This window comes from Mustela nivalis (assembly GCF_964662115.1).
Source record: "Mustela nivalis genome assembly, chromosome: 20".
Taxonomy (NCBI): domain Eukaryota; kingdom Metazoa; phylum Chordata; class Mammalia; order Carnivora; family Mustelidae; genus Mustela; species Mustela nivalis.
In genome coordinates, this window is record NC_139039.1 from 7,886,904 (window position 1) to 8,031,082 (window position 144,179).

At 44.9% G+C, this 144,179-nt stretch overlaps 4 long non-coding RNA genes and 1 pseudogene across 7 annotated transcripts; 2 read left to right on the forward strand and 3 right to left on the reverse strand.

Moving 5' to 3' along the window:
* Positions 1-21,022: 21,022 nt before the first annotated feature.
* LOC309855192 lies at positions 21,023-70,450 on the reverse strand. 3 transcript variants are annotated; one of them, XR_014306653.1, is made up of 3 exons: positions 69,793-70,450; positions 45,616-45,744; positions 21,023-21,308 (listed from the first exon to the last, which is right to left on the reverse strand). It is a non-coding gene; the product is annotated as an uncharacterized lncRNA (long non-coding RNA). The 3 variants fall into 3 exon arrangements; XR_014306654.1 differs by lacking the exon at positions 21,023-21,308 and adding an exon at positions 38,983-39,033; XR_014306655.1 differs by lacking the exons at positions 21,023-21,308; positions 69,793-70,450 and adding exons at positions 38,983-39,033; positions 53,663-53,729.
* Positions 35,255-41,928, forward strand: LOC309855191. Its single transcript, XR_014306652.1, has 3 exons — positions 35,255-35,325; positions 36,499-36,810; positions 40,696-41,928. It is a non-coding gene; the product is annotated as an uncharacterized lncRNA (long non-coding RNA).
* An 11,318-nt stretch (positions 70,451-81,768) lies between the features above and the next one.
* Positions 81,769-82,306, reverse strand: LOC309855227 (large ribosomal subunit protein uL11 pseudogene; annotated as a pseudogene). The gene has a single exon. The product of its transcript is annotated as a large ribosomal subunit protein uL11 pseudogene (transcript).
* A 2,845-nt stretch (positions 82,307-85,151) lies between these two features.
* Positions 85,152-110,571, reverse strand: LOC309855265. The gene is made up of 3 exons (XR_014306703.1): positions 110,255-110,571; positions 105,225-105,318; positions 85,152-86,655 (listed from the first exon to the last, which is right to left on the reverse strand). It is a non-coding gene; the product is annotated as an uncharacterized lncRNA (long non-coding RNA).
* LOC309855264 lies at positions 103,404-110,207 on the forward strand. The gene is made up of 3 exons (XR_014306702.1): positions 103,404-104,590; positions 106,566-106,687; positions 109,081-110,207. It is a non-coding gene; the product is annotated as an uncharacterized lncRNA (long non-coding RNA).
* Positions 110,572-144,179: the final 33,608 nt, after the last annotated feature.

Below are 144,179 nucleotides of genomic sequence, written 5' to 3' on the forward strand. Positions count from 1 at the left end.
ATAATAAATAACATTGAGTATGTGTTTTGCAGCAAGCCGTTAGAGGCGGTGCCCACCTGAGCAAGGAGAGCCGCCCCACTCAGCGCCTTCCCCAGGGGTCACACTGAACATCTCAACATCAAGAAGCCAGAGTTCGAACTATGTCTATGAACATCTGGGCTTATCTTGATTTAATTTATACATTCATTACCTAAATGTGTCCTAAGGTACCAGAAGAGCCTAAGATAGGTTCTTTTCAGGGTCTGGGAATGTTCAAATTTACCTACGGTGATTGGATTTTTGGGGGGGAGGGGTTGGATTTTATTTTTTGATTTTTTTTTTTTTTTTTTTTTTTTTTTGCTTTACACCATTTCAGCTCACAAAAGTTTTCATAGGAACACTCTACTTTAAGATATGAGGGGAGGGGGGGAATACCTGTAACCTCTAAAAGAACTGTCTGAATTGTGGGCATTTCAGACAACAGCCTGGTAGGCTTGGAGGGGCGAGAGATCAATCTTGGGAGTCGCGACACCTCTCAAGTCACCACACCGCAGAGTTGCCTGCGCATGCGCATTCCCTGGTCGGCTGGAGGTAACTCCCTCCCGTGGGGTCTCTCATCTCCTTGCGTATCCTGGCTGGTTCGAGCAGGGATATCTGGGACAGTCTCCCACAAATTACCCTATGTTGTTGGTGGAGAGCAACGAGTGCAGGTTTCCCTGGGTAACTGGGCGAAAAACAGGCCTCGTGCATAACTGTGGGTGGCTACTTCCAAAGGAACATCCCAGGCAGAAGATCTCAGCTTCTCAGAGAGCCTCCATGCCTGGCTCCTCTCTCCGGCCCTGCCCTGAACTGGGATTCAGCAGGACCTCAGTTCCATGGCTGCCCAGATGCCCTTTGGAGCTTCCTGCTGCTTCCCATTGGGCTGTGGGTCATTCCTGTGCTAGGGAAGGTCACAGACTTGTTAATTGGACGGAAAGCAAAGACAGGATACAAATTTTCCTAGAAGGACACCAGCAAGTGTGATGTCAGTACCATTTTCAACTTTTAGCGGTGATTATGGCCACCACCCTTTCCTGCTTCCTGAGGACAACAGTTCAATATGACTTCCTGCACAATTAAAGTGGACAGCTTAGACCGAGCCAAGGTTGGCGGGGGTGGGGGGCGGGGGGGTGTGGAGGCCTCAGACCAACAATACATGAACTTTTTTTCATTTGACACTCAGGGGGGTGCTCAGGCAAAACCACAACTGGGAGCACACACGATTTCCTGGTTTTATTTTTATTTGTAGGTGAGGTATATTTGCATGAAATTTTATTTTTGGCAAGTACTTTTACATTCACAATCTCATTTGTGCCTTACCAGAATCATCTGAGGTAGGGGAGGTGGGGATTAATGTTTCCCTTTGATCCATAAAGTATCTGAAGCTCAGCGAGCTTCCACAGGTAGTAGTGAAAAGGGAGGACTGCTCCCAGGTTTCCTGGCTCCTCGACCCTATTCCTATCGTATCCAATCACCATTCATTAAATCCCATCAAATCTGATCAAATAGACCTGGGCTTTTATTTATTTGAGAGAGTGAGAGCACGAGAGAGAGCATGAGGGGAGGGGTGCGGTAGAGGGAGAAGCAGACTCCCTGCTGAGCTGGGAGCCCGATGAGGAGATCCGTCCCAGGACCGTGGTGGGATCATGACCTGAACTACAGACACTTAAGTGACTGAGCCACCCAGGTGCTCCCTTAGAGGAAATGTTTTAAAAGACAGGAGGCAGAAGCTGCCAGTCTCTTAAGGCCTAGAGCAAGAAAATACCAATGTGTCACTTCCATCATATTCTACTGATTAAAAAGCTATTCAGGAGTCCATTCAAGAGTCCAGGAAAAAGGCATAGAACCTATCTCTCAGGGAACGGTCTGTCAAAGAAATTATGGCCATCTTAATTTTAAAATTTCTTTCTCTTTTTTTTTGTGACTGGCTTTGTAAATATGTATTCTGTCACTCAAGAATGGAAAACTTACATGTTCAGTTTCACAGCAAGAAAATATGGTTTTTAGGGACACCTGGGGGGCTCAGTCAGTTGAGAGGCTGGCTTTGGCTCAGGTCATGATCCTGGAGTCCTGGGATTGAGCCCCACATTGGAGGCCCTTGCTCAGTGGGGAACCTGCTTCTCTCTCTGCCTGTGGCTCCGCCCTGCTTGTGCTCTCTCTCTCTCTCTCTGACAAATAAATAAATAAAATCTTTTAAAAATATGGTTTTTAAAATTAGATGCCATTTTAAAAAGAAGTATCAGTTTAGCCTACTTTTAAAAATTTCTTATTGAAGTATCATTGACATAAAATATTACATTGGTTTCAGGTATACAACATAGTGATTCCACAATTACCTACATACATTATGAATTGCTTATAAGTTTAGTTACCATCTGTCACCTTATAAAATTATTACAATATTATTAGCTATATTTGCTATGCTACATTTTTCATCCCCATGACTTATTTTATAATTGGCTATTTAGGGTCTTCTGCGGTTCCATATAAAATTTAGGAGTAAATGTTCTAGTTTTGGGAAAACTACTCTTAGTATTTTCATAGGGATTGCACTGAATCTGTAGATTGCTTTGGGAAGAATGGACATTTTGATAGTGTTCTTTCAATCCCAGCACAGTGGATCTTTCTATTTATTTGTGTCATTTTCAATTTCTTTCATCAATGGCTCATAGTTTTCAGAGTACAAGTCTTTCACCTCCTCGGTTAAATTTATCCTTGGGTATTTTTGTGGCCATCTTGAATTCACCACATAATATGTGATCAAAAATGTCTGAAGGCCCCTAACTTAGGAGAAGAGAATGCCTCCCAGCAGCTCCGCCCCCCAGCCTGGGGCCCAGCTTTCTCACCCAAGGGATTCCCAGCCATCAGAAGCTCCTCTGCTCCCACTGTGCACCTCCTCAAAGCTCCTCCATCGGAGATGAGGCTCAGGCTTTTCTCTTAATGGCTTTTTTAATCCAAAAGCACAGACAGAAGCATATATGCAGGACAGTATGGGGAAGAATAGAGTTTAACCCTTACTGGCACCACTGCTTTGTCTTTTTGAATAAAATGGTTTGACTAATAGCAGAAATAAAATGTTTATCTGTTTTGGTTCCGATGACCTTGTAAAAAATGTCTCTTTTATGACAGCATACTCTAAATTAAAATATACTGAAAATTAACCTAAATATACTCAGAATGACTTTTATGACTCAAACGATATGATTGCAACAGTATTCTACCAGAAATTTCCCAGTGTACAGGCTGACACCTGCTTTGCCTTTCACATTAATCAAGTAAATAATCACAAACAGAACTTTAAGATTTCTCCCATAACACATACCCTTAAGAAGGAAAACAAAGTGTGTTACTAAACAGTACAAACCTGCTTTTGTAAGGAAATATGTGTGAGAGAGACAAGAATTAAATTTTTCACTATAGACGATCTTAACCGCTACTGTTAAAAAAGAAAGGATCCTGAGAAGAACACGTTGTTTTCCCAAGCATGGAGACGGGAGAGGCAGCAAATTAGAAAAAGTGAGATGATGAGAATTTGTTTCTCAGGAGAAAAGGAAGAGCTACATGAAGGTGCAGAGGCAGAGAGGGTGACTAGTTTAAAATTGTGAGTCGGGGATAATTTTGCTGTGTGGGCTGAGGGGACTTTCCTCCAAGGTGTCATAAACCCTCTGTTAAAATAACATTGACTGACAATTCTTTTTGGTGTCGGATTGTGTTCTTTGGGGAATGATTCCAGCTAACGTTGGCGTAAATGTGTTGAAGGTAATTGCAGGCCAAGAACAAGGGTAGCTGAAGCAAGTTCGAGTCACTCGTAAATAACATCTGAGTAAGAAAAGTCCAAGATATACATTCATACTCCAAATCGTGACAGCGGATACCTGTTGGTAGTGGATTACGAAGGATATTTCTTTCATTCCTTCTTCATTTTAAAAAAATTTTTAAAAAGATTTTATTTATTTATTTGACACACAGGGAGAGAGAGCACAAACAGGGGGAGCGGCAGAGGGAGAAGTAGACTCCCTGCTGAGCAGGGAGCCTGATGCAGGCCTCGATCCCAGGATCTTGAGATCATGACCTGAGCCAAAGGCAGACACTAAGACTAAACTATCCAGGTACCCCATCATGTTTTGTATTTTTAAATTTTGCTATTAGTTGTGTTAAAAGGAAGTTATTTTGAAACATATGTGGACTTTGGAATCAGACATATCTGATCGAACCCAGTTCTACTTCTTAAATTTGAGATTCTGAACAAGTTCCTTAATTTTTTAAACCTCAGTCTCTTTAATGACATATCAGATAAAGGGCTAGTATCCAAAACCTATAAAGAACTTATCAAACTCTACCCAAAGAACAAATAATCCAATCAAGCAATGGGCAGAGGACATGAACAGACATTTCTGCAAAGAGGACATCCACATGGCCAACAGACACATGAAAAAGTTTTCAACATCACTCGACGCCAGGGAGATACAAGTCAAATCCACAATGAGATACCTCACGCCAGTCAGAATGGCTAAAATGAACAAGTCAGGAAATGACAGATGTTGGCAAGGATGCGGAGAAAGGGGAACCCTCCTACACTGTTGGTGAGAATGCAAGCTGGTGTAGCCACTCTGGAAAACAGCATGGAGGTTCCTCAAAACGTTGAAAATAGAACTGCCCTATGACCCAGCAATTGCACTACTGGGTGTTTACCCTAAAGATAGAAATGTAGTGATCCGAAGGGGCACGTGCATTCCAATGTTTATAACAGCAATGTCCACAATAGCCAAGCTATGGAAAAAGCCCAGATGTTCATCATCAGATGAATGGATAAAGAAGATGTGATACACACACACACACACACACACACACAGGAATATTATGCAGCCATCAAGAAATGACATCTTGCCACTTGCAATGATGTGGATGGAACTAGAGGGTATTATGCAAGTCGAAACAAATCAGTCACAGAAAGATAATTATCATATGATATTGCTGACATGTGGAATTTGAGAAACAAGGCAGAAGATCATGGGGGAAGAGAGGAAGAAAATGAAACGGGATGAAACCAGAGGAGATAAACCATAAAAGACTCTTAATCTCAGGAAACAAATTGAGGGTTGCTAGAGTGGAGGGGGTGGGGAAGGGGTGGCTGGGTGGTGGACATTGGGGAGGATGTATGCTATGGTGAGTGCTGTGAATTGTTTAAGACTGATGAATCACAGACCTGTACCCCTGAAGCAAATAATACATTATATGTTAATTTAAAAAAACCTCAGTCTCCTCATTTGCATGAGAGATAATGTACTAAATTATGTGCATGAAGTTCTTCAGACAGTGTCTTAGAACTGAGCAGCCAGGGCACCTGGGTGGCTCAGTGGGTTAAGCCTCTGCCTTTGGCTCAGGTCATGGGATCTCAGGGTCCTGGGATGGAGGCCTGCATTGGGCTCTCTGCTCAGCGGGGAGCCTGCTTCCTCCTCTCTCTCTGCCTGCCTCTCTGCCTACTTGTGATCTCTGACTCTCTCTCTCTCTCTCTCTCTGTCAAATAAATAAATAAATAAAATATTTAAAATAGAACTGAGCAGCCATATAATGGATGGTATAAATTATTATTGTTTAGCTGATAACTAACACCGGATGGTGATTCTCAGCTCCTGAAAATGACCAGCTTTTCCTGCTCACCGCCCAGAAGTTAAAGCAGCCCCTGACTACGTGCCCATATCCTTGAGAGAACCGGCAGAGTAAATTCAACCGAGTTTTATCCCTACCACACAACATATTACCATCATTAAGAAAAGCCCTTCTGAATACCTACTGTCAGCAGGTCATTTAAGTTCTCTAGACTAGACACACGAAGTGTAGCCTTCATCTCAGAGCCTGGTCGATTTGGGCCACTAACGCCCCAGTGTCTCTATTCCTAATTAAAAACACTTCAAGGGTGGGCTATACTTAGGCCTGGGCCCACATGTTCTTAATTCCAGTGAAGAACACACATTACATTTCAGGACTTCTACACTCGCCAAAGTGTTCTGATGTGGGGTTTGAGTTCCTTGGCGCTGTCATGTGACTGGCTTTTTGATGTGGTTTCTGTTCCAGTAAGTTAAACTCTGGCATCTCCGAACTGGCACAGCCTGCCACGCTCAAGATGAGTTCTGAGTGCGGACGAAGGCTGAACCCGCAGGCCCGCGGCTGGATGGAATCACACACCGCCACGGGATTAATTAGCCGGAGGCCTTTCAGTGTGGTGGGGCCCCCACTTTGGCTTTTTCTCGTGGCTGCTGTTCAGCCTGGCCATCTCAAACAGCGCTCCTCAAAATAGTTTTGGTCTTTGACCTCTTCAGTTGGGAGAAAAAAAAACCCTCTGAATTTGGCCTATTCCAGCTTGAAGTTCAGAAGCCAACTTTTTGGGATTTATGAAAACACCTCACTGTTCCGGGTGCCTGGCGCTTGTTTAGTCATTACATACATACATGCATACATAATTCATGGCTGAGCAAAGCATAAACATCGTGGTAAATATTACTAGCATGTTCGCCAATGTCTGCTCTCCTCTCTAGGTGCAGGGAAGGCTGGACTGCCCAGCCCTCTGTGGTTAGACAGTTATGCGGCTGGTTGAGGGCCACAGGATGTTAGCTGTGGTGACATGTCTCACTCTCTGGCCAAAGTGTGGAAGCGCTGGGGGCAGTTCAGAGGTCCAGCCTCTTTCTCCCTGGTGAGGAGACCAAAGGGGTCCTGTGTGCTAGGTGTTGCAGCTACAGAGGAGAGAGCCTCCCTCAGCCTGGATCCTTGAGTGATGTCTGGAGCTGAATTTTTCCAGCACACACAACCCCACCCTTGACCTACGAGGGACATACGCAAGAAATGAATCTTGTTTGTCTTCAATGTTGGCATCTGGTGGTTCATTTGTTATCCCAGCACAACCTAGCCTACTCTGACTAATGCAATTATCTAGTGAACATTAGTCGTACAGAGAGTGGTGTGCGGTTCTCCTGTCGGACCTGTCCCTGGTAGTAGGCCAAGTGTAAGATGGAGGACAAAAGGAAAGCAGCAGTTCAAATGAGCACGTTCAAGGGGCCTGGACTACCCTGCAGTCTACTGGGGGATGCCTGGATGCAGTGCAAAACTTCCTTCCAGGTTGATGCTTAGTCTCTGGAGGTGCTTATCTCAGCCACATCAGACTCCAGACCCAGGTCAGCCGAGCATGGCTACCCAAGGATGCGTAAAGCATTCCCACTTGCAAGTGACCATGTACCTTGGCCTCATTGGTTCAGAGCCCTAGTTCCCTAGAAAATGAAAGATGCTTCATGGGTCACTGTAGGTGCACATGATGTTACACTATGATGAAAACTGATCAATGGTCTGTATGGTATTTTTATTTTGGGCGTTTGGGGTTTTTTTGTTTGGTTGGTTGGTTTTTGTTTTGTTTGTTTTATTTTGCACAGACTCTGTGTGTTTCTGGGCTTTAAGCAAAATTATTCCCCATGGGAGTTAAGACACACATAACCACCACGTAAGGCTCACTGAAATGCACAATAAATGAAAGTTAACAACCATGGTGTGGGGCACCTGGTGGGTTAAAGCCTCTGCCTTCGGCTCAAGTCATGATCTCAGGGTCCTAGGATTGAATCCTGTGTCAGGCTCTCTGCTCGCTGGGGAGCCTGCTTCCCCCTCTCTCTCTGCTTGCCTCTCTGCTTACTTGTGATCTCTCTGTCTGTCAAATAAATAAATAAAATATTTTTTAAAAAACCAACAAACAACCATGGTCTGAGGAGAGTCAGTGCTGTCCTTTCCATTTCTAAACTTGAAATTGCAGCTGCCCCATCCAAAGCCATGTCTGATTGAGTCAACTGGACAGAGAAGAACCTGGAAAGGGAATGAGAAGTTTTCTTTCTTGTCATCACTGACGATATGGCTTCTAGTGAGTGGAAGTCAAACTTATCATCTCTCCTCTGCCCAACCAGCCTGAGGCAAGCTAGCTTTCGGTTGACAGCAGCAGAATGATGCGCATAACCTAATTCCTCGTGGTGCCCAACTGCCTTCTTATTGGAACTGGAAGAAAGAAGGAACGATGTTGGATTAATCTTCTCATGACTCCCTCGGCAGGAATTGCTAAGTGTTTATACTTCTCTGTAAAGTTGTCTTTGTAGAAACCTACCTCTCTGAATTCACTGGGAATATAGAGCCAGGAATCTAGCAACGATGAGATGGAAGTGTTCCCTGGAACCCAATTTTTTCTTTTTCTTTTTTTCCCCCTACTTTGCTACTTAGCAGAACTTTCATGCTGAAGTCTCTCAGGGTTTCTAATTTTTACAAGGTAATTATTTTCAGAGTCAAAAAGGTGTAGTTTCCCTTACTGAAAACCTCCTGATGCCAGAGAAATGGGATCTTGTTACAAATAACTTAAGTCACTCTGCTTCCTCTGTCTAAATCCACTCTGCTGGGAAGGCTAGCTAGAAGACTGAAAACCACAGTTTCATTCCCAGGTACACTGCTGTAAAATAATTACATCAGATGTTATCGTGAGGAATCCATTTAAATGGAGATAAATCCCAAATGCAAATATATGTTTACTTTGAATATAATGCACCTTAAAAAAAGAAAATGCCTGTACGGCTACATGCAAAAGAATGAAACTGGACCATTTTCTCACACAAAAATAAACTCAAAATGGATTAAGGACCTAAATTGGAAACCTAAAACCATAAAATTATAGAAGAGAGCATAGGCAGTACTTTCTCTGACATTGGTCGTAGCAACATTTTTCTAGATAGGTCTCCTGAGGCAAGGAAAGCAAAAACAAAAATAAAACACAAGGATTAGATCAAAATGAAAAGCTTCTGACAGCAAAGAAAACAATCAATAAAACTAAAGACAACTTATGGAATGGCGGAAGATATTTGCAAATGGCATATCCAATAAAGAGTTAGTATCCAAAACATATGAAGAACTTAGACAGCTCAATATCAAAAAACCCTGAATAATCCAACTTAAACATGGGAAGAGGAGGGCACCTGGGTGGATCAGTGGGTTAAAGCCTCTGCCTTCGGCTGGGGTTGTGATCCCAGGGTCCTGGGATCAAGCCCCACAACGGGCTTTCTGCTTGGTAGGGAGCCTGCTTCCCTTCCTCTCTCTCTGCCTGCTTCTCCGCCTACCTGTGATCTCTGTCTGTCAAATAAATAAATAGAATCTCTAAAAAATAAAAAAAAAAAAGATATAAAAAAATGGGAAGAAGACGTGAACAGATAGATACTTCTTCAAAGAAGACATCCAGATGGCCAAGAAGCACATGAAAAGATGCCCTTCATCACTGATCATGAGGGAAATGCAAGTCAAAACCACAATGAACTATCACCTCGTACCTGTCAGAATGGCTAAAATTAAAAAAACACAAGAAACAAGAAATGTTGGCGAGGATGTGGAGAAAAAGGAACCCTCATGCACTGTTGGTAGGAATGCAAACTGGAGCAGCCACTGTGGAAACAATACGGAAGTTCCTCAAAAACTTAAAAATAGAACTACCATATGATCTGGTAATTTTACTACTGGGTATTTACCCACAGAATCTGAAAATGCCAACTTGAGAAGATATAATCACCCCTATGTTTATCATAGCATTATTTACAATAACCAAACTACAGAAGTGGCCTGTGTTGATAGATGAATGGATAAAGAAGTAGTCTATACGTGCGTGTACACACACACACACACACACACCCCAAACAAAACAAAACAAAAACCACACACAGAAATATTACTCAACCATGAAAAAGGATGAAATCTTGCCATTTGCAATGACGTGGTTAGAGCTAGGGAGTATAATGTTAAGCAAAATGTCAGAGAAAGACAAAGGCCATATGACTTCAGTCCTGTGTGGAATTTAAGAAACAAGACAAACGAACAAAGAAAAAGAGATCAACCAAAATAACAGACTCTGAGCTATAGAAAACACACTGCTGGTTACCAGAGGGGAGGTGGGTGGGGTTGGGTGAAACAGGCAAAGGAGAAAAAAAGCACACTTATCGCGATGAGCACTGAGTAATGTATAGAGTTGTCAAATCACTATATTGTACACCTGAAACTAATATAACACTGTATGTTAACTATACTGGATTTAAAAAAAAAAAGCTGGAGAAGAAACTTACATATGATTATATGTGAACCACAAGAATGAACAGATTGTTTGCTTATAATTATATGCAGATAATATACATAAAATTCACTTTGGAAAAAAAAAAAAAGAAAGAAAGAAAGAGCGAGCCTGTATTTTAGAACAGAGCCAGGTTTCTGACCTCCACCCAGACTAATTAAAGGATTCGGAGAGGTTGAATGGTGTCAGTTGAAAAATATTGGCAAGAGCCTATGCAGTGGTTCCCTACTTTTTGAAATCCATATCCACAGTATTAAAAGTATACTTTATGATTTCCCAATCTCACCTCAATACTCTGTGAAGTGAAAGAAAAAGTCCCAGATGCTGGGATGTATCACACTTATTTTCAGGCGCTCTGAGAGCGATTTATTCCCACAGGCTGGTGCTAGAAAAATCCCCGGGGGGCTGGGAAGCAGGCAAAGCCCCTTGCTCAGAACCCCAAGACCTGAGCCAGACCTGGGGCCAGTTCCCTCAACTACTATTGCCACAGGCCAGGAGGACCAGGGCCTCTGTTGATCCTGTTGTAAACTGTACCTGGTGTGTAGAAAACATACCTTTATTTCACATAGATCCCTGACTGAGGTAGAGCACCGTGGCTCTACTGAACCCATATTCAGGGCAGAAGTTAGAAGGCGTGTGCCATTTTTGCAAGCAACAGTTAGAATTTTCCATGCCTACATAGAGCTTAAAGTAAATGAAGATAATCTCCAAACAATTAAAACTGCACAAACAATGAAAGGAGAGAGGAAGTTGTCTTTCACATATGCCGGGGGAAGGTGATGTCGACTTCACATCTCTGCTTCCTTCTGGTCCAAGGCCATTAGAACTAAGTTCTGGGAAGGAACACAAAAAGACTAAAGAAACAGACTCTTAACGAGCTCGCATAATGAATGGCTGTCCTCTCTGCCTGAATCATCACCACACCTGATTGAAGGGCGCACGAACTCTGCTCCCGCCCCGCCAGCCCCGGGGAAGCGGAGATTGATGTGCAGAGTGGGAACGCAAACCCTGGTCTTCGCAAGCAGTTTGAGGTCGAGTCCGAATTTGTTTCTGTCCTGCCTTTCAAAGCTTTGTTTTTATATGAACCATCCATATTAATGACTCAGCACTGCTGGGCTGGGGAAGGGGGGAGGGGCGGGAGCCTTGGCGGAGATGCAATTCAGAACGGACATTCTTGAGAAACAAGGAAGCTGGGGCTGTTCCTAAAAGGACTGATTAGAACTGGAATTCTGTTACCGGAATACTCTACCTCCATCCCATCAAATCCCACCCCCGCGCTGTTGGTTACCTTCACCCGAATAAATAATAAATGTGTAAAGCTCAACAGAGATTCTATTCAGAGTTACTGCCACCCATTTCCAAAACCCAGGCCAATGCAAAGCAATCCAAGACCTCACCTCTCCTCCGGAGGCTACCCAACATCCTCCGCGAGGCAACTGAATCATGGAAGCTGTGCAAATAAGATTGGAATGGAATGCTAGTTCCAGACACTCAATACTTGCAATGAATTCAGTATTTATTCTGTCACAGGTAAATGAAGACCAGTTCTTGGACATACTAATGATGATCACAGCTAATTAATGGCTTTTCCTTTGTAAAACATTCATAGCTTACAAAATAGTTTCACGTGAAGCAGCTTCTCTTTTGTCTACAGAATGGTATGGCCAGTAGGATGTGCTATCATTATTTACCTTAAGTGAGTAAGAAGCTGAGAGTTGGAGGCGGAGAGCGTTGTCTGGAGTAACCGAGCTAATTGATGGTCTGGATGTGGGATTAGGACAAAGATTCCAGGTCCAATGCTTTTTCCAACCCATCCCACTGTCTCTGCTAAACAAGCAAACAAATAAAATCTTCCTCTTTCTTGAAAGCGTAGAAATTTATAAATTTAGTACTTACTATTTTGTTCAATGGAAATGAAAAGATAGCTGATGTTTGTTGACTCAGTCACTGTGTTGACTATCAAGTGCTTGACGTAATTTTCCTCACTTATGAGGGACGCATTATTGTCCCCATTGCCGTAGATGGGGAAACTGAGCACAGAGAAGTTTCTGTAATTTGTCCAAATCACACAGCTAGTAAGCGAGATTTGGAAACAGTCAGCATGACTCCGGCATCTTAACTACAGTGTTGAGCAGGCTCCTATCCTCGCATCCACCCAGTGAGGGAGGCAGGGTTGTGACCTCTTTAACTAATGATCAAAGAACCATAGGTCCAGGTGCTACACACGGAATTACCTACATTGCCAAGATGTTCAGCATCGTTTGAGTCCTTGTTGATTCTAACAGCCGCAGGGCCAAGTTGGAACCAACAGACATAACTAAGAACCAATAGATCTAAAACAAACAACCAATCGAAACCAATCACTCTACTCTTAGATTTGGTTCTTCTCCTGCCACTCTTCCACCCCATGAGAGCCCTCCTTTCCCATCAGCTAATTTTTTTTCATAACGGCACCACTTTTCCTCTTATTTCTGATCCTAAAAACAATAAAGTCCCTTCTCCCTCTGTTGTCATATCCAGTCAATTACCAGGGATCCTAGTTCCTGGCTGTGTGTGCATCTAGACCTTGCTTTTCCCTCTTCTGTCCTACCATCCCTACCATAGTCTGGTTGAATGACCAGATGATGGCTTCTCCAGTGTTAGGCACTTTTCACTGTAGAGTCCAACCTGTCCCCAACCATCCTAAAAGGACAGCTGTCCTTATCACTTTGCATGCTATGAAACCACAATGGCACCCTGTTGTCTACACAGTCTAGCCTACTTTTCCAACCAACCCATTCTCTCTCCTTTTTTCTATTGTCAAGAAGTTCTCCTCAAAGTTCCCAACATTTGTGAATCTCTTCATCTCTGTGCCTCTGTTGTTATTTTCCCTGTTGTGTTATTTATCTTCTCTCACATTTATTCCAAACTAGGTATTTGTCCAGTCTTCTAGGAAAAATTTTCAGAGTACCCTTCTTCTGGGACTCCTATTGTTCCTATAGAAGGTGCCCCAGAGTTTAGTGTTTGATGATGTTTTCTAATTGTCTTGGTACTAATTTCATTTTTCCCAGTAGACTGTCAGTTTCTAAGGTCAAGGATCTTCTCAGCTTGTTTCATGATCCTTGCTGGGTGTAACAGAGTACTGAACTCAGAGATGGAAATTGTTTGGTTGGCTGATTTCATTTGGTGGAGGTCATGGGCATCAGACCAGAAGGCAAACTAACACGGGTTGATCCAGTAGTTCTGATGAACAATCCAGCGGCCTCGCTGTAGGACAGCTACTTCTCCAGTACATGTTGCCAACATCAAATTCATTTGAAGTTCAGGATATTACAAGAAGGCCAATTCACTTTCTGTAGTGGAGTTGTCTGTTTGTCCACTTTCTTGAACAGCTGAGGAACCCACCTTCTCTGATTCCTTTCACAGCTCACAGTAACTTTTCTTTAAGAAAGTATGATAATGGAGGGGTGGGAGTGAGGGAAGAATGAATTTTATCTGAGTGAAAGACCACAGCAAGTGGAAGCTGATTTATAATCTCCAAAATAATAATTAGAGAGTGGAAAGTAGCTCAAGGCAGATGTTTTAAAATAATTCATGAAACAGTTTTGATCAGAAGAAAAGTTGCTGGATACAGCTAAGCACTGATCAGAATCAACATGCTAAATGGCCATTCATCAAAGTTAAAGTTGCCCTAGGCAGATTTCTGAGAGACTAGTACTTTGGAAATATGATAATGATAATAATAAAGTTAGTATATATGTACACATTTCAAAAGTGTGTCATACTTTCCGAACTGTGTTCTTCCGCACCCTTGGGAATCAAACCCTTTGAGCTGGAAGGAGTTCTGAAGGTTATCTGGTTGAAACAGGGCTAACATTTTTGAATACTATTTATATACTTTTCTCTTATTTTGTCAGGGACATAAATCTATCTTTAGATTTCTACAGCATGAATGCAAAAAAAAAAAAAAAAAAAAAAAAAAAGTGAATATCCAGGTTCTCACGACCTAAAGTGGGATTTTTGTAGGAAGAATGGCTGTAAACACCAGGCTTTGTTGAGAGTATAATGGGATTCTCTAAATTTCTTTAGCTTCCATTTAGTATAGCAAGTACCATGTCTAGAGATGGGACTCAGATCACAGAACTGTTTCGATGTATACAAGTACTGATTTTGTCTACCACCGGTGGGCCGGGAGGCTAGGTGGTGTAGGGTAAGAGGAGAAGGATGAATTGTAGAGGTTGGAAGCTTGTCTATATCTGGTCTCAAAGGGCCATGAGAAGTTAAAGGGAGACAGGCACTGGAGAGACACTGCCCAGAGGGAAGGTGTGTTAGTTAAAATCAACACAAGCCCTTTCCCCCATTTAAGACTGCTTGGAAACAAAGGCTCCCCACACCAATCTGGGAGTGGCTACCTCAGAGTAAACGCAGCCATACAGCGTGGTTAGACAGTGGAAGGGCTAGAATTTAGCTTTCCCAAGCTACCCTCAGTTCCTGTGTGGGTAGGGGAGGGGTGGTGGTGAGGCACAGATCCTGCTTGGAATCTGGCTAGAAGACATACCAGAGAGGGGTGACCGCCGTGGGGAAAGATGGCACCATCGCCAAGTGATGTGAAAAAAACTACCTAGCTCTGACCTCACATCCAGACCGGGGGGTCCGAAACCCAAGGGAGAGCTAAAGGGGGCCACAGTCGGAAAAAAGGAGGCTGGGCTCTGACTCAGAGGAACCACAAACTACCTGGCCCATAGCCTTCAGCAGCAAACACTGGCCAAGTGCCGAGAATTAGGACAAGCTGGAGATCCGAGGTCACCATTCCAGGGAACAGCCCAGATAAGCCACCCTACAGCAGACATGGGAGGATCCAGAGAATACCATGTGACCTCAGGCCTTTCCCCCACCTCCACCCTTGAGACCACAAGAAGCCTAATCATGCACGCAGGCACCTGGGAGGGAAAGGAGAGAGACCTGTGAAACGTTGGTCATCTTGCTAAAACCAAAACAAAATAAAAACTGTGTTATCGGGACGCCTGGGTGGCTCAGTTGGTTAAGCAACTGCCTTCAGCTCAGGTCACGATCCTGGAGTCCCAGGATCGAGTCCCGCATCAGACCCCCAGCTCCACGGGGAGTCTGCTTCTCCCTCTGACCTTCTCGCCTCTCATGCTCTCTCTCTCTCAAATAAATAAATAAAATGTTTAAAAACAAAACAAAACAAAACAAAACAAAAAAAAACTGTGTTATCTAAAGAAGACTGCTCCAGAGCCTGGGACAGGACTGAAATGGGAGGGTTGGAATAACTTGGTTTCCCACAGCACAGTAGGCGGTGGGGCTCCGGGAACAAATGAGGGCATTTCCATAGTCTTCTACACTGGACTTGGAGAGTAAGATGAGTGCTTTAGTGGCTCTGCTTCCTCGCATGAACTTCTCCTTTCTGAGCAGGAAAAGGCTCATATGGACCAGGGAGCCGGGGAGGCAGATGTTACTGTATTCATTCTGCACATGTAGAAACGATGGTCAAGCGATGACATGTCTTCTCCATGGTCAAAAGGCAACTGGGCAGCAAATCTACAGTAGGAGTTTGACCTCCTGATCCCAGCCCCACATTCCTCGTGGAGAACCCACGACACTGCAGGAGATGCCCACGTACACGGGTCAGTGGCACAATGATGAAAGGCGTTCATGCTCTGAAGCACGCCTTCCGTTCCTGTGTTCTTCGTTCAGGAGAATCCTGTGGCTGCTGACGTTTCTGGGGGCGTATTTACATCTGGGGGTGCTGTGGGGGCAGCACGATTCTATGTCCCTTTCATTATGCCAGTGTTTGAAATGGAACAGACCTGACAGGACATTGATTGAACAGTTTCTTTTTCTTTCTCTCTTGTTTTTCTTCCCAAGTATCACCTAAAATTGAAAACTTTATTGGCTGCAGTTTCTATCCATCTGCAAAAACATATTAGAAAGAGAAAGACGTTGGCAACTGACTTCAGGCTTTCCCCCCCAGAGTGTTACTTACCTGACTTTAACCAGATGCTGTGTATCAGCCTGTCTCTCTCCTCCACGCTCAGCGGGTAAAAGACAGAAATACGAGGAATGCTTGTTATGCTACGGACTCTCTCCCCCTCTCTTTCTCTTTCTTTCTTTCCTTTTTTTTTTTTTTTTTTTTTGGTATCCCAGGACCGGATATACAAGTTCCAGAAGAGGAATATACATCCCCAGAGTCTGAAATCAAATCTGGAATTCATATCCTCTGTAAATGTACTTTATTAAAAGCAGGAATCAAGAAAGGTTTTGGAATTATTATATTGGAGCGGTTGATTGTGTAGAGAGGACTTGGACTTAGGGATAATTTTAGACATGTTTTGCAAGCAGCCAACTCCATGGACGAATGAAAGAACTGGGCACTTTGGCATCAGTCCTATCCCAAAGACTTTAAAGCAGCCCTTGGACTGCATTACTAAGTCAGAACAGAAAGCAGGAGATTGCACGAGAGCCCTGCCACCTATCTTTATTGCAATCAGGTGACCCGAAATTTCTACAGGAGCATCTAGGTAAACACACCAGGCATCCTGCTGTCAGCTTGGGGTTAATCTCCATAAAATCTGGTTGCTGCCACGTAAGGATGTTTTGTGCAACTCCAGACAGGCTGCCAGGGCTGGAAGGCATGAGAGAGAGAGAGAGAGAGTGTGTGTGTGTGTGTGTGTGTGTGTGTGTACGTAGTTGTGCTGTGTGTACAGCGGGTAAAGCAGCTGAAAGCATTGGTTGAGCTCCAGAATTAGAACCGGTTGGGGCTGCATGGGGAGGAAGACACGAGAGTCATTGGAACTACATGGGAACATGCCTGCAGCCTCTACTGCCGGCCGTTCCACGGGAGGGGGGCCATGAACTTGTCCGTTGTTCCCATAAGACCCAGACAGTTTTCTATCAGTGAACTGTCTCTGAACAATTTTCTCCCCTTGGTTTTGGCAGCACGTCCTTCTGAATACCAAGGCAGCTCACAGTATTTCTCTGATGAAAACCACCACTTCATAGGGGTCAGCCAACTCGACAGTGGGAGCAAAGTGATTATGGGATTCACATTCTGGTAATAAAGGAGGAGCTAAGCCCTCTGACCCGTCAGAGAAAGGCGGGAGCCCTTTGTGATCCAGAAGAAGCCCCTGGACTCTGAGAGGTCCCAGACGGACAGAGGGGTGTCAGCGTCTCTCAGCAAACTTAAAGGAGAGCTATTGCTCAGAGGGACAAGGGCGGAATGGTGTTCCTGGTGGGGCCATGACTGGCTTGGCGCCACCCCGCAAATCCACCCCAGGTCCCCCACTCCTTCAGCCTTTGCATCCAGCATCTCTCCTGTTGCTTTATTTGAAAAGTTCCCTTTTTCAGAACACATGGGAGGAGCCACATTTGGATGGCTAAGGTCCTTGACTTTTCATGTTGGCTGCCTTTCGAAAAACTTTTGAGTTATTGTCTGAATTATAGCAGCCATAAAGGAGAATTTGAAATTACCCCTACAGCGGCTCCCAGGAGGAGCAGCAGTGGGATTATTTTCCCTGTGTTCTTCTGGAGAGAGCTAGATTCCTCCCCTAACCGTCCCCCCCCCCCCTTATTTCTCCCTCCGCAGGGTTCTGGCCTCCGGAGATGAGCGTGGGCCTGGTCTCGGTCCCCAGGGTTCTCTGCAGGAAGGGTGGCTGCTTGGATTCCAAGCTTCCTGCCTGGACCAGTGACGATTCTAACACCCCCTCAGGGAGGCGGTTTGTAATGTTTGTCCTGTAAACTCTTAGGTAACTGTTCTGTTCCAGCAGAGGAGGTCATGTGGCTTCGAGAGAAAAGATGTGTTTTTCTGTGGGTAGCTAAGGACACCGAGACATGGCCAGGCAACCTCGTGGACAGAAACCCCTCTCTGAACAGAGAGCACTGTTTGGGGAGCCAAGGGGAAATGACATTCATTGTCAAGTGCGAATCAGGGCGCTATAAACAGCCTCGGGCACTAGGCTGGTGGCACGTCCGTGTTCAGAAACTTCACTGTAGAAATATCTCCTTGCGGAAGGCACGGATCAGTGAACCGATACACGTTTCATGAGCGACTTTCCAGAATTCTAGACCCCTCTGCCAGAATGTTCCAGGGCATTTGTTCTTCCACTAGTTAACTCGTGGCTGTGTTTTTCATTATTCCTTCAGCTGTAGTTCTGAGTATCCCCCTCTCTCCAGGTCATCCTGTTTGTCTCAAAAAGCCAAAAACTTTCCCAAAATGTACTGAGAGCAGCGGGTTCAAAGGGACTAGAAATGACTGAAGGTTGGGAGAAGGGGGCTCTGGGCCTGGACCCTCAGTGGGCTGCAGGCTTTTCCCTGTGGTGTTGCCTGCTGCCACGCCTCAGATGAAAACAGCCAACCACTCTGCTCTGCTCGGATGTTTTTATCTTCTTGTTTTGTGTGTGTGTGTGTGTGTGTTTAATGGAGGTATAATTTACATACAATGAAATATGCAAATCCTAAGCATTTATTTACATTTACATTTACATTTACATTTATATTTATATTTATATTTATATTTATATTTATATTTATCAAACAACTGTCATCCAAATCAAGAATATAGACCTTTTCCAAGACCCTAGGGAATCTCCTTGTGCCTATTCTGTTACTGTTACTGCATGTTTCAAGTCCGTCTATGAATATCTTTTTTTTTTTTTTTTAAATTTTTTATTTATTTGACAGAGAGAGATCACAAGTAGGCAGAGAGGCAGGCAGAGAGAGAGTGAGAGAAGGAAGCAGGCTCCCTGCTGAGCAGAGAGCCCGATGTGGGACTGGATCCCAGGACCCTGAGATCATGACCTGAGCCGAAGGCAGCGGCTTAACCCACTGAGCCACCCAGGCGCCCCGTCTATGAATATCTTGTGTTATCAAGCTCTCTCCTCACTTGGGAGTGTCTTGCCTCACTGCCTCTTTGGCTCTCCACCAGCTCATATGCCAATCTTTCCCTTCTCAAGACACCCTCCAGACAAACAGATCGCCAACAGCCAAGACAGCTGGGTGAGGGAGCTGGGGCAGATTCCATTGTCTTCTTTTGAAAAAGTTATCAGCTGGAAGCTCAGAGAAGTCAAGCAGTTTGTTTCTGGCCACATAGCCGTCAAGAATGGTGTGATGGCTGGAACCCAGCTCCTGCCGGTTTGCTCTTGGCTCTCTTTCTTCTGCCTAGGCTTTACTTACTGCCCAGACATGGCCATTTTCAGAAGAGCACAAAGCTATGCCCCACTGGAGTGAGGCCTCATCACGATGAAGACCACACATGGGCCACAAGAGAGGGTGCGTGGAGCCCAGCCAGTTCCAATGAGGAACACACTGTTCCTCAAACTTTAGTATGCCCAAGAGTCATCTACAAAGTGGGTTGCACATGCCAATTCTCTGGCCTGGGGCAGGGCTCAGGGGTCTGCATTTTTGCCAGGCTTGCTCTCTCCTTCCCCACTCAGCCCAGGGAATCTGTGGGACCAAGTAAACGGCATGTGAGAGCTGCTCTCTCGATCTCTTCTGGAGCATTCAGCAGTACCCATGTTCTACCCCTCTCCCACCTGTCCCTCCCTTCCTGGAGAATTCCCCCATCCGGACCTTCTTCCCTCCTGATCTTTGCCATCTGCCAGTCCCTAGATTATTGGGTTCCTTTTGATCTCGATTCTGTTATTCAGCCTTTTCCCCTAATCTCGAGTTCTTCCCTGAATTGGCCTTTAATCTCCAGAGAGCCTCAATGATTCTGGTGATTTAACCCAGTCCACACACATGCTTATACCTGCAAACACAATCTCTGCTGAACACCGTCTTGCAGCTCCACTGAATCAAGTCCAGACTCCTTCAAGGAGCACTTCAGACCTCTAGGTTCATCATGGGTCCTGCTTCCCTGAAAAACACCCTTTCCACGATCTCCCTGCATGCCTAGGAGAGACCTACTCCCTTTGCCTGGAAAAACCCTCCCTTGGGCCCATCTGCTGCATGAACACCTGCTCTCCTTCCGGACTGAGCAGGAAACATCTCAGGCTCGTCCAGTACTGTCCCCCTTGCCCCCGCACCCCCCCGCAACCCCTGGAGTGGATTGTTCCTTCTTTTTAGGCTATGTCTTCTCTCTCTAACCAAATCAGGAGTCATGTCTCCTCAGAGCCTGCATGGTCTCCGGGCCCACGTAGTGGAGATGGAGGGCAGAGCTGCAATCCAACATTTTCCTGGACAAAGGACTATGGCCAATCTTATGTCAGGGTCGTGTGCTAAAATAATATACCAGTGATGATGTTGATTGTTTCCTATAAGCTAGGCACTGTTTTAAGTACCTTTTTCCCCACCTATTAGGCTTGTTTGTATAAGCTGTTTTTTTTTCTGATGTTGATTATTTAAAATGATCTCATGTCTGTAGAGTATAATGTCTCAGGTTTCAGAGGATGCAATGTACTTTTAATTGTAGCATCTAGGAGTCAATAAAAGCAATTGTCTCTGGTTGATGTAAAGGTTTCACCCCTATAGGAGACAAACTATAAGCTGGGTATCTATGATTCATTCATCTGAGTGGGATTTTTTTCTTCTTGTAGGTTTTTAGGAAAAAAATTATTTTTATTTATTTATTTGACAGAGAGAGACACAGTGAGAGAGGGAACACAAGCAGGGTAAGTGGGAGAGGGAGAAGCAGGCTTCCTACTGAGCAGGGAGCCTGATGTGGGGCTTGATCCCAGGACCCTGGAATCATGACCTGAGCCGAAGGCAGATGCTTAAATGACTCAACCACCCAAAGACCCCATCTTGTAGGTTTTTAAAAAAATGCTAATTGAGTAACTTGAAGGGTGATTTTATTATGCCTGCCTATACCCAATATATCTGAAAATCTGAATAGAAGTCAGTGAGGGGGAAATGATTCAACAACACAAATGATTAAATACAAAGAAATTTATTTTAAAAGCCACCTCTCCGGTCCATGTCTGTTCCTATCGAGAAATTTAAAATGCCACAAGAGCACGATTTCTCTACACAGAGGCTTCGCACTCCCCTGGATTTATGATGCAGGATATGGTTGAGGTGCCTCAGTGCAGAAGGGGGAGAGCTGCGACCAAAGCCTAGTGATCACTAGAATGTGCTGGCATTTCCCAGGAGACCGGCAGTTTAAAGCCACCAAAAGGTACTTCTTGATTCATTAATCTCTTCTTTAGGGTGGGAGTGGAGACAGGGAAATCTGTTCAAGATAAGCATGAAGTACAATATGACTTTGCCTTCTTATAAAGAGCCATCATTCACATAAATTGCATCCTTCAACCTTTCAAGGGATTAAATGCTACAAGACAGACAGCATCTGGTTCGAACAGCAGCAAATCAAAGAGGGTAACAATACACTGCATGGTGAATAACAGGCAGGCTCCTATGTCCATGCGCGGCCAAGAGCAGAGGTAAAAAGAAACCTGCGAGGGGCACCCTCAGAAAGGGTACACCTGTAGATGTGTCCGGGAAGATAGTGATGACTGTGGGGATAATAAGGCCATTCTTCTAAGGTGACCCTCAGCGGCGGGCAGCTGCCCCCTTCCAGGGGCTGGAACACAGCTCTCCTTGACCCAGGGACCAGAAAAGAGAACAGTGAACAGAGATCCTCCCTTCTGAAAGCCACAGCCAGGGCCGTTAATTAATGCACAGGCTCAAATTGGCTTCTTAAAGGGTTTCTTAAGAGAGCAGAAGGAGAGGCTGCTTGGGAGTAGATAAAAAGTCGTTGAAGTTTGACTGCTTTGTCTTGGTCTCCTCTTTCTTCCCCTCCCCCCTCTCCATCTCAGGCTCTCATTACTCTCATGACCTCTGCCCTTTGACCCTTCCGAGGAAGGGTCAGATGCATGTCATTCACACCTCCATGTAAAGTTCATCCTCTGGCATCTCCCAGGTATTCTGCTGTAGCAATGCCCCTCCAGGAAAGGCTCTCTTCTGCTAAAGAATTTCAGATTGACAATACCGTGTGCTTTCCGGACTGGTAAGAAATTCAGATGCTGGAGGTTTTGAGCAAGGCCTGCCTTGAGCATCTCAGGCCACCCTTCTCTGGAACTTTTCCCAAGTCCTACTGGACATATTACTATTTAAGGATAGTGCACCCAGAACGATCCTAGGTTTATTTATATATTAATCTTTTTTACAGTTAGTCTTAATTTCTATCAAAGTTATACAGAAACCTTCTCAAACATGTCTGAAGTTTAGACTCATCTGAAAAAAAATATTTTAAAATCTTCAAACCTAGACATCACTCCAGACCAGTTAAGTAAAAAAATGTCTTGGATGATGGCCCAAGTAGGGGGCTTGTGAGAAAGCCAAGTGACCCAGTGTGAGCTGCTGACAGAGGTCTGAGGGGGTCATCCTACAAGGCGTATTTAAAACCACCCCAAAGCAAACAGCAGCTGCCTCCTCCCCAAGCTTCACTTCCCTGATTTCCGACTTCCCAGAAATAATAAAATTCAACTATCTGAGCTGATTCATCTGATATTTACCCTCGTATTTCTTTTTCTTTCTTCCTTTTTAAAAAAGATTTTATTTATTTACTTGACACAGAGAGAGACAGTGAGAGAGGGAACACAAGCACCCCTGAGAAGTGGGACAGGGAGAAGCAGGCTTACTGCTAGGCAGGGAGCCCCTACTCGGGGCTCGATCCCAGGACCCTGGGATCATGACCTGAACTGAAGGCAGCCGCTTAGTGACTGAGCCACCCAGGCACCCCAACCCTGATATTTCTAAATTACATGATTACGTTGCCGCTGCTTCATTTTCCAGCATTGATCATTTCTTGACTTCCCACCATGGAAAATGGGATTTAACTCTTTTATTCCACTTGTGCCCACACCTCAAAAGCTCACACTGCCCAGCCCCCCACATCATCCCCAATACTGTTATAATTTGGTTGTATCAATATTCACCTTCTGATTACGTTCTCTGTTTGCTTAGTTTTTCTATGTACTTACCTATATAACTCAACCCCACATTCTCCCCAAATTGCTCTCTTCCCAGTCAGTAAAATGTTTTGAGGAAATCATTCCTGTTGCTCTGGGACATTCAATCTAGACTGCCAATCTGTCAGATAGCTTCAAGGTGACCCTCCTCACCTTCAGCCCAGGGGTTCCAGTCTCTTCTTGTGTTGGATCTATTGTCTTTACTGTCATCTTTTTTGGTTTTCTTTCTTATTTTTATGGAGTCTATCCACTAGGAGCTTCTGGGGGAAGAGTATATAGGAGCAAAGCTTTTGAGGCCTTAACCATCTGAAAATTCATTAGTGTCTCCTGGAGTCTGGCTAGAGATAGAATTTTAGGCTGGAAATAATTTTCCCTCAGAATGTGGAAGGCATTGCTCCATTGTCTTCTAACTTTCTGGTTGCTATTGAGAAATTCAATGCCATTTTGACACTTGATAATTTGCATGAAATTTTTTCTCTCTCTTTCTCTCTTGGAAAGCTTGTTGGATCCTCTCCTTGATCCCAACACTCTGAAATTTCATGCAAATGTATTTGGTGTAGCTTCATTTTCTTCATCCACTGTGCTAGGTACTCAGTGAGCCCTTTTAATTAAGAAAGGCAAGCCCCAGGGGCACCTGGGTGGCTCAGTGAGTTAAAGCCTCTGCCTTCGGCTCAGGTCATGATCCCAGGGTCTTGAAATCAAACCCCACATCAGATCTCTGTCTGTCAAATAAATAAATAAAATCTTTAAAAAAAGAAAGAAAGAAAGAAAGAAAGGCAAGCCCCAGAGTCTGAGAAATGGAATTATTTCATTAAAAATTTCATCTTTCCACTATTCTTTTCACTCTCTCATTTAAAATTTTTTTTAAAGATTTTATTTATTTATTTGACACAGAGAGAGAGATCACAAGTAGGCAGAGAGGCAGGCAGAGAGAAAGGAGGAAGCAGGCTCCCTGCTGAGCAGAGAGCCCCATGCGGGTCTCAATCCCAGGACCCTAAGATCATGACCTGAGCTGAAAGCAGAGGCTTAACCCACTGAGCCACCCAGGCGCCCCTCATTAAAAATTCTGTGGTACAGTCCCCATGCTATCCATTACATCCCCAGGATTTGTGTATCTTATAACTGGAACTCTCTACCATTTGACTCCCTTCAGCCATTTTGCCCATCCCCCACTCCCACCTCTGATAACCATCTATCTCTTTAGATTCCACAGATAGTGAGATCATAGAGTATTTGTCTTTCCCAGACTGACTTATCTCAGTTAGCATACTGCCCTCAGGGTCCAACCATGTTGTCCCAAATGGAGTGATTTCCTTCTTTCCCATGGCTGAAAAATATTCCATTTTATGTGCATACCACATCTGTATCCATTGGCCCATCTATGGACACTTAGTCTTGGCTGTTGTACACAATATTGCAATGAACACAGGAGTGCAGATATCTTTTTGAGATAGTGATTTCATTTCTTTTAGGTAAACACCCAGAAGTGAAATTGCTGGATCATATGGTATTTCTATGTTTAATTTTTGAGGAATCCCCATACTGGTTTTCATAGTGGTTGCCTCAGTTGATGTTCCCAGTGACAGCATGCACTGTTTCCCTTTTCTCCACATCCTTTCCAACACTTGTCATTTCTCTTTTTTTAAAGTAGGCTCCATGGGGCACCTGGGTGGCTCAGGGGGTTAAGCCTCTGCATTTGGCTCAGGTCATGATCCCAGGATCCTGGGATCGAGCCCCACATTGGGCTCCCTGCTTAGCGGGGAGCCTGCTTCCCTCCTCTCTCTCTGCCTGCCTCTCTGCCTACTTGTGATCTCTGTCTGTCAAATAAATAAATAAATAAATAAATAAATAAAATCTTTAAAGTAGGCTCCATGCCTAGCTTGGAGCCTAATGCAGCACTTGATTTCACAACCATGAAATTGAGACCTGAGCTGAGATCAAGGTTTGGACACTTAACTAACTGAGCCACCCAGGTACCTCCATTTTTTGCCTTTCTGATACTAGACATTCTGACAAGGGTGAGGTGATGTCTCATTGTGGTTTTGATTTGCATTTCCAGCTCTCTCTTTAGACCTCTTGTTCAGACATTGAATCCCAAGGATTTGTCCTGTAATTTTCTCATTTTTTTCTCTTCTATTTTCCAATTCTTTGTCCTTTGGTTTTACTTCCTTGGTGATTTCATCTCTCACTTCCAACTCTTTTATTAAATCTTTCATCTCTTTTATCAATATTACTTTTAATTTCTAAGGTCTGTTTTCAGAACATTCCATGTGTAGAGGCTTCTATTGTTTCAAGAGTGCAGTATCTTAGGTCGTCAAGGACTTTGGAAATCCACAGTCAGCAGGGCAATGTGTGGTGCTACTACATACATATAAAACCATCTTTGGGCTCAGAGTTACACACCTAGGTAAAGTGAATAGTGGACCATCTTCAAGAGATGGACGAGAGGTGTTGCCAGCAAAATATATGTACAAAAACAGGGCACAAACCCAGAAAGGGACTGTCTCCTGACTGTGCTGGAAGCTTCTCATCCCTGACTTGTTGTCCTTGAAGATTAGAGAATAATGGATAAGTCCTCTTTTGATTGCTTTCAAATAATATGTAAACATTTGTTCTAATTTATAATCCATTTGCTAAAGATGAAAGCTGTAGTGAACTAATTGTTTATAATAATCCCTTTTTTTTATAAGAAACTTCTCATTTTACCAAGTGTTCACATTGACCCATTCAGTACTCATAAAGACTGAGCAGACAAGCAGATAATTTTTCCATTTAGCAAATGAGGAGAGTGATCTTTCCTCCATACATGCTGCCTCGCTAAGATTCCATGTGACTGGGGTGCCTGGGTGGCTCAGTGGGTTAAGCCTCTGCCTTTGGCTCGGGTCATGGTCTTGGGGTCCTGGGATCGAGCCCCACATTGGGCTCTCTGCTCAGTGGGGAGCCTGCTCCCCCCCCCAACTTGTGATCTCTTTTTCTGTGTCAAATAAAATAAAAATAATTAAAAAAAAAAAAGACTCCATGTGACTGTGTGATCACACTTTGCCATGAACTAAGATATAGCAAAATGGGAAAAACAGTGGAGTGGAAATTTAGAGACCAATATTTTAATCTAGACTCTACCATTAATCAACTAAGTGAACTTGGGCAATTTATTTCTTTTCCACTAACATTTTGGGGGTCCTTCCTACGTACTAGGTATTAAGCTAAGTGCTGGAGGTACTAAGGTGGATAAGACACAATTCCTGTCTTTAAATTGCTTATAGTTTGTCTAAGAAGACAGATATAAACAATAATAAAAAGCAGTTTTTAAGAATCATTTATAGAAGTAATATATATGTATTGAAAGATAATCAGAGAGCATGATAAATTATATCAAGAGGGGAAAGTTTTCCAAGAGAAGGTGAAAAAAATCATCTTGAAAAAAATTATGAGAGTAATACATTGTTTCAAGAAGATTCAAGCAAAATATGTGACAAAGAATGTGACTAATCACTATAACTTCCTTCCCACCAAAAGATGAATGATACTAGTTTGATGTCGATTAGGAGATGATATTTGATTGATTTTTTTTTTAAATATTCTTTTTTTAAAAAGATTATGTATTTATTTATTTATTTGACACAGAGAGAGAGGTGGTGAGAGAGCGCAAGCAGGGTGAGCAGCAGAGGGAGAGAAAGAAGATTCCCCGCTGAGCCCAGGACCCTGAGATCATGACCTGAGCTGAAGGCAGATGCTTAACCCACTGAGCCACCCAGGCACCCCTTGATCGATATTTTAAATGAGGCATGGAAGTTTGCCTGACATGAAAGGTGGCTGAGGTTGGAAAGAGAATTCAAGGCAAAGGAAATATACAAAAAGGGAAGGTAAAATCATGTGGCAGGTCTGCAGCACAAGCTGTAGGAAGTTGTGTGTGCTCAGGAGGAAAATGGTAAGAAATAAGGCAGGAGAGCAAAGCACCTATTAGAATACGAAGGATCTTCTCTACCCTGCTAAGGATTTTGGACTATGTTCTGCAGTAATTGGGGTGCATTTTAAGTTGGAAACCAGACAGGGTCAGGTCTATGCATTTTAAGTTGGGAAGCAGACAGGGTCAAGTCGGCATTAGGTGCATTAGGATGGGATGAGTCAAGACTGAAGTCAAGAGACCAATAAGGAAGTCTAGGTAAAGGCTCATTATTATGAGCCTGAACTAAGGTAGGAGCGTGAAGAGAGAAGAGGAGGGATAGATTTGAGAGACTTTTGGGAGGGAGTATTAATAAGAAACTGAAAGTGAGAATAAATGAAAAGATGGGTCTAGGATGGCTCTCTGGTTTCTGGCTTGAATAACTGAATCATTAATGACATTATTGACAAAGAGAAAGAATATAGGACGGAGGGCAGTTTTTTGGTGGGGGAAGGGAGGATCATGCCTAGAAGACATCTTGGGGAAGCTATCCAGGAGGCACTGGTTATAGAAGGCTGGCTATGTCCAGATCCCATGTGTCAACAATAGGTGACTTCTGACAGGGTATTGGCCAAGGCAGGGTTATCTGGACCAGGAAAAAAATGATTACTTTGTACAAAAGAAAACACTGAGTATTAGTATTAGTACTAGAGCAATAGTATTAAGCATCTGATCCAAGCAATGAATATGAAATCATAAAAAGAAAGAAATCGAGGGGTCAGGAAGTTAGGGAATGAGAAATAGCGTGGGAGACAGAATATACACATATAAAGGCAGAGTAGAGGGTGTGGGCTGCAAAGAGACAAATAGGACAGTTCTTAGTTTCATTACTGGTTCTGACTGAGGATCTGGGAACCCACCTTCTGGCTTAAACTGCCCTCCCTGGGTTTAGGTGTGGCCGGCCAGAGCTTTCTCAGGTTTGCCCAGCAGAAACAGCAAGCCCATCTGAGAGAGGAGGGTCATTCCCTGTGTGATTCTTTCCTTCCCTCTACACCAAGTGCTAGAGCTGGCTTCAGCTCCAGCTTGCAAGATGAAAGGAATGGGGAAGCTGGCAGAAGGGATAAGGTTTCTGAGTCCATGAAAAGACCAAAGAATTGAACTGGGGTTTGTATCAGGGTTGTTGTATGTCATTATCACAGGATGCAGGGCCCTCCTTAAGATGGAGTCTCTAGGCTTCAAAAGCAGTTATTCTTAATTTGAACCCAAGCAGATGGCCTCAATAGGTCCATGCCTTACCAGTTGTCTTCTGGCCAGAGAAATGGTCTTACTAACTGAATACCTTGTGGGGGTGGGCCAGGAAGAGAGGCAGATATAAAAAGGGATCTGAGCCTTTAAAAGAAAGCTGGAAAAGGCAAGCTTTCTCCCCTACAGCCCTAGAGGGAGGGGAATGTGCCTTTGCCAACACAAAGTGACACTGATTTTGGACTTCTGGCCTCTAGAATGTTGAGAAGATAAATTTCTGTTGTTCCAAGCCATCAGGTTGGTGTGAATTTGTTACAGCAGCCACAGAAAGCTTATACAATTGGTTATGAAGATAGGGTCACAGAGTTCCACAGCACAAGAGGAGAGAGTTGTTTTGGGTGAGAATAAACATCAACTGGGAGCCACGTAATTGCTAAAGGTAGAGTGGAAGTGAATTGAAATAAACTCCGTAAGTGCCCACGGGTCCTAGGAACTGGTGAAGCATCTGAAGTGTACTACCTCACTTAATTCTTATGGCCGCCTCTTAAAATATGCTTCTTATCCCATCTTTTTTTGTTGGTGAGAAGATTAAAGTGCAGAGTGATTAGGAGCCATGGTGATCAGGGAAATGAAATTTTGAAGTCCCATATCTCTATCACCAAAGCTGGGTTTCTATCCACATCCAGGGGCCAAGGCTCCCATGATTAATGGGTGCCTAGTGGACACTGAAAGGGATACAGAAGCTGGAGTAGGGAGAAAGACTAGAAGTATTTATTTATTTATTTATTTTAAAGATTTTATTTATTTGAGAGAGAAAGCATGAGCAGGCAGAGGGGCAGAACAACATACAGACTCCCCGCTGAGTGCAGAGCCCAATGCAGGGCTTGATCCCAAGACCCTGAGATCATGACTTTAGTAGAAGTCAGATACGTAACCGACTGAGCCACCCAGGCACCCCAAGATATTATTAAGTATCTTTAAAAAACGCTCAACTCTACCCCTGAATCCAAGAAACCTGTATGTTTTGAAATGGTGGGAAGGGATTATTGTGTCCTTCACTTGAAGGTTTTATCAATAGGGCAAAGTCAGGCCAATTAGGACAAGGAAGCAGAGAAGGCACATTCTAGAAAAGAGAGATTTCTTGACTGTGGAACTGGAAATTGCAGAGGGCACTGTGAAAGGCATCAGAAAGGGAATCTTGGAGATTCTCTGATACAGCAAAATAACCATAGGACAGCATAGAATCTTCCCATACAAGCATTCAGAAATGTCTTATAAAATAAAACTCTTTAAATATATAATGACAACAATACAACAACTGGATTTTAAAATGCACAGAGAGCTTCAATAGACATTTCTCCAAAGAAGATATGCAAATGGTCAATAAGCCCATGAAAAGATGCTCAACTAGTTATTAGAGAAATGCAAACCAAAACCACAATGAGATACCAAACCCATTAGGATGTCTGTATCAGAAGGCCACATAGGATGGCTGCTGTAAAAACAAAAACAAAAACATAACATAAAAACAAAAACATAACAGAAAATAACACGTGTTGACAGGGGTGTGGAAAAATTGGTAAAGCCACTGTGGGAAACTATGACAGCTCCTCAAAAAATTAAAAACAGAATTACCATATGATCAGCAATTCCACTTCTGTGTATATACCCAAAAGAATTAAAAGTAGGGTCTTGAAGAGATATTTGCACACCCATGTTCCTAGCAGCACTATTCACAATAATCAAAAGGTGGAGGCAACCCAGCAGTCCATTGATGGATGAATGGATAAGCAAAATATGCTATATGCACACAATGGAATATTAATTAATCAGTGTTAAAAATGAAGGAAATTCATGAGGACCCTGGGTGGCTCAGTTGGTTAAGCATCTGACTCTTGATTTGGGCTCAGGTCGTGATCTCAGGGTAGTGAGATAGAGTCTTGTATTGGGCTCCACACTGAATGTGGAGCCTGCTTAAGATTCTCTCCCCTTCCCTCTGCCCCTCCCACCCTACTTGCTAGCACACTCATTCTTTCTCAAAAGAAAGAAAGAAAGAAAATTCTAACATATGCTACAACATGGATAAACCTTGAAGATATGCTAAACAAAATAAACCAGTCACAAGAGGACAAATATTGTATGATTTCATTTATGTGAGACGAATTCATAGAGACAGACAGTAGGATGGTTGTTGCCAGGGATTGGTGGGGGAGGAATAAAGAGCTGTCTTGTCTAATGAGCCCAGAATTTCAGTTTTGCAAGATGAAAATAGTTCTGTAGATGGACGGTGGGGATGGTTGAGTGACATGAGTGTACTTAATGCTACTGAATGGTGGTACATTTAAAAATGGTTAAGACGGTAAATTTTATGTTATGTGTATTTTACCACAATTTAAAAAAATAAAATTAAAATAAATAGGTAAAGCATGAATGAGCTGGACAGGTAGGAAAGGAAATCTCCAGGTGCTGAAGTGAAAAGAAATAGTTCAAACAGCAGACTCTGGAATTTATGCTGCTGGGGTCAAGGGCAGATGATCTGATCTAACAAAGGTTAAGGGCTTAGCTATTCACACCCATGCAGGACAGAATGATACCTCAAGCCTGTGTGAAGTGAGGGTTAGACAGTCCCCTACATAAAGCTCAGATGCTGTCAGAAAAGCCATCAACCCAGAAGGACATCAAAGAAGCTCATCTCTGCTCTGCCTCTAAATGGGAAAAAACAGTCCCCTATGAAAAATCAAAACCCCAGTCATGTGCCTTGCACAAGTTTAGAGCCCAAATATTTACTACCTGCATCAGAAGGAAACCCCAAGCCAACAAATTAACATAAAATTGGTCTTTAGCCAATGATACCCCTAAGATACCTGGCAGAAGCAAATAAAAAACTATTGGAATTAAACTTCAACACTGCAGGCCACAGAGAATTCCTACAGAAAAGATAAAGCCCTGCCTACAATAAAAAATTATAAAAACAGAGAGAAACAATCTAGCATGTGTAAGAATCAGCAGTCAAAATAAATAGTAGGGGTTAAACTCCTCAAAACTTTAGATAATAAATAAGTTATTGGATAGAGACTACAAAACTAGTATTTTTAAATGGTCTTAAAAGTCAAAGGATATGTCTACCAACAGTACAAGACACTATTTTAAAAATAAAAGAAAGGTCATAAATGAGGCCATAGAAACTTCTAGAAATGAAAAGTACTGTTACAGAAACTAAAAGGTTCAGGGATACAATAAATAACAGATTAGATACACAGGAGAGAGAATTAGTGAAATGGAAAAGGGATCTGAGGAAATGGTCCAGAATGCTCCAGAGAGAGACAAAGATTAGATATGTAAAAAAACAGTTTAAAAGAAAAGATGAAAGAAAAGAGCCAATGTACGTCTTAGAGTGCCAGAAGAAGAAAATAGGAAGAAGAAGAAACAATACTTAAACTCTAATATCAGAGCTCCAAATATGGCCTTGCCAATTACTGTCTTATTGTGGACAAAAAATTTAATCTCTTTCTGATCCAGTTTCCCTAATTTCAGAATGACTGGTTATAGTACTGAGTTGTGAGAATTAAATGAGATGACATGTAGAACACAGCACAGAAAAAAAAAAACCTGTAAGATATATGGCTATTATTGATAATAATGGGAATTATCCCATGTTGGTAGAAGATTCAAACCACTGTTGAAAGAATCACAAGGAAGATAAATAAAAATAAATCCATACCTAGACACCCACACTAAACTGCAGAACAATAGAGATTAAAATCTTAAAGCAACAGAAAGGAGAGACATATGGCCTACAAGGGGACAATAATTAGACTTACAGCAAGGATCCTTCCCAATAGCAACAGAAGAGGCCAGAAGAGAAAGGAAGATGTCTTCAAGGTGCTGAGGGAAAATCACTGTCAACCTAAAATTCAATACCCAGATAAACTGCCATTTACGATTGAAGATGAAATAAAGGTATTTTTTAAGGTTAAAAAAAGAAAGAGTCGCCAGGGCGCCTGGGTGGCTCAGTGGGTTAAAGCCTCTGCCTATGGCTCAGGTCTTGATCCCAGAGTCCTGGGATTGAGCCCCGCATTGGGCTCTCTGCTCAGCAGGGAGCCTGCTTCCTCCTCTCTCTCTGCCTATTGTGATCTCTGTCTGTCAAATAAATAAACAAAATCTTTAAAAATTTTAAAAAATATATAAAAAGAAAGAAAGAAAGAAAAAAGAAGGAAGCTAATTCCAGAAGGAAGACATGGTATACAAGAAGCAGCAGTGAAAAAAGGGGTGGGTCTTGCTGGGGTGGGTGGGGCGATGGAGAAGAGTTGGGTATGGGTCTGTGGGAGAGGAAAGGAAGCCCAGGAGTTTCTGTGATGGACGGCATGATGAATGCCACGGTGAACGGCAGAGAAACTGAAGTAAAGATTACAGATTTATGGAGGAGAGATGTGAATGAAAAGCGAATTAAAATTTTGGTGAGGAGAAAGACACCTGACTGGCTCAGTTGATTAAGCATGGAACTCTTGGTTTTGACTCAGGTCCTGATCTCAGGGCTGGGAGATAGAGCCCCAGGTGGAGTCCGCTTAAGACTCTCTCCCTCTACCCCTCCTCCCACTCATGTGTGAACACACAGGCTCCCTCCCTCTCTCTCTCTCTCAAATAAATAAATAATATAAATCTTAAAAAAAAATTTGGTGAGGGGACATAGAAGCCATCCCAGGGGTTTTGAAGGAAATGAGTCACTTTTTGGGCCTCAGTTTCCTCTTCTGCAGCACAGAGTTGGAGCTAATGGTCTCTGATGATCCTTCTCCTCAGACATTCTACAGTGTTGGATAGAGTGGGGGAGACATGAGGCCAGAGCTCTTGAGAATGGTAGGGCTAAGTGTACAGAGACTTCTGAAACTGAGGGCAGTCTCAGTCCAGTTCTGAAAACAATGTGGCAACTGATATTGGACATGGAACATTCCTCCAAGAAGGAGGGGAAAGAATGGGCCCAAGCATGGCATAGACATAAATGGAAGCAGTAGATGACAGGCAAAGTCCTAAAAAGCCACATCCTGCTTTCCATGCTGCCTTCCAAGGGCTCTGAGTTTGACAGAAATCCAAACATGTCTTGTCTTGTCTTGGGCACTTTCCCCTTTAATTTTCAAACTGATGTATATTTTAAGGGAAATTCAATCCATGTGGCTCTGAATTATGTACAACAAATTCCTCTAAGAGACACCATACTGGGAGTTTTTTTGTGAATTTAGAACAATTTGTCACAAGATGCTCTTTTTTAACAGATTCTGTTTCTATCTCTCTCTCTTTACCCAAAGTACAAGATTTTGGTCAGATCCTAGGAACCTGCTGATAAGGTCTCTGTGCTTTTCTTCCTCCTCTTCCTTGGCGGTCAAAGGCGTCATATCCAGGCCAGGGAGCGTCAGGCTAAGCTCTGTCAACAAAATCGTTGTGCTCAATGCCAGCAGAACAGGTCCTCATTTCAGCTCTCAGGCACAATGGCTGCATTTGAAGCAGGGCTGGGAAACAGGACTCCAGTTTCCAAACCATGTTTCCTTAGGTGGCAAGAAGAACCCCACCCAACCTCGTTATACAGTGGCAAACCTCACAGCAGCCTGTTGGTGGTTCAGACTCTTCTGCTAAGCAGAGCCCGGTCCCACAGGCTCCAGGAGAGGAAGGGATTCAGCCAGGATGGGCAGCAGGGTATTTTCCTTCAAACGTTCTCAAGTTCTGCTGGCTAAGAGCACATGGTCCCAGCTGACTCGGTGGCTTGAACAGTTCTGTGGTATACCTCACTTCCAGGAATCTCAGCCAGCCTCGGGTGGAGAGCCTTGTCACGTATTTACCCACAGACTAGTTCCAAGATGCAGAATCATGCCACTGGAAAGAATTTCCAGTCTGTGACTTCGGGCCCCACGGTTTCTACATTTCCTTGACAACTGCTCATGATATAGGGATTTAAAACACATCTTCTCTCATATTTCCACATTCTTACTCATTTCACTTAGCTAACTTTGAGCAGGGACTTCAAAGACCGATCAAAGGAAAGAGTCAAATCGTGCCACTTACAAAGCATCATCAGAGCTGAAAACTACCTGAGGGCTGCTTTTTTTCTACATTATTCCAAACCCCCGCCCTTAAGCTTGGAATTACTCAAAGGAACTGCTTATGTGGCAAAATTTTAGGGGTGACCTTCCCTCTATAATATCCTCGGTGACACCTGCCATTCCATTCCTAAATGTTATTAGCCATCTCGTCTGTGTTAGATTTGCTGGAGGAAGAAAAGGGAGGAATTCGGAACACACTTGTAAAAGGCATATACTCTTGGAAATCGAAGCACGCCAAGTCCAAAACCCTTGATGTAAATGAGTTCATTAGAGCAGGAAGCCCAGCAAAACGATGTGGTTTAGCAGAAAGAACGCTGCGCTTGGAGTCCAAAAACAGATTGAATTCTCTCTCTACTGTCTTTCTCTGCCTTAATTCCCTCATCTGTAAATTGGTGATAACCATCCCTATCTCATTGTAAGGCAGTGATTAAGATTTAATAGGTGTGTGTGTGTCCATGAACATATTCTGTAATGACTCTAGGAACGTCAGCACACTTTGAGACTTTGAGGGCGGCGGCCACGAGAAAGGACAAAGGAAAGAAATGGGGCCCCAGGATTACCACAGTGCTGGGTCCTAATGAACCTCCCAACAGCGAGCCTCTGACTCCGCCCGGCAGCACACTGCCCACCAGCCTTCGCCAGGATGATGCTTAAGAATTGAAAAAGGTCTGGGGCACCTGGGTGGCTCAGTGGGTTAAAGCCTCTGTGTTCAGCTCGGGTCATGATCCCAGGGTCCTGGAATCGAGCCCCACATGGTGCTCTCTGCTCAGCAGGGAGCCTGCTTCCCTTCCTCTCTGCCTACTTGTGATTTCTCTCTCTCTCTCTGTCAAATAAATAAAATCTTAAAAAAAAAAAAGAATTGAAAAAGGTCTGAGCGCTTGCAGTTTGTTAGGGTCTTCCCCACTCCCCCGCTCCCCCCACATCCGGGACCTGACGCCCCCCCCCCACATCCGGGACCTGTCTGACGCAGCCTGTCCGACGCAGCCCGTTGCTCTGCGGCGCCCCCACCGGCGGGTGCTGCTAGGTTCCGCCATCTTGGCTCTTCAGCGGGAGACATGGAGGGTCGGTAGGACAGTTGGAAGCTCCGTGGTGACATTTTAATGAAGACTGTTATACCTCAGGTGTAACTTTTACTGACTCATAGGGAAGCCTGCTTACCTCTGCTTCGGGCACCCTTACTCTGGCTTCATAAAATATTGTTTATAAGGCCAAGCTCAAATAAAGTTAAAACCGTACAGCAGGGTGGTAGGGATGGGTTACACGACTCCAGCCTGTACACAAGCGGATTCACTGTCGCCCCTGGATCTGCAGGCTGGTGGATTACCCCCAAGAGTTATTTTTCTATTCATTTGGGCAGATTTCCCCCCCAAAGCAGGCTCTGGTGCTGGTAGGCCGTGGCCATAGGGAGAAACGTGGAGCTGACATGTGAGCCCCAAGCAGCAGCGGGGAAGCGGGGAGGCGGAGTTGTTTCACCTCCGGGCTTGGAAAAGCAGCCTGACTTTTGGGAGGGAGCCTAATTGATTCTACCGGTGGCGGCACTGTGCTGGAGACCCCTGGAAAGAATGATGTTTGGGCCAGGGCACCAGCGCCGAAGGCACACACACTTCCTTTAATTAACAGGAGCTCGATGCCAACAAACACACCGGCATATGGGAAGTGAGGGCGGCGAACAGGCAAGCCTCCCGACTTCCTCAGGGAGTGCCCTGCCAGCCAGGATTATTCTCTGTACTTGTTTCCTCACAAAAAACCCCCCTGTGCTTGGTGGAGAGGCCCGCCCCAGGGGCTGGCAGACCCCCAGCCTGTTCGCACCGCCTGAGCGTGTCTCCAGGCCTCTCTGGCAGGGCTGTTTTTCCTGAGTGGCTCCTTTGAAGCCTTCAGGAAAGCCAGGGGATCTTTCTACTTCCTGACCTTAAATGGTCATCATTGTCTTCTTTTTTTTAAATGCTTATTTTTATTTAGTTTTTTAAAAGATTGACAGAGAGAGAAGAGAGTACAACGAGGGTGGGGGGGAAGGGTGGTGGTGGCAGGCAGAGGGAGAGGGAGAAGCAGACTCCCCACTGAGCAGGGATCCACAGGAGTCTGGGATCATGACCTGAGCCCAAAGGCAGACTCTTAACCGACTGAGCCACCTGGGTGTCCCTTAAATGGTCATCTTCTGTCTCCCTTTTTTGTGGGTTTGGTATTTCAGTTCTGTGGTTATTTCTACTGATAAACTTCATCTTCTTGTCTCTGCAGATTTCCCCCAATCACAGCTACCCTCCCCTGCAGGGTCTGAAATGGTCTCTAGAGCCAGCGAAGCTCACCCATATGTGAGGAGTGGGACTGCCCTGTCTGTGGCTTTTTCCGCGCACTAGGTCAGTGCTTCTCATTTCTAGAGCAGTCTTTCCTCAGATATTATGCTCTGTGAGTCTCTTTCAATGATTAGCAATTGCAGTCATGGTTTGAGAGACAGAGATTCATTCAGGAAGTGGAATACACCAAGTTATGTGCCAGTTACTGTGCTGAGGCTTGAGGACTGCAGGTACCTGAGATCAGACTCATCTCCAGGTAAGGAGCCAGAGGTAAGCGCTCTAGTCCCATGTCCATTGAGCTATGATTGTGGAAAGACCATCCTGACTGTGCACAGACCATCTGAAACAAAGCAGACTTGTTATAAATGCAGATTCCAAGGTCTCATCCCAGGACCTTCTAAACCAGAATCTCTGGGAGGGGGGCCCAGGAAGATGTATTTTTTTTTTAAGATTTGTTTATTTGTTTTAAAGATAGAGAGAAAGGGAGGGAGGGAAAGGTGGGGAGGGACAGAGGGAGAGGTAGAGAGAGTCTTAAGCCGACTCCATGCTGAGCGTGGAGGCTCAATCTCACCACACTGTGATCATGACCTGAGTGGAAAAAGTTGGATGCTCAACCAACTGTGCCACCCAGATACCCCAGGAAGATAAATTTTTAAGGAGTTTCTTAGATAATTCTTATTCACGCTAAATTTTGAGAGCCATCCAAAGCCAACTTTAGAGCCACTCTTCTAAAAGTACTTAGAATGTGATAGCATTTGAGGTTTCTAAAAGGTAATAGTCTATATTTAAATTTTGATTTTCTTTGAAAGGAATTATCAAAGGATACCTTATTTTACATATATAGTGTGTATACACACACACACACACACACACACACACACACACACACACATATCCATCCTAGTTTTGTGAGGAAGTAGCTTATAAAACTTGGGTGACCCTTTTAAAAAATTAAAAACAATTTAAAAAAATGTTTTAGTATAGTCACCATGCTGCACATTACATCTCCAGGACTTACTTACCTGATAACTGGGAGTCTGTACCTTTTGACAATCTTCACCCATTTTTCCTGCTCTCCTCCCCATTTGGTGACCCTCGCTGTATATGTGAGTTCAGTTTTGTTTTTTCAGTTTCTACATATAGGTGAGATCATATAGTATTTGTCTTTTTCTGTCTGGTTTATTTCACTTAGCATAATGCCTTCAAGGCCCATCCATGTTGTTGCAAACAGCAAGATGTGCTTTGTTTTATGGCTGAACAATATTCCATTGTATATATATCCTACATCTTCTTTATCGATTCATCTGTTGATGGACCACTTAGGTTTTTTCCACGTCTTGTCTCTTGTAAATAAGGCTGCAATGAACATGAGGGTACATGACATTTCTTTTTGAGATGGTCATTTTGTTTTCTTTGGATAAATACCCAGGAGTGGAATTGCTGGATCATATGGTAGTTCTATTTTTAATTTTTTGAGGAAATGCCATCCTGTTTTCTGTCCGTTGGCTGCACCAATTTACATGCCCACTAACAGTCACATGGATTCCCTTTTCTTCACATCCTCACCAACATTTGTTATTTCTCATCTTTTTGTCATGTTGGGATGACATTTGTGGTTTGGTTTTGTTTTTGGCATTTGTGGGCTTTTAAAAAGATTTTCTTTATTTGTCAGAGAGAGCACAAGCAGGGGGAGTGGCAGGCAGAGGGAGAAGCAGGCTCCCTGCTCAGCAGGGAGCAGGGAGCTCAGTAGGGAGCCTGATGCAGGACTCAATCGCAGGATCCTGAGATCATGACCCAAGCCAAAGACGGACACTTAAGTAACTGAGCCACCCAGGCACCCTAACATTTGTATTTTGAAGGACGAATAGGACATCTAAAGTAAGGGATGGGGAAAGAGATACCAAACAGAAGGAATAAAGTAACAAAAGACCCATGAGGTAAAAAGGTGTGAGTGAGAAAGACCCGAGCACATGTGGGCAGGAGGACAGATTTGGAGGTCAGGCTGGGAAGGCTCTTACATGTCATTGTAACACACGTATGTTGACCTTCTGACCATCCAGCTTCCATTCGCCACTCCTAATAACACCCACAGGTTGGGCACTTGTCATAAACTAGGCCCTGCTAGGAATACCAAAATTCTTTCTCCCAGAACTTTGAAGATAGAATGGAGAAAACCAGGAGAAAAAAAAAAGTTTAGAGAGCATTCGTTCCAGCATTGTGCCTGGACAAGATCTCTTCAATTCAATCCCATTTCCCTGAGTTAGCTACATTTGGTCTTATTGTTTGCAACCCAGAATCATTTTCTGACATAAATATGAGAGTAATAAAGTAGGAGGTGGAGTCAATACTTCTTCTATCCCAGGAACTTACTTACGTACATTAGTTTATTTTCTTCTCCTTCCTATGATTTTGCAGACATAAAATTTATCTTGGGTGGGGCTGTCTTCACGTAATTTTTCTGCTCTTGGTCTTGGGGTTTCTAGAAGCAGAGGAGAGGTTCTATTCACCCGAGGCTTTGCAAATGGATTTTTCTTGACTCACTCAACAAAAGATGTGGAAAACTTCCTTGCCGAGGAAGAAATATCTAAAAAATGACCTGTAGGGATGGATCTGGGATATTTCTATCAAGTCATGACAGCACAAAGTGTATTTACTAATGTTGTAGAAGAGAAGGATGGAGAGGTCTGACCAATATTCAGGAGGATAGGCTTCCTTTTCACAAGGATTTCAGTAAACATCAGGGTGGGGGGATACCAAAGAGACCAAAAAAAGTTCACAAGGATCAAGAAGAAAATACCATATGAAGAGAAAGCAAGTCAGTCAAGGACAAGTTGAAAGAATGAGTGTGTGCTTGAACATGGAGGGAAAGATAGAGTCGGGGTCTATAAGAAATTGTTCAGTAACTGGTGACACACACATACACATACACTGACAGGAAGATGGTTATAGTTAAGGAAGAGGGCAGTTTGGGGCACCTGCATGGCTCAGTCAGTTAGGCATCTGCCTTCAGCTCAGGTCATGATCCCAAGGTCCTGGGATCAGTCTCTGCTCCCAGCGGGGTGTCTGCTTCTCCCTCTGCTCCTCCACCTGCTTGTGTTCTCTCTCACTCATTCTTTTTTTTTTTTTTTTTTAAAGATTTTATTTATTTATTTGTCAGAGAGAGAGCGAGCGGGAGCGAGCACAGGCAGACAGAGTGGAAGGCAGAGTCAGAGGGAGAAGCAGGCTCCCTGCGGAGCAAGGAGCCCGATGTGGGACTTGATCCCAGGACGCTGGGATCATGACCTGAGCTGAAGGCAGCTGCTTAACCAACTGAGCCACCCAGGCGTCCCTCTCTCACTCATTCTTAAATAAATAAATAAAATATATTTTTTTAAAAAGGGCAATTTAATACATAATTTCTCTCCCTCCAATCCTACTACCGCACATAAGAGTTAATTACATGTTTATAAAGAATACACACTCTCATTCAGAAATCATTTGTGGCATGCCTACGTGTGCCAGACTCTGTAGCAGGCAAGCCTTATTATCTCATTCCAAAAAGAGGTAATTGAGCCTTAGAAACCTTGATAAGTGGTGGAAATAGCATTCAAGCCAAGCTCTTTATTATACTATGTGTAGAAAGCCTATTTTGGGCTATTTCAGTTTTTCAGTAATGGAACTAGAACTCTGCCCCCTTCAATGCTCTGGAGTTTAGGTTACATCCTGTAGGAGACAGACATTGAATGTTTTTGAGCAGAGGTATTACACCAGTAGGTCTTTGGGTAGATAACTCTTGGTAACTTATCTTGGAGAGAGAACTCTGATCACCAGATATAAGGTGACTATGATAATCCAGACAAGAAATGAGAAAGGCCCAAACCAAGGCAAGTGCACTGGAAAGGGAGGAAAGGAGAAGAGGCGGACAAATAGGAAGAGGTCCTCTGCAAGACCAGATGGCTGGACAAACAATTCAGTCCCATGGCTTTAGAAAACTGAGTGGGTACTCCTGCCACTGGCCGAGGCAGAAAATGCTAGAAGACAGTAACTGCCATAAAGCAAAGTGTCTATGACACTAAACCACTGCTCTTCTCCCTCCCCTCCCCCGCCCCGCTGCTGTGGTCTACTGGACTTTCCCAACTTGGTTTTGCTATCCTCCCAACAGTTTGACAAGCCCTGACATAGTCCAGGCACCCTGAGGACATCACATCTCTCAGCTTTGACCAAGAGAAAACAGTGGGTTCATTAAGTGCTTTGCCTACAACAGGATTTCACCATAATGTCTGTGGGCGGCTTTATGATTCCTGATCCAGACTATTCTCTGAACTGCAGAAGCCACTGAAATGCCTCTGGATGGGCTTCTCATGCTTTCATGTCCACTACCATGGAGACTGGGAGTGGAGCAGAGCATGCGGTTCCTTTGCAGATTTTTTTCCAGCTGTGGCTTTCACAAACCTCATGGAAGACTGCAAGTCTTGTCTGATCAGCAGGCTGAAGACTTGAGCTCGTACAGTACTTATTCAGTGGTACCGTTTGGTGTACCCATAGCCAGAGGACTCTTTGGCTGCTCCTGGAAAGCCAGAGCAATGGCAGAGACTGATTGAATTATTGGGAGGAGTTTTTACAGCCTTCAATTAGAAAGAGCCGGTACAAATTTGGTACCAGGAAGAAGAGCATTGCAGCGAGATGTCCTGGTTCTGCTGAGCCTTAACTAAGCACCCCCTGAGCTGAAGACAAGTACAGAGTTGGGTTGGCCCAGAAGGTAACGGTGCTCAGTGGTAGCAGCTTAAAACAACAAATACATGTTTTTTTTCCACATAGATCCTATGGGTCAGGAATGCTGGAACAGCTTAGTTGGGTGGTTCTGGCTCAACATCTCTCATGAGGTTGCAGTCAAACCATTGACAGGGGCTACAGTCATCCAAAGACTGGAATGAGGCTGGAAGATCCACTTCCAAGCTCATTCATATCGATCTTTGTAGAAGTGTCAGTTCCATGTCAGAGTACTCCTCTTATTAAAAATGTTTTTATTTGCTAATTTGGATTGGTAGTACATTTCCATAAAGAACAAAAGGGGTACAAGTAAAAAAAAAAAGAAAAATTCTCTTTCCTACTCTATCCCCCAGATACCCTATTTGTCTCTGCCAAGGTACTGTGTGTTATCAATGTCTTACATATCCTCCTGGATATGTATACATGACACATACACAAGCAAATACATATTAGTGTAAGTGTTCTTTCTCTCTTCTGTTGTTACTCAGTTTGCTGTACCTTAATTTTTGTCACATAACAAAATACCTTGGCAATCTTTCAAATATGTACATAAAGAGTATCTTCACTTTTTATGGCTGTATCATATTCCATTACAAAGATTATGCTATAATTTACTTAAATAGTCACTATTGATAGTTGTCTGGATTGTTTTCTATCTTTTGATATTAAAGCAGTGCTATAGTGTATAACTGTATGAACTTGTTATTACTTACATGCAGGAATAAATCCATAGGATAAAAAAAAGTGTCAGTTCCTTGCCATGTGGACTTCTCCACAGGGCTGCTCATGACATGGAAGCTGGCTTTGCCCAGTGCATGTGACAGAGACAGAGACAGAGAGATTACAAGTGCAAAAGGAAGCCATGGTGTCTTTTAAACTCTAACCTCAGAGGTGGCATATCATTATGTCTGCCATATTCTTTTGGTCACACAGACCAACCCTGGTACGATGGACAGAACCACCCAAGAGTGAATGTCAGAAGCCAAAGGTCATTAAGGTGTCACTAGGGTGGCCTCGGAGAATGGCTACCACTCTGAAAGTTCTGGTGAGCACTCCATCCCTTAGTGCACCTGCTTCACAGCCAGAAGGAAAGACAGCTCCACCCCTGAGACTTCCTCTCCATTTGGTTTTTGCCATCTTACTACAGTGTAGGAAAGCATGTGAATGTTGTTGCCTGCATTTTGACCTCCAGCATTTCATCCCATTCCCAGTCATGAACCCTTAACACAGCAGTCCTCTGGCCTTCTAGACTCAGACTTGCATTTAGATTCAATGCTCTGCAGCTCAGCACAGTTCATCATTGTCCCGATTGTTTCATGTGTCCTTAGATGGTTTCCCTAACTCCACTGTAGGCTCCTTTTGAGACGAGAACGTAGGTCTTCCTTTTATTTGTAAACAGCCATAGCAGCAACAGGACACATGGGACCTGTTTAATCAAGAGTAATTCGCTGAACTGATTGATTCAGATGCCCTTCTCAAAGCCTCCTTTTTATAGTCTGGGAAGTTGAGGAGTCAGCAAGGAAAACACTCGGTCAGATGAATCATCAGTCAAGTCCAGAGCAGACTCCATAGGCAGCTGCTCATCCCAGCTGGAGGAGGAAGCCTGGCTCTTAGTCTGAGGCTCGGAGGCTGCCGACCGCCTCAAGCTGGGGCTAATGATCATGCCTCTCGCACTGATCTCTGGAATAACTCATGAGGCTGTTGGAGGCCTCATTTCTGCACAGCCTGTGCTGGTTGTGTGCAGTTTGCCAGGCAGGCACTAACAATTTCAGAGAAAATGGTCACTAACAAGCAGAACTTCCTTTTAAATCTCTCCATGATTTGTGACATGGCTTTGAACTGGCAGGCCGAGTGGAAGGGCCACTTGCTTCACATGATGTCATCAGCACACACCAATCAGTGCTATGGATCTGATTCTAGTCTGTTCCTTAGCACCAGATCATACGATCATACAGCAGTTGGTGGTGTGGAAAGGAAGATGAATTCTGCCCTATTGCTAGTGAGATCTATGCAGTGGTGCCAACTGAATGCACTCTGCGGTTGACATCGCTAAGTGGCAAGACCAATATCTCAGATTGCAATCACAGCGAGGAGAGCTCCCCCCCACTTGCTCTTCACTTGCCCTGGGTTTACCTGGGGTTAATGGGTCCTTACTAAATATTTCATTATTCAAAATGGCCTTTGGAAACCAGTGCCTTTTGTTCTTTCAGTGAATTCACCTTAGTTCCTGAGTTGTCTGCACCTCAGCTTCTCCTCTCAGTGGTTTTGCATTTGTGGTAACTCTGGGAGAAAGCCTGTGAAAAATGCTTTGTTATATTACATTGCCCCCTGGCTCCAATGAATTGCTCCGTAAATCACGATATTGTTAAAGTGTCCTAGCAAAACTAAACCACATTCAAGAGCTCAGAGAGCACAAGGATATTAATCAGAGGCAAACACTGCAGAAGGGACATTTAAAAAATAAGAAAAAGAAAGGGAAAAAACAGTTTTTAATGTGTGGAGTCTGGAGAAGAGCGTGCATTGGGACTGGGGCCAAAGCAGAGTATTTTTACTCCTTCATAAATACTCTGATAGGGGAATGCATTATCTCCGAACACTTTAAGCCCATTTAGTTTTATAGCAAAACAATATTGAACACCTGCTGCATCTTAATGATGTAGTTCAAGCAGTACGGGTGAGAATGGGAGGGGTGGGGGTGGGGCGCCATCCATCAGGAAGAACATTTAATCAGCTTCAGCTGGGACCCGCAGCATTCGTGGAGAGGATGACAGACACAAGCATCTCACAAATATCTTGATTGCACCTGTCCTTGACTATAGCTCAACAAAGGCAGTAAACCTAGCTCCTTGAGTCCTAGGCTGTAGGTGCACACCTCAGGGAGGGGAAGCAGTGTGTTTCTCGGATTACTGCCCAGGACAACTAGTCAGCAGACCAGCAGCCTTTATTGAGAGCCTATAAACCACTCAGCACTAGGTACGATGGAAAAACAGAAGCAAAAAAGGAGGGGGAAAATTCTACCATTCTGGAACTTAAGACGACAGAATATTGCTCAAAATAAATGGCACTTGCTTATCTTCTTGCTGCTTGGATTTCTTGTGACAGCATTTGGTTTTTCTTTGTCTTTTTTCCAGTTTTATTGGGATCTAATTGACATATCTCCCCATGTAAGTTGAAGGTGTACAACGTGATGATTTTAAACCTAATACACTGTGAAATGTTTACCGCAATAAGGGTAGTTAACAAGTTAACACAGCTTTCACATCCCATCATTGCCATTTTGGTGGTGGTATTATGGTGAGAACATTGAAAGCTCTACTGTCAGAGCAACTTCCAATATACAGTCCAGTACTATGAACTATAGTCACCACGCAGTACTTTAGATCCCCAGAACTTATTCATCTTATAAATGAAAATCTGTGCCCTTTAACCAACATCTCCTCACTTCCCTTAACCTTCAGCCTCTGACAACCACATTCTACTCTCTGCTTCTCTGAGTTTAGATTTTTTTGAACTCTGCATGTAAGTGAGATTATATGTATATCTTTCTCTGTCTGATTTATTTTACTGGGCATCATGCCCTCAAGGTCCATCCATGATGTTACAAATAGCAGGCTCTCCTTTTTTTTTAATGACTGAATAATATTCCATTATCACATAGTCATGTTATCACATGTTCTTTAACCATTCATCATGGATTCTTGGGTTGTTTCCAACATAGGTTGGCTATTGTGCATTAAAGCTGCAGTGAATATGGGAGTACAGAAATTTCTTCAAGATAACGATTTCATTTCCTTTGGACTTAGACCCAGAGGTGGGATTACTGGATCATAGGGCATTTCTATTTTTAATTTTTCACAGTGGCTGCACCAATTTACACTCCCACCACCAGTGCACAAGTTTCCCTTTCCCCATATCCTTATCATCACTTCTCTCTTGTCGTCTTGATGATGGCCATTCTAACAGGTGTGAGATGATATTTCTTTGTGGTTTTGATTTGCATTTCAGGGTTGGGTTCTAATGGTATCTGATTTAAAGTAGGTAGCTTGTGTCCTGAAGCAATTTATCATCTAATGGTACGTGACAAGCACCAACAAATTACTATCCCCAAACATGTATTAAAGACAAACTTTTTAAATCTCAGACCTCCCAAACAGAAAATAATAAATGAGGAAAGGGGCAATTTTCCACTGATGAATTGCAAAGAAAACATTGCAGCAAAGGTCAACTTTTCAAATCCCTTCTTAACTCTTCACCCTCTTCCTCATTTCCCAAGCACACAAAGAAAATAAAGGTCATTTGAAATACCACTGACCTTTAAATATTTTGGCATATAATGATAAGCAGACAGACTCTGGGGTCAGCAGGCCTGGCCTGAGTGTGAATCATGGCTCTCTGTTCCTCTGGTCAATTACATTAACTATCGAGGCCTCAGTTTCTTCACCTGCAAAATGAAAATAATAGCATTAACTTTATATAATTGTTGTGAGAATGAACTAAGGCCATCCACATGGGGGCTCAGGATATTACCAGGTAGTAAGTGCTCAATAATTTTATTAGTATAAGCATTATCATGTATGCATACATCATTACCATATTATTTTTGTATACATACAGTCACACACACGCCACTCTTTATGTGCATATGTATGTGTATGGAGTTTCTAGCACTTATTCTTTAGACCTTCCATTTTTCAATGTGTTTAGGTACAGTCATAAAATGAATAGACAATCAAATTATTTATAAGTTTCAGTACCTTTCCAATCTCTCTGCTTACTGGTATCTTTTGACTCTATAATTTTTCACAATGTACACAGGATAAACAAGATTCACCAGCTACAATACACTCTTTTTTTAAAAAAAGGACATACTTCCCGTACTATTTTGATAATTTTTTTTAAACTTACAATGCATTATGAACATTTTAACCCATGTTAGCCTCCAAAAACACCATTTTTAATGGCTGCCACATATGTCATTTCATGAGTATACCCTAAAATATTTAACCAATCTCCTACAGGTTGTTTCAAAATTAGGTTGTTTCCAATATTTGATACTATATTCATTTTTAAAAAGATTTTATTTATTTGAGAGAGAGAGAGAACACAAGCAAGGGGCGCAACAGGTAGAGAGAGAAGCAGATATCCATTGAGCAAGGGGCCTCATAAGGGACTTGATCCCAGGACCCTAGGATGATGACCTGAGCCAAAGGCAGGTGCTTAGTCAACTGAGCCAAAGGCAGATGCTTAATCAGCTGTGCCACCCAGGTGTCTCCAATATTTGATATTATAAATATCCAGTGAGAAGCCACCCTGTAGAATTTTCTTACACACATTTTTGGTTGTTGCCTTAGGATGACTTCCCAGAACTAGAACCACTAAATCAAAACAAATGCAATTAAAACATTCTACAAAGAATATAAACACATTACAGAAAATAGGGCAAGGGGAAAAAATACAATTTTACCACATTAATACAATTACTAATATAATTTGGGTGATTAAGATATTCTGATGTTTTCCTTTTTACTTAGAAGAATAGAAGCTTCAAGTGAAAGATGGACAGATGTTTATTATTTCTGCTCTCTTCTGAAACCCACTGAAGTGACAATAAAGAACTAAAAGAAAAGCATGAACCCACAATGAAAAAGAGAATGGAAGAGGAGATGACAACAGCCAAAAGATGGCATAAAAATTTTGAGAACTGAAAAGCAAACCAGATGAGTAATAACTGACTTAGTAGATCATAGGAAATGAAAATCCATGCCATGACTTAAAGCTGTGACTGGCTTTAAAAGAAGCAGCTAGAGGGGTGCCTGGATGGCTCAGTGGGTTAAAGCCTCTGCCTTCAGCTCAGGTCATGATCCCAGGGTCCTGAGATCAGCCCTGCATAAGGCTCTCTGCTCAGTAGGGAGCCTGCTTCCCTTCCTCGCTCTCTGCCTGTCTCTCTGCTTACTTATGATCTCTGTCAAATAAATAAATAAAATCTTTTAAAAAAAGAAAAATAAAAAGAAGCAGCTCGACCATCCAGATCCTGCCTTGACCCTGAAAGGAGAAAGATTTACCCTCTAGAGAGACTGAGCCAGATAGGTCTGGATCAGACACATCAGACACTGTGGGAGGGGGGCAGGGAGGCAGCGGCTATGGTAAGGCATTTCAGTGAAAGTTGACATACCAACTGAATGCCCCCTTTCCCATTTCCATTCCCAGAGTGCTGAAAGCCAGGCTTACACACTCTATCCCTCTTCCCAACCTCAGACAGGGGACTGGAGAATTCTTCTACAAGCAATTTATAGATCCAAAAGAAAAGACTAAGAAAGGACCCCAAAGAGGTCAGTTCTCTGAATAAACTAAGGTGAAGTTCAATGACTGACAGGGCCCCCCCATGCCCCTGCCCCATGCAGAAAAGGATCACGAGACATTTGGCAAAAGCCACTAACATGAAACATGCCAAAACAAAAGTATTCAAAATGAGGAACTCAGAAAAAACAGGGCAGGAAGCAGAAGAAAATTTCTGGAAAAGAGATAATATTACATACATGTAATAAGAAAGAGGCTATAAAAAAATTAGAAAGCAGAAAAATACTCTAAGTCATTAAATATGGTTTTCTTTTGAAAGATAAAGTTGAAGATCTCTCCCAGAGAGTGGAACAACAACAAAAAGTTAAGATGTAAAGGATAGGAAATTTTGAGACAGAGGTAAGAGAGAAGCTAAGAAAACAGATGGGAGGAAATTGCTCAAGAATTAATACTGGATCTGACCTAAAGGAAATTGACACATAGTACAGTGAATAAGAAAAGGCATACCCAGTATACATCATTCTGAAATTTAATAGCATCACAGATAAAAATAACATTTCTAGAAAGAAACCTAAAAACAAAAACAAATTACTTAAAAAGACAGACTCAGAAGAACAATGAAAAACAATGGAGAAATTCTGAGGGAATGATTTTAAATCATAATTCTATACCCAGCCAAACTATACATAAAGCATAATTTAAAAATAAAGTTTCAGACATTTGAAGTCTCAAGAAATGTTATCTTCTTTGTTCAGGAAGCTACTGATGGACATGCTTTGCTAAAACTAGGAGAGTGAAGAAATGGCCATGAAAAAGCTGATTGCAGGGGCACCTGGGTGGCTCAGTGGGTTAAGCTGCTGCCTTTGGCTCAAGTCATGATCTGAGGGTCCTGGGATCCAGCCCCACATCAGGCTTTCTGCTCAGCAGGGAGCCTGCTTCCTCCTCTCTCTCTGCTGCCTCTCTGCCTGCTTATGATCTCTGTCTGTCAAATAAATAAATAAAATCTTAAAAAAAAAAAAAAAAAGCTGATTGCCGGGGTGCCTGGGTGGGTCAGTTGGTTAAGCATCTGACTCTTGATTTTGGCTCAGGTCATGATCTCAGGGTGATATCAAGCTCTGACTTTGTGCTGGGTGTGGAGCCTCCTTAGTATTATCTCTCTCTCCCTCTTCCTCTGCCCCTCCCCTATCTCTCTTCCTCTCTCTTCAAACAAGCAAGCAAAACTGACTGCTGTAACCTGGAGATCAGTAAATAATTTAGTGGCTAATGAAGACATAAGCTTATCTTTTCCCCTCACATAAGAGTCTAAAGTAAACATTCCAGGTCTGCAGAGCAACTCTGCTCCATTTAGTCCTTCAGAGAACCAGATTCCTTCTGTCTTGTTTCTCTGCCACCCTTCAGAGCATTGGTTCTTGAAATGTGATCTCCTGACTAGCATCACTTGAGAACTCGTTAGATATGCCAATTCTCAGTCCTAACACCAAGTCTAATGGATCAGAAATTCTAGGGGTAGAATTTAACAGGTCTTCCAGGTAATTCTGGTAAAGTTTGAAAACTACTTTAGGGCATTTTCCTTTTCTGTAACATCAAAGTTTGATGGCAGCTACTTCCATGTTCCAGGTCACCAGAGGGGGAAAGGTGTGGAGGTTTTATGAGTAAGCCAGAGTGGCATATGTTGCTTCCACTTCCATTCACTTGGCAAAACCTGGTCATGTGGTAACCCTTAGCTTCAAAGGTGAGTTGGGAAACGTAGTCTTCAGCTGGGCAACCACATATTAGCTACAATTTTATTACTATGGAAGAAGGAAAGAATGAATTTAAGAAGATAACCAGCAGTTTCTACCATTTATATAATCCAGGTAATATGAACTCCAACACTGAAGAGCAACAAAGAGATCCAGGGTGTTGTTGAATGGACAACCCAGAATGTTCCACTCACAGACTAGAACTGTGAGTCAGGCCACAGAGCAACCAGTCCAGATGGGAACAGGAACACAGCAGAAGTTCCAGGAGCATTCCCAAGGAAAATAACAAAACCAAGAGAATACCTGTATTTGAATCTCACAGGAGATTTTCCAGATAAATTAATAATAGGTTCATAGAAAACTATATAGAATACCAAAAAAGAAGAAAGAAATAGAAAGAAAGAAAGAAAGAAAGAAAGAAAGAAAGAAAGAAAGAAAGAAAGAAAGAAAAAGAAAAGTATTAATTACAGGGAAAATAGAAGGCTGGGTGAAGAAGGAAACAAAATTAGAGGATTCTATGTGGCTTAGCTGGGAATAACGTTTACATAGTCATAATGTAAATATTTAATATTGATTTAACTAAAATGGTGATGTAACTATATTGGAAGAATGAGCAGAAAGTTTATGCAGACCAGTTTAATGATGATAAACATACAGCTGTGTTATATTATACTGTATATCAGAAATTATTCTAAGCTCATTATATATTCACCTTTTAATCTTTAATCACTCTCTGAAGTGGATTCTATTAGCATCCATCTTACATATGAGGAACTGAGGCACATAGCAGTTAGGTAACTTGCTTAACTTTCCACAATTAGTAAGAACTGGACTTGGGATTTAAACTCAGGTAATTTCTGTCCAGAGTCTATGTTCTCAGTTACTATTATGTTACATAGTCTTACTTCCTGTGGTAGGAAGTCAAAAGACAATACATAAAATCAATCAGAGAAATACAGGATAAGCATGTTATTAATAAATAAGGACATAAGTACCAAGACAAAACAGATAAGCATTTAAAGTGAGTGCTTCCGGTCAGGGAATAACTGGGAGTGGTCAAAGCATCACTGTTTTTCTTGTTATTGTTGTTATAAACCCAGTGGTAATGTTTGAATTTTTAAATCTTTTAAACATCACTGTCAGGCGCCTGGTGGCTCAGTGGGTTAAGCCGCTGCCTTCGGCTCAGGTTATGATCTCAGGGTCCTGGGATCGAGTCCCGCATCGGGCTCTCTGCTCAGCGGGGCAGGGAGCCTGCTTCCTTCTCTCTCTCTCTGCCTGCCTATCCATCTACTTGTGATTTCTCTCTGTCAAATAAATAAATAAAATCTTTTAAAAAAAATAAACATCACTGTCTTTTTTTATGATTTCATTTATTTATTTGAAAGAGAGAGAGTAAGAAAGAAAGCATGAGCAGGGGGAAGGACAGAGGGAGAAGCAAACTCTGCTGAGCAGGAAGCCCCATGTGGGGCTCAACCCAGGACCCCGGGATCATGACCTGAGCTGAAGGCAGAAGCTCAACTGACTGAGCCACTCAGGTGCCCCTTAAACATCACTTTGATGGGGTTGCCTGGGTGGTCCAGTTGGTTGTGTCCAGCTCTTGGTTTCAGTTCAGGTCGTGATCTCATGGGTTGTGGGATCAAGCCTGGCTTTGGACTCCTCACTCAGGGGTAGGGCCTGCTTGAAGATTCTCTCCATCTGCCCCTCCCCCCGTCTCTCTAAAATAAATACATAAATTTTTAAAATAAAATAAAGTAAACATAACTTTGACCAAAATAAATTTTTTTAAAAAGAGAGATGACAGAAAGAATGTGCCTGCCTAAGTAAACTTAGAGAATGGAGGGAGACCCAGAAGAGAAGGTCAAGAGAACCCGAGTGGGTAACTATGCAAGGGAAACAACTGGGAAAGTTACAGAAAAAGAGAGAGAGGAATTTCCACAAGAAATGGAAAGAAAAGTATGGTATTCTTGAAGAAGCGATAAGCCAAAAGTGAGGGAAACTAGAGAGGAGGGGGAAGAGCTTGAATGAGACTGGGCAGAGAAATCACTCCTGAACATTTGTCCTTGGAAGTTTTGGCCGTTGAATCCAGGGAAGCTACTGAGATAGTCCTCCAGGGTCTTTATGCAGAGCTGTTTTGACCTGGGCGAACTTGAGACTCCTCCGTCAGATAAAACAAACAGCTCTGGCCTTAAAACTGAAGGTAGAAGGAAGATGACCTGCAAAGCCAATACTGAGATGACTGGCCTTCCACCTGATTATGTGTCCACCTAAGCCAAACTAAAAACCAGTACTAAAACTTCACTTGTTTGTCTATTTTGTGGCCTTGGGGTAAGTCACTTAATTTCTCTGAGCCCCAGGTTTTCTGCCATGAAAAATTAATACACAACAAACCCTGCATATGTATAATACATCATACCTTTCCAAGCTACTTTTCATTTTCCATTTCCCCAAGCTAATTTTCTTAGGAGATAAAGTGGAGGTTCAGGGAAATGAAGCAAGTAGCATATAATTACACAACTAGTTAATAGTGGGACACATAGTCCTTTTTTTTTGTAACCACTATCTCAATTAAGAGCCATAGAAACTCTATGGGGGAAAAAAAAGCAATTTATAGAGAAGAAAACCATGATATATCTCACATCACCTGGCTGGTTGGCATCGGAACCAGGACTGAAACCCAAAAGCATGGGTAGAGAGCAGGAGCTCTACTCAGTGCTAATTCCTCCCCTGACTTCGTGGGGACACAGGTACCCTTCTTCCCAGGAAGTCCAGATTCCATGTCTCCTGTTTTCAAAGACATCCATTTGCCTAATTTTTTTTTTCATTTAGAAAATGTGATCAAAGAAATAATAACAGCTGAGATTTACTAAGGCACTATAACCGTGGTGATCCCGGTTCACCAATGCAGGACGAGAGGGAGACAGGGGCTAGGAGGGGAGAAAGCTGAGTCTGGCTTTGGCAGGAGGGCCCGTGGTTGCCCAGATCTCAGGTCACAGCTTCCCTCCCAGAGCAGCCCTGGGCTCCACTGACATCCTTGCTGATGGAGGGAAGATGTTAGGGTTCGAAGCCCATGGCCAAGAAAAAATTACTGAGAAGGTTTTGGTGCAAAAAGGTGGTTTTATGAAAGCACAGGGACAGGACCAGTGGGTCTCAGAAAGCGCTGCACTGGGGTCATGAGGGGTGGCCCATTATAAACTTTCAAGTTGGGAGGGGTTTAGGGATAGGTTAAATCTAGAAGGAATTTTGGAAGCAAGGATTCCAGGACTTTGAAAGGCTAGCTGTTGTTAAGAAAAGGTCATTTATCGGGGCGCCAGGGTGGCTCAGTGGGTTAAGCCGCTGCCTTCGGCTCAGGTCATGGTCTCAGGGTCCTGGGACCGAGTTCCGCATCGGGCTCTCTGCTCAGCAGGGAGCCTGCTTCCCTCTCTCTGCCTGCCTCTCCATCTACTTGTGATTTCTCTCTGTCAAATAAATAAATAAAATCTTAAAAAAAAGGTCATTTATTACCATATAATAAAGCCGTCTTTATGAGACCCTTCAGATGTATATCAGTGGCTTGCATGCTTAGGGAATGATTACAAACATGTATCTTGGGGGTGGGGAGGCACGTAGAGATAAAGGAAGTTTCCAAAGGAATTACTATACGTTAAAGTAAACTTACAGGAACGTGGGAGAGTGGACTAAGATTATATATTGTCCTTAGCAAAGTATTAACATGGAGGCAGCTGAGTCCCTGGAGGACTGTCACTTTGCCTTTTTCAAGGACTTGTCAATGGGATATAAGTAGTAAGGTGATTTAGTAATTTTTCTTCTGCTTTTGTTTCCCACATCACCTGCCTGCCATGCTCAGGGTGTGGGCCCTGGGCCCTTCCAGCCGGCAGAGACACCCAGGCTCCCAGCTTCCTTCTAGGGCTCTGGGGGGCAGGGGGGACGAGAGAGCCAGGCCTGGCCTTGGCCTTAGGCCCAGTTGGGCTCACTTTCACCTCCCTCCAGGTCGGCATTCTGGCCTCCCACCTGGGGCCACTACAACGGCAAGAGGAAGGAACCCAGCTCCAGCCCGCCCAGGAGGCCCTAGGGGAGGCTAGGGAGACCGAAGAGGCCAGGAGGAGGCCAGGAGGAGGCCCGGGAGGCCTGGTCGGGGCCACCAAGCAAGCTCCCCTGGGCAGGGCAGCTCCTTGCAGAGGCGCGCTCTGTGGAGGTCCGCCCTCCTGGAGGCTGCCCTCCCAGAGACCCTCTGCGAGGGAAAGAAAAACTAGAACCCCATGGCCAACGCCTTCCCGTGGAGGCCGAGCCTCCTCGTCCAAGGCCAGAAAAGCAAATATTTACCCTGGCTGCTGAGAGGCCGCGGATGCCGGGGGGCTGGGGCCCGCACCCCCTTCCCAGCCTCGCCACGTCGCTCGCGCAAAGTCTGTGCGTCCCCGCCCCCACCGCCTTTTAACGGGGAACGCTGACAAGCCGAATACAGCGGGAATAACAGCCATTTGTTCTGGTTATCGCTGCCGGTATTGAAGCCAGATGTGTGTGTTGCTGACATTGACATGGTACATCTGGCTGGGTTTTTGGTTTCCATCGTGGAGTTTACCACATCCACCCTAGTCTGCTAGAAGAGAGGAGGCGAACATCTGGAAGTCATTGCAGCTGTCACGCTTCAAGGGGATCCTGTACCACAGAGAGGAGAATTCAATACGTAACTGAGCAAAATTATCCAGCTCGTCTTGTCAGTCCAGATTTCGAACACATGCAGGAAAATGGCAACCGTGTTAGGGTGCCCTCCCTCTCTCCCTGTGATGCCGCAGACGCTAAGAGCCCTGGGGTCCTTCACCCCCCGCCCCAGGCGCCAGGGTTGTCGCTATGGTAAGACTCCGGGCTGCGTTCATCGCTGCGTGCCTCAATCTTTTGTTCGTCCTCGGTAGGCTGGGCTAAGATGGCTCTTTTTCTTTTCTTTTGATCTCAGTTTGCTGGAACTTTTAAATGAAATATTGCTTAGTCCTTCCATTTCTGCTTACAACCCCTTTTCTCATGGCATTCAATGCTCTAGCCCTACCCTACCTATTCAACTTCATCTCCATTCCTTTCCCAAGTCAAATATTACTTCCTGTTAGAGCTGAAATAAGTTGTGCTTATTCTGACCCCAACCTTGCCTTTTGCCTGGAATCTTCTTTTTTTCCGTTCTCTTCGTACTAACCCCAAACTTCTTAACCCTTCAAGGTCTATTTCATTAGTTTTCATCAATGAAACCCTTCGTGACCACTCAAGGCTCCAATGATCTTTCCTTCTGTGTGTTTTCATTAAGGATAAGCCTAGGGAGAGGAAATACTGGTTTGCATTTTTCTTAGATCTCCTTCAACAGCTAGCACTGGATGCTGAAGAACAGTAAGCCCTCCATAAACACCTGTCAAATAAAAGCATGAATCAGAGTTTTCTTATCACCTGTTTAATTTCCTTGCCTACAATTATCCTTTCATGACAAGAGTCAATGTCTGTATATAATGTGTCTTGAACTTTCTGGAAAGATGGCTGCAAAAATCTAGTAAATGAGAGATAATAATACCTGAAGAAATCAATCAAGTGGAGACTCCATTAAAGTGGAATTCTGCCTGCTAGTGTGCATTGATAACTGATTTTTTAAAGTCAAGTGCATTGGAAAGAAAGAACAAAGAGTACAAGTCGGGAGATGTGGATCTTATCCCCAAGTTTGCCCCTGACTTGCTTAGTGAACTTGGGTTGTCATTTACCTCTTCTTTATGCCTCCAGTTTCTCTCTGTAAAAACGGTGGGTTGTGGCCAATATCCTCTTCCTGGTAATGGGCAGAGCTGGGCCACTTTCCTGAGAAGAGATAGAGTCCTAACAAAGCAACGTTTTCAACCGCTGTTGGAGGTGTTCCGGAGTTAGAAAGCAATGAACTCCACCATTCAGCGTTTCACCTGCCCAGCGCCACACCCACATGGGTGCATGAATGACATGGAGGAAGAGCAGAGTAAGGAAGGGAGGCAAGCTTGAGTAGGAGCAAGATTTAGCCCTTGTGAGTGTCCAACATTTTCTAATTCAAGCCATTGCAGCAAGTATTGGGAAAGACTAGGCATCCCAGCCATAAAGAGAGTCTCGTGGGTTTTGTCCTTCTTTGTGCCTTGCTAAGGACCCAAAATTCACTGGTGGGGCCTTGCTATCTGGCATGGATAATAATTTAGGAGAATAAGTAGGAGCTAGAAATAAAGGGAATGGATGGGAGGAGGGGACTACGAAAGAAGAAAGAAACCATGCCTCCCTGGTAGGGCCACCCAGCCAAGGAGTATGTTTAACTTCCATGTTAAGAAAGGCCGTGTTCCAGGATAAAAAGGGGATGGAATCAGCAGACCCAGGGTTTCAGTGGACCTCGGCCGCTCTGCTCTGTGGGTTGGCAGGTGCATTTTCCTCTCTGACACTCATCTGTAGAATGAAGCACTTGGGTTAATTGATCTCTAAGGTCCGTTAGCTCTTACATTATATAATTCATTTAGAAACCACTAGCCCAAAGCTGCATATCACTTCTAACTAACTTGTAAATCCCAGTGCTACTCTATCCTGAACTCATGGGGCTCTGCAACACCCTCACAGAAGGGAACTCTAGGCATTAAATTCCTGAAATCCTTTTGCCCCATTCCTTCAAAAGGAAGAAGAAATTTTCTCCCCTTCTTCCAGAGAGAAATCTGTTGTAATTGGAAGATTGCAGATTAATGGTCAGAAAAATCTTCCTCAAATGGAAAGGATACTTAATTAAGTTTCATTAAATCATAACTCCTGGCTTTTGCGTTTGGCCTCTTGCTACTGAGTCCAGAATTGAATAATTCTTCCATCCCTGGGGCTGTCGAATTAAAAGTGCATAAGCTCTAGGGGATAATCTTCTCACCTCCACTTTATCTTCAGCTACCCCCCTTCCTGTCTGAACACTGAGGAAAAAAAAAATCATCACCAGGCATGTCCAACTCCTTCAGGAGAGAGGATGGCCACTCCTAATTTGTCTTAGTTTATGGGCAACTTGACAATTTGACTAACTACTAAAGATCCAGGACTATATCATCCTCTCATAAAAAGCTAATAAAAAAAGGCTATTAATGCAGCCCATTAGCTAGCTGAAAATGAAAGGTTATGCAATCATTGTCTTAGCTGAGAGGAACTAAGCTTTCCAGAAAGAGATCACTCTCCACCCAGAGAGGCATCGAGAGCAAAGTTCATGTCCCTCTGCTCCCATTTGCTGGCCTTGGATATTTGAGCATCTTGCCCCTTTCTTCCCTCCCTGAACTATTCCTCCCTGAACTATTCTTCTGTCTCAAGTGGACCTCTTGCTTTCTGTATAAAATACCTCTCACCAGATTCACTCCCTCTCCACCGACCTCTCACATTGCTCTGCTGTGCTCTCCTGAGGGTGAAGCTCCAGAAACCTCCATTCTCATGGGAAACAAAGCGCTCCGCACTGCAGCCTAACCACTCGGGTGCCCTTACATTCATCAAGCAATTTGAGGGGCTCCAGGAAGAGCTTCCCTTCTCCAAATAAAACAACAACAACAACAACAAAACATGCTCTCCTTGATTCTGCTGTTAGATTCGTTGGGAGCCTTGAAAGAACCTCGACTGGACTTGTGGGTCCCCGATCTTCTTCTGTGTAAAGGGCTCTCTCTCTTCTCTAAAATCCTAGCAATCACATGGCTTCTCTGGTACTTTTCATCCAGTGACTTCTCTGTGACCTTGGCAGATCACCTTTCCCCTCTGGGCTGCAGCTTCCCTCTTTGTCGGAGGACTAAGAGAAGTATAACCCTAACTTGCAGCGGGAAAATCTGACTAGGCCCAAGGAGGAGCTCTGACTGGAAGGACTGGTAGAAGAGCAAAGTCTGAGCGGTCTTTCATTTGATTCCAGCTCTGACCACATAGGATCCAACCACCCTGAGATACATCATCTTTGTGCAACTTCTCTTTCTACACGTGTGTATTGAAGGGATGATGCCGGGAGCGTGTTGTTTTCCGGCCCCACCCACTGGCAGAGCACTGTCCAGAGCATGAAAATTAATATGTAATGGATTTAATCTTGCACTCACCTTACTTTTGATATGACTCAAGGTTCCTCTAAAGAAGGATACAGTTTAACATCAATTTAAATGGACTTTATCTGAAGGAATCAGAAGGAATTGATGGTTTCCAGAACAGAATGTTCTGCTGATGATATTTTAACAAATTTGGCCCTTGTTTCTTTGGCAGCCAAGGCGTAAGGGGTCATAGGAATGGATTGTTCAAGTGGGTTCAATAAATGTTTTTTTCATTGACTCAACCACCCCTTATTAGGAAGGCAAAATACGGATAGAGATGTCCTAGAAGAAAGGAGAACAAGGTAGGTGGCTAGCAAGGTTTTCCACAAAGGGAGAACCCTAAAAACAAGCTTCAACCTTGTTGCCAAGAGGGGGCCCTTCCAAGAAATTCCCACGCAGGCCACCAGTACGACTCCAGGACATGAGGCCTGCCGGTAACTCTGCAGGCTACTGGAGGCATGCCCAGCTGCTTCCTGGTAGTGCTTTCATTCCAGGAGGCAAGCTCCATGTTGATCTGTAGGCCAGCCATTTCTTTGAGGAGAAGGTAGTATTTTCCCTTTTACCCAAACACACACTTCTGGAAGAGAAAAAACAAAAACAAAAACAAAACCCCAACTCTCTACCTGTAGACTCTTAGGCCTGAGTGCTCGCCAGCTGCGGAGCTGGCCCAGAGAACCCCTCATTACATAAAGCTTCTGCACCTGACTCAGGGATGAATCTGTCAGTCGTTGCCCCTCAGAATCCCAAAGCGTGTCCTTGGGATTCATTGTCAAGTCCAAGTTCAGCCCCAGTTGCACTGGCATGAGAGGTTTCTCGGTTTGATCTCTGAAATTTTCTGGGTTTCCCAACAGATGGGGAAGTTCTCTTGATCCTTACGCCTCCTCAGCTCCTACGTGCCCGCCCACCTCCTCCTTCTCTGCTGTTCCAGCCCTTTCTCAGATTCAGGCCTTTTTCTACTATAGGATGCTCAGAATTATTTCTGCTTGCTCCAGCGGTGGGGGGCTAAGCAGGTAAATCCCCCCAACTCAGCAGCCTGGCATCCTGACTCCACTCCACCAAGTCCTATCTTATTTGGAAACCTAATAGCCCTGCTCTTTTTTTTATAATGAGATTTTTTTTTTTTAAGATTTAATTTATTTATTTGTCAGAGAGAGAGAGAGCAAGAGCGAGCACAGGCAGACAGAGTCAGAGGGAGAAGCAGGCTCCCTGCCGAGCTAGGAGCCCGATGCGGGACTCGATCCCACAACGTTGGGATCATGACCTGAACTGAAGGCAGCTGCTTAACCAACTGAGCCATCCAGGCATCCCTATAATGAGATTTTTTAAAATTTATTTTTATTTGACAGAGATCACAAGTAGGCAGAGAGGCAGGCAGAGAGAGAGGGAGGAGGAAGCAGGCTCCCCGCTGAGCAGAGAGCCCGATTCGGGGCTTGATCCCAGGACCCTGGGATTATGACCTGAGCGGAAGGCAGAGGCCTTAATCCACTGAGCCACCCGGGCGCCTCCTAATAGTCCTGCTCTTGAGACGAACAAATTTCTGAGCTCACTGGGTCCTACCTCTTGCTCCTGAACAGGTGACTATCTGAATCTTACCAAGACGGGTATTCCCCCGGGGACTCCTGACAGTCAGTGCTGCGCTCTAATCCCTCTTGCGGGTGAGGAGTTCTTCCTTACAACTGGAGTGTTGCCTGCCCTCCTTGAGGCCCCGGTTGCCATCTCATTCACTGTGTCCGGGAAAAATGACAGATGAGAGCTTTCTTTCTGTCCTTTGCCTTCTCTTCAGCAGAGAAAGTTTCCCCAGAAATAAAACTCTGACGGTTCTACTCCTTCCTTCCCACCTGCCTCCTCTAAGCACCCTCTAAATCAGACCCGTGGCTCCGGGGGGAGTAATATCCTTTCTCTCGCAGCTGGTCTGAGTTTGGCCGTCTGGGGGACTGGGCTTAGAACAGCTTGGAGTTAGCACGGAGGCGAATGAAGCTTTAAATCTCCAGCACTTAACAGCTTCTCTGCAGCCTCAGAGGTAACCGCCTGTGCCTGCTTCCTCTCGTCTCCCATATATCGACATAATCTCTGTTCACTGGAGCCTGACTCTAGCTCTCTGTCTGCACGGCTCTGGTTGTGCTGAAAGAGGAAAGTTTGGGGAAGAAAAATTAATAGACACAGGGCCATAAAAATAACAGGCTCTCTAGAGCACTCATGAAGAAATAATTAAAGAGATTAAACTTGGGGAGTGGGAAGAGAGGGGCAGAGGATTTAGCGAGCCACTACTAAGGCCTCTGACTCCTACCTTTCAAAGAGGCCTTGGCTCAGTGGGGAGGGATCTGGGTGCCTTTTTCTTCATTCCGGTGGGTTGGATCCCTAGCTGAATGTTGTTTTATCACTAAGCTCTTTCAAGGCTGGGTCAGGGTCTTGTAGTTCTTTGTATTCCCCAATCTGAACCTCCAACAGTGCCCAACCCTCGTGAGAAAAGGAAATTTAATATTTACTGAGGATTCTTCGTATGCCAGATACCATGTCGGGTGGTTTGCGTCCGTCCGTGCCGATGATCAGCAGAGTGTATTTCGAAATTCAGAAGCGAGCGCAGTCTCTTTCCTGTGGCCGGGGATCAATCCCAAATAACTACTACCTCAAAAGCTTGTGATTCTGGGGCCAAAAACCAGCTTCTTCCGCCTTACCCTGGCTGCCTCCTTCCTCTCCTCCCTTCAAATGGTAGACACTTTTGCTATGATGGCAAGGGAAGGAGGGATGCTGGTGCGTAGAGATCCTTTAAATAGCCCAAAAGGTGGAGGTCAGCGTGAGCAGCAGTGGCCTAGGACAGGGCGGGGATGTGGGGGATGAAGGAAGCTCCTCCCCCAACTCGGGCATGTCCATTCCTTCTGCCTCATTCCTTTGGGCTTAAATAAACATCCCCCAAAGAGGCACCGTCTTCATCTGCTCTTTCTTTGCATGGATGCTCTATTATCCTTGCTTTCTAACTTCTCAACATTTTGAGGATAAATATGTATGAGGTTATGACTAACAATAGGAATTATATATTTGGTTTTCTTCTCTGTCTCTGGCACAGAGTTCTTAAACCCTGGGAATTGCCTAAGTGATGAGAGCTGAAAAGTGTCTTTTGTTATATTAATGAAGTAATTTTTGGAAAGCCCCTAGGTCACCTAAGAATGACGCTGGTAGCCAAAGGAGCCACTCGTGTGATGAGAGAGTTGGAACTTTTGGTGTCATTCCTGCCCACATACACCCGGAGGTTGAGTTCAAACAGCAATGGCCAGTGATTTAATCAATCAGCCTAGTGATGAAGCCTTTATAAAAACTCAAAAGAACAGAGTTCAGAGAGTTTCTGAGCTGGTGATCAACTGGGCATGGGAATGGAATGACAGGCCCGGGAAGACCCAGAAGCTGCCTGACTCTTTCCCCGCACCTTTCTCTTCCGTCTTTTCCCTCTGGCTATTCCTGAGTTGTATCCTTCTACGAATCACTGATAACCTAGCAAGTAAGATATTTCTCTGGGTCCTGGACTTGCCATTGGCATCTGAAGGGGGATGCAGCAGGAGAAGGGAGGTCCTGTAGGACTGCAGGGTGTCTGATAGAGAGTGTCAGAATTAAGTTAAATTGTAGGATCCCCCAGCTGGTGTCTGAGAATTTCTCGGTGTGGGGAAAAGAACGCCACACGCTGGAATTGGGTGCAGCATCACAATATTAAAAGAGAAGGTTCAGAACACAGGTACGTTCCCCGGGGAAGGCCAGCCGAATGCACACCAGAATAGCGATTGGCGGCAAGAGCACAGAGCAGAGAAATGAGACCATTTGGATTCACCTCTGTCACACACAATGTTTCACTGCCCTCAAAACCTCCTGTGCTCCCCCTCTTCATCCCTCCTCCCACCCCAACACTTGGCAACCACCGATCTATTTACTCTCTCCAGTTCTGCCGTTTCCAGAATGTCAGAGTTGGAAGCCTACAGTCCATAGCCTTTCAGATTGGCTTCTTTCATTTAGCGATATACACTTGAGTTTCTTTTGTGTCTTTCTGTGGCTTGGTAGCTAATGTCTCTTTATCACTCAATGTACTTTTTTTTTTATCAAATCATAACACATAAACATTAAAACCCAGTGAATTTTTTACAAAGTGAGTCCCCAAATCAATTATGACAATTACCAGCAGCCCAGCGCCCTCGTTTCTCCTCCCAGCTTTTATCACGCCCCCTAAAAATGATCACTATGCTGACCTCTAACGTCATAAATAGTTTAGCCAGTCTTGGAAGCTCAAATAAATGGAATCATCCAGCACATACTCTTTCGTCTCTGATTTTTTTTTCTTTGATATTTAGGTTCACCTGATATCTTAGTAATTTGTTCTTTTCAAATTGCTTTGCATAAATATGCCACAGTTCATTTATCCATTTCATTGTTGGTGAGCATTTGTGTTATTTCCAGTTTGGGGCTATTACAAATGTTGCTGCTATAAATATTCTTATACAGGTCTTTTTGGTGAACATATGCTCACATTTCATTGGGGTATATACCAGAGTGGAATTTATGGGCCATAGGGTATCTGCATTTTTTAACTCTAGTAGTAATGCCTGTTTGCCAAAGTACTTGTATCAATTTACACCCCCACAGCTTCTCACCCTCACCAATACCAATATTCTCAGTATCTTATTTTTAGCCATTTTAGCCATCTGGAGCTTTGAATTTGCATTTCCCTGGTGACTAAGGAGGCTGAGTACAGTCTCAGGTCAGGTTCCTTGAGAACGACCAGGATGGAGATTTATATGCAGTGAGTTTATTAGAGAATAATACCTTGATGAGAGTGAAGGCGGCAGGACTGACATCCCGTTGCAATGGGCGTCAGCTGATCCTGTGGGTGGCTCTGGAGCTGGCCAGACCCTTCCAAGCTGTCCTGCCTTGAGGCAAGGGACCAGGAGTTTATACCCAGTACTGACCAATCACTGGATGTGGGCTGTCGCTGGGAAGGAGTATGACTTTGGGTAGAAGTTCTCTTTTGCCAAGGGCAATGCCCAGAGAGGGACAAAGCTGAGAGCAGTACTCCCAGAAGCTGGGGAATGAGGGCTCTAGTCCTAAAAGGGGATGATGGGCTGGGTCAACGGATGGTGTAATCAGCTCAGTGTCTGACTCTTGGTTTCAGCTCAGGTCCTGATCTCAGGTTGTGGGATGGAGCCCCACATCTGGCTCCATGCTGAGCTTGAGTTTCTCTCTCCCTCTGCTATTCCCCACCCCCCACCCCTCTCTAAAATAAATAAACCTTTTTAAAAAGTGAGTAGTACCCTGGGGTGCACACGTCCGCCTCTCCTGCAAGCAATTTTTCATAAGCTTATTGGCTACTTAGAGATCCTCTCTTGTGAATTAGCCATACTGGTCATTTGCCAAATTCTTTTTTTCTTGGGCCATCTTTCTTTTTCTTTCTTTCTTTTTCTTACTGAATTGTCAGAATCCTTTGTATATTTTGAAGATAAATCCGTTGTCAGATGTATGTAATACAAGAACATTAACTTATCACTCCTTTAATGGTATTTTTTAAAGAATGAAAATTCTTAATTTTAACAAAGTTTCCTCCTTTTTGACAAGGGTTTCTTGTGTTCTGTTTCTAAAATCTTTCCATATCCTAAGGTCACAAAAATGTTCATACATGTTATCTTCTAGAAGCTTTATTGTTCTACCCTTCACATTTGTCTCTGGTCTGTCTGGAATTGGTTTTTGTGTCTAATGTGTGGTAGGAATCTAATTTATTTTTTCCAGTTGGACATATAATGAATCTAGTACCATCTATTATCATCATCATTACCATTCTCCCACAATATTTCAGGAATACCTTCTCCATAAGCCAGGTGACTGCATGTATTTTGGTCTATTTCTGAATTCTCTTCTGTTCTATTGGTCTGTGTATCTATCTTTTAGTAATTATTGTAGATCTATAATGAGTCTTTATATCTGATAATACAACTCATCCAGCCTTTCTTCAAGATTGTTTTTGATGTGTAAACAATCAAACAATTTTAACCCTTCCATTTCCACATAGATTTTGGAATAAGCTTGTCAGTTTCCACCAACAACACAACTCTGTCTGGATTTCGACAGGAATTATGTTGAGTTTATTGATAAATTTTGGGAGAAGTGACTCTGTACAGGACAGAGTTTTCCAATCCCTGAACTATATTCTATAGTGGTATATTCTACAGTATGTTTAAGTACCTTTTCTTTAATATCTCTCAGTAATGTTTTGTAATTCTTAATGAACAGTTTTTGCATATCTTTTGTTAGATTTTATTCCCAAATATTTTAGTTTTTATGTTATTATAAATGGTATCATTTAAAATTTTCATTTATTAAGTGATTTACAATTGATTTTTGCATGTTGCTCTTATATCCAGTGACCTTGCTGAACTCACTTATTAATTCCAAGTCTACCTGAGCGTTCTTTCAGATTTCCCAAGTATATGGAATTTGTGAGCAATGACAGTTTCATTTTTTTCCTCTTCAATCTTTTTACTTTTGGTTTTTCTTTATTTCCTTTAAAAGTGAGAATTAAAAGAAGCATCCATAAAACATTTAATATGAATATATAGTTCCAGGTTAATTGAATAAATAAATGAATGAATGTATGAACGGTCTATGCTTAGGCAAAAACCCATTATTTATCAGTATATAATTCATTTATCCATATGGATTCCTAAGCTGGAGTAAGGGTGGGTCAGAATAAAAAGAACAGGACATGGGGGAAGAGATTAAAAAGCCAGATAAGGGACACCTGGCTGACTCAGACAGCAGAGCATGTGACTCTTGATCTCACGGTTATGAGTTCAAACCCCACATTGGGTGTAGAGATTATTTTTTAAAAATTTGAAAAATAATAAAAATAAAAAGCAAGATGGAAGGTCATACCATTCATTCATTTAAACAAATATTTATTAACTCCTAGTGCCAAACTTCCTTCTTAGGCAGAATTTGCCTCTCATGATATTTACATGTGACCAACTAAAAAATGATTTGTCTTTGAAGGAAAGGGGGCAGGGGCCTGGATCCTGAGCATGTCAATGTGCTTTAACAGGGTTTGACTACCTCAGAAGTCAGTGGGACACTGGCCCCAAGACTTTCAGGAGTCTCTGGCCTTGAGACTGACTTTGCCTTATATAACTTCCTGAAACTCTACCTCTTTGGAATTTGCTGGAATGTCAGTGAGGGTGGCTCCAACCCCCAGATGGGAGCTCTTTCTTTTCTGCCTCCAGTGGTTCTGGAGGCTGGAATTCAGAGTTCACCCACCCAGAGCAGACCTCAGATGCTCTGATCAGTGTTATATAGAAAAAGAGGAGGCCACTGGAATGGAAATAGTTAACAAATGAGCAAACGCTGCATGGTCTCCTCTTCCTGTGTTGAGATCTTCTAACTCTGGGTGAGCTCTCTAAGGTCCTAGGTCCTACCACTCCTACCGGGAGACACTCCTACTCTCAAGGAGAGGCTTAATCACTAACCCCAGAGATGTCTTCTCCGTTTCTGACTCATAAAACATTCCTGGTAGCAAGACCTGATTAATCAGGTTTTACGAGGCCCCGACTATGACATTCATCAACTTTGAACTCCACCCACATTTATGAATTCCTTTTTTATTGATTATTTACAAAGCACTTTCATTCACCTGGTCTCCTCAAATCGCAATCCCAATACACTGATGAGGAAATAAGGTCTGGAAAGGCCCAGCGGCCTTCCTCTCGTGAACAGGAAGAACAGGCCTTCTGACTCTAAACACAGAGTTCGTCACAGTGGGAAGGTGGGAGGACAAGAAGATAAACCTGGCAGGCATGCTTCCAAATGGCGAGACTTCCTTGCCCCCAATGGAGATCCCCTCCAGCTGCGAATAAAGCCTCTTTCTTTCTTTCTCTTTTTTTAATTTATTCATTTGACAGAGATCACAAGTAGGCAGAGAGGCAGGCAGAGACAGAGAGGAGGAAGCAGGCCCCCTGCTGAGCAGAGAGCCCGATGTGGGGCTCGATCCCAGGACCCCAAGATCGCGATCTGAGTCAAAGGCAGAGGCTCAACCCACTGAGCCACCCAGGCGCCCCATAAAGCCACTTTCTAAGGCTCTTGTTCTTCTCTAAGGGGACAGGATCTCAACCTCCAGCCAGGGCTCTTAGCATTTCTATTTCTTCTGCTCTTCCACCAGATAGTTGGAAGCCAAGGGTGTGAAACCTGGAGGCGTTTCAGTGCTGAGGTTCTCATCCTGCTGAGGAACGGCCTTCTGCTTCACCTCCTAGGCTGGATATGGAACCAGTTGCCAAGGCAAGCTCAGAGGTAAGCACCCCTTCCCAGCTGCCAGCAGAACTCAGGGCACCCTTTGCCCACGGTGCGAGGCAGTCTGTCTGCACTGAAGCATCCGGCTTGACCTAATGAGCCGTTGGCGTGGATGGCCAATTATTTCAGCTCTTTAAAAAACCTGCCAAACTCTCCTTTGTCGCCATGGCATTCCCTTAATGGTCCAGGCCCAAAATCAAATCCTCTGTGTAGAGGGCAGGGCCCTGCCCTAGGACACGCCCCCTCTCTTTCATTGCCTTAGGCAATGGGCCCAGGGATACAGTGGTGCCGGGATGTTTTCCCCTGGAGCCTAACTCAGACAAGCCTTGGCCACCTCCCCTCCCCACAGGTCAGAGGCCAGCGTCCTCAGGAGGGGTTTGGAGGGCTTGCTCCATTCCAGGAGGCCTCAGAGTATTCCTGGACCAGAACAAAGGCCAAAGTCTGCCACCCGTGTCCTGGAGTACTCAGAGCTCCAGGCTCGAGAGCAGCCCAAACTGACCAGAGGGCCTGGAGACCTTCAGGATGGGTGTGTCCCTGGCACAACTCCAGCTCCTTCTGGATTTACACTCTGTTCTGTTCTCCTGGAACCCACCAACGGGTTCCCTTGTGGCTCTTTGCCCAGCCATAAGCTGCTCTGTTCTCAAGAGAGAGTCTGAGAAGCCCTTGTATCCGACCTAAAGCACTCCTATCAAAAGGGACATCACTCTGAGTGGGATGCCCAGGAGAAACGTTTGTTCCATAACTGCACATTCTCCAAAATGGCATCGTTTTACAGGTTTTGTAGTTAAAAGCTAGACATGGTGGCTCTGAGGAGGACACTGAGCCTGTGCTCGATGAAGCCCTGTGAGGCATGCCTGTGGGAGGCAGAGGGCGCTGGTCCAGGGTAGCCCCTCTTACCAAGAGTGCTCTCCACAGGCTGACCCCCAGCTCTGACCCTGCCTGGCTCCTCCCCACTTGCTGGCATGCACACAGCACAACCAACCTACATTGAGGGATGGAGGGGGATGGAAAGGGGCCCCTCTCTGCTTCCTGGGAAAAGCCACCGTGCCCCTTTTCTTTAGAATGAGCAATGGGATAGTGGGAGCTACCCGCCAGGAGCACACGGTCAAAAAGCCCAAGGAATTGTGGTTCTTCTCCCACAGCCTGCTTTCTTCTTCCCGCAGTTGTCTTCATCCTGGGGAGTTCTCAGAGCTGAGCCAAGCAAGATCCCTCCCAGAGCCCAGCCTGACTTCTCCTCGCTGCACTGGGTCACCCACACCTTGCACATGGCAGGGCCCAGGGGCCCAGGGCCCACAGCAGGCCAGGCTGGGCCATTCTCCTCTTTCTCTGCTCTCAACAGAGGCTTCAGACACGAGGAGGAATGAGCTGCAGGTGCGGAGCCGTTCCTGCCGAGGCAGCCTGGCTTTCTCCAGCTCTGGCTGTCGGTGGAGGGAAGGAGGCTGAGGGAGCTCAGCTGTGGGCCTCGTCCTGAGCGGCGGAACTGAGGGAGGAGGGCAGGGGCAGTCCTGAGCCACGGGGAAGAGCCTCTGTGAATCACTCTCTGTCTCTGTGACTCACACAAGCTCTTCCAAGCCTCTGTTGGCTCCTTTGGAAAATGACTTTTCTGTTGAGAGAGTAGCTCGGCAGTGAGCTTTCCTGACAGCAGCCATGATGCGGCCTGTGAAGTATCAGGTGACAATCCTTCCCACAGGAGCTCTCCTTCTAGAAGGGGAGGGAACACAGCAATTCAAGGTAGAAAGGGAAATCAGGAAGGCGTGATAAACAATCCTGGGGGGTGGGGGGAATGAGGGAGAAACTCCCTGTCCTCTGGGCACTGAGGGGAGGACTTCATTGCGCCACAGTGAAAGACAGCATTCCTTGTGGAGGAAACAGAAGGTCCAGAAATGGGAAAGTTGGGGGCTCATTCAGGGAGGAGATTTGTGCACCGGATCACAACCCCCTTGCTTCCTCAAGGACACCCTTGAGCAATTTCCCCTTCCTCTCCTGCTTCATAAATGTGTTTTTTCACTGTGTCATTCCTGCCCACATACCAACATACTATTATTTCATCTGCCTTAAGACAAAACAGATAAACCTCCTCGACCCCACTGCTCTGCTCCCCTTTGGAACAAAGCCCCCAGTTCTCCTGCTCTCAATCTATTCATTCAGGCTTCATCCCTGCCATCCCAATGAGACTAGTCTTGCCAAGGTCACCAATGGCCCTGACATTGTCCAATCCAATGTTTATCATTCTTGACCCTCAAAGACATTTGACATAGTTACCCCCTTCACCTTGAGGTACTTACTTTACTTGGCTTCCAGGCACCACCCTCTCCTGGTTTTCGTCCTACCTCTTTAGATGTTCCTTGTCATCAGCCTTTTCTACTTCCTCCCCAACTCCCCGACCTCCCTCTGTTGAAGTACCCTACGGCTCTGACTTGGACCACCTTGCCCTTGTTTTGTTTTTGGTTTTTGGTTTTTTTGAAGCTAGTGTCCTTTGTAACACTGAAAGTATTTTAACTGTGATAAAAGCATATATAGCATGAAATTTGCCATCTTAGTCATTTTTAAGCGTACAGTTAAGTATATTCACACTGACATTATCATAAAAACAATCTCTAGAACTCTTTAAAACTCTATACCCCTTGGGACGCCTGGGTGGCTCAGTTGGTTAAGCAGCTGCCTTCGGCTCAGGTCCTGATCCCAGCGTCCAGGGATTGAGTCCCACATCGGGCTCCTTGCTCAGCAGGGAGCCTGCTTCTCCCTCTGCCTCTGCTGCCATTCTGTCTGCCTGTGCTCGCTCTCTCCCTCTCTCTCTCTGACAAATAAATAAAATCTTTAAAAAAAAAAAAAAAAACTCTATACCCCTTGAACAACAACCCTCCGTTCCCCTCTCTACCTAGCTCCTGGCAACCCACCATTCCACTTTCTGTCTCTACAGATTGAACTAATTTAGGTACTTCATATACATGGAAATATACAGTATTTGTCTTTTTGTGACTGGCTTATTTTACTTTATTTACTTTGTATAATGTCCTGTAGGCTCATCCACATGGTAACATATAACTGGATCTCCTTCCCTTTTTTAGGCTGAGTCATATTCCACTATATGTGTATTCCGCATTTTATTTATCCCTTCACTCATCGAAGGACACTTGGGTTGTTTCCCTTTTCTGACTATTGGAAATAATACTACTATGAACACGGGTGTGCGACTAGCTCTTCCAGACCCTACTTTCAGTTCTTTTGGGTGTATTTCCTGAAGTGGGGTTGCTGATTATACGGGTGTACCTTGTCACTTTTCTCTCCACACCATTGTGATCTCATCCAGTCTCATGACTTAAAACATGTTTGCTGATGGCTTCCAAATTTACCTCTCCAGCTCAGACCTCTCCCCGAACTCTTGACTTAAATACCCAACAGTGTACTTCCATCCCCATCAGAATATCCAATAGGCACCAAGAACTTCTGTCCCCAAACCTAATCTTCTACAAGTCTTCTCCATATCGTTTAATGGCAACTCAAGTCTCCTATCTGTTCCATCAAAAACCTTCTTGACTCGTGTTCTCCCTCACATATCATGTCCTATTGGCTCTCCTTCAAAATAAATTCAGATTCTGACCATTACCTCGGTGGCTACTGTCATGGTCTAAGCCATCATCATCTCACACCTGGATTACGTGCAGGCAATGACCTGCTAACAGGTCTCCCTGCTCCCATATTGCCCCTCTTCTAAGTCTGTTCTCCAGGCAACAACCAAAATGACCTTCTTTAAAGATTTTTAAGTCGAATTACATCCCCCTATCCTTTAAACCCTCCAATGGCTCCCACCCCCCTCAGGGAAAAGCCAAAGGGCTTTAATGACCAACGAACTCGAAATGATCTGGCTCCCATTGTGAGCTCATCTCTTACTAGCCGCCCCTTGGGTATTAGTTATCTAAGACTGCGTAATAAATTACCCCCAAACTTAGTGGCTTAAGAGAGGAGACATGTATTATCTCACAGTTTCCAGTCAGGAGGCAGGATGTGGCAGAGGTGCATCCGAAGGCTCTGAGTCTCTCACAGGGCTGCAACCAAAGTATCGCCCAGAACCGTGGTCATCTCAAGGCTCACCTGGGGCGAATCTGCTTCCAAGCTCACTCTCACTCACCTTGTTGTGGGCAGGACTGAGGGCCTCAGCGGCTCACTGGCTGTTGGCCTCGGGCCTCCCTCTCTTCTGTGTCAGGCGGGCCTCTCCATAGGCAGCTCACAACATGGCAGGTACAAGCAAAGGAGACAATAGGAGGAGGCGCGCAAAGCAGAAGCCAGAATCTTGGTAACCTATTCCCAGAAATGACAGCCCATCTGTTTTGCTGTATTATGTTTGTTGGAAGCAAATCGCTGGGTCCAGCCCACACTCAAGGGCAGTGGATTATACAAAAGCAAGTATCCCAGGAGGCAGAGATCAGGGGGAGCCACTGTGAAAGGCTGTGCACCACACCCTGCTTCTTCATCCACACCGGCCTCCTTGCTCTTCAAACACAGGAGACAGGCCTTTGTCCCAGCTGGTCCTCAGCCCGGAACACACCTCCCTCATGGCTCACTCACCTCCCTCAAGTCTTGGCTCCGACATCACCTCTTCAGTGAGGCTTTGTCTGACGGCCCAATTTCAAAAATAGTTCGCCACAGCCCCTCTTCCCTCTTCCTCCTTTATTTTTTCTCCACAGCACTTACCATCTTCTGACACCCTCTACTTTGATGTTTGTTTGTCTGCCTCCCTTAGAATACAAGCTCCTGAGGGCAGGCAATTTTGTCCATGCATTTCACTGTCATCTCCGCAGTACCTAGAACAATGCCTGGTGTATATAGTAGGTGCTCAATAAATGCATGAATCCTATAGGCCTATGATTTTCCAACTTCTCAGCATATAGCCCTGTCTCCAAAAAAAAATATTGTAGGGGACTCCAGTACATCAGACACAGAAGAGCAAAGCGGGGGTGCCTGGGTGGCTCAGTGGGTTAAAGCCTCTGCCTTCAGCTCAGGTGATGATCCCACGGTTCGGGGATCGAGCCCCACATCGGGCTCTCTGCTCAGCAGGGAACCTGCTTCCTCCTCTCTCTCTACCTGCTTCTCTGCCTGCTTGTGATCTCCGTCTGTCAAATAAATAAATAAATAAAAATTAAAAAATAAATAAATAAAGAGATTTAAAAAAAAAGAAGAAGAGCAAAGCGGCTCTGCTGGACCTAGGCAGTAGGGACACACCTCTGCCCACTCCCACCCATGCTCTCAACTTCCTCCCTGTTGAGAGGCCTCACAGGCCCCCAGACTGCCCTTGGAGCACTGTGCGGAGTTAGGTTCAAAGCTAAGAAGGAAAGAGCTTGCTGCTCCCAGCTCCTCAAAGGGTGTGGTTCCTGGGTCCTGCTAGAAACCAGCCCTTTGTTCGGAGCCACAGGGAAGGAGCCACAGGGAAGAACCCCTGCAGTCTCACTCCTGTTCCTGCCACAGCCCCCACCGAGCTCCTTGTGTGCACCTAGCTCTCACAGATTCCAAACTTTGTTCTATTTCTGGCCTCTGGAAAGTTAGAAAACTTTCAGAGACTCCCAGAGAGTCATTGCTGGAAAACACCTTAGGTACTGCTTACCACAACTTTCTGCCCCATGGTTTGCAATCATCAGTGCACTCAAAAAACATTGAGTACCTGCCGTGTACAAGCCAGGCACTGTAGGTAGCCCTGAAAAATAGTACCTTTCTTCCAGTAACACGTGGGGAGATGCCCAGCTCAAAATTCCCTCTGTTTGAACACCTCCAGATCTGGGGGCCCCCTGCCCACCCCAGGCTGCACGTTACCCCGGCCAATGACACCAGCAGCAACACTCTGCTGCTTTTTATTGCATCCTACCTCTGTTTTCATATAACTCCCACTTTGGGCCTTAATTTTCTCCTCTGGCTGCAGACCAGATAAATCTATCTCTCTTCCAAATGATAGCTTTTAAGTATTTGAAAACAGTAATCAAGTCCCACAGAGAGCTCTCCAAGACTTGTGGCCACTTTAGGGGGGACTGTGTTTTGCGGCTGCCCCTCATGAGCTGGGATCTTGGAGCCAGGCAGCGCTGGGGAGCTCTGGATCTCCCTCTCTGAGTAGAGTCGGCTGCGTGCTGCCCCCACCCCAGCAGGGGGGAATTCCAAAGCGCCTTTGCGGGAGGGGTGAAGGGTGCAGACTGGAGTCAAGCTCTGGGCTTGGGTTTTCTACTCCTGCCAGCTCCCCTTCCTAGAGGGGTGTCTCGTCCTTTGGACACAGCGCTTTGTTTTTATTTTATTTTTACGTTTTTAAATTTAAATTCCATTAGCCAACGTATAGTACATCATTAGTTTCTGATGTACTGTTCAATGATTCATCTGTTGCCTATAACACCCAGTGCTCATTATACCCCGTGCATCCTTAATGCCCATCACCAGTTACCCCAGCCCTCCCCCCACCTCCCCTCACTTTGGCCTGCTCATCTGTTTTCTTTTTCTTTTTTTTATTTTTTTAAAGTTTTTATTTATTTATTTGATAGACAGAGAGAGATCACAAGTAGGCAGAGAGGCAGGCAGAGAGAGAGGGGGAAGCAGGCTCCCCGCTGAGCAGAGAGCCCGATGTGGGGCTCAATCCCAGGACCCTGAGATCATGACCTGAGCCCAAGGCAGAGGCTTAAACCACTGAGCCACCCAGGCGCCCCACTCATCTGTTTTCAAAGCAGCCCAACTCAGGTTCTCTGCAGCCCTAGAACACAATGAGGATGAGGAAGGAGCCAGTGACTTGGGAAAGCAAAACTGTGGTGTGTGTGTGGGGGGGGGTGGCAGCAACAAGGAATTAAACAATTTCTTTGAGTGTCCTTTGTTTCAACAAAATGTAGTTTTCCAAGTAATTGTTTGCCTGACGCAATAGGGCCTGCTGGGCCTCAGGGTGTAAATCTTCCCGACAAGGGGTCAGTTTTCTGCTTTTTCCTGCAAGGCTGGGGCCTAGCAATTTCTGTGGGCCAGCCCAGCAGGTCTTGAATTCATTAGTTTGGGCCACTTGGCTGAGTTGTCTCCAGCCGCACTGCCAGAGCTGGGGGCTGCTTGGCAGAATCCTGTCTGCCCTTTCACGCAGGAGGCCAGGAGTGCCCAGGAGAGGAGAAGAGGAAGAGCAGGGGCGTGAAGGAGAAAAGGAGAGAGAGCTGGCAGTGCAGAAAGGTGGCGGGGAGGGCAGGGAAAGGAAAGGAATAGAGGGGAAGGGAGGAAAAGTGAGAGAACATTAACTATTTGCTGGCTAGCTGCAAAGCCTGAGAAAAAAGAAAAGAAGCTTTAGAAAATTGTCTCTGGCTCAGAAAAGGGGCCAGGACATGGGAGTGACATGTGGGACCTACCTGCATGGAAGCATGTTCCTGAAAAACATCTTGAGTCCTGGCTGCAGAGCGAGGAGGGGGAATAAAAGGCCCATTTTTGAGTGTCTGAAAAGCCCTTCTCTTCCCCCCACCCCACATATTCCCATTTAAAATATAAAGACATAAAAGCATTCTTGTGCTTCCTTTTCCCTCTTCTAGTTCCTTCACCCTTCACCCCCCCATACCCCCCCAGCTCAAATTCCATCCCAACCCTGCTTCTTTGACACTCCCCAGAACCTGAGTAAATGGGACTCTCCATGTCCACCAACCACTGCCCCTTTCTCAGCATCACCCTACTCTCCTTCCCCATAAAGCTCCTGATTAAATGACATTCTTAGGGACATCCAGGCCTCTTAAATGAACAGAGAAGACCAAAGGTCTGTCCCTCCAAGTTCACCAGAAGGTCAGCCTGTTGCAGGCCAAGTACATCAGGGTCTGGATTAAGCACCCACCACAGGACATCACAGACTCTGCCAATCAATCCACATCTACCCTCTATTGACTTCCAAAAGAGAAGCGTCTGTTCTGGTCCACCCAGGCCCCTAATCCACCACCCCAAGTGAAAGCTTTGGGCAGAACTAACCAGCGGGTCCTGGTTCCTTCACAGCCCTCCTGCCAGCTTTGTAAAACCTAGTACCTTAACCATGATTTGTCTGCCTAGTAAAACATGCCTCAGGGAAGTATCTTTAACCTCCAGTATTTGTACTTATGTGTGAATTTAAAACCCTGTGTTAGGTCAACCTAGAGAGATTTGCCTTTCAGTCTTCCCTAATTGCAGGACTAAAGGCTTTAAAATTGCTGCAGGCAGCACCCACCCAGGGAAAGGTGCTTAAGGGGGAAAAGGGCTCTTTCCCTGTTCCCTGTGTAGACTATAGACTTTTTTCCCCTCTGAGACCAGCCTAGAGCCCAGTCCCCAGAAGCCAAGTTAAGAGGCTTCTGGCCACACTTCTGGGATAGAAAAAGAGCTAGGGAGATGCCCCCAGCAGTGAGTGAGGGCGGTTGTGAGATCGCTCCCTCTGACCCCGCTAAGGTCTGGAGAGACAGAACTCAGTGTGCTCATTACAACCAGGTTAACCTGGACACATTTCTGCCCGGACACAGAATCCCGGACTGGAGCTCCTGGGAGCGCTGGGATTGTAGGGTTCTCTGTGGGTCCAGCCCATGGTTTCGACTGGTGCTGGAAACAAAAAGCCCCACCTCTTCGTTCTAGGGCTCGGGCTCAGGACAGCAGCGCGGCCCGGGCCTGGCATGTGGCTGGAATAGCAGGAGGGTGTTTGTCTTGGTCTCTAATGTGTATTTTGCCTGAGAGTTCTTCCGAGAATGATGTTATCGCAGCAGCAGCAGCATCCCATCCCCCCCCCCCCCCCCCCCACACACACAGTGTCCAGATGTGCAGGGCTCTGCGCTGATCGGCTGAAGCTGGATCATTCCGCAGAGTCCGAAGATTTCTCTGCAGCGCGGAGAGCCCAGCCGGTTATGCGCTCCTACTGTCGTGCTCCACGGCCCGCCGCCTCTCCTCGCGGAGCCGGTCTAGGCAAAGCAAACGTCTCTCCTCTAAAAAGCTGCAGAGGTCTTTGGGGGATCTTGTGCAGGCTAAACCAGAACCCTGATTTGCTTTGGTTGGTGGTCTCTGCCACAGAGCTAATGAGCTGCAAATACTCCCCTTCAAAAGGAAGGGCTGAGCCTTTGAAGCCTGCAGGGACCCGCCCAGAATACGGCGGGAGGCCGCAGGCGGCACTTCGCCGCAAGGTCCTGGAGAGCAACTCGTTGAGAATCAGAGTGTGTCCTACCACCCTCCCCTCTGGGACTCACGCAGCCCGGGCCTCCCCCGTGCAAAAGGGGAACCGTTTTTGCTTAGCACCCTGCATTTTGGGAGCGACACAAAGAGAATAATGAGGACCATTTGTTGAGTAATTAAATATATGCCAGCCCCTGCACAAAGCACCATACATGTTTCATTTTCGCTGTTTTTCTCAGACCTTAAATATACAGAAATGGGAGCACAGAGATGGTCTGTCATTAGACCAAAGTCACACGGCCAGGAGGTGGCAATCCAGGACTTGACCCTAAGTCCAGCTGACTTCCAAGACCATACATCTCAACATATGGTTAATTGGTTTTATTTCTATAAAACCCTAGAAATGAGCCTTGATCTACATGTGTCTGGGACCCATGTGCTTAAGACCAGATAGAAATTGGTCTGCGTCCAAAAGAAATCATGCTATCGGGCCAGTGATCTTCTCTGAGAGAACACGGAAAAAATTCTTCTCATCTAGATCTTTTCTTCCCCCGTCTTCAGCCAAGGCATCTGTTTGGTGGGAAGATTTCTGAGTATACATACTGTCAACTTCTAGTGAAATTCCAAACAGTAAGGACTGTGGGTGGCATTTGGACAGCCAGAGAGGATTTCAGCTTCCTAATGATTTCTGAGAACTAGCTGTAGGTCACAGGCTTGGTCCTGGAGCAAGAGCAGCCCATGTTAGTCCTGAAGGCGGACAGTTCAGCAGAAGTGAAGAAAAACAAATTCTAGAAGCAGATTGAGAGCAACAGGAACCTATCAAGACTGTATTGAGGATTTACCTAATGCTCAAAGCTCACAGCAATGTGTGACCATTGAGTGTGTGTGTGTGTGTGTGTGTGTGTGTGTAGGGCAGGGGGTGTTGGGGAAGGGGAAAACCTGAGAAATATAAGACCCCCACGGCTTTTGCAACCTGATTGAGAAGGAAAGACCAATATCATATATAAAATCACAGCCAAAAGGGTTTGTGTTACAGCGCATGTACGTGCTAAATTATTCAGAACAGACCAATAGGAGGCTAGATCAGCAGGACTTAGACTGGTAAGAAGGGGCTTCACGGGGTTTGAAGAAAACTAGAGCTGCTCTTGCAGGCTGAGGAAGATGTAATCAGGTGCTAGGATGAGAGGGCATTCCTGCTGAGGAGCATACATATGAAGACTATAAATAAAAACTCAAATCAAGCCTGCATTGTACTTTAAATCACAAGCTGTTAGGGCTCACAGGGTCTTCGGAGGCCACGGAGGCCACGTGTAGTTAAGCCCTCCCCTTTGCAGACAAAAAAACAGAGGCCAAGAGAAATCAAGTTGCAGTGGATGAACCCTGTAAACTCCTTGGGCTTTAGTGGATATTGGTCTCCATGGAAGTGGGATTGCTTTGTAGACAAAATCTCAGTTAACCCAATGACATCCTTGGGAACCAGCCAGAGATGGAGATAGTGGCCAGAGCCGTGGTGGTGATTTGATCCCTCGTATCATAGTGAGCTGGAAACTAACCAGGTCCCCCACGTGTGCTCCGTCAGACTCTCCAGCTGCAAAGCAATTGGAAAGGGGCACTGTTTGAAAGGTGAGGGATGGGGAGACACCTCAGCCTCCCAACTGGCCTCTTGGCACCCACTCTTGCTCCTTTCAAAGGGTTCAGCACATGGCAACCAGGGATAATTGTATACAATGAAATTCACCCACTTTAAGTGTAAAGTCTGATGAAAATTGAGTCACCGGACACAGTCCTGTAAACATAACCACTCTCAAGACATAGATGTTTCCAGCACCATAAAAACTTCTCTCCTGCAATCACCACTGTTGATACTTTCCCCTCGACACCCAACACTCACCCAAGGAATCCACTGATCTGTTTTCTGTCCCTATAGTTTCACCTTTTCTAAAGTTCCAGAGAAATGAAATGAAGCAGTATGTAGTCTTTTCTTTTGACGTCCTTCGCTTCCTGTCATGTTTCTGAGATTCCTCCATGTTGCATGGGTTCATGTTTCATCTTTCTTGGTGCTGAGTAGCACATAGGTACTCCACAATCTGCTTACCCACTCGCCAGTAGATGGACGTTGGATGTCTTCCCCAGTTTTTTTTTCTTTTAAATTTTTAAAGATTTTATTTATTTATTTGACAGAGATCACAAGTAGGCAGAGAGGCAGGCAGAAAGAGTGAGAGGGAAGCAGGCTCCCTGCAGAGCAGAGAGCCCAATGTGGGACTCAGTCCGAGGACCCTGAGATCATGACCCGAGCCAAAGGCAGTGGCTTAAACCACTGAGCCACCCAGGAACCCCAATGTCTTCCCCAGTTTTAATGATTTTTGCATAGAGCTTCTGTGAGCATTCAGGTACAAGTCTTTGTACTTATCCGGGAGTGTGATTGCCAGGTCATAGGGTGATTATTAATTAATTATCTATCTATCTATCTATTTATTTATTCTCATTGCATTGCCACACTGTTTTCTGAAGTGGCTGTACAATTTTGCATTCTCTCTGACAATGTGAAAGAGTTCTAGTGGTTCCACACCCTCCCCAGCACTTGGTTTCATCGGTGTTTCTCACCTGACATATTTTAGTGAGCGTGCAGGAGTATCTCGCTGGGGTTTACTATGAAGTTACGTCATAACTGGTGATGCATCTTTTTATATATTTGCTGGCCCTTCTTACATCTTCTTTTGAAAATGATGTATTCCAATTGCCCATGTTTTATGGGTTGCTTGTTTTCTTATTGAATTTTAAGAGTTCTATGTATATTCTGAGTACAAATGTATTCTGTATATTCTGAATATAAATCCTATTCATAAGGATGCTTTGCAAATATTTTTTCTCAGTGACCTGCTTTTTGTTTTCTTACTTGTGTCTTTTGAAAAGCAAAAGGTTTTAATTTCATTTTTTAAAAAGATTTTATTTTTAAATAATCTCTACACCCAATGTGGGGTTCAAACTCATGACCCTAAGATCAAGACACTCTACTAACTGAGCCAATCAAGTGCCCCAAAAGCTAATTTTATCAACTGATGTGTACTTTCTTGGATCTTTGTGAAATATTTACTTAACCTAATGCAACAAAGATTTTCTTTTATGTTTCCTTCTAGTTGTCACTTCATGTTTAGCTCTGTGATTCATTTTGAGTCAATATTTCTACACGGCTTAAGGTAAGGAGCAAGGTTCAGTTTTTAAAATACAGATATTTGGTGGTCCCAGCACCATATGTAAAAAAGACTATTTTTTCCAAGTGCCTTGCCTTGCTACCTTTGTCAAAAATCAATTGAAGATCTTTAAGCTGTAGAACTATTCTTCATGATACTTAGCGTTGAGTACCACTTGTCAAAACCTACAGAATGTACAACACCAAGAGTGAAACCTAATGTAAACTATGGGCTTTGGGTGACAATGTTGAGATCAATGTAGGCTTATCGGTTATAACAAATGTACCTCTCTAGTATGGGATGTTGATAGTAGATTAGGCTGTGTATGTGTCAGAGTAGGACATGTATGGGGACGTTTTTTACTATCTAATCACTTTTCCTACAAACCTAAAACTGCTCTACAAAATAAAAGCTATTTGTTAAAAAGAGAAAAGGTACTCTTTTATTTTATTTAAGATTTATTTATTTATTAGAGAAAGAGAGAGAGCATGAGTGAGAGGGGCAAAGGGAGAGGGAGAGAGAATCCCAAGCAGAACCTGCTCTGAGCTAGGGAGTGCACCACGGGACTGGATCCCAAGATCATGACCTGAAACAAAACCAAGAGTTAGACACTTAACCAACCCAGGGCCACCCAGGCACACCTAGTCTACTTTTTATTTTTCTTTTTTAACAAATCAATTGACCATATATAAGTGTGGGTCTCTTTCTGTCTTTCTCGTCTGTTCCATTGATCTATATTTATTTCAATACCACACATCTTGATCACTGTAAGTTATGACAAGTTTAAAATCAGATAATGTAGGTCATCCAGCTTTGTCCCTTTTCAAAATTATTTTGGCTCTTCTATGCATTTTTTCTTTTTCATATAAATTTCAGCATCAGCATGTCAATTTCTTCAAAAATACCTTCTAGGGTTTTCATTAAGATTGCACTGACTCTATAGGTTAGTTTGGGGAGAATTGCCATCTGAATCATATCGAATATTCCAATGCTTTATCATGTAATCCATTAACATGGAATCTACTTAATTAAGTCTTCCTTTGTGATGTTTTCTAGTTTTCGGCATACAGATTTTACACATCTCTTATTAAATCTACTTCTAAGTATTTTTCATGCTATTGCAAATGGAGATTTTTAAAAAAGGATTTTCTAAATGTTCATTGCTAGCATATAAAAATAAGATTGGGGTGCCAGGGTGGCTCAATCAGTTAATCTTCTGACTCTTGATTTCAGCTCAGGTCTTGATCTCAGGATCGTGAATTTGGGCCGCTGTGTTGGGTTCCACGATGGGTGTGGAGCTTTCTTTAAAAAAAAAAAAAAAAAAAAAAAAAGATTAATTTCTGTATACTAACCTTATATCCTAAGATACTGCTGTGTTTATTAATTCTAGCAGCTCTTTTGTAGAATCTTTGGGATTTTCCCCACGTGCAATTATGTTATCTGCAAATATAGACAGTTTTACTTCTTCCTGCCCAATATATATGCTTTTATTTCTTTTCATTGTCTTTTTACATGGGCTACAAACCCCGGTACAATGCTGAATACGAGTGTTGAGAGAAAGTATCTTTGCCTTCTTCCTCATCTAAGGGAGAAATCACTGGACCTTTTGCCTAAGCATAAAATGTAAGTTTTAGAAGATCTCTTTAATTAGGTTGAGAAAGTGCCCTCCTATTCTGAATTTGCTGAGTGTTTTGTTGTTGTTTGTTTTTATGGAAGCATGTCTAATTTAACAAAAGCTTTTCTGCATCTACTGAAAGGATCATATGCTTTCCTCCTTTATTCTGTTAATTTGTTGAGTTATATTGATTGATTTTGAAATGTTAAGCCAGTCTTGCATTCCTTGAATAAATCCTACTTGGTCATGATCTATTACCTTTTTTATATGTCACTGGTTTCTATTTGCTAATATTTTATGAAGGATTGTTATGTCTCTACTCATGAGGGATATTGGCCTCTAGTTCTTTTTTGTAATGTCTTTATCTGGTTTTGGAATCAGGGTTATACCAGCCTCATAAAATAAGTTGGGAACGGTTCCCTTCTCCTCTATTTTCTTAAAGAATTTTTGTGAGCCTAGTATGATTTTTTTCCCCTTAAATGTTTAATAGAATTCTCCAGTGAAGCCATCTGGACCTGAAGTTATCTTTGTGGATAAAGTTTTAACTATGAATTCAATTTCTGTATTTTATATAGGTCTATTAAAGTTTTCTACTTCTTTCTAAATCACCCTTGTCAATTTTGGTCTTTCAAGGAATGTTTCCATTCCTTATAGGTAGTCATACCTATTGGCTCAAAGTTCTCTACAACATAACTTTATCATTCTTTTCATGACTCTAGAGTCTATAGTAATGCTTTCTCTTTCATTTCTCAAATTATTAATTTGTGCCTTCTCCGTTTTTGTCTTAATCTATCTGATGAGAGCCCTACCAATTTTACTGATCATTTCAAACAACCAGGTTTTTATTTTTATTTTCTTCATTGTCTGTTCATTTTCTATTTCATTAAGTTCTGGTCTTTATTATTTCCTTCTTTTTATTTACATTGGATTTAATTTCTCATTTTCTAACATCTAAAGTGATAAACTTAGGTAATTGATTTTAGGGAACTTTTTTCCAATATAAGCATTAAACCTATGAATTTCCCTCTCTGCACTGCTCTAGGTCCATCCCATAATTTTTTAAACAAATTTTTAATTTTAGAATATTTTTAGATTTACAGAAAAGTTGTGAATATAGCACAGAGTTTCCATACACCCTTCACCCTGTTCCCCCTATTGCTGACACTTCACATTCTTATGGTACATGTCACAATTAAGGTATCAACATTAGTTTATTACTATAAACTGAATCAATACTTTTTTTGGATTTTGTAAGCTTTTCCTTAACATCCTTTTTATTTTCAGAATCCTATCCAGATGTTCCAATCTATTTAGTCATTGGTCTCTTTAGGGTCCTCTTGACTGTGACAGTTTCTCAGATTCTTTGTTGTTGGTGACCTTGGCCGTTTTGAGGAATCCTGGAGATTCCCAGTTTGTCTTTCTCTGGTTAGACTGGTATAATGGGTTTTGAGGAGAAAGACCATGAAGGTGACGTGCCATTCTCATCATATCATGTGAAGGGTATGTTTCAGCATGGCTTATCAATGACAATGTTAATCTCGATCAGTTTTTCCACTGTCAAGTTATTTTCTCATCTTCCTCTCTGTTCCCCCTGCCCCGCCATCCCTTTCTATACTTTACAGCTCATACTCAAAGGGGTGGGCAGTAGCATTCACTTAATTTATCTGGAATTCTTCTCCCACATTTGTTTATTCAGTCATTGATTTATATCAATACAGATCCATGGATATTCATTTTATATTTGGGGTTATAATCCAATATTGCATTATTGGTCTTGTAACTCAAACTGTCCCAACTTTGGTCATGGGAGCTTTTTTAGGCTGCTCCTGTATCTCTTCAATATGCCCCTATCCTCTTGATTTTTGAGCATTTCCTTACTCTCTGGCACAAGACATTCTAGGTTTATCTTGTATATTTCCTGTTGTGGTCCTACAATCAGCACTGCTTTAGCAATATCCCACAGATTTTGATGTGTGTATTTTCATTATCATTTAATTCAAAATATCTTCTAATTTCCACTGTGACTTCTTTAAATGATGGATTAATTAGAAGTGTGGTCACAATTTCCAAATATATGGAGTTTTCCTAATTATCTTATTGATTTCTAATTTAATTCCACCATAATCAGAGAACATATTCTCTATGATGTTGATCTTTTTTTGTTTGTTTTTTGTGTTTTGGTTGTTAAATGATCCTTTACTGAAAGATTTTCCTTTGTAGTTCTTAACTAGCTGGACATTCTACTGCACCACTATTGATGTCATCCATGATGTCATGAGGGTGGCAGCCATCAACATTGCGGCCCACAGACGGGGCAGTCCTCAGAATGTCTTTAATGGTTCCAGAGAGTTCTCTGGTAAAGATCAGTGCCATATCCATCAGACAATGTTGACAATCTCATCAAAAGTGACATTTCCACTGCGCTTAATATTTTTCTGCTTCCTTCTGTCTCTTTGTGGTTCCTTAAGGGCTTTTTTAATCAAGGTAGAGGCAGAAGGCACCACTTCAGTCTGGGCTTTCTGTTCTGAATGGTCAGTTTCATTGTAATCTTAAACCGTTCCAATGTCATCACCAAACTTTTTTGGAGATAGACCCAAGGGGCTGATGTTGGGGGCCAAGGTAGACGTGGCACTGACTTCCCCACGAGGGCACCTCAGGTATATTATTTGATCTGGTTGGAGTTCAACTTAGGTGGCATGGTGGAGGCAGCTGGTGTTAGATGAACCCGGATTTGGGAGGACCAAAGACAGTTGCACCCTCACCTCCTCCCAGGCAAAATCCAAAAAGCCACAATGTCAGTCTTTAAATTTAAGACTTGCTTTATGGCCCAATTGTCCTGGTAAACACACCATGTGTCCTTGAAAAAAATATGTGTTTTTTGGTCATCATTCAGTATAATATTCTATAAAAAACAACTCAACCAAAGTGATTGACACTGTTGTTCAAAATCACAGTTCTTTTTTCTCTTTTCTTTTGGGGGGGGGTCTCATTTTATCAATTGCTGGGGAGAAATGATAAAATCACCAATAATTGTGGAATTGTCTATTTCTCCTTTCAACACCATCAATTTTGTTTCATATATTTTGAAGCTTTGTTATTAAGCATATACATATTTACAAGTAAAGTCATTGTGAAATGACCCTTTTTATCATTGTGAAATGTTTCTCTCTGCCTCTAAAAATACTCTGTTTTGAATTCTCCTTTTTCTGATATTAATATAGCCACTTCAGCTCTCCTATACTTAGTGTTCACATTATGTTTTTTCACCCATTTACCTTCAACATATCTGTGTCTTTATATTAAGTGTGTCTCCACAAGAGACACACTTTTTAACTTTTTAAGTATGTCTAACTTTAACTTTTTAAGACAACATATAGTTGGATCTTGTTTTCTTCAGTATGACAATCTCTGCCTTTTAAACGGAGTATTTTAATTTGTTTACTTTCAACATATCTGTGTCTTTATATTAAGTGTGTCTCTTGTAGACAACATGTAGTTGGATCTTGTTTTCTTCAATAGGACAATCTCTACCTTTTAAATGGAGTATCTTAATCCATTAGTATTTAATGTAATTATTGGTATAGTTGGATTTGGAGCCACCATTTGATTTTTTATATTTTTCCTCTGGTTTTTGTTGTTTTCTTTTGTTCTACTGTTCCTCCATTCCTATCTTTTTTTATTGTTTCAATATTTTTTAAGATTTAAGTTTAATTATCCTGTTGGCTTTTTAGCTTTCCTTCTTTGCATTATTTTTAGTGGCTACCCTAGAAATTATAATATACATCCCTACTTTTTTACAAAATGCTTTAGTAAGCATGGTTGTATTTCACACAATTTACAAAAACCTTGCAAGGGGCACCTAGATAGCTTAGTCAGGTGACCAACTCATGGTTTCAGCTCAGGTCATGATCTTGGTGTCATAGGGTTGGGCTCTAGACTTGGTGCAGAGTCTGCTTGGGATTATCTCCCTCTCCCTCTCTCCCTTTGCTCCTCCCCCTGCTCATGTGCTCTCCCCACCTCTCTCATATATAAATAAAATCTTTAAAAAAAAAAAACTTCATTTTGGTGTTGATCCATATTCCTTCACCCTATCTTATCCTTTTTTATTAAAGATTTTATTTATTTATTTATTTATTTATTTATTTATTTATTTGTCAGAGAGAGAGAGAGCGAGAGAGAGAGAGCATGTGCACACAAGCAGGTAGAATGGCAGGCAGAGGCGGAGAGAGAAGTCTTCCTGCCAAGCAAGGAGTCCAATGTGGGACTCAGATCCCAGGACCCTGAGATCATAACCTGAGCGGAAGGCAGAGGCTTAACCCACTGAGGCACCCAGGTCCCCCATGATGTGGTTTTTTTTTTTTAATGTTTTAATTTTTTTATTTTATTTAATTTTTTTTATTTTTTGCTCTCTGTTCTCCACCTTGGATAATTTTTATTGCTCCAATAGTAAGTTCTCTTACTATTTCCATTGTCATCTCCACTGGCTATCAAGTCCATTCATTTCTGATACTGTATTTTTTGGTACTGAAGTTTCCATTTAAAATTTTTTTTCTTTTTCTAATCATTTAGGTTTTTAAAAAAATCATTTTTCTCTCACTACTAAGATTTCCTATCTTTTCATTCATCATAAGCATATTTTCTTTTACTTCATTGAGGATAGTTTTGGTTGCCATTTTTAAATCCCTCTATGCTAGTTCCAATATCTAGGTCATCTCAGGGTCACGTTCACATTTTCTTTTCTCTCAAGAATGTGTTCCAAATTCATGGATTTTTGTAAGTCAGATAAATTTGGGTTGTATCCTGGTCATTGTAAATGTTTATGGAAAAAATTCTAGTTTTTTCCCCCCTGATAAGAACCACTAACTCTTTCTCTTGCATAGCAGCTCCTGCATTCCTGTGTCTGTTCAAATGTTTTTTCTTTATTGGAATCACTATCAGTTTGTTCTGTAAACGCCTATACAAGGGGTCACAGGGAGATATGGATAGTCAGAATTTGGGATCCTCTTTGGTTCTTTCCCGTCTGTGATTCTTCCACTCTCTTCAGCAGACACAATTTCTCTGGCTTCAATTTCCTGGTTTCCCAGGAAATTGGGAAACCTCTGAAATCTCTCTGGTTTCCCAGCCCAGAGAGATTCCAGTTTTTCCACAAGCACCCTGTCACCTCCAGCAATCATATCACCACATTGTCCCCAGGGGAAAAGCCACAAAAATGAGAACTTACTTTGAAAAAAAACTCTGCTCCTCTGACAATGTACTTCCATGAAGAGTCTGTCTGCTATTGTTGATTTTCTGTTACCTCACATAGCTACAGTTTTTGCTACTTGTCCAGATTTTTAGTTGGTTTTTATAGGAGAGACAGTCTAGTAAGATCTTACTCTATCATTACTAGAAGCAGAAACCCCAGGATATTTTAAAGAGCAAATACCATGTCACTCCTTTGCTGAAATCTTATAAACATCTTATCATTGCCCAGGACTAAGTCCAAAGTCCTTAGTGGGACCTTCAGTGAGTCTCCTGAGCAGAAAACAGAAGGCACCCTCAACTGGAATTTAAAGACAGTTTAATAAAGAGAAGGTTTACAAAAGTTAAAGGAAGAAAAAGGGAGATTAAGGTACTTGGGACTAGCAACAGTGGGAAGTCATTGTGACTGGTAGGCTTTAATGCACAGAGTGAACAAAGGGTGTTACCAAAACTAATCAAACTGGGGCCATGGAAGTAGGGCCACCAACAGGAACTACTGTTATAAGATACAACAGTTGCCAGAACCTCAGCACCCAAACGGGGGAGAGTAGGAGAAATGTCATGCCTTCTCTCCACTATGATCTCTGATCTCCTACTCATGCTTCTGTCGTGCAGACCCAACTAGAAGCCAGAGGGCTACATAGCCCAGATGATGCAGTTTTTAGTGTTCAGCCTCTGGGGACAATAGAGCACAACAGAAAAAAACCTACTCTAGCCCATTCTTGCCCCTACTGTTTCCTCCAACACAGCCATACTAGACATCTTTCAGTTCCTCAAATAACTCTTTTCCACCCTTTGTCACACGATGTTCCCTCTATGAATGTTCTTCCCCCCATCCCCACCCATCCTCGTTGCCAACTTCACTGCTGTTCAGCCTCCTGTTGTCAGCTTACTCCTAAATTCCTCAAGGAGATCTTTTATGACTCCCTAGACTACATAATGACCTCTCTTTGTATATTCCTAAAGCTCCCTGTACTTCTCTCTTACAACATCAAGCTCATTAGTGACTAATTAGTCGTGTGTTATAATTTAATTATTTCTCTAACATCTGCCTTCTTTAAGAAACTGTGGGCTCAAGGAGAGCAGGAGGGATTTCTCTTTTGCTCACCAGTTTATCTGCAGAGCTAGCACAGGATCTGGCCCACATGGTGCTCAATCAGCATATGTGGACTGAGTAATCAACATGTCTGCCTCTTGCTAGAATATGAGTGAGCCGACTGTGTACTATTCAATTCTGAATCCCCATCTCCTAGCACAGTGCCTACTATATAGTATGTCTTCAATAAATGTGATTGCATATATAAATAAGTAAATTTAAGACCATTTATTTACATTTTAATCCTATACCACATTTCAAAATAATGAGTCCTATTAACTCAATGCTCACTGCGAAAAGAAGTCCTAGACTTCATTTGTCCTAAAATTGCCTTTTTCAAGCTTTGGAGGCTGTTGTCCCTCTCCCAGTTTTCAGATTTTTGGATTAGTCCGTGTCTACCTCTCTACCATGTTTTTGCAGGCTTTACTTCTCCTATCTCACACACATTTGACTTTCCAGACAAAAAGAGCCTCATCTCTGTAGTCTCTTGGCACCTGGTCAGACTTCAGCCCCTAGAATACTTTGCTCCTTTCTTCTAGAATTTCCGAAGCTCTGCCATGTATTACTGATCAGTGAAGATCAGAAATGCCCATAGCACTGTGTTCAACTGCTAGGTTCTTGCATCAAAGAAGGATGGGGCTTTCTCTTTCTTTCTAGTCTTTGTCATGATGAGCAGGTCAATCAAATCCTTGGAGAGTCAGTTTCTTCATCTATAAAATAGAAACAATATCTTCTGTGTCAATTACACATCATTGAGTAACAAACCATATAAGAGCTTAGTGGTTTAAAACAACCATTTTATGTGCTCATGATGATTCTGCAAGTTAGCCGTTAGGTTGGATTCAGTTGGTGGTTCTTCTGTTCTTCCTGGAGTCACTCACGTAGCTGCAATCAGCTGGCAGATCAGCTAGAGGCTGGCTGTGTAGGGCCTCAACTGAGACAATCTCTCTCTGTGACACGAAGTCCTGTCCTCCACTGACAAGTCCTGGCTTATTCACATGATAGTAGAAGAGTTCCCAGCAACAAAAGTAGGCAAAACCCCCCATCAGCTTGAAGTCTCTGTTTGTACTACTTTTATTAGTATTCCATCTGCTGAAGCAAGTCATAAGACCAAGCCCAGAATCACTGTCAAAGGGTCTACACAAAGACATGGATACAGGAAGAACAATTCAGTGGGGACCATTATTGTAAGAATCTACCACACTTGTTTCCTTCAGAGAGCTAAGTAAGGATCAAATGAGATGATACTGGCATGCAACAATGTCCAATGCATGTTATTATTTTATCAATGTATGTAATTCCATAATTTTAATTTTATTTGTTTATCTGAGGGAGACTTTCTTTTTAAACAAATTTTTTAAAGATTTTGTTTCTTTATTTGAGAGGGAGCGAGAGAGAGCAATTGAAGGCACAAGAGAAGAAGGAGGGAGAAGCAGACTTCCTGCTGAGCAAGGAGCCTATCTCAGGACACTGGGATCATGACCTAGCTGATGGCAGCCACTCAGCCAACTAAGCCACACAGGCAACACAGAAATAAACACACAAGGAGAACACCAGGCAAAGACAAAGGTAGAGATTAGAATTATGATGCCACAAGCCAAAGAACATCTGGGGCTCCCAGAAACTGGAAGAGGCGGGGAAGAATCCACCCCTTGGAGGGTTTGGAGGGAACATGGCCTCCTCAGCACCTTGATTTTGGACTTCTGGCCTCCAGAACTTTGAGACCAAAAAGTTCCTGTTTTAAGACACCCAGTTTGTGGTACTTTGTTACCACTGCCCTGGGAAACTAATACAGAGGGTAAATATCTTTAACCCCATCAGCTTCATCTAAAGAAGCATGAGGTAGAATGAACCAAGAGTCTCTGAGAGTCAAAAGTGCAGGCCACTCATCTTCTGCTGAACTTGAACAAGTGGCTAAACCTCTCTGGGCCTTAGTTTCCATGTGAATGTTCCCAATGAATGTTCAGAGAGAGTGTTGCAGCAGATTCGTGTTTGTAAAAGTTCATAACATGGTAAGGTTCTTGGGGTAATTTTACATGGGTACAAGGGGAAACTTTTTTTTTTAAGAAACCTGTTTTGTTTTTTGGGTTTTGGTTTTTGGTTTTGTTTAGATTTATTTATTTATTTGAGAGAGAGGAAGGGAGGGAGTTGGGAGAGGCAGAGGGAGAGAGGGAATCCCAAGCAGGTTCCTGGCTGAGGGTGGAGCTTAATGCAGGGCTCAGTCTCATGACACTGAGATCATGACCTGAGCTGAAGTCAAGGGTCAGACACAACAGACTGAGCCACCCAGGCGTCCCAAGGGGATACATTTTTTCCTTTTAATGGTGAATATTAATTATGGTTATCCTAAATGCATGCAAGTAAGGCTGGTTTTCCATTTATGTTGGTAATTTAAAAACATGCAGGATTTTAAAGTCCCAATTTAAATAAAGCTATGAGTAAATAATAGAACAGTTGGCATATGTATTTGTCAAAAACTGTGAAAGTGGTGTGTGAAAGACTGACATTTGGGGAAACACTGAATTATATATTCTCAAAGGAAGCTTCCAGATGGAAAATGGTAAGATTTTGTGGATTCATAAAAATACCCACAAGAGTAGAGCACAGATGAGACTCTAGAGGAAGATAGGTGGGCAGTTAATGGAGAAATGAGAGAGGTGGGCAGTTAATGGAGAAATGAGAGAGGCATGGACATCTCTGAAAAGAACCCAAGTGGGGCAAAGGGCCCCTTGGTTCTCTTGAGAAGCATCTTCTGATTCAGGACCTGTTTGCTCCCTCCCATCATATATCCTTACCCCAAAGCCACCATGGATGTCTTACCCTTTTTAAGTTTTTGTAACTAGAAGTCCCAGGGCCTGTGACACAAACTACCTCCTCATTCAAGACACAAATGGTAACAATTATCAAGTTGAGAATCTGGAGAACCTTACAGTTGAACTTGGCTCTGTGTTGTCCTCTGTTTCTCTACTCAAACATAAAATGGGGTCACATTTGACTACAAGTGGCTGCTGGCAGCTGAAGAAAGGGCAAGGAGCACAAAGAGGCATGAGTCATAGCACTGTAGGAGGCCCTTAGTGCTGGAAGAGACCTTGGAAATCATCTAGCCTTTAGTGTATCCTCATTGGATGGCACCCAGTCCCTACTGAACAGCACCATTGACACAATATCCATTCCCTTGTCAAATGGCACTTAGGGTTAGAAGTGTTCTTCTCTGTGATAGTCTGCTGTCTCCCTCCTTATTACTTAGATTAGGGGTTCTTAGAGTAGGAAGGACCCTCAAGCAATCACCTAGTTTGTCTCTTTTATCAGAGCTTGGGTTATTTTCCACAGTTTTTGCAGGAGACAATGGAACCCAGAGAGGTTAATGGCAGAGAGGAGGCTCCCCTTTTCCAATTCAGTCATGTTCCATCATGCCACAGTGTTTCATGTACTTCCCAAAAACCCTAGCTCCAAAGACAATCACACTGGGGGCTGGGGCTTCAACATGAATTTTGGGCGGACACAATTTAGTTTTCATAGCAGTAAGACATTGGTGATAACCTACTCAAGCCATTTATCCAGGGAAGTGTGGCCCTAAAATGCTGAGGCAACATCTTGCCCATTCATCTCCTGACAAGCCCTCACATAAGGGCTGCCACACTGGAATGGAGCTGGGCTCCAACCAAACAGCATATATACATCTAGTAGCTCATTTCTTCCTGCTGGAGCCTCATCTCCAAATTTCAAGACCAAAGACCCTCCTTCCAATTTACCCTGTGGTCTGGTAGGCCCTGGAAAAAGGCCACAGCAGCCATATGTTGGAAGAACTTGCCATCTTTCCAAGAACCCATCCATCAATCCATCAATCCTGTACTTTCTGAGCCCATCCCAGGATGCAACTGGGCAGTGCTCTCTAAGTGATGACAACAAGCTAGTGAGACACAGCTAATTTTCATGAAACTATTAGAGAAAAATTAAGTGCTAACAAAGTGTGTGGGACTAACTCCAGGCTATCAAGAGTTCCAAGAAGCGAGAAGTCAGGGGAGTGGGAAAAGTTCTCATGGAAGTCATGGGACTCCAGTCAGGTCTAGAAGGATTCATGGGACTCGGGCAGAGGGAGGAAGGAGGTACTGCCAGTCATGGCAAGGGTTGGGGACTGGTGACAGTGTGTTATGAACAAAGGACTGAATCCAGGTCAACCCTGGGAATGGGATTGGGAGGGTGGTGAGGATGGGTGAGACAAGCACTGGGAGAGATCATCTCTTTTGCCAAGTTAAATTCTTTCATTCTTTCCTCCCTCTCTCCCAATCCCCCATCAGCCGGAGCAGAAAGGCCTAGAGCTTTTCTAATAGGAGGCTTCCCAAGCACGTTTATCAACAGCAAACCTTTTTTTTTTTTTTTAATCCCATTAGACCAGGCAGCTCCTTACATTTTCTTACTGTCCTTCTTACCCAGGATTTTCCTCCACCAGCAGCCAGTTGGGGGAGGGGAGCAGCTCCAGCTTACTAACTTGAGCAGAGCCCAAGTTCTTGGGGTCTGAGGTGCAGTGGGGTAAAGGGTTTGGCCAGTAGGTCTTTCCCTCTTGGATCTGACAAGAAATGGGCAGGTCATAGGCAGCTGTGCTGAGTATTTATGTTACGCAAAAGGCCGAGTCAGCCCTCCTTCCTGCCAAGGTCAGCAAGCTGCATTCCCCGCGGTTTGGGTGTGTGGGTGTCTTCAGGACTAGCAGGAAAGTCAGCCAAGAGCCCAGGCCTTACTTAGTTTGTGCAGACCCACCGAGCCTGGGGAGCTTCGGTTCTCCAAAGGCAGCACCAGGTACGCTTTGGATCTTTTCTTTCACCCCTGACCTTCCACTCTCTTTCCACCAGGCATTTTGTTCACCAGTGAACGGGACTTAGGAGAGGGTCTTGACCCTCGACAGTGATACATTTGCTGACAGAGCTTCAGCCAAAGCTCCTGGGGGACGTTGCCTCCCCACCCTCCACCATGGCCATCCACCACGGCCATCATCAGCCTCACGTACACACATTCTCATTTTATACTGTTGAAGTTAGACCTAAACGGACAGCACCGAAAGTCAGAACCATGCAGAAAGAGGACAATCTGATCGCTGAATAGAGAAAAGCAGCAGGGTTGTTCCGACCTCTCTCTTTAGGAATTACTAGACAAGTTTGGGAATTAAGGATTTCTAATGCGCAGATAAACCTCCTGTTTTATTTAAAATGTGCAAGGCAGCTATTTCCTTGTGCCCTGGGCTTCCTTTCTGCCTCCACAAATCATACCAGTCCCTTGATGCAGCTCCGGGTCCAGCTTCTCTGGCATCCATCTCTCATGAGCCGCGGACGTTGATGCTAATTCATGGTCTGCCTGGTACTCAGCTGGGTCTCTCTGAATGAGCTCCCACCTGCGGGCCCCTTGGAGAAGCCCACATAGGGATTCTACCACCCGGAATTTCCCTCGATCCCTGAATACCTCAACCAACCCAATTCATTGTGAAGACAAGAGATACACGTTACAAATACATAAGAGCAGTACAAATAGCAAGGAGAGTGCCAAGAGAAGGACCAGAGCCATCCAAGAGGCCATCGGATGTTTTCCTCTAAGGATCTGTTAGAATCAGGGTGCCTGGGTGGCTCAGTTGGTTGAATGTCCAACTTGTTTTCAACTCAGGTCATGATCTTAGGTTCATGGGATTGAGCCCCACGTTGGGCTCAACGGGGAGCCTGTTTGTTCCTCTCCCTCTGCTCCTGCCCTCGCTTGTGCGTGCGCTCTCTCTCCCTCCCTCCCATAAATAAATAAAATCTTTAAAAAATAAATAAATGAAGCTCTCTTAGGATCAAAGCTCAGGGCCTGCCCCAAAGCTCAACCTGGCTCAGGTCCTCTGCAGCCCACTTCGAAGGCAAGCCAGGCATCCCTGAGCTGGGCGTCCCCGCAGGTGGCATTCAAGAGTGTGACCAGCGGGTGGGGCCTGGAAGGCAGAGTCTGGGGCTGAGCTCTTTGTAAGTGAGACCCAGGAGTCCCAGTTTAATTAGAATTCCTGCCGAGGATGAAGGCGGACGGCTGCCAGCCCAGGCCTTGAGCCATTGGTCACGGCCCATAAAGGCCACACACGAGTCATGAAGCCAGGGCAGGGTCTGCTTCCCTTGTAGGGGAACATTAGAAGTTTCTGTGATCCCCGCCTGCAACTCCGTGCTCCCCAGGACTCCATCAAAAGACTCTTCTCTGCAAACCACATGCGTAATTCCACCTGATGAGGACCTGGGCCTCTCTGGTCCACTCAGTGGGGTCTCCGTTCTCTCCCCACATCTTCCAAGAGGCCATGCCTGTTGCCAGCACGCTCCCACCCCTGCCTTTGATCCCAGCTGCAGGGACTGCCATTCAAAGTTCCATGGGTCCAGGACGGCTGCACGGTTGGCACAAGGACCAAGCCACCCTGCTGCATAGTTTGAGAAGACTGACATCAGACACACACTTTTAAAACTGTGAAATAGGCTATAAACTTCATACCAGGTTTTCTAATGATGGAGTTGGTGGTGGCAGCTGCTCTGCTCTGCTCCCCAGCGGCTCCCGTGGAGACCATGAACGTGAGCGGGGGCGAGGCTGAGGCTCTGCATGGTTCCAGCCTCTGGGCGGCTGTGGCCCCAAATGAGAAAGCGTTTGCCTGCCCTCCAGGCTGCAGAGTGTGACACTGAACAATCAAACACCCACAACAAACGTCCCAGAAGTTGCCTTGGATTCCATCTTCAAGGCTTCATCCTTTCAACATTCTGGCTCCTGCTAAAAAGTTTCCCAGAGAGGGGTAGTCCTTGAACAGATCCTCGATCATTTACACTTTAGTGTGAATGAGGGATCTGGGACCAGATTAATTTAGAAAATTAGGGGGCAGGGGTCTAGGGCATCAGGGCTCTGAGGGGGAGGAAGGTCGTGAACTGAGCCCAACACCAGCTAGATCCTTTGGAGTCTGGGGAACTTCCACTCCCTCAGCGATGGCACCATGGTGAGGGCATGTCATTGAGGCCAACAAGCTGAGGTTTAACTCCTAGAGCTGCCACTTACCGGCCACTCACGAGCTTCCCTAACTCTAATGAGCCTGGGCAAGTTACTTCACCACTGTGTGCCTCAGTTGCCTCAGCTTTAAAAGAAAAAGACCCGTGGCACCATCCCCCCATGTTGTTGCAAGGATTAAGTCAGTCAACACATGTGTAAAGCCTTTTGAGAACAGAGTCCAACATAGAAGCTATAAGCAAGCAACATATACATGTTGCAATTACCATCTACAAAACAAGGGAGGAAGAAGGGCGGTCTTGGCATTCTGTCGGTAGGGTGTGTGGCACTCCTGAAGGCGGGCTTTGAGAATGAACTTGGAAAGTGACTACCTCTGGGTGCCTGCCACCCCCCACCCCCAGAACAAAGGCTCTTGGAATGGGTGAGCAGGTTAAAGTTCAAAGAAATCCTCTGAGAGGTGATCCCAGGGGCCCTGAACCCTCCATCCCTCTGCCTCTAAAACCTGGGTTACTACCAACTTTCTGTCTTGCACGCAAATGGGATGCCACGCTAATAAATCAATTCCCGGCCATTAAGAGCCTGTAATAATCCTTTTCACTTGGCCCTTCCAGCCTGTTTTACTCGGCACCTAATTAACTAATAGCCGAGATTTGGGGCTTCTTTCTCCCGGGAGCCTCCTCACTGAATCCCTTCCCCCAGAGTAGCTTCCCTGTTGCCCTTCGTTGTCCTGTTCATAGAACCTGTCTCCCAAGGTGGACTGGCCCAGCCAAGAGACAGTCGTGCAACTAGAATGGGAGATGAGGGGTTAGTAAACACACGTAATTTAAGTAACTAAGCCATCAATCATTATTCAAATGACCTCCTGTAAGGTCTGATTTTAATGTTTCTGTTAAGAAAGCTCAATAAATCATAATGTTAATCTATGAGGAAGCATCTCAGCTCACTCACTCCCTCTCCTTACTTACAGATTTTCAAAATATTCATGTTCTCCAAGATCCAGCCCTAATTCAACCATTGGCGGTTGATCTTTTTCACAAAATTGTTTACTGAACACCTACTGCATGTTAGGTCCTGGGCTAGGCATGGAGGATTCAAATAGGAACTGAGAACAGAGGTCTCCAAAATGGGTGCACACAAACTTGGAGAGGGGCACTGGGTGAGTGAGGGGTCAGTAAGAAAATATTATAAGTTCTGCTGCTATTTAATTTTAAGCTCGCTTTCTGTTAATGAAAGTCTTTAGGATGGCTAATAACAGTAGTATGATTTTAAAATAAATATCCAAACACCAAGGATACTACTTAAAATTTTTTAGCTGGTGGAATGCCTGATCAAAAAAGTTTCGAGATGACAGGTATAGTGCGGTGGTTCTCAAAAAGATCCATGGGAAGTGGGGAAGAGAATCAGAATCCCTTGCAGAAAAGCTTTTCAAAATACATTTGTCTGTCATCCTGCCCAGAACCATCATAAGTTCAAGAGAAGACAAGATGGAAACGTGTTATCATTTTTTAAACCTCCAGGGATTTCTGGTACTGATCCTATCCCCACTACGAGGCTCAGAAGAGAAGGGTGCATTCTCGGACTTCTTCCAGCAAGATCTCCTTAACCCCCTTCCCCCGCCTACACTGCCAATGTCCTGGGGTCTCTAGATCTAAGCATAAGTTTGGTGTCACCCTTCACCCTGCTGGTTTTTAACTCCTGCTGCTGCTTTTCAGAAGGGTGGGATAAGGGCTGGGGACACTGTAGCCAGGGCAAGAAGATGGGAGAGCCGGTCCCCACACAGCACTTCCAGTAGACTGCCTTAAGTTATTCATCTCACAGCGGCGCCTGGGTCGCTCAGTGGGTTAAGCCACTGCCTTCGGCTCAGGTCATGATCTCAGGGTCCTGCGATCGAGTCCCCCATCGGGCTCTCTGCTCAGCAGGGAGCCTGCTTCCCTCTCTCTCTCTGCCTGCCTCTCTTTCTACTTGTGATCTCTCTCTGTCAAATAAATAAATAAAATCTTAAAAAAAAAAAAGTTATTCATCTCATAGACGTGGGTGGAGGGGGAATTCCTGGGACTTACCTTGAGTGAGCCCGTGGTCTCGCGCTTCCGGGCAGGACGGAAAGGGCTGGGTTGGTCACCACAGGGGCCTTGCCGTCCTCTCACCCTGCTCAGCGCCCCCTTCTCCCTCTAGGACCCACTGTCCTCCTGTTGCCTCTCTTGTCCCCCGAGGAACTTAACACTGAGAGAAATTACAGCGTTAGCCTGACCAGAAGACTGATTTAGGACGGGAAAGAGAAGTTACAGAGGGACAGATAGATGGTTGTGAAATAAACACTTAAGCTAAACGTGTCAGCTACGAACTGCCAGGCCCGCCCTGGCCTGTCAGCTCGGTCTGCCTGCCTCTCTCAGGGAGGGAACCTAAGCTGCTCTTTGTCCAGGGCTGGCCTATAACAGGACCAGAATTGGGCACTTAACTCCAGGGCATCCTGCCCACAGGCCGGCTGGCCACCCTCGAGGCAGCCTGAAGTAAAGAATTCAGCCTATCTGACCGGCTTCCTTCACATGCAAGGTATACAAAGGGGTAGGTTGGGAAGCTTGACAGAAGTGAGACGCAGAGAGAAGGGAGCACACCACCACAGGGAGGCCACATGCCCAAGGGAGCATTGCGGGGAGCCACTTCTTAGAGCCTCCAGGCAACTACAGCTCTCTGGTGCTCCTTCTGAGGCAGCATGAGCCGGGTGGTTCTCTAGGTGGTTCCTTGCAAACAAACCACAGAGCCAAGCAAAGCCAGACCTTAGCTAAATTGACTTCTTTCCAGATGGTTCCTCCAGATATGGAATGGGGGGGCAGGTGTGTGGACAAGGCCACCCCACATCCCATCATCTCAGAGTAGAGCCAACCTGGCCTGTTCTGCCCCCCACAGGACATCAGTACCTGTCTCCATGGTTGTCAGGGTAACCCAGACAAGAGAGAAATTAGTGTTCAGCAAACCATTAGCCCCACTCCCTGAAAAGCAGGCAGCCCCTCAGAGATGAATATGGGGAAGGCATGGGTGGAAAAACTGATCGCACTGGCGACCTTTCCTCTCCTCATCTACTAGAACCAAGGCAAGGCTTGAGGCCTGGCTCTCCCCATCTCCACACCCATCTCAGGCTTCACCCTGGATTGTGACCCTTCCTACATTCAGTGCTGCCCTGATTCACAGTAGTGGGATTGCCTCACTAAAAACATACTGACTGAGAGATTCCAATTTCCCCTCAGAGATGGTCTGAGACCCAGCCCTTGCTGGAGGTCGCCTAGGTAAGCATCATACTGAGGCACCTGGATCTTGGGAAACTGTCTCTGTCTTCACATGCCTTCTTCTTAGGAAGACATCTGCTCTCTTACCCTAGAGAACCAGAAGCAGTCAGTCGCATGTCCTAGGCCACTCGGACTCCTTTGGTAAAGCGAAAGGTCTGGACTAAATGAAGGAACAAGATGTTGAACGGGACTCTTCCGAGTTTTCCAGGTCCTAACATGAGGACAAGAAAGGCAAACTACAATTAGGACCTCACATTCTCTGCTCAGGTTTACCAATCAGGTCACACAGGATGGATGGAGAGGAGCCTAAACCAACCTGCCCACCACCAACTTAGTCTGTATAAGAAGGTCCAAGGACAAGAAGCAGGGCTATTGGACTTCAGAGGAGTGAGGAGGACTCCAAGAGAACCACTCATCAAAGTTAGAGATGTCTGAGAGAAGGAAAGACTGTCGTCTCATCCCCCCTACTAGATAATGGCTGAGTTACAGAAACTCTGCAGAGAGAACATTCTGGGAGCCTAGCAGCAGGGTGCAATGGCATTTTGGTTCCCCGCCACCTACAGAGACCAAAAGAGGGTGCTTGGTATTCCTTTATATTTGGAAACACTTGTGAGCAGACACTCTAGTAGTTTCCAAGGGCTGCCATAACCAAAAACCCCAGACAGAGTGGCTTCAAACAGCAGGTATTTGTTGTCTCACAGTTCTGGAGATCAGAAGCCCAAAATCAAGGTGCTGGCAGGACCATGCTATCTACAGGGGAGAATCGTTCCTTGGCTCTCCCTAGCTTCCGGTGGTGTGTCAGCATTCCTCAGTCTTCCTTGCCTTGTAGCTCTAGCGCTTCAGTCTCTTCCTCTGTCACCGAGTGGTTCTCTCCCTGTGTGTGTGCCTTCACATGCTTATCTTCATCAGTCAGATCAGATTAAGGGTCCATGTGACTCCAGTATGACTTTGTCTTAACTAATTACATCTGCAATGATCCTATCTCCAAACACAGTGGCATTCCGAGGTACTGGAGATCAGGATTCGACCTATCTTTGAGGGGGAGCACAAATCTACTCATAACAGATACTGTGGTGTACTGCTTTTGGACCAGATATTTCTGAAAGTGGGAGAGTGGGAGGCTCACTGGGCTGGGCAGTGTCCGCTGGACTTGAAGAGACTGTACCCTAGGGTGCCTAAAAGGAAGGTGGGTAACTCCCATCTATCTATTCTAGTGCTATATGGCTTCCGGAGGATATGAAGGAAACCCAGGGATTCCTGTGGTTGTGCATGCAGGAACATGTGGTTAGTGGAGAGACAGGAACCAGGGGCTCCAGGGCAGCCACAGAGCTGAATAATAGGACATCGAAACGAGAAGTGGGGCACGCTCCACTGGACTGCCCAAAGGGAAATTCTGCCACCCTCCTGAAAAATATTCCACACTTTAAAGGGGGCCATAGGCCTGGAACACCTCCCCACATTGACACAGGGCTGCTAAGGTAAGGAAATTTCCACCTCCTCTACCTCTCCTTCCTGCCCCCCCAACCCCTTCAAGGAGAAAGAAAAGAAGGAAGTGGGACACCTGGGTGGCTCAGTTGGTTAAGCCACTACCTTCGGCTCAGGTCATGATCCCAGGGTCCTGGAATCGAGTCCCCCACATCAGGCCCCTTGCTCGGCAGGGAGCCTGCTTCTCTCTCTGCCTCTGCCTGTTCCTGTGCTCTCTCTCTCTCTCTCTCTCTCTGACAAATAAATAAAATTTTTTAAAAAAGAAAAGAACGAAGAGTCTTAGAAACAGACTACACCCTGGCCCCTGCTCTCTAAGCATCTGGGAGCCAACACCCTCTCCAGCCCAGAAGCAGGGAGGAGATAAGGACTGCATTATGCTTAAGATTGAAGTTTTGAAAAGTAAACAAGATTGAGCCTTAAACACTGGCTCGAGAATGTGCAAATGACTCAAAGTGACAGGAAAGATGGCACCCTCCCAAGAAGTCAGGAAGGGATGTGCTAACCAACAGGACGTTAAGGTCTACACTGTGTCAGTAAGAGCAGTGATGGGGTAAAAATCGTGCCATTTCAAGATGACACTTCAACAGAAGTTCCTCCATCTACCAGCTACAGTGAGTTTCTCTGAACCTGATTTGTAAAAGTGTCACATACAGTCTGTTGCTCCCACTAGGTAGACCGTGCCCTTCATCATGCGCTTGGGACCTGACTTCAGACAGCCGTCTTCCTGCAAAAGACATGTGCCAAAGTGAGAGCAGGTCCCAGCCCTCATCACTCCAAAGCCAGACACCAACTGACACTGGAACAGCACCAAGAGGTCTTCGTTGGCATCTATCCTCAGAGGATCTCAATACCTCTCTCCTCAGATTATTTGTAAGTGTCAGAAATCAAGAAACTTTATCCAAGGATGCATGGCTAAGTAAGGGCTGCTGGGGTACCAAGAAGCCAGCTCTACCGTGTATTTCACAGAACCAAGATTTATTTTTTCTCTTTTGCTTTAGAGTAGGCTCCATGCCTATTGTGGGCCTCAAACTCAGGACCCTAAAGTCAAAGGTCATATGTTCCTCTGACTGAGCCAGCCAGGCAACCCCGGAACCAAGGTTTTTGGAATGACATAGACCAGGGAGGAAAAAAAACGCTGTGGGAAGATGACTTCTTGAGCTTGTTACTCCTCCAGGGTATGAAGAAGGCATTCTGATAGATGTGGTGCTAAGAAAATGCGCTGGGAGAAGGAATAGAAGGAGTTTGCTTACTACTAGCAGTCAGCAAGCGCAAAATAAAAATTGCAGGAGTATGTGGTCAAATGATTCAATTAGAATCAATTCATCAAATATTTATGAAGAACCCAGTGGTGTTAGGCATAGTGTTTGGCACAGTTGATAATACAAAAATGAGCAGGGCAGGGTCTCTGCTCTCAAACCTGAAATCCAGAAGAAGACCCTAGAAAAAGTCTGTAAGTAACTAAGAAACAGGGCAGGCTCTAATATATGTCAAGTAACTAAGAAACAGGGCAGGCTCTAATATATGTCTTAAAGATAAAAATTAATGGCATGGGATTTTCAAGGGAAGGAGAAATCTGCTTGAGAGAATCAGGAAATGCTTAAGGAAGCAGATGGCATTTGGACAATGGATAAATGGATAACAAGATTTTTTTTTCATTCAAGACACATTTATTGAGTGCCTACTGTTAGCAGATGCTGAGCTAGGCATTGGACATTGAGAAATAAAGCATGATTCTTGCTTTTATAAAAAGCATTCTATTTTGAGATATTTAAAATAATGATCCTTCCATTCCCTTAAATCATGTTGCCTCTGGCTTCTCATTTAATGGCTTTTCATTTTTGAAAGAAGTCAAGGATTTATTTTTTAATTGGTGATACATACACACATTTTTTTTTTAATTCCAAAAGAATAATCCTTAATGGTGAGAAATTCTAAACTTTCCCTGTAAGATCAGGTACAATGCTTGGATGTCCCCTGTCACCCCTCCTTTTCAACACTGTAATGGGAAGTTCTAGCCAATGCAACAAGATAAGAAAAGGAAACAAAAGGTATGTACATGGGAAGGAAGAAATAAAATGGCCTCTGTTCACAAATAACAAGATTGTCTATTAAAAAATCTAAAAGAGTGTCATTTGGCTGGCTCAGTAGGAAGAGCATGTGACTTTTGATCTTGGTGTCATGAGTTCAAACCCCACATTGGGTGTAAAGATGACTTAAATAAATAAATAAAAACTCTAAATAAAAAAAAAGAAAATATGGAAGAAACAGCAAAACAACTCTTGAACCTAATAAGCAATTATAGCAAGATTGTAGGAGACAAAGTTAATGCACAAAAATCAACTGCTTTCCTATATACCACCAATGAACAAATGGAATTTGAACTTAAAAGCAAAATATCATTTATTTACATTGCCACCCACCAAAATTTAAATACTTAATTATAAATCTAACAGAATACATACAAGATCTATATGAAGAAAACTACAAAACTCTTTTGAATAAAATCAAAGAAAAGCTAAGTAAATGGAGAGATACTCCATATTCATGGATGGGAAATCTCAGTGTTGTCAAGATACCCGTTCTTTTGAACTTGACCTACAGAGTCAATGCAATCCCAATCAAAATCCTAGCAAGTTAGGGTCACCTGGCTGGCTCAGTCAGTAGAGCATGTGATTCTCGATCTCAGAGTTGTGAGCACTCCATGTTGAGGATGGAGTTTACTTAAAAATCCCAATAAATATTTATGAGTAAATAAAGTTGAAATGGAGAAGCAAAAGACCCAGAATGGCCAACACAATATTGAAGAAGAACAATATTGGAGGATGGATTCTACCCAACTTCAAGACTTACTATTAAACTACAGTATCAAGACAAGATAGGGTCAGTGGAAAAATAGATTAATAGACCAGTGAAATAGAAGGGAGAGCTAAGAATAGACCCACATAAATATAGTCAACTGATCTTTGACAAAAAGCAAAGGCAATACAATAGAGCAAAGATAGTCATTTCAACAAATGGTGCTGAACAACTAGACATCCACATGTGAAGGGGAAAAAAGAGAGAATCTAGACACAGAGCTTCTACTCCTCACAAAATTAGCTCAAAATAGATTCCAGATCTAAATATGAAACACAAAACCATAAAACAGCTAGAAGGGGCACCTGGGTGGCTCAGTGGGTTAAGCATCTGCCTTTGGCTCAGGTCATGATCCCAGGGTGCTGGGATCGAGCTCCACATCAGGCTCTCTCCTCAGTAGGTAGCCTGCTTCTCCCTCTCTATCTGCCTGCCTCTCTGTCTACTTCTGCCTACTTGTGATTTCTCTCTCTGTCAAATAAATAAATAAATAAATAATCTTAAAAAAAAAAAAAAGCTAGAAAACAATACGAGAGAAAATCTAGATCACCTTGGGTGTGGAGGTGACTTTTTGAAACAACACCAAAAACACAATTCATAAAATAAAAGTTAACAAACTAGACTCATTAAAATTAAAATTTTTTGCTATGCAAAAGACACTGTTGAGAGCATGAGAAGAGAAGACACAGACTGGCAGAAAACATTTGCAAAAGGCACATCTGATAAGGGACTCTTACGCAAAATTTCCAAAGAACACTTACAACTCAACAATAAAAAAAAAAAAAAAATTTAAACACACACACGCACAAGCACACGCACACACACACAAACAACACAATTAAAAACTGAGCCAAAGAGGGGTGCCTGGGTGGCTCAGTTGGTTGAGCAACTGCCTTAGGCTCAGGTCATGATCTTGGAGTTCCGGATCAAGTCCTGCATCAGGCTTCCTGCTTGGCAGGGTGTCTGCTTCTCCCTCTGACCCTCCCTCTTCTCATGCTCTCTCTCTTTCAAATAATAAATAAAATCTTTGAAAAAAAAAAAATTGAGCCAAAGACCTTAAGAGACACCTCATCAAAGAAGACATACAGATGGCAAATAAGCATTTGGAAAGATGCCCCATGTTATATGTCTTTGGATAAATGCAAATTAAAAGCAATGAGATTAATAAGGAGATGCCATTATTCAACTATTAGAAGGGCCAAAGTCTGGAACGCTGACAGAAGATGTGGAACAGGAACTCTCATACACCACTAGTAGAATGCAAACTGTACAGCTACTCTGGAAGATAATTTGGCAGTTTCCTATAAAACTAAACATACTCTTACCACACAATCCAGCAATTGCACTCCTTGAATTTACCCAAAGGAGTTGTACATTGATGTCCACACAAAAATTCATGTATGAATGTTTATAGCATCCTTATTCATAATTGCCAGAACTTGGTAGCAACCAAGATGTTCCTTAGCAGGAAAGTGGATAAACTGTGGCCCAACCAGACACATATCCATATTATTATGGAATAATATTTGCACAAAAAAAGAAATAAGGTGGAACCTTATTACTAAGAGGAAGGAGCCAATCTGGAAAGGCTACATACCATATCAGTCCAGCTGTATGGGACATTCTGACATTCTGGAAAAGGTAGAACTATGGAAACAATAAAAAGCACCTGGGTAGCTCAGTGGGCTGAGCATCTGCCTTCAGCTCAGGTCATGATCCCAGGAGCCTCGGATGGAGCCCTGAACCGGGCTCCCTGCTCAAATGGAGGCGGGCTTCTCCCTCCCCTCCCCCTACTGATGATCTCTCTCTCTCTCAAGTAAATAAAATTTTAAAATAAATAAATAAATAAAAATAAAGATGGATACATGTCATTATACATTTGTCCAAACTCAGAGAACATACAACACCAAGAATGAACCATGAGGTAAACTATGGACATGACACATGGTGTGGTTTGATCAATAGCAAAATGTTCTACTCTGGCAGGGGATGTGGAGAATGGGGAGGCCATGAATGTGTGGAGGCAAGAGGAATATAGAAATCTCTGTACTGTCCACTCGATTTTGCTGTGAACTGCTCTAAACACCCTCCCCACCAAAAACTAAAGAAGTCTTTTTTTTTTTTAATTTTGCAGAACAAAGGTCAAAGTAGAAAAGACAAAACTGTAGTGACCGAGAACAAATCAGTGGCTGCCAGGGGTTAGGGGTGGGAGTAGGACAGGAATGTAATGGAATAGCACAAAAGAGTTTTTGGGGGGCGCTGCAACTGTTCTATATGTTAATTACAGTGGTGGTTATACACATTTTCTATGGGCTTACAGTATAGTACTGTAGCCCTAAAAGAAAAAAGTAAGTAAATTTTATAAAATAATAATTTTGAAAATTAAAGGAAAAGAATGTAATACAAAGGTGTACAGGGTGAAATGTAACTTCCTCCCACTCGTGACCCCCACCTCCAAATGACCGTCGCCCGAGGGCATCACTCCTGTATCCTTCCACAGATCTATGCATGTCACAAACAAAACTGTGTATGTCTATTTTGAAATACCTACAAAAAGTAGAATACTGGGGCACCTGGGTGGCTCGGTGGGTTAAGCCTCTGCCTTCGGTTCAGGTCGTGATCCCAGGGTCCTGGAATTGAGCCCCGCATCGGGCTCTCTGCTCAGCAGGGAGCCTGCTTCCTCCTCTCTCTCTGCCTGCCTCCCTGCCTGCTTGTGATCTCTGTCAAAAAAAAAAAAGTAGAATACTATAAAGGCAGTTCTCCTTTTTTCATTTAATAATAAATCTGGAAGAACTTCTTTTTTTTTTTAATCACTTTTTTTTTTTTTTTTTTTTTTTTTGACAGAGAGTAGGCACCCCTACCCCACTTCTTGATCCTGGGTTTGATCTGTGGCCTCACTTAGGCCAGCTGACCACAGCAGAAATGACACTGTGGTAGTTTAAAGACCAGGGAGCCAGCCCATACGTATTTGAACTTATTCTTCTGGAACCCAGCTGTCACCATATGAACAAAACTGGGCCAGCCTGTTAGGTGGTGAGAGACAGAGGCCCAGTCATCCTTGGCACCCCAGCAGGCAGCCTGCCGCTGACCACAGTTGTTCAAGAGAACTCAGGTGATACTAAAGAATTACCCAGCTGATCCTTTGACCAAAGAGCAACAGTTAATGATTATGGAAAGCCACTGAGTTTGGAATGGTTTGTTACAAAGTGGTAGGTAATTGATAAATTTGTTGTTTCATGTTTTGTCCTTACAAACAATGCTGCAATTCACGTTCTTGCACGTAAAAGGTGCATGTAAAATGCACCTTTGCATGAGTGAGCTAGTATCTCTACAGAATATGTTCCCATGAAAAAATACTGCTGAATCAAAAGGTATGGACTATTATGATAGATATTGTCAATTGTGTTTCATAGAACACAATTCATACCAGTTTACACTCTCACCCACACACTGACATTATATGAGAGGGCCAATTTCTTTATACCTATTCTAAAACCAAAAGTCAAACTTCTGGATCTTTGCCAGTCCACACATGAGAAATAATATCTCAATGGACTTTGCGTTTTATTTTTTGTTTTTTTTTTTCACAAGTGCCATTGTGTATCTTCTCATATTATTTAAAAAGCTACGTAAATGTCCTTTTCTGTGAATCTTCCGTGCGTTTCCTTTAACTTGCGTCTTGGTCTCTTGATGTATAGAATCTTTATATATATTGAGGAAACAGCCCCTTTGTTGTTTATGATGTAAATATCTTTCTCTGTTTGCTGTTTATATCTTGGTGGGTGGGAGTGTAGGCTGCTAGAAAGTGTTAGCCTATCTGTAACTGTGTTTTTCAACCTTCTCTGTCTTCCGGACTTTGTATCATGCTTAGAATGATCTTTCCCATTAAATAACTATTGTAGTGGACGGGTAAAGAAAGGGGTAGGGAGAAGGGCCCAGGAAAAAGCACACATACAAAAAAAGAAAATGTGGAAGTAACAATGAGGTACTATCAGGAATGGGACGGAAACATAATGCAGATGAGGAAGTACACCTGTGGAAGGTAAGACTGGAAAAGTAAATTGAATTACTACACCGTCAGAAGAAATAGGCTGTTGGGTGATGGACATTGGGTCTGTGCTATGGTGAGTGAAGTGTCTAAACCTGGCGATTCACAGATCTGTACCTCTGGGGCTAATAATATATTATATATGTTAATATAAAATTAAAAATTAAAAAAAATTTGTTTTAAAGAAGAAGAAGAAATAGGCTCATTAAAGGCCTGAGATGCCCACATGTCTGTGAATGGAATATAGGCCGTAAGAAGGGAATCTGCAGTTTAAGTCAAGAAGACAATGGTGTAGGACCCAGATGTGTAGGACTGCAAAAGAAGAACATACAGCTATTCAAAAGAAATGGATCTTTTTCTAAATCAAAGAACAGTTCACCGTTTTTGTGTCAAGAAAGGCTATACCTAGTTTGGAAATCCCAGATTGTGAGATAAGAGCAAAGTGACACAACTGATAGTAACTAAACAAACAAGTGATATGATTATAAGCTCAAGGAGAAAATAGACTCCAGGACTCTCTCCCAGACGGTGAGTTAGCAGTGGAAAACATAGTATGGAGTTTGGAGGAATATATCTCAGAGTTTGGATTTTCTCCTTGAAAAGTTCCAACATGCATTCATTCTCTCACTTGGTTTTCATGGGTGGGACAATGTCTTCTCAGCCCTCCTGGAAGATGTTCTTGACTCCCCTTGGAACATCCTGATGGAGCTGGTCTCTTACAGCTGGAAGAAACAGAAACTTAATTCTGACTACATCAAGTATTGAAGGGTTATTGAAAGTTTATAAGAGTCACGTAAGACAAATAAGATCTAAAAAAAAAAGTCAAGCAAGAGTTCATGGTCCTCCTCTGAAGATTTGTGTCAATAATGAAACTCAGTTACTCCTCACATGCCTATTTCTCCCCGAGCATACATGATCCTCCTCTAGATACTGGCTGATTTCCTTGTCTTCTAAACAAGTACATATCAATTTTTGTAAAGATTTTATGTATGATCAAAAAGAAAGTGTTCTTGGGGCACCTGGGTGGCTCAGTTGGTTGAGCAACTGCCTTATGCTCAGTTCATGGTCCTGGAGTCCCAGGATCGAGTCTTGCATCGGGCTCCCAGCTCTACAGGGAGTCTGCTTCTCCCTCTGAGCTTCTCCCCTTTCATGCTCTCTCTCGCTGTCTCTCTCGCAAATAAATGAGTGAAATCTTCAAAAAAGTGTTCTTTGTTAGGTACAGATCTCTATATACGTCCATGAGATCAAGCTTTAAAATTGTATTATCCAGCTATGGTGAGTGCTGTGAAGTGTGTAAACCTGGCGATTCCCAGACCTGTACCCCTAGGGATAAAAATATATTATATGTTTATTAAAAAATTAAAAAATGAAGACAAAATTGTATTATCCAAATCTTCTATACTGTTACTAATTTCTTGGTCTGATTAATCTATGATCAAAAGAGACATGTAAAAAGCTACCACTACAATGACAAAGTAACAATTTTCTTAAGTCAGTCCATTTTTCTTTATATTTTGAGGCTAGATTATTGATGCATACATGTTCAGAATTGCTATTTTCCCAAGGACTGGCACCTTACTGCTAAGAATCTTCACCTTGATCATTTTTCTTCTTGCCTTCAGTCCCATTTTGTCAGTCATCAATCTAGCTCCACCATCCCTCCTTAGGTGGTATTATCCTTTACATTCAATTTTTCCTGCAGACTAATACTTTAGGTATGCTTAGTATGAAAATATCAGTGGATTTTGCTGTTCTCCCCTTAAAACAAACTTTTTTAATTGGCAAGCAAATCCAATTATGGTTAATATGATTACTGATATATTTAGATTTCTCTCTACCATGTTAATTATGTTTCTAGTTCACTGAATTTTTTTCCCCATATCTATTTAATGTTCTTCCTCTCTACTGTTAGAGTATTGCATATTTCTACTTTTTGAGTGGTTCTCTAAAATTTGTAATGTGTCACAAGCTTGGGTTCTCCAGGAAATGTGGAGATGGAATTAGATACACAACAGGATGTGGGGGAAGTAGCACAGTGAAAAAGAAGAACAAGAAACAGAACTGGGCAAAGAGGAGTCTTCAGATAGTCAGGTAGGTTCAACAAATCTCTACCAGGCCAACATGGAGCTGGGGAGCCCCAGAATGGGCAGAAACAGCCATACTCTTGTTCCACCACCTTAGCTCCTATCACTTTGCTCAGTCATTGGCCAGAGGCTGCTCTGAGAGTAGCATGAGTCTGGCTTGACAGCTGAGGTAGATCCTGAGAGGGCTAGGATGAAAGCTGTCAGTTATCCTAGCAGCTGGGCAGCAAGTCTTTTCCAGAAGGAAGTGTTAGGCTATACATTTCCATATCTGCCTTTGCATGTATATTTGCCTTCCTCGATACCTCTACCCCCTTCCTAAATAACATTAGGGTTTTAGAATCTTAACACCAGTAATTTCCACCTACCTTTTATGTAAGTGTCCAGTAATTATCCTTTATTACACCCTCCAAATGAATCACTATTTTTTTTTAAAGATTTTATTTATTTGACAGACAGAGATCACATGTAGGCAGAAAGGCAGACAGAGAGATAGGAGGAAGCAGTCTCCCTGCTGAGCAGAGAGCCCAATGCGGGGCTCCATCCCAGGATCCTGAGACCATGACCTGAGCCCGATGTGGGGCTCAATCCCAGGATCCTGAGACCATGACCTGAGCCAAAGGCAGAGCCCAACCCACTGAGCCACCCAGGTGCCCCCAGATGAATCACTATTATTGTTTATATTGTCAATGCTTATTTAGATTTTTTTGTACAAATTTAATAATGTCTTTGTCCATCACTTTTTCTTTGTGCACATTCTTTCTTCCTTTCTTTTTGATTTTACTCTTCTTGAGGTACATCAAATTCTTTCAATGAGAGTGTATTAGTGTCTCTTGGTCTTTGTTCTGAAAATATTCTTATTTTGCCCTCATTCCTAAATGATAGTTGAGCCAGGTATAGAAATTTTTACCAGCATTCTGAAATTTCACTGCATGATTTGCAGGCTTCTGTATTACTATTGTGAAATCTGGTAACAGTCTAATTGTTCTTTTGTAGATTGTGCTGGTTGCTTTTAGATACTTCCTTTTAGTCTCCAAAGTTCTGCATTTTTACCATAATGTGTCTTATTGTGGAGTTAGTTTAATTTATTCTGTCTAGAGCTCATGTGGTTTAAGAGTCTATGATTCATGTCTCTCAACAACTCTGGAAAATTATCAGTCATTGACCCCCTTAAACATTGAGTCTCCTTCATTCTTTTATTTTTTTTTTCCTAGAAATTCTGTTCAATACATATTGAATTTTTTAGTCTATCTTCCACATCTTTTAACATCTTTTTACTATTTTATACCTTTTTCACACTTTGCAATGAATTCTGGATAATTTCTTCATCTCTAGCTTTCAATGTATTTAATCTTTTGTATAAATTTGCTGTTTCATATATTAGGTTTTAATTTCAGTAACTATATTTTTCATTTCATATGCCTACTATATTTTTGTCATATTTTGTCATATCTCTTTTCTTCTTGCATTTTTTATTACTTTACTTCTGTCTTTAATAATTTTAAGCACATATTTTCAAGAATTTGTATCTAATAATTATATTTTCCAAAATTCTTAGTCATGTCCACTGACACATGTTCATGATGGATTGTTTCCTTGTGAGTTTTTAATTTTGAGCCCATATTCAGCAGACCTCCATCTGTGGAAGTCTTATAAAGCTTGGGATTGGGGTATGTCCTTTCAGTGGGATTTTGTGTTTACTTATACCAGTCTCCCTAGAGGTATCATCAGCCTTGGGCCACTTGAGCATCAATATCTCAACTTGAGGATTCCTGGACCACCCAGATAGTATAAATTAGAACCAAATTCAGGCAGGGTACAGGCTGTGACTACAAATTCTCATAGGGTACTTTTTCCCATCCAGACCCAAGCCAAAGCAGACAAATGTCTTTTTTGGCTCCCTCTGATAATGAGTAGACATCTATTAGTAAAATAGATGTAAAATAGATGTCTACTCCATTATTTTTCTAAATCTATTATTTTACTAAACCTGTAGCCCACTGTGTGATACAGCCTTCTTTCCATTCTTTGAGGTTCAGATCCAACCTGGAGCCATTTCCAGGTCTGACAATAGGCCATCCTCCTCATGAGGAGGCTGCCACAGTTCTTGATCATATACTTACCAGTCTGGTTTTCAGTTGGCTCTTCGGTTTTGGCTCTATGGATTTCTTTTACCTTTTTATAAGCTCAGTTATGTGTTTAAAAGGGTGTTTTGTAGCGAAAGAATTCCCAAATCATACTAGTTCACGATATTGACAAATTAAATTCTAATCGTCCCCATTGTTTGCTTATTCTGATAATTTTTAAACTGTCAATACTTTTATTGTCTCTCTGGGCAATATGTCAGCCTCAGTTCCTTCTGCTAAATACCTACATCTCTACCATTCTTTATTCAAACCCCAGGAACCGGTCTTTGACTGAACCAACTCACCCTGTGTGGGCAGCACTCTTCACTCCAAGACTCACACAGACCGACCATGGGCTGCCCATGAACTGGTTGCTTCTGAGACAGGTCGAATCAGACACCACTAGAGGAGGAGTGGGGCCTCATGGGATAAAATACTATCGCTTTCTGCTGCCTCAAGGAGGATAATTTCCTTAGAAGGGCCTGTGGATACTGCAGGCACGGCCATGGACGTCTCTAACACACTTCCTTCCAGTACATCCAGAACAAGATACCACCATCACTGAGTAGGATTTTACCCACGAACAAATGAATAAATGGACAAATAGCTAGTTGCAGAGTTCATGGCCAATGGTGATGGTTAATATAGGTTCAGCTCACAAGGCTGTCTCTAATGGGCTGCTGGTCAACATTTTTGTCAGCATTTTAGAAATAGAGATCAAAGTCAGTTTATAAATTCGATGCATGACACAAAGTTGAAAGAGACAGATAACACATTCCAGAAGTGAGGTTCAAATGGTTTCAACTGATTAGAATAAACAAGATTAAATTTAATAAGGATTAGGTAAAGCCCTGAAGTTAGGTCCAAAATACCAATTGTGAAGCGTAGGGTTGCTGTGCCCTGGCTTGGCAGCAATCCATGGACAAAGAACCTGGGGGGTTTAGTGACCGTACTTTCAACCTGACCCCAGCTGGTCCTGCTCAGCTCCGACCCACACCCTTTTGGCTTTGAGGAGACACACAGGGCCCACAGAAAAAGAACTCCCCAGTGGTCTCACACCCATGGGCTCCAACCTAAATTACTTTGCCTCATCAGCCCCACATTTACTCTGACCTCTGCCCATTCTCTTCTAGACCCCAACCTAATTCCTCTCCTTTTATGCACAATCTGGTTGCCTGGACCATCCTTTCGCAGCTCCACTCCTTAGTCATTTCCCTTGTAGTCTTTTGAGACTCCAAAAACCACTTCATGCTAGGAACTTCGGAAGGAGAGAAGGAAACATTTTCTCCTGGAGAAGAGACTATGGAAGAGTAATGGGCATCTCCAAATGAAAGAGGGAGACCGTGTGTCCCGTGTAGCTCCAGGCAGGTGTATGAGAAGCTGAGTGCAAGAATCAGATGTCTGTTCAAGACAAGGCATCAGTGTTTCAATTCATGTGCATAAGCACTTACCTATAAGGTGAGAGTTGCCTGGGGCCACCCCAAGGAAAGGCTTTGCAACAAATAAAATAATTCCATCGAGTTGTAGTGTTGGAGGGGGATCCCTGCCCTTACATCCAGAATACACCAGAGTTGACTTCTGCACTGGAGAAGATCCTTAGACTCTGACCTGCAAGGCCCTATTTGATGGCAAAATTCTGGTTCTATAATACTATTTTCAAGGCAGGCCCATTCTCTCAGAAAAGACCTAATCCCTTTGAACGCAGAAAAGGTGAGAGACCACAATCTGCCATTCCAAAACCATTTGAATGACCCACAAAAACACCTGCAGTGCCTTCTCTACCTCCCCACTTCTCTTCTGGCCCTTTAAGTTAGCCCAACCCATCCCAGGCTGCACCTGCAGGAGATAAAGGCCAGCTGGAAATAGCCACGGGTGTTCCCAGTCAGTTCCCAGAACCTCTGTTCTCTGATTTGGCTCAGATTCCATCCCACCCTCCTCCAATCTCTTGGCTCTGACTTCACCTCGGTTATTTGAACCTTGGCTTTACTTTTCCCAAAGACCAGAGAGGTTTTCAAACCTTAGCAACCATTAGAATTAGCAAGAGGACTTGTTAAAAACGGATTGCTGGTCTCCATCCCTCGAATTTCAAACTAAATAGGTGTCAGGTGGGCATGGAGGATTTGCATTTCTTTCAGGTTCCCAGGTGACACTACTGGCACTAGCCCAGGGATCCCACTCTGAGAATGACAGCTGTAGGTGTGGCACAGCTCTCCCCTCTGCAAAAATTCCAGTCTAACTCAGCATGAAATCCTAATTCTGTCTCCTAAACTACTGGGACCCTAGCACCCGTGGTGTCTCTGGAGGTTACAACGAAGGGAAGCCGAAGGGAAGCCTAAAAGTCCCTAGTGGTGTATTCCTGAACCCTAGTCTTTCTTGATCTGTTGTAATGCAAATGTCTCAGGAGGTATTTTGCCAGTTTTGTAGAGATAATAAATAGATCGTAGGAGATTGTCGCCTGGGTGGTTCAGTCGGTTAAGTGTCTGCCTTCAGCTCAGGTCATAATCCCAGGATCCTGGGATCAAGTCCCGAGTCCTGCGCCAGGTTCCTTGCTCAGCTGGGAGCCTGCTTCTCCGGCCCCCTCTGCCTCTCTCCCCTGCTCGTGCGCACGCTTTCTCTCTCAAATAAATAAAATCTTTATATCAATTAATCAGTCCTGTGGGAATGTTGTTTGTTACTGGAGAGTGAGCCTGTTAAAAAAAAAAAACTAACTTCCCCTAAATCTTCCTAAATTGGATAAGATCCAGCCGTGGCCTTATACCGGAGTACCTGAGCAAACAGCTAAGGTAAACAGTGGGGGCCAAATATTAATAACTAAAATAATGCTGGGGCACCTGGGTGGCTCAGTGGGTTAAAGCCTCTGCCTCCAGCTCAGGTCATGATCTCAATCCCCATGTCGGGCTCTCTGCTCAGCGAGGAGCCTGCTTCCCTTCCTCTCTCTCTGCCTGCCTCTCTGCCTATTTGTAATCTCTGTCTGTCACACAAATAAATAAAATCTTTAAAAAAAAAAAAAAAGATAAAGTAATGCTTATCTTCTGCCAGGCTATGTCATAAGTGTTTTGCAATATATTTATTATTTCATTCCTTATAACAAACCTAAAAAGAAGATATTATTATCCTCATTTCACTGATGAGAAAATAGCCACAGAGAGGTCAGGTAACTTGCTTTAAGTCACACAGCTAGAATGTGACAGAGCCTGCACTGACCCCTACAGTGGGGCTCCAGAATCTGTACCCCCTATTGCACTGCATGACATGGGGTGACTTGCACAGACTCAGAATCAGTGTTCTGGGTTCAACCTCCTTTTTTTCCTGAAACTTTTCTCCCCCAGTTGGGTGCCAATTTTCGGGTCTTCCACTTCTTCCTCATTACCCTGATTCACCTTGAGACTTGTTCCCTTGCCTAAGAACATAATGTCAGGGGCGCCTGGGTGGCTCAGTGGGTTAAAGCCTCTGCCTTCGGGTCAGGTCATGATCCCAGGGTCCTGGGATCGAGCCCCGCATCGGGCTTTCTGCTCAGTGGGGAGCCTGCTTCCTCCTCTCTCTCTGCCTGCCTGTCTGCCTACTTGTGATCTGTCAAATAAATAAATAAAAATCTTTAAAAAAAAGAAAAAAGAACATAATGTCAGCCTTCAGAAGCACAGAGATTTGGGGGAATCAATGGGGAGGGCCTATGACCGTTCCAGGCAGACCCAGCTGACCATGAACATATACTGGACTTTATTTGGGGTCTTGACATCTTGACTGTTTTTCAACAGCTGAGGTGGGAAAGCTAGGAACACTGGGTTTTCAAGGGCTGTCTCCTAGATGGTAGGCCTTTCTGGAAGTCAGGGTGGGTCTGGGCCACTTTCAGGTTTTGAAAAACTCTCCAAAAGTGGAGCTTATCATAAATGTTGACATTCAGCAAGCAGATACATTTAATACCCAAATAAACGTACAGTTCAATATCACTGTGAAATTCATAAGATGATAGATTACAGGATTTATTGAAACTCCAGTGAGGGCGCCTGGATGGCTCAGTCATCTGCCTTTGGCTCAGGTTATGATCCTGGGGTCCTGTGATCAAGTCCAGCATTGGTAAGGGGAGGTCCCTGCTCAGCAGGGAGTCTGCTTCTCTCCCTTCTTCCCACTCATGCTATCTCTCGCTCTGTCTCTCTCAAATAAATAAATAAATAAATTTAAATATTAAAAAAAGAAAAGAAAAGAAACTCCAGCTCCAGCTGAGTGGTGGGGTAACAGTCTGCCATCCGAGGGTTGAGGACCATGCCTGTCTGGTGCCTCAGTGCCTGTGTGTGAAACCCCATCTGTAGACAACATCTATCAATCCAGTGCTGGGGCCCTACCTCTGGCTCAGACGACTGTCCCGCCCAGCTGTGACAGGCCTTGGTGGAGATCCCAGCTCCCTGGAGATGCTGGCCGCAGTTCCCACTACAGAACAGCTTCATCTCCAATTTCTTCCACAGCCCGGAGCAGCACGCCCCAGCACCTCTGTTTGGCACCCGTCTTCTCTGGACCTTCTCCCTTCTGATCCCCACTGTGCTTCTCCCAGCTCCCATTCACCGCTGCCCTAACACTGAAAAGTCATGATGTTCTGGCCCCATGGCCAATATTTTAACTGGCATCTAATGGTTCTTTTGTTTCTTAAAGTTCCCTCACCTCATAGCCAGGAACACATCTCTAAGCCTCTACATTCCTTCCACCTCTGGTTGTGAAACTTGACCAAATAAAAAGAATCCTTGACCTGACTTTACTGGCAGTCCTGACCTTCCTTACCAACAGAAGGGGCACTGTTTTGTTTGGATTTGCTGTCTCACCTTTCAAAGGGACTGTACTTCCACACAGACCCCCCTCTTACCTAGCAGGAGGTAAGTGAGGTTGCTGGGGCTCCATCTGACTGCGGGCCCAACAGCTGAACTTTTGCAGGAGTGAGTGCATCTCAGCATACTAAGAGGGTTGGCCAATTAAAATACAGGATGCCCAGAGTGCCTGGGTGGCTCAGACGTTTAAGCATCTGCCTTCAGTTAAGGTCATGATCCCAGGGCCCTGGGATCGAGTCCTGCATCAAGCTCCCTATCTCCCTCTGTCTCTCATGAATAAATAAATAAAATATTTAAAAATAAAATACAGGATGCTCAGTTGACTTTGAATTTCACATAAACCATGAATACATTTTTAGTGTATATCCATCCCATGCAATACTGGAATCCTTCTTATACTTTAAAAGTACTGGTTGTTTATCTGAAATTCACATTTTTTTTTAAGGTTTTATTTATTTGAGAGAGAGAGAGAGAGAGAGAGAGCGCACAAGCTAGGGGAGAGGCAGAGGGAGAAGCAGACTCCGCCGTTGAGCAGGGGCTGGACTACAATGCCAGGCTCCGTCCCAGGACTCCGGGATCATGACCTGAACTGAAGGCAGACGCTTAACTGACTGAGCCACTCAGGAACCCCTGAAATTTACACATTATTGAGTGTGATGTGTTTCTATTTGCTAAACTTGGCAAAATTAAGAAGATATCAAGTAGTCCAGTTAAATAAGAGTTCTATGAGAATATTAAAATATTACCCAGAGGTACAAGCATCCTGCTGGCCCAGCAAATCTCGTGCACCTTACACCTTGGTCAGGAGCGGGAAAGGCATCTGATTCACCAACGCAAGAGATCCAGGGGAGGAGAGTTAATTTTGCAAAAGGGCATCATGATGCTGCTCAAATTTGAGGAAAGAAAAAGACAAAATGGGAACTACTCGTAAGTGGACTGTTAACAAGGTCTACCAATTAACAAACATCCAAAGGACAGCATGGGGCGGGTGAGAAGAATGATTTTAGAACAAGGAAGGTGAGACTGATAAATCTCTCTTGCATCATCATTTTTCCAAAGACACTTTCCTAAGAAAAGCCAGTGGAGACTGCGGAGATCTCTGGGACTGACCACTGCAAGGTGTGCGGCAAAGCCCCTTACAGCACCCCCCACCCATCATCAGAACCTCAAGAAAAACTCAAGTTTCTCTGGGATACAGAAATCATCTTCCGAAGGTCCTCAGTAGAAAAGGCGTGGGATATGGTCAACGAAGCCTTTTGCCATTTATTTATTTATTTATTTTAAACAGGGATTTTTATTTATTTTTTTATTTTATTTAAAGATTTTATTTATTTATTTGACAGAGATCACAAGTAGGCAGAGAGGCAGGTAGAGAGAGAGAGAGAGAGGCAGAAGCAGGCTCTCCACTGAGCAGAGAGCCCAATGCAGGGCTCGATCCCAGGACCCTGGGATCATGACCAGAGCTGAAGGCAGAGGCTTTAACCCACTGAGCCACCCAGGCGCCCCACAGCCTTTTGCCATTTAAATAAGCAGCGACAGTGAGGTAACTGCCCTGCGGGTGAAAAGGGGAGGAAGCTGGCGCATTAGAAAACATTTTCTCAGTTAAAAAAAAAAAAATGGTTATCAGAAACATTCACCAAAGGATCTTAGTCAAATGAGGCAATAGTTTTAAGGCAATAATAACCATACTTTTGAAAGCCAGTGCTGATTACCAGGTGTATTAAAAATGGCCTTGGGGAAATCTCTGCGCAAATATTTCTTTTTTCGTTTAATTTCAAAGACTACTTAAAAGGATAAAGGGAGGACATCTGAGGTAGTAAAGTAGCAGTCATTTGCACCTGGGCAGCCTATGTTTCATCCCAGAATCTGGAGCATTTTGTGCCCAGATGAGAGAGCCTGTGTGTGCACAGGGAGCGGTGGGGGTTGGTGGCCGGGGAGGGGGGTGGTGGTGGCAGAAAGGGCACAGTAGAGAGAAAAGGTGCCTCTGCCAAGGTCACACGGAAACACAGGTGGATTGGAGAGTGCCGCTCCCATCTGATTACAATCATGCAGCCTCACTACTCTGACAGGAGTCATGCTATGGGACGTCCCTAGTAGCTTCAAGATCTCAGCCTCTGTGGCTAAAGATAAGCCAGTGAGACCACGGCTCAGTTTCCCAAGCGCCTGCCATATGCACAGCGCTGTTAGGCACAGTCAGGGAGGAAGAAGGTGGATAAGACCCAGGTCTACAATAAGCAGGAGACTAACTCACAACACTCTGCAGAGACGTCATCCACCAGCAAAGGTGTGAAGGAGTCTATAGACCTTCCCCGTGTGTCCACGGGTCAGAGGGATTTAGATAAAAACCCGGAGCATTGCACAATCTGTCAGGACACCCCCTATTCTTTCCAACTTCTTTCTCGATCTGAGAACTAGAGGATTCCTGCCTTTCCCCCATGAAAAGCAAAGTAAGCTTATGGCGGGCCTCCAAGCTGTTTGCTAAAAACCAGACACTTGCAGTCTCCTCTAAGAAGTTCAGAGAGATTCTGGTTAGTGTGTCCCCATTCTGTTTGTGTTTTGCTGGTTGCTCACCCCACCCAGCACTTTTTCCAAACCCCCTTTTCTTTTTTTCCTTCCCACAGAAGAAAAACGTATGATTAGACGGTAGACGAGAGCAGAGAACCTTCCGGATTCTCATGCATTTCACTGAATTCTTGGGACAGCAATGGCTCACGTTAGGGCTGAGCCAGAGCCCTAATACCCTAGCAGGGAGCCTCCTCCCTGGGAAGAGAGGAGGGTCCAAATGACCAGGAGAGGACTCCAGGTGGGCAGGTCCACCCCCGACCCTCTAAAGGCTTATGGAACAAAGGATTAGACAAAGGTCGGGCCAAGGGCACCTGTCGTCTCTCACTACCGCCAAGACAACCACCAGGCAGTCTGGGTTTTCTAGGACAGCTCCAATTAAAATGTTGTGTTGAGGGCGCCTGGGTGGCTCAGTGGGTTAAGTCGCTCAGGTCATGATCTCAGGGTCCTGGGATCAAGTCCCGCATCGGGCTCTCAGCTCAGTAGGGAGCCTGCTTCCCTCTCCCTCTCTCTCTGCCTACCTCTCTGCCTACTTGTGATCTCTGTCTGTCAAATAAATAAATAAAATCTTTAAAAAAAATAAAATAATAAAATAAAATGTTGTGTTGACCCCCTAAAACATCCAAACAGCATGGCAATGGTAACATTTCAGTGTCCAAACCTCAGTTTCCAAACTGCCTGCTCACACTGGGAATTGGTACAAAAGTGTTTATCAGCCCGTATGTCCTGGCTGGGTTTCAGAAACTGGGATCACTGGAGCTAAGGCTGACTGGAAAGGTGTGTTTGGTCTTCATAATGGCCCCTGCCCCTTTTCAGCAGCTTCCTGCCGCCCACCTGCTACCCACCCACTCCATTATCTCTGCCTCCTCGTTGATGAAAATTGCCCAGTTAGGACCCTGCAAGCTCATCCAGAAGCTAAAAGGCTGAAGACCACATCGGGCTATTTACATTTTCACTTTAAGGTGAAACCTTAACAAGCAATTGGTGGGTTTAGCAAACTGTATGAGAATATGGGGAAAGGAGCATGAGGGGTCTCGGTGGAGCCCCTTGAAGCTGAGTGCCTCCCCCACCCCATCTATCTGCCCTGCAGGAGGACTTCCACCTCTAAACTGCGGGGTGGGGAGGGGAGAGGAAACTGTAGTTGCCCCAAAGGGGATAATAGGGATCAAGTAGGTAAAACCATCTTTCAATAAGTGACCAAAGTGGGACACCCCAGCGACTGCATGTCACCCTAATAACCTGGTCTAAAGACCACTGGGTGCTGGCTGCAAGTCCAAGGGTGAATCTGAAAACTGTACAGTGGCTGACAGCAGGAGGACTCAGCCCACTGGGGCACCAAGCTACCCACTGGTAATGGTCTCCAGATCACAGGAGCCACAGCTTCTGGGGCCTTGGGTCACATCTCAGTCGGAGACTGTGAAAGCAGAGGTCTGCTATGGCCCATCTATAGAACGTGACTCCTGGACCCTGCCCAGACCACAGTCTCACCCAGCAGGTGAATCTCGCCGGGCCCCACCGACCTAAAGTCATACCCCACACTGGCCAGGGCTGGAGGTCTAGATCATGAGCAGGCTTCCTCCCCCTGTGCTCACTTCTCACTCTGCCTGCTCCCTGATGGAAGGTGTCTTGCTTCTACACCTCCAGCACCCAGCCAGGGCCCCTTCCTGTTCTCGTGTTGTGATTCCATCCTCTTGGCTTTCGCGTTCCTTGGCTATTACTGTGCTAATTCCATGGGAAGATATAACCGTCATGACCTGCACCTATTGCAAGCCCTAGGACACACTGTCCCTATGTAGAGTCCCCACAGGGAGGTGTGTGGGGTGAGCCAGAAGAGAAACCAAGAAAAATATTTCCTCTCTTTGTGCTTCCACCACAGAGTGGAATTCGACCTTTTCCAATCCATACTCTGGTACAACAGAATGCATGACAGTCTTTGAAGAAAATCACCACAGAAAGCTGTCTCACCCTCATTTTTTTCCTCTGGCTTCTCCTCCTATGACCGGATAGTTCCACAATTAGAAATTAACTTGTTTGCCCTTTTTTCTATTAAAAAGCTAAGAGGCAGGGAGAAGGTTACAGCATTGTGTCTCAGGACAAACGTACTTATTCTGAGAACACACTTTGATAGAGAAAGAATTGAAGAGAAATAATCTGAGAGTAAGGGAGTTGGGAATGGTTAAGAGAAGCCTCAATGAAGGAGAAACAACGGCAGAATAGAAAGATGGATGGGAGCCCAAACCACACTTGCCCTGTCCCAGAGTTTTGTACAGGCCAAGTGAATCTGAGCCAGGTCTCAAATCAGCAACAGGCAAAAGGGGAGGGATCTACTAGAACAAGTTCAGGCCTTGAACTCAAAGGCCTCCTTGAGTCCACGGATAATGTAGGCACCAAGGATGCAAAGACCCAGCCTCCTGCCCTCAAGGAGCTCACAGTCTAGTTGGGAGAAATGCGAAGGGTTTCAGTGTTCACGATACAGTCCTTCACACAGAAGAGGGGCGTGGTGAACAGTGGGGACAAGACGTAGCCTGGGGGAGGGGAAGGGTCAGTCACAGGGTTGATTAATTGAGATACAAGTAAGGAGGCTAGCAGGACAGGGAAAGGGAACAGTCCGTGCTAAGGCTCATGAGAAAGCAAAGTTCTCCTTAGCTGGAGTATAGGGTCCTTAAGGGGATATGTTGGGAGATGAGGCTGGAATCTGAGAGTCAGAGGCTGACGGTCATGCCCAGACTTTTGAGCTTTCTTAGGAGAGCACAAGGAGCTACTGACGGGTCCTACATCACAGTGTGTACCTGGATCTTTTGCTCTGAAGGCAGCAGATGATGGAGCAGAGGGAATGAGATCAGACATGGGGAGGCCAGTGAGGAGGTGACAGGAACAGATATGATGGGAAGGACGGACCCAAAGCAGGGGCAGAGGGCACAGAGAGAGACTGGGAAGCATGCATGAGACCTGAGGACCGACGACGTAGGGGCTGAGAGAATGTCAGGGGATGAAGACAATGTCTGGATTTCCCACCGGGGAATGGTTTCCTCTCTGTTGAGAAAGAGAATGCCGGGGAGCCATGCAGGGCTTAGGCTTCAAAAACTGCAGGTAAGGAAAATCTCCTTTGGTCAAAGCTCTATTTGAAAATCCCTTGGATTGCCCATAAAGTCCAGCTGCTTTGGTTGAACTAGAGGAACTTTCAGGCCCTTGTTATATATGACCTTTCAACCCCAGAACTACCTGATGAGAATGCTGCTTTCAAAGGCAATACTTGACCTGCCAGCTTCCTGCGAGTCCGATCGAGCCCCTGTCCACGCAGGTGGCCCATGGTCACCTCCCTGGAGCCCGCTCACCCAGCTCTCTCCAGCACCACGCACCACCAGGCTGGAGCCTGGACTAGTGCGATGGGGCATGGTAGTGACGAATGTCCTGGTGATACCCCCAACGTGCTCCCCTCACCCCCTTTCCACGCAATCAACACCAGCCCTGGCAGTCAGCCAGGACACACACATACGCCCACAACCAGAATCACACTCAGCATGGACGTCTCCTCACTACATGAGAAACACGAGGAACCAGGCCCCCCGCAGGAGTGGAAGAGTCCTGCCCTCCATCTCATCCTCTGTCCGAAATTTCAGGAGGAGGTAGAACAAAGGGCAGAAACGCCAAGCTCCATTTAAGTCAGAGGTTCTCAGCCTAACGGAATCACCTGGGCGAAGGACAACAGACATCTGCCTTGTCCCCCCACCTCCCACCAGAAGCCCCGGGGTTCTGATTTAACCTTCTACAGCACAGCCCCAGGCAACCAGATTACTCAAAGCCCCACCATGATGCCAAGATGCAGACAACATCTGGAAGCTCCGGTTTCAATTGTTTTCTTTCCTCAGCGCATCCCTTGAATTCCTATGCATGAAAGGACAACAACTGATTTCAGGGATGGAATCTGAACCATCACCCAGGGGCTCTGGGTGATGGCTGGAGGTTCAAACAAAGACATCCTCTGCCCCCTGTTAATGATCTCTCCGGATCTTATAAATGTTTATCCCGTCAGCCCCCAGTCCGGCAGTGGCTCCTGATTGCCGGGTGCGCTTGCTGGGATGGGGAAGAGACTCTTCCAGACAGTAGTTCCAGACAGCTTGGCTCTGAAACCCAAACAAACAGAAAATAGTCACTCTGCCTCCCAACCTGTTCAGCACCGGGGAGGTGGCAGGGTGGAGATCAGGGGAAGATTTCAAACAAGGGCAACATTTACTAGGCTTTTCCAACGTGCACGAGAATAGTTATTACCGCAAATAGCCATTTTGGCTGCTACGAGTCTGTAATTTCAACCTCTGAAGTAACATGTTCTCAGAGCTTCTGGTATCTCATTTTGTTGATGCAACGGGGAAAATCCAGGGCCAGGACTTAAGGCAAGTTCTCACCCCGCAGCTGTTGGTGCCCTAGTGATTACTAAGCTCTTCAAAATCAAGCTCTGAGATTTTATAAGGAGGATGTTTCGGAGCCCAAGTTAGGGCTTAATTGTTCTTTTTCTTGGCATACTGTAATCTGCACACCCTCCCCCTGAAGTGTTCGTTTCTCTGGGTCCTCGGAGCATCTGTGAAACTCAAACCCAGTGAATCCTGACCCCTCAGAGGCAATGAAAATGGAATCAATTTACCCATGAGTCCAGCTCGGCCACCAGAACAGAAGTGATGCCCTTGTCCAGAGTGGGGGCCTCCGAGCTTAGCAGGGACCCCACAACTGCTCCAGTCTAGACACGGGCAGGCTCTCCCCATGAGGGCCCTAGGGGAAGCTGAGGTGTCCGTTAGTCTCAGCTTTCTGGGGAAAGAAGGGTATATATCGGTCCCAGCCCTCTGTACATTCAAATCCAATCAGAGTTCACCAAGCCCAGGGTGGGGGAAGCCTGACACACCAAATGAAAAGCCAAACCCTGAGGGGAGACTGCAGGTTGGCCCTCATTCCTAGGGGCGCAGCCTTTCCCATTGTGATGGCAGCTCTTCTGTGGAAGCCTGGCCCAGCAGCCCACCAGGGAGGGGCCCAGGGCTCCCAGGACCTTTCCTCAGGAGCAGGTTCTCTCCAGGCACAGCCTCCAGCATTCTGTGCTGCTCTGCTTCTATCCCCACCCGATGGACAGGAGGTAACACTGAGAAGTGTCTTCCAGGGGCGCCTGCGTGGCGAAGCCAGTCAGCCTTAGGCTCAGGTCATTAACCGCAGGGTCCTGGGATGGAGGCCTGCATTGGGCTCCCTGCTCATCGGGGAGCTGCTTCTCCCTCTGCTTGCCACTCCCCCTGCTTGTGCTTGCTCACTCTCTTTGTCAAATAAATAAATAAAAATCTTAAAAAAAAAAAATAAGCATTTTCTAACTCAAGGATAAGGAACAAGGATCCTCATCTTTGTATTTTGGATTCCCCAGATCTCCAGGGGCTTCCATGGGCGGCTGTGAAACTCTCAAAACAAAAGCAATTTGAATTCATTGTCATTTAAAAAAATTAATGCAAATCGTAGAATATTTTGGGAAACTAAAAGAAAGGGGAAATGTCACAAAATCGACAAATTCATATCATTCATTCATTCAACAAACACCCACCAGTTGCCAAGTGCCATCTTATGTGTGGGGGGTGCAAATAAGAATCAGGCAGGGTGCCGGCCTTGGGAAGGTCTCCGTTTGGTTTAAGAGGCAGAGGACTGTCCCAGTGCGTGACAATGTGTGTGTATGAACGACTGTAACAGAGCTACTATGGCTTCTCTGTGCAAAAGCTGTGGGAAGATCGGTAGAAATTCACCAGGACCTAAGAAGAAGAAGAGCAGGGATGAACGGTGCGTGCAAAGCTGCACTGTGTGTAAAAAGGCGGCACCTTCAAGAATAAACTCCCACCTGGAGGCGCCTGGGGGGTTCAGTCGCTTGAGCGTCTGGCTTCGGCTCAGGTCATGATCCCAGGGTTCTGGGATCGAGCCCCACCTGGGGATCCCCGCTCAACAGGCAGTCTGCTTCCCCTCTACCCCACCTCCCCACCTCCACTCATGCTCTCTCTCTGAAAGAAAGAAAGAAAATCTTTTGAAAAATAAATAAATAAATAAAATTTAAAAGTTAAAAAAAAAAAAAAATAAAAGAAGACACTTCAGGGTCTGGGACCTCCACCTGCCTGTCCAGCTGGGCCAACCACAGACCGCTTGTGCTCTGCCAGGTCCAGAAGGCCCCTCTCCCGGCACCAGACTCCTGGAGTTTCTTCACCGCACATGGCCTCTGTGTGCATACGTCTGATAAGAAGCCGACACAGCTTATGTGGCCTTGAAAGTCACACACGTCATCCTAAGCAGAATGCTAAAAATAACCTCCCCATCTGCCGCCTGCCATCTCACCTGCCCAGACGGAAGTTGGCCAGGTGGGCCTCGTCAGAGAGCAGGAGCTGGCAGCTTTGCAGTTTGACTAACTATCCACTCGCTTCCAGGCCTATCAGCAGGCAGGAGAGTTTGGCCACAGAAAGACACTGGTCTCAGAGAATTCTCAAAAGGGGAGGGGAGCAATCGCGTACAGGGTATCCACACTCAGGCAGACAATGGGTCCGTGGCTTCTCGAATATTACCGTTAACTCCACTGAAAGAGGAAACTGAAGCTCACAGGTACAAAACCGACATCGACCCCATGCCCACATCCGCCTGCACACACCGGCCCTTCCTGGAGCCAAACCTGCCCTCCTCCAGCCAAACCAAAGGCTGAAGCTGCTCCTCCCTGGCCACCCCCTCAGGCCGCTGGGTGTGGAGGGGCCTCCTTCCCCCGCCGCCATCTTTTCGTCCTCAGCACCAGTGTGGGCAGGCCAGGCTGGGAGCAGGTGTTCACACACTTCCCGAATACTCTTCCTTTAATGAAAATAATACATGGATCCTTGAACAGGCAGCACCTTCGTGTTGTTTTCCTAGAGAGGTGCTGGACCACATGACATCAGAGAAAGTGAATGTGATAGAAGACACAGAAGAAAAGAAAAAAATCAGGTTTGGACATTAAGTCCTTATAAGTTCAAAAAGTGAAAATAATAAATTCCTGATGCCTCATTCCACAGACAAGTATCCTATGTAACCCTAGAGCTTGGGGTCCTCCAATGGTAGGGACATGACATTGTGACACTCTGGCCTTGTCCCCACTTCAGAGCCTCTTGCTGTCCATCGGTCTATTGAGTAGCCCTCTCTCTGTGCCTGGTTCCCTCGACCCAGAGTTTGACAAGGCACCTGCTTTCCCTTCTCTAATTCTGGCCCACCAGTCTCTCCCAAGCCAAGGCAATAGGAAGCTCTTCAGACCAGTCCTCTAGACTGCTGCCCCATTTCTCCCAAACCTTCCATCCCACAGACGCCATTGTCCCTCTGCTTTTCAGACGTTGCCAGTCCTGAGTCGCCTTTCCCTTCCCATTCCTCCTGCCTGACTCCTCCTGACTCTTCTCTCTAAGCTTGTAATTACACCTGTTCAAGAACATTAGAGTTCAGTCTTGTCTCTCACAGAAAACATGGAGGGGGGATGAGCCAAGACCATGTGTGGTTACACACAGAGGGCAGCAGAGTAGACTGGACAGTCAGGAGAGCTGAACAAACTGGGGTAGGTGTAACGAGGAGGCTGGGTAGGGAGGGAAGAACTTGAGCTTTGGACCTCACTTTTCCCCCTTACCTTCAGTTTCCCTTTCTGTAAAATGGGTATGATCATAGCTAACTGGAAAAGCTATTTAAAAAAACTAACTTTATGTGTAGTGCTCTTCTTACATGTTCCCACATTATTATTCCTTTTTTTTTTTTCAACAAGTGAAGAAATTTAAGTTTAAAGATTAAGTAACTTGCCCAAATCCACACAGTTAATAAACAGCAGAGCCAGGATCCAAACCCAAGTTACTCCTGCTTTTGGTTGGCCAATATATGGCACTGCCCCTCACTTTACCTCAGGGGACCACACCTCAGAAATCATAGCAACTGCCTCTCAGGCAGGGAGTATACATCCCTCAATCTTCATCGCCTCCAGAACAGACATCCTTGCTCACTTGACCATTCCCTCTCCTTGATGCCTTGATGTCCTTAATGTGCCAGTTAGCCAAAACCTGCTGGGTAAATTGTTGCTCTGATGCGGCTAGCTAGCTCTCACTGATGCCCTAGACAGGGGCAGTTACAGGCTCCTTGAGAGCTAGAGCTCTATTTTCTGCTCAGCTCAGTGGGGCATGTACTAAGATCCCAACTAAATATATGTGATACATGTACCAAGACAAGGACTGACAAAGGATCAAAGTAACCACATTTCTCATGAACCTCCTTAGTTCCTATGAAATCCTGCTGTCTTGAAATGTGTCACCAGCAGAAAGGGCCACTGAGCATCACCCAGGTCCCAAATCCCATTGAATCCCTACTTCACAGGGGCCCCTGGGAGCCTGAGGTATATATCATCCTAGTAACAGGTATGCAAATCTTAAGTATTTAGCTTTAATCAGAACTTGTCAGTTTGATGAACACAATCTTTAAAAGTAATTTACAGTGAACATAATTTTTTTATAATTGATATTGATGGGGCACCTGGGTGGCTCAGTCAGTTAAGCACCTGCCTTAGGCTCAGGTCCTGATCTCAAGTTCCTGGGATCGAGCCCCACTACAGGCTCCCCGCTGAGCAGGGAGCCTGCTTCTCCCTCTGCCTGCTGCTTCCCCTGCTTGTGCTCTCTTTCTGTCAAATAAATAAATATTTAAAAACATATATATATACACATATATATACATATATATTTGTGATACTGATTTATGCCAACCCTTGCGACATCTCTTCTACTGTAACTCTTCGTCATACCATTTAGCCTCAAGTCAGCTACTTCAAGGCATTTACTAATTTTTCCCCCTTTCAAGCCCACAAAAAAAGGCACAAAGTTTTTTTCTTCAAATCTGAAAAAAATGATTTTCTTATTATAAAAGTAAATCAATGGTGAAAAATTTGTATAATGCAGAAATATTACAGCAAACACCAAATATCTGTTCAGAATCCCTTTCCCAAAGATTACCACTATAACAGGTTGGTTTATAGTATTCTGAGGTTTAATGCATATATAAATATAGATATAATTTGTTATCAACTCAATCATCTAAATATGCTCTTCTGAAACCTGTTTTTTCTTTAACATTTAACAAAAGCTATGGTAGATAGCTTTCAATGACCAAACAGATAGATGTACAACATAATCTTCAGTAACTGCTTAATATTCTATTGAATAGATAACGGCCCAGTTTTATTAGCCAAGAGCACGTTGATGGACATTTTAAGCTGTCTTCATGTTTTTGCTATTCTAAACAAGATGACAATGAACATTCCTTGAAAGAAATTCCCAGGAAGGGAAGAAATCCCATGCCAAAGGAGTTGTGCATTTTATATTTTGACATATATTCATAGATCACTTCTAGAAAGGAAGCTAATTATGAAGATCCTCTATGAAAAAGCATTTTCCCTGTTTGAGTATCAAGAGTCAGGGGAATAGCAAAGGACTCCACTCAGTTCCCCAGTCACTTCCCACCAGGAAGCAGATGGGAACATCGTATCTTTGCACACCTTCTTGTGCCTTAGCACAGATGGAAACCAGGTAAATCCCTGAATGACTATGCTTTAAATCCCAAGATTCCAAGGGCTTCCCCTTTCAATTTCTAATACTGCCTTTGCTGATAAAGCCCAAAGATTTTGTGTTTCTTTTCATATTTAGACAAAATGCAAAAGTCTGAAAACAATCATAAGACAGTGTATGGTACTCACAGAGAGAGTCTGGCGTGTGAGCTCCAGTGTGAGAATGGCTTGGTAGAACCAGCAAGAGTAAAAGGAACAACTCTCCAAGATTCTAAAAGGTCAATTATTTTTTGTTTTCTTTGACTCCAAGAAAAGCTCATTTCCTGAACCGGGCATTGAAGACCCTACATCGTCTAGTCTTATATCCCCTAAGTAAACACCATTTTCCTCTAGTGAAACAGGAGAAGTTGCCTGTCCCTCAAACATGTTGTGTTTTCCTGCTTGGTGTCTTTGTGATTAATATAAAAAGTTGTCGGGGTGCCTGGATGGCTCAGGCGGCTGCCTTTGGCTCAGGGCATGACCCCAGGGTCCTGCTCAGCCAGGAGTCTAGTTATCCCTTTCTCTCTGCCCCTTCCCCACCTCTATTCCCACCCCACCCCCCATGCTCCTTCTAGCTCACAGCTCATGCTCACTCTCTCTCATTCATCTCTCATTCTCTGTCATGCAAATTTGAATGAGAGAGAGAGAGAGAGAGAGAAAGAGAGAGAGAGAGCGCGCACGCCAGCGCGCACGCATGAGCAGTGGGGAGGGGTAGAGGGAGAAGCAGACTCCCAGCTGAGCAGGGAGCCAGATATGGATATGGAACTCTATCCAATGACCCTGGGATCATGACCTGAGCGAAGGCATACACTTAACCAACTGAGCCACGCAGGGGTCCAAATAAATAAAATCTTTAAAAAAAAAAAAAATTGTCACCGTTTCTTGAGCATCTATTATATCCCAAGCATCCTGCTAAGTGCTTTTGGGGGGATGTTTTGGGCAATCCTTAAATAGCAAATTTGTAAGGTAGATACTACTTTTCCACATCATACATAGGGAAGAAGGAAGCTCAGAAAGGTGAAGCCAGGGGACCTGGTGGCCTCCGGCAGAAGCGGAAGCCCACAACATCAGGGACAAATCTAAAGAGGACTGCAGTTCAGTCAGGGCCTGTTAACATGACAACTGTCACTTGGTGATGGTCCAAAATGTGTTCCAGTGACTCAGCAAATTTTGTAAAAAGAAAGGTTAAATCATTTACCCAAAGCCACACATCTATTCAACGGTGAGCCAGCACTGGAAACAATGCCATCCTAATTCCAGCGCTCCTGTTCTCAGTCCCTACCCTGCCCCCGACACCCCCACTCTCTCTAGCCCCCAGCATTCTGAATCCACCCAGATGCAGCTCCAATCCCATCTCTTTCAGCAGCGCCCCACCTTCAACCAAACAGAAGTCATCAGACATCATTCCGAATCCTTATTGTCCGCACTCCGGAGAGCTTATTGCCCTTGCTAGAGTTCACGTCCACTTTACAATTTCATTCATTCATTCACTCATTCAGCCAACCAGCCTTTTTCCAGCACCTTCCATGGGCCAGGACCTGCCAGACGCCCAACCTCCAGCACCAGTCCTCAAGGAGAGGACACCCATGTTGTGTCTCCAACTAGACTGTGAACTCGCTGGGGGCAGGAACCTAATGGACACCCTTCCATAACTCCCCCAGCCCCCAGCCCCTCACCCAGGAGGCCTACAGCAAACATCTCCGGATTGATTGCTGAGTTGCATGGTTGACAGGAAGAGATGTTCTTCTCCCCCACGATCAGTCCCACTGATTCTTTGCCTGAACCCTGTGACCCACCCGTGTTGTAAATTCATCTTCCTGCTCTGAGGCATTTCTCCTCCCACTAGGAAGGCCGCTCTGCCAGGTCATTTATCTCTATGTCCTGTCTTCTTGGGAGAGGGACGTGCAGCACAGCAGGTGCCTGGTAACGAGCCCATTAAACCCCCATCTCTGCTCTCAGCTCAAGCTCCTGCACTTGGTGGTATTTGTCTTCCTTACCTAGCAGCTGCACGCGAGACGAGGGTCCCCCTCAGCCCGGGGAAGCAGGAGACTGGACCTGGAGCCCAAACAACCGGAACCCCCCTAGTCCTGCGTCCCCCCTCCCAAGGAACGGGGTTGAGCCGAGGTTCATAGAAAACCGGACCCCAGTCACATGCAGTCATTCCCTCTTCAGATTGTTCCCCTGCCTCCTACAGCTCCTTCACACACACAGCCTCCTACAGATATAGGTCACCCCCTCCTTCCTGGGCCCCCTGACATGAAAACTCAGAACACAGGTGACAGAAAAAGCCAAGGAAACTACCTTTCATGAGGGAGCTGGAGAGGATGGTCTTGGGTCCCCATGGTACCACGTGGGAGTATCTGCAAGACTGACTCCTCTGCCCTGTCGCCTGAAACTTCTCATTGAGAGTTGTTTTCTGAGGTGGCCCCACAACCTCCTGCGCTTTCATTATGTGCTGGGCCCTGCAATCAGGTGGTCCTGGGGATATGAGGCGAGCAAAATTCTTCAGGAACAAGATACAGGATAGGACCAGCTCTTGACGGGGGAGGAGTAGCAGGGGGCTGTAAGGGCTGACAGGGCTGTCCCTGAGAAAGGACTAAATTCACGGGCCCCCTTCAGGCTATGTAACCCAAGATGCCACAGCCCACAGCAGCTTGCAGAAACTGCTGGAAGGCCACTGGCTTTTTCCAAGTCACCGAAGCCAGAGAACACTGGGCTGAGAGCTTCTGAGTCTTCCTGTGTCCCTGGAAGGCTGTCAGAAAGTGTCCCTCCCCCCGCCACCCAGCGGTGGGTGTGCACCCGGAGAGCCATGGTAGCTCTCGCCTTCACTAATACGCTTCTGTCCACCCACCAGGACTGGGCAAGGCCTCCAGCCCGAGCTGTCACCAAGCCAACTCTAAGGAAACTGCTCCTGTTGGCTCGGTGCTTTCCCCCCTAGCAAGCCGGGACTTGGACCCCGATTCGCCACGGCTGAGCCCACCCCAGAGGGAGTCCACAGACGGCTCTGTGTGATCCAGAGAAAGCCCCACCAAACTCATCCCCAGCAGAAGCCCTGTTCCTCCTCTGGGAAAATCAGCCCTTTATTAAAGCAGGGAGTCTGGTGTGGAGTGAGAGCGAGGGCTTCTTTAAGGCAAGAACCAAGCCTTAGGCTAGACTGCTTTGCATCCCAAAGTTAAGGCAGGGGTCTAGCCCAAAGTAGCTCTAGAAAGAAGCAGGGAGGGAGGGAGGCAGGAGAGAGACCCTCTTCTCTTTTAATCTCCTTCAAAATAACTGGTCAGATTCTACCAATATTATTTCATTTCTTCAAGAGCGCTAACGAAATACAAGCGGCCCTGGAAAGGGTAATTCTTTGAGCTTTCTTCCAGGGAGCTAAATGGGTGGTGCTTGGAGCCTCGTGAAGGCAGAAGTAAAGCAGGGACGAGGGAGGCAGGGTACAGAGCACTGCTCCTGACGGGGGGCCCTGGGCGGGAACACACCAGCAGCAGCGGCAGTGGGGAGAGCCCCGTGTGGTCGCGTGGTCGTGGGCGCTGCTCTGAGGGGCTTCTGAACCGCAGAGCTCTGCTTATCCAAAACGGCTTCCTGGGCCCCGCAATCCCGCATGCCCCCCTCATTGCCAGGGCCATCAAAGAGCGGGGGCCCTCCCCACCCACCCCCGGAGGAGGGACAAACCAAAATTCCCAGTGGGTGGGAGGGGGTGCTGGGGACTGGGCTGTGTGTCTCCCACAGCACCTCACTGCAGAGGGAGGGGGAGGGGCTCGCCAAACCTCACCGGAAATCCCGCCTCACCCCACAGAGCAGGACCTCACTAAGAGGGCCGGCTGGAGAGAGGATTAGGCATCACAGCGAGTTCCCACTGTGTGGCTGTTACTGTCAGTAGTTTTCATAATTCAGAATTGGTGTGGAATTTCAGAATTGGTGTCCTCTCGCCCATGGCCGCTGCCCTGGGTCAGGCTCCCCCTTTCCACTTCAAATCTGCCAGCTCCTAGGTTCAAGTGCTCAGGCCTCAGGACCTGTCCCAAAGAGGAAGGGAGGAATGGAGGCTCCCCTCCCTCGGAAGGGCTGGTGGCCCAGGAAGGCCTCAGGAGAGAGGTGGCCAGAGCTGCGCCTGGCAGGATGAGGGCAGGAGCACTTGAATGAGGTGGGGGAGGGGGAGAGCAGCAAAAGCAGCTGGAGATTCTCTGTCCACCTGAAGCCTGTGCCCCTGCCCCCCTGCCTGGTACTCCTCAGTCGCCTGGAAGTTTCTCTGTATCTGCCCCAGAAGCAGCAAAAAGGACCTTCCTGGGGATCCGGGGGATCAAAGCGGTCTCAACTGGCCCTAGAATTCCCTCCTAGATCCCAGGGGGTGAGCTTAATGCATCTCCATTCCTCTTCACACCTGCTGCCACCTCTGTCGGATGACTGACCTCCACCCTCCCCCTCCTGCTCCAGCCTGGACCAGTGTCCTGTGATGACCTAAGCCTGGGGGACAATTCAGGCTCAGGGAGGCCCAGGAGAAGCTCATCTCAGGGCTGAATGGGGCTGCTGTCCTCACAAACGAGGACAGGCCTGCAGGTGGTGGGGTCATGGGGCAAAGTTCCAAGGCCCCAAATCCCCTGACCCACTCACTCATTCATTTGTTCGTTTATTGGCTTTCTGGAAAGCTACTGAGCACTTACTAAAGGCCAAGGGCTTTATCTTCACTTTGTTCATGGCCAGAGGTGGGGGATAAGGAGCAGGTGTTGGGATATAGGTCATCAGTTCTGTGAGGCACTGTAGGGAGAACTGGTAGTTCAAGTCCTAGCCCTCAAGGAGCTTATGATCCCAAAGATCGGCAACATGACAAGGCTGAGGGGTCGGCATGGAAGGCTCCTGGACACAGAAGTGACCAGCTAGCCCAGGGGCTGCAAGCCCAGGTTGGGTGGGCAGGGAGACCTAAGCCTGAAGAACAGCAAGAGTTTAAGGAAAGGAGAGTGGGGAGGGTGAGAGCTAATGACAGGGGAAGAACCACAGGCAAAGGGCCAGAAGACCCAGAACCTTCCAGAAGATGGGAAGGTCTAGAACAGTGATGGTTCTGGCAGCTGGAGCTCAGATGGGAAAGGAGAACACGTCTGTATTGGGCAGAGTGCAGGCATGGTCAGGTAAACATTTTAGACCATGCTCAGAGGTGGAGGACCCTGCCTGTGTCTGGTGAGAGGTGATGAACAGCTAGAGAGCAGCAGTGGAGGTGAGGACAGGATAGAGGGGCAGATTGGGTAGACCTCCAGAGGAAGGATGGACAGGACATGGTGACTAAGCAGATGTGGGGATATGCAAGAGGGGAGATGATGCCCAGCGTCCGGCTTGGGCAGCAGTGGGGAGGTTAAGCTGTTAACAAAGCTAAGAAGCACAGACAAGGAACAGGATTGTGGGTTATGATGAAAAGCTCAGTCGTGAACTTGTTGAGTTCAAAGTATTTGTGGGACGAGTAAGAGATTCTGGAAAGCTGCTAGATAGTCCTACCTGGACCTCGAGAGTTATAGGTTTGGAAGACAATGGCAAATGCAGTCATACGCGTAACTGAGGTCATCCGGTTTGTAAAGGACAAGGATAAGCCCCTCCCCCCCCCAGGAATATCATCATATAATAGAAAGGGAAAGGAAGAAAAGCCTAGGACCAGAGAGATAAAAGAAAAATCAGGGGAGCAAGAGAGTGAATGCATTAGGACTTTCTCTCCATGCAACCAAAAAAGCCAATTCAAACTAGCCTAGATAATAAAAGCAACTTAAAGGTACATGTAGGGGCTCCTGGGTGGCGCAGTCTGTTAAGTGTCGGACTTTTGGTTTCCGCTCAGGTCGTGATCTCAGGGTCATGAGATCGAGCCCTGTGAAGGGCTCTGCGCTCAGCACAGAGTCTGCTTGGGACTCTCTCTTCCTCCGCCTCTGCCCCTCCTACTTGTGCTCTTTCTAAAATAAACAAATAAATCTAAAAAAAAAAAAAAAAGTACATGTATAGAGTCTTCAGTTTCAGTTTTTGATTCAGCTGCTCAACAGACTTCAAAGATCCAGCTTCTTCCAGTCTGTTGGCTCTGCCTTCTGCAGGAGCTTTCTTTTAATGCCAACAGCCCAGGTTCCTAGGTTTCCTACTGCGCTCTCCAAGTGCAGGGCAAAGAGACCAACACACCAAATTTTCCCAAGCTCATTGACTCAAATTTGGTCACATCCCCATCCCTGAACCAATTTCGGTAACTCTGATCAGCTTATGCCAAAACCATTTTCCCTAGACGCAGAGCACAGGACAGAGCTGATTTTCCACAAAACACATAGAGAAGTAAAGTCCTTAAATAAAAAACAGGGTAGGAGCACCTGGCTGGCTCAGTCAGTAGAGCATGTGACTCTTGATCTTGGGATTTAAATTCGAGCCCCAAGTTGGGTGTAGAGATTACTTAAAAATAGTAGTAATAATAATAATAATAACAGGGTAATTACCATATTACCAAAAATAGAATAGATGTTGGGGGTGGGGAATCACAACAGAAAGCATTACAGATGAGAGTTTTCAAGGAGGAAGTGGCCAACAGCAGCAAAAACAGAGGGAGATCAAGGGACACCTAAATCGGACGAGTATGTTTTGGATGAGGTGGGATGGTGGCGGCTGGGGGGGATGAGGGTCCATCTGGAAATTCCTCCCGGAAATTGTAGTCCCATAAGGGAGGCAAACCACACATAGGTGTTGGATGGCAGGTGCACACACGGGCGTGCGTGGTTGTATGTGGGGCCCCTTACACCCGCACACTGCACACACAGAAAGGACAGCAGCAGGACTGGCAGTGGGCAGAGGGGGAGGGGGAGGAGGGGAAGCATCCTGGGCGTGAGGGCAGAGCTGGACAGCCCCAGCCACTGCTCAGGATAAACGTCCTGCCCGAACTCTCCTCCCCTTCCCAACCCGTTCATCCTCGGTGGAGATGCCAGCGATGTCAACACGTGCTCCCAGGGTCAGGATGACGAACTCTTTTTGGTCAAAAGGAAACTGAATATGCACATGTGGGAAATTCTTCAGGCTCCAGATGGCCCCAGGGTGGGGAGGGGGGGTAAGAGGAAAGTGGGGTGAGGTCCAGGGGGAAGGAAAGAAGAGAGATGCTCCCCATGAGATGGAGGGGGAAAAAAAAAAAAAAAAAAATATATATATATATATATATATATATATATATATATATGTGTGTGTGTGTGTGTATAAAGAGAATTTTGCCCCAAAGAGCAGCTGGTGCAGAACAAGATCCTGAGTCTTCATTTGGGGGCAACTCCCTGCGTGGCCGGTCATTTTTCTTCTTGAAGGTGAAGCGTTTGCAGTCCCTGCTCCAAGAGCTTGAACCCCCACGTTCTATATCTTGTGGACTCTGGCTGTTGCCAAAAGAGAGATGCTAGACTCCTATCCGCAGGAGACCACCCCAAGCTGCAGCCTTGGCCACGCTTCCTTGGCCCGGGCTCCAGGTTGTGACGGGGAGAGGACAGGCCTGGGGGGCTGGCGGGGTGGAGAACACACAAGAGGAATGGACAGCTCTTCCCAATAGCCCCTGCAAGCAGAGACAGGAAGGGGAGCCCTGACAAACACCTAATCCTCTGTCTCTGCTTTTTCGCTCAGCATCCTCAGGCCTGGAGTTTCCACCCTCGTCCGACGGCAGGGGGAGAGGTGGATGGAGGTGGAGAGAAGTTACTGATGAAGCATGTTTCCAAAATCATGGCCAACACACAGGCCCCCAATCTGGAAAACACAAGCCCCCGGCTGACCACATAGCCACACCTGCCTCCGCCCACGAGAGAGCAGTGACAACATGCGTATCCCCAGGGTATTGTCCGCATTCGACCCTGACGTCCAGGGGAAGAAGAGCAGGGAGCTGGACTTAGCCAGAGAATGCCAAGGTTCCATGCTCTGGCCTTCCTTCGGCCTCAGAGTAGCAGCAGAGTCTGGCGAGAGTCCACCTAAAGGTCTTGGTCACTATTTTCAGAAAATGCTCTAGGAAATCTCTTCTTCAATCTAAAAACCTCTCCACCCAATCACCAGGAAGGCCACAAGGTCAAAAGCGACCTTTTTGCTCACTCTCCGCCCCTTCTTCCCCCTCACTAAGCACCGAGAATAACTTCCTGCTGGGGGTGAGGGTGGGTAAAAAAAGATTTAATTACAGTTTCTGTTTCTGACCTCACTCCCCGCACAAGGGCCACCACGTTGCCCTGCCTGGCTGTGGTGTTAGTGAAAGGGCACGGGCCTGGCTGATGACCACCCCAGGCCCAGGTGCCACCCAGGGAGGCTTGAGGAGGGCCAGGGGGTCGTCTGCACTGCCAAGCTTCCCCTTTCTCACAGCAATCCCCAGGCAATCCCTGGCACACGCGGAATATTCACTTTGAAGGTACCTTCTTAAGACCTCGTAAGGCCAAGATAGAAGAGGACTGTAAGTCTTCACTAGAGAAGGTAACCCCCCTGCTTGAAATGTCCAGACCAGCACTGTCACCTCCTCCAAATTCCAAATCTCACCCTCTACCCCCACCCGCACCCCATTCTTTCTGCTCTGTGGCTGTCCCCCAGGACTGCTTCATGCTCAGTGCCATACAGTCCTCAGCAGCATCAAACGGGCCTGCTCTTCACGGCTGATAAGCCTGGGGCACACAGCCTTTCTGGGCTCTCTGCCACTCTGGCCCACCCACCCTCACGGCCAGCTTCCAGAACATTTTTTAAAAATCTAGTATTCACTAACCCAGCTTCCTGCAAGACCATCTCAGCCCTCAGCCAACCCTCACCTATCCTCTTAAACTCTGATATAAGCAGGTAAGGGGGGACCTTCTCCCTACAAAGTCCCCCAAACTCCTCAGAGACCCCTAGTAATCCAGTCATCCGATGTTTCTGAAACCAGTGCTGAGCCAGGAAGGTCATCTATGGAGCCGCCTGGAAATTATTTTCCTGCTTTGGGACCTCACCTACCGGGATTCCGTTAGCTGCCTTTGTTGTCCAAGAATTTGAGTTAGGAATCCCCCCAGGAGGTAGAAGGGGTGAGTAAAATGAAGAAGAGAATAAAAGCTTTCAGACATGGTCCGTCCGTGCCAAGAACAGCTTCGGAGGCTTACAAGTGCTCACAGGACCATCAAAGGGAACCCAGCACCGCTAACTCTGTTGACTCGGCGAAATACTTCATCTCAGGGTTATTGCCATTGAAAACATCTCCTCTATCTGGAATCTTTTCTACGCCAAGTGCACAATTGCTTCATTCATGTCTTCAGAGGAATCTGTCACCAAATCCATAAGCTGCCTCCGCCAGTAGGCGGGGCAGGATACCAACATGCCCAGCCTCCGCCCACCGGGATGAGCCAAGGATCCTGTGTTAATAGGTTCCTGTGTTAATAAAGCCCCAGATTCTCTTCTCCTCTCTGGGCAGCACCGTCTTCCCGTGCCCCAGACTCATCCCAGGCCCCTCACCCTTATAAAGAATCAAGGGAAGGAGAGAGAGAGGGAAGCAAGGACTTCCATCGCAATCAGCGTTCAGGGAGACTCACATAAATATAAAACATAAAATACAAATATAAAATATAAATATGAATACGTGCGCCAATGTATCCAAGAAAGAAAAACTAACCATACGATGGTATGCCTTCTACGCACCAGACAAATGTTATGTCACGTGTTTGATCTCTACAACAACCTGGTGAGGTTGGGCTTTTATGGAACACGACCCAAGATCACCACAGCAAGAGTCGGACGTGAAAGTCCCCCCAGCTGATGGCAAGATCCGAGCGAGAACCTCAGCTTGGTATCACCTGTCTCTATCTCGGGAGTAGTAACCCCAAGCCACCTCCCAGCCCTGTGAAGGAAGCCAAATGCAGCCCATTGAGTCTAAGTGCTTTCTAATCTGGAAAGCAACATCCAAATGTTAATAGGCTATAACTCCATCTCGGGCAGGAAGATCTCTTTTATCTTTGTGACCCCAGCACCCAAATCAGCCCGGATATAACCTGTGCCCTATTACTGATGTTGGTATGGAATAGAGCGGCACCCAGACCACATCCCATGGAGAGCACAGGGGAAGATTCCCCTTGTCTGTGGGGTTCGGAGGACTGGCAGGGAAACCAGGACCATGCGGCAGACCACCCTGGCCGAAGAACCAGCACCCAGTTCCAGGAATGGGAAGGAGATAAGGAGACGCCCTCCCCCACAACCAAAGCTAGCCAGTTAGGTCAGCCAAATCCATGGAGGTCTTGCAGAAAGAGCCTCTCACAAGAGGTAAGAGTTGAACGAATGCCTGAAGAACTTCTCCCTTTTCAGGGAGAGCTGAGCCTACGCGTGTTGGGCCTGGGGCAGGCAGAGGGGTGATGCCCGCATCGTGTCAGCCTTGAAGAAACCCGGTGGCTCCTGACAGAAGGGCAGACCCTGGCACCTGGGTTTGACTAATCTAAGAGTGAAAAAGAACTCTCAGGTGCTCTGAGCAGGTTTTAGTTGGGGGTGGGGTACAGAGAGAAAACAGGGAGGAAAGTTCTAGATCTGGTGTTCCTCAGGAAATCCCCATAGACTCGCAACAGCCTTGTAGGGAGAAAATCTCCTGCCCCAGGTGCAAACATTGCTGTCACCTCCCACGGAAGCCTCCTCTACCCCCAGGTGAGGAGCCAGAGCCCTTATCTGGAACGCGCTTTGTGGCCCGAACTGCATTCTGCCTTTTGTTGCAAGCACTTACATTCCTGTCTCATCTTCCTTATGGCACTTAAGAGCAGGGCATTATTATTGTTGTTGTTGTGGTTGTTGTTATTGTCGTTATTCTGTGTCCTCAGCAGCTACCACAATGCTCAGCACCTAGCAGAGAAGTGAAGTCAGGTCCAAGCGACAAAGAGGTCAAGGAGACAGAGGAAGGTCAGAGTGGACTGCTTACCCACCCGCCTCCTGCCTGGCCCCCCCGCTGCCAACTCCAGGACGCAACACGGTCCACTGGGGTGCCAGGCACATGTGGGAGCCGGCAGTGGACAGGGTTTCAGGCAGGGCAGAGGCTCCCACTTCACAGGGCGCAGGGTCTGGCCTCTGCTGGCCAAGTGTGAGGCTGAGCACAGCCACTCCCCACACCCCCTCTCCTCGCCACACGCCACACCGAGGCAGGAAGCGCCCCAGCCGCCACCGCATGGGCACAGCCATAATTGAGCTTCACTCTCCAGAGTGATTTGTGTGTCAAAAAGACACCGAGGCTGTAAATCGGGTGGTAGGAAGCTCTCTCCTGTCTTCCTGCTCAACCGGAGGGAGAAGGAACGCACTGCCACAGGCTCCCAAATCTGGAAAACCGGCTCTGATTGAAAAGGAGACTTTTACCAGGCATGCCCATGGGCCAGTGCTGGGGGAGCAGGGCTCCTGGGCGCAGCCACCTCCTCCTCCACTGGGGGGCTCCGCTGGCGGGGGGCAGGGGTGGGGGGACTTTGAGGACGAGACCTGAAAGCCAGGTGCCTAACAAGCTGTGGTCAACAGCAGCTGCTACATCTCTTCCCAGGAGGCTCCAGAGGGGAATTTTCCACTGCCCGGTTTGATTTAGCTCTCGCCTGCTGTGTGGCTGCCTTGGCTGCTCCCTGCGAGGAGAGCGGGAGGGTGGGGAGCCTGCACAGAGGCCCTCCATCCCACAGGGCTTCTTCTCTGGCCTAGAGGTGCGAGCGGAAGAGGGGGCCAGGGGGGGAGGCTGGTAGGGATAGGATTTGCTTCTCTTCATGGTGCCCAACTTGACCTCAATATTTCCTGAACCTAGAATGCTGGGCTGCCCCGAGGTGCCTCAGGTGGGGATGAGGCTTCTGTTGAGGTAGGGAGAAGAGGATCAGGGCCCTGGTTGCGGGGAGCAGTACGGAAGCCAATGAGTCACCTCCCTTGCTCTGTCCCTCTATTTCTCAGGAAGTCTAAGAGATGCCCAGCGTGGGTGAGTGCTCCCTCCCTCCCTCCCTGCCTCTGTTTCTCCTCCCCCTCCGGAACCTGTCCCCACACCCCCACCCCCAGCCCTGAGTTACTGATGCCCTCTGGGTTCTGTTTTCATTCCAGGCTGTGGATCCGGTTGTGGGAAGCAGGTAGGAAACCATGATTCTGGGGGTTAAATGAAGAATTATATTTAGTGCTCACAGAAAGCCAAATATTGGGTTAGCAGCCAGGAATGGAGAGGGAAAAAACCCAAAGCAAACAGCAGAGGAAAGAAATTCCTACCAAACAAGGTCCCTATTCATTCTTTCAATCCCAGGTGCACGGGCCTGCAGGGGTGAGACCCACTGAGTATAAGCAGCCTGTCCGGTGTTCATGGCTGCACAGAAAGGCGAGGGCCCCAGACATTGATGAGACCTCAAACTCAGATCCTACATTGCCCATCCCCATGGGACCTAGGAGCTCCCAGCCCTCCCCACAAAGGCTGTCAGCATGTCTCCTGGCAAGAGTAAAGCCATCACAGAGCTCACTAGGTTGGCCCTAAAGCCCTCTGGGAGCCAAGGATGGGGTGAGGAAGGGGAGAGCAAAGTGAAATGTTCCTGATTTGACCTTGAACAAATGATTTCACCTTCCTGAGCCTCATGTATGGAATGCAGGAGTTGGATTATGATTTCACAGTCCCTAACATCCTATTATTCTGTTTCTGTCTAAAATAAATAATGAGAATAAGAGTGTAGGCAAGACTATGACAGCAGGACCCATCTGTTTCCATAAGAGCTTAGCGTGATGCCTAGAGAGATAAGGGGATGTAGTCCAGCTTATTCCCCACTCAGCCTTCTGTGCCTTGGCCCTCCACAGAGTAAACTTCCAGGGTCTCAGCTGGCTCTGGAAGCTCCAGACTCCAGTGACGTGCTTCTGGAACCCACTCAGACTGCTAGGAAGTCAGATAACAGTCTGGACAGGGGGAGGACGACCACACCCAGCCTGGCTCATGGGAAAGCTGAGGAGGACTGAAGTTCAGGGAGAGATTGAGGGTAAAAGAGAGACAGAGAAGGGGCAGGAGGAGGAGACATTGTAGACCTCCCAAACATCTTCTGCAGGGTCACGGAGAAGGCAAAATTTATCCTCCTAACTTCAAGACTCCTTTCTATCCAGCCACCGAATTATCCAGTTATCCAGCCCTCCTGTGGATCTCTCTGTGGGCAGGGATGGTAGGAAGCTGGATTCTAGGAAATAAAGAAGCTTTCATGGGGCGCCTGGGTGGCTCAGTGGGTTAAAGCCTCTGCCTTCGGCTCAGGTCATGATCTCAGGGTCCTGAGATTGAGCCCCTCATCCGGCTTTCTGCTCAGCAGGGAGCCTGCTTCCCTCTCTCTCTCTGCCTGCCTCTCTGCCTACTTGTGATCTCTCTCTGTCAAATAAATAAATAAAAATCTTAAAAAAAAAAAAAAAAAAAAGAACCTTTCAGAGCAGAAGTTTCTAGTCGGGGGTAAAAGACTGAATTCTGACTAACCAAAAGAAAGGTAAGACTGGAATTCCTTGCCCTGGGGTCTGTCTTTCTCTGTGTCTTTCTTTATTTCTCATTTACTTGACTTTCTCCACTTCCCATCCCCTTGTTTACTCAAAGGGGCCCAAGCTGTGGTGGAATCTGGGCACCCACACAGCCTCCTGAGGACTGGCAGTTCGTGAACCCCAAGGAATGCCTACTCTAACAAGACCCAGCCAGAGGGTAGTGCTGTCTACTGACTCACTCCTCTCTTCCCAGGTTCCAGCCCTCCTCGGCAGGGACTTAAAAACATGTATCTGTCAGGTGAGCCATGGGACCCAAACCTCGAGAGAGGACATAACAGAGCCAGTCACTAACAAAATTGTGAAATAAAGGCAAGTCCCACAAACCATTCCTTCCCTTGCATTCCATGAGCTCAACAAACTGCAGCCTCTCCCACCAGTTTTCCAGAACCTGAAAATCACCTTTGACCATCCATCCAATTCACCATCTCCTATTTCTCTCCCGGTGTGTCTCTCCAATCTCACCACCTTCGCCACCACTGCTTTCAAGGAGCCTTGGGCATGTATCACCCATATTACTGGAATTACCCTCTTATCTGGTCACCCTGCCTTTATGTGACTCTTCTTCATCCCATCCTCTCAAGGTTAGCCAGAGTATTTCTACCTGGCATAGGTGTAAAATCACTTCACTTGCCTGCATGTTTTTCTCCATCATCCATCCACTACTTAGAGGACAAAGCCTGACTTGATCAGTGAGCGTGCAAAGCTCTCCACCCGCTCAGTCCTGTTTGTGTGCTACCATTTCCTTGGTCCTCAGTCAGCAGTGCATTCCCTCAACAGGTCCCACTGGACCTCCAGTCAAAATGGAATGGTAAACCTGGCACAGCCATGATGGAAAACAGTACAGGGTTTCCTCAAAAAAATTCTTGATGGAACGACCATTCGACCGATCCAGCAGCTCCACTTCTGGGTACTTATCTGAAGGAAGTGAAAACTCTAATGTGAAAAGACACTTGCACCCCCATGTTCACTGAGCGTTCTTCACAGTAGCCCAGAGAGGCCGGTACTAAGTCCCAGGAATGGCTGAATGGATAAAGAAGTTGTGGTATATATTCAATGGAATACAATCAGCTGTAAAAAACAAGGAAGTCCTTCCATTTGTGACAACATGGATTAACTGTGAGGGCAGCATGTAACGTGAAGTAAGTCACACGGAGAAATACAAATTCCGTATGATCTCACTGACACGTGCATTCTGAAAAAAAAAAAAAAAAAAAGCAAACTCGTAGATACAGATGTCTGGTGGCTGCAAGAGAAATGGGTGAAGGAAGTCCAAAGGTACAAAATGCCAGTTATAAGACAAATAAATCCCAGGGGTGTAACACGCAGCACGGTGACAACAGTTACTAATACTGTATTGTGTATGTGAAAGTTGCTAAAGGAGTAGATCTTAAAAGTTCTCATCACAAGAAAAAATATTTGTAATTACGGGTGGTGATGAATGTCAACTAAGCTTATCATGACCATTTCATGATACATACAAATATTGAATCATGACGTTGGATGCCTGAAACTAATGTTTGTCAATTATATCTTGATTTCCTTTTTAATGGAGTTCTCTGCTCCAACCCCAAAGCCATGATGAATAAACGTTTTTGAAAATAACCCAGCAAGGAAGCTGGGCTCAAAACAAGACAACTGTGAACCAGAAACAGAACAGAGACAGAAGTCACTGGATGGTGCCATGACTGAGGGCGTTGCTCGGCTCTAGGACCCAGTGGTAGCCACAGGCTAGGCTCCTATGGCGTCCTGGAGATGGGAAGTTCTCTTTTGTTGTTATGAAAGCCAGGAATGTGGTTACCATTGGAATGGTAGTGACTGGCAAGAGCACCAGGGCTTAATGTTCTCTTTCTTGATCTGGGTCCTTGTTATATAGGGACCTTCACTTGTGAAAATGTATCCAGCTGCTCACTTGTGACTAGTGTGTTTTTTTATATGGATGTTATGCTTCAATTAAAATTTTACTTTTAAAAATGTTTTCCCGGGGCGCCTGGGTAGCTCAGGTGGTTAAGTGTCTGACTCTTAATCTCTGCTCAGGTCTTGATATCAGGGTTGCCAGTTCAAGCCCTGCACTGCCCCCCATTTTTTAAATGTTTTCCAGGGAGATAGAGGATGAGAGCCAGATCCATGGCTTGAAATCAAGAGCCTCATTCTAGATTTCCTGTGTATGAAAAGAGGCTGGATAGAGAATGGGTTTGCCAGCCAGCTACTGGGGCCCCTGCTACCAGATGCTCTGGACCAGGGTAGGGAAGTATGGGGGCTGGAACAGAGGATGGTCTTGCAATGAGTAACCAAGCAATACTGCCCACTAGCTCTGCATCTGCACTGGCACTGTTCTGGCACAGGAGCAGGAACCATGAAAACAGCATGGAAGATTTTACTCTGGGGGTGCCTCAGTGGCTCAGTCAGTTAAGCATCTGCCTTTGGCTCAGGTCATGATCCTGGAGTCCCGGGATCAAGCACCATGTCAGGTCCCTACTCAGTGGGGAGCCTGCTTCTCCCTCTGCCCCTCCCCCTAATCATGCTCACTATTTCTCTCTCTCTCTCTCTTTCAAATAAATAAATAGAATCTTTAAAAAAAAAATAAGATTTTGCTCTGGAAGCAAGGTTAGGAGATTTGGTGGAAGCAACTACAAAAGTATAAACTGCACATTCAGGAAGGGGAGAGGAAAAAAGATAAAAAACAAATCAGGAAGGGGAAAAACTGGCATTCAAAATGGATCTGCAAACCAAAACTCCAAAACCATTTTTAAAAAATGAAGAAAGATGGTAAAATCAGTCAATAACATGAGTCCATTCCAGTTGATATCAATTTATAGAATAATATGGAAAAGGACTGTCGGGTATTTTTACATTCCTCAAAGAAATCATGAAGGCATAAGGTCTATTAAAAATAAGCAAGAAGTATTAGAAGAAAACAGATGGAAATGGAACAAGAATAAGTGGGCATAGGATAAAACCAACCTGGGGCACCTTGGGTGGCTCAGTGGGTTAAGTGACCAACGCTTGATTCCAGCTCAGGTCATGATGTCAGGGTCGTGACATTGAGTCCCACGTGGGCTGAGGCTGCCTGAAATCCTCTCCCTCTGCCCCTCTACCCTGCCCCTCTCTAAAATAAGTAAAACAGATCTTTAAAATGAAAGAGAGAGAGAGAGAAAGGAAGGAAGGAAGGAAGGAAGGAAGGAAGGAAGGAACCAACCAACCAACCAACCAACCAATTGGGGCAGGGAGAAAGAACCAATTAGAAATGTTAGATATAAAAAATAGCACTTGAACTTTTTTAAAGCCTCAATATTCAGGTTAACTCAAGGTTGAGTATGATCAAAGAGAAAAAATGGATGAGTTGGAAGATAAAAAAGAAAATCATCCAAATTTCAGTATAGAGGAAAAGAGTGAGAAATAATAAGACATCAAGACATAAGAAGACTGAAAGACTCTATCTAAAGGAGATCTACAAGAAATAGAATGGAAAAAAATGGTCATATGGTTGTTTTCATTTTGTTTTTCTTAAGTAAACTCCATGCCCAGCATGGAGACAACAGGGGGCTTGAACTCACAATCCTGAGATCAAGACCTGAGCTGAGATCAAGAGTTAGATGCTTAACTGACTGGGTCAGCCCCAAGGCTATTTTCTTAGTTTATTTTCTTTTTATTTTTTTTAAGATTTTATTTATTTATTTAAAAGAGAAAGAGAATATGTACCTGCATGGGGTAAGGTAGTGGGAGAGGGAAAAGCAGGCTCCCCAATAAGCAGGGAGCCCAACATAGGGCTTGATCCCAGGACCCTGGGATCATGTCCTGAGCTGAAGGCAGACGCTTAACCAACTGAGCCATCCAGGTACTACGGACCCATTTCTGTTCATTTCTATTGGTATTCTTACCAATCTTTGTACCAAAGATTCAGAAGGCAGATTAAAGCCTGATGTCATTTTCTTCCTCCAGCTGAAGCACGGAGGTACCCAGGGGCAGTCAGACATAATTTGTGCCAAGTCTAGCTGGATTCCACTGCCTTGCTGGTCACCATACTTGTCCCAGGGCTGTAGGACAAGAGTGAGAGCAGAGATTTCTATAGCTCCTGGACATCTGGACAATAACACTAATTTCCTTACTCTCAGGGCCACAGCTCTGGCGCTGAATCTGAAAGTTAGGCACATTCCCTGATTTTCCTGCTAACTTTCGTTAGCACCTAATTCCCTATGTGAAATCTCTTTCTACCTGTAGTACCCAGGAGGGTTTCTACGTTCCTGACTGATAAAGATATATGGCTGTGTTGAAGATATATGCCTTTTCCCCATAAAATAGATTTTTTTTAAGTTATAAAATAATAGAGAAGGATTAGAGAATTAGAGAACAAGTCCAGAAAGTCCAACACTCAAACAACAGGAGTTTTAGAAACAGAACTCGGAGGAAACTGAGGGAAGGAACTCAACAAAGACATCATTCAAGCAATGACTCTTAGAGCTAAAAGATAGAAGTTTGCAAAATGAAAGAGCCCGCCTAATGCACAGCACAAAGGATGAAAAGAGACCCACAGCAAGGTACATCATAATAAAATTTTAAAACATTAGGGATACCGAAAAACTCCTGCAGGGGCATGTAGGTGGCTCAGCTGGTTAAGACTCTAATGCTTGGTTTCAGTTCAGGTCATGATCTTGGGATCCTGGGAGTGAGCCCTACATCAGGCTCTCTCATCAGTGGGGAGTCTGCTTCCCCTGTCTATCTCCCTCTGCCCCTTCCCCTGTTCGTGCAGTCTCTTTTAAAATAAGTAAATAAAATCGTAAAAAAACAAAAACAAAAAAACTTCTACAAGCTTCCAGAGAGAGGGCAAAACCAGTAGCACACACAGCATCAAGAATCAGAATGAATAAACTTCTCAAAAATAAAAATGGAGGGGCACCTGGGTGGCTCAGTGGGTTAAGCCGCTGCCTTCGGCTCAGGTCATGATCTCAGAGTCCTGGGATCGAGTCCCGCATCAGG